We start from the raw sequence: 113176 nt of genomic DNA on the forward strand, positions 1-113176 counted from the left end.
ACAAATGCCAGCAGATTGCAAGCATTTTGGCACAAGAGTTCAAAATTTTGGCATAAAGATTTTGGCACAAAGGGTTGGCTCAGGCTGCAACATTTAGTCCCGTGCAGGGCCAGAAGGTCCAGAGTTCAATCACCGGCGTCTCCAGATGAGAGAGAGAGTGCTTTGCCTGAAACTCTGAAGAGCCACTGACATTCAGTGCAGACAAATAATAATAATAATAATATATTTATACCCCGCCTATCTGGTTGGGTTTCCCCAGCCACTCTGGGCGGCTCCCAATAGAATATTAAAAACACGATAAAAGATCAAACATTAAAAATTCCCTAAACAGGGCTGCCTTCAGATGTCTTCTAAAAGCCAAATAGTTGTTTATTTCCTTGGCATCTGATGGGAGGGTGTTCCACAGGGCGGGTGCCACCACTGAGAAGGCCCTCTGCCTGGTTCTCTGTAACTTTGCTTCTCACAGGGAGGGAACCGCCAGAAGGCCCTCGGAGCTGGACCTCAGTGTCTGGGCAGAACGATGTACCATCCTTCAGATATACTGAGCCGAGGCTAAATAGACCAATGGTCTGACTCTGTCTGATGTGGGCACAAAGTACTATTCCGTTCTCGCCCCAGTCTTTCCAAGACCCTTGGGACTCTCCGCAGGTCCTTGAAGAATGGCAGGGTGTGGAAAAAGACGGCCCCAGTATGAAATTGTCTGGTACCCAAAAGTTTTCAAGCTTTCTGTATATCAGGAGTGGGGAACCGCTTGAAGAATATGCCTATTATACACACAGTATATGAATATTGTTAAATAAATAAAAATTAATTAAAAACCCCTGCCTTTTGCAATGATGGGGGCGTGGTGCTAAAGGTGTCCGCATCTGCAGAAATCATATCACAGAAAGTACAGAATGCACCTGCCAAAATGTTAAGTGAATGAAACGACACCTTTCCACACTAACTGTGGAATAGGGAAGCCCTGAGCATCTGAATGGAGCAGAAGGTTTCCTGTGCTCTTTCTAATGAGGTAAGTTTGGAGGACCTGGTTGTTGTTACCTAGAAACAGCGACCATATCCAAAGCCGCACACCTCAATTTTCTAAGCCCATGACTTTACCTAGAGGTGCAAAATAAATAATAATAATAATAATAATAATAATAATAATAATAATAATAATAATAATAATTTCTTATTTATACCCCGCCCATCTGGCTGGGTTTCCCCAGCCACTCTGGGCGGCTTCCAACAGAAAAATGAAATAAAATAATCTATTAAACATTAAAAGCCTCCCTAAATAGGGCTGCCTTCAGATGTCTTCTAAAAATCTGGTAGTTGTTTTTCTCTTTGACATCTGATGGGAGGGCGTTCCACAGGGCGGGCACCACCACCGAGAAGGCCCTCTGCCTGGTTCCCTGCAACTTGGCTTCTCGCAACGAGGGAACCGCCAGAAGGCCCTGTGCGCTGGACCTCAGTGTCAGGGCAGAACGATGGGAGTGGAGACGCTCCTTCAGGTATATAGGACCAAGGCTGTTTAGGGCTTTAAAGGTCAGCACCAACACTTTGAATTGTGCTCGGAAACATACTAGGAGCCAGTGTAGGTCTGTCAGGACTGGTGTTATGTGGTCCCGGCGGCCACTCCCAGTCACCAGTCTAGCTGCTGCATTCTGGGTTAGTTGTAGTTTCCGGTTCACCTTCAAAGGTAGCCCCACGTAGAGCGCATTGCAGTAGTCCAAGCGGGAGATAACCAGAGCATGCACCACTCTGGCGAGAAAGTCCGCGGGCATGTAGGGTCTCAGCCTGCGTACCAGATGGAGCTGGTAGACAGCCGCCCTGGACACAGAATTAACCTGTGCCTCCATGGACAGCTGTGAATCCAAACTGACTCCCAGGCTGCGCATCTGGTCCTTCAGGGGCACAGTTACCCCATTCAGGACCAGAGAGTCCCCCCCACCCGCCTCCCCCCTGTCGCAACATCACCCTTCCCTCACGTTCCTCAAAAGCTCGGCACTGGTGAAGAGCTGGAAGGCGATTTCTTCAATGGGATGGTGCACCCCGCACTCAAACAAGCACCCAAACACCAGTGTGTTCCCCGCTTCTTGGCACACAGCCAGGTCCGAGTAGCTACAGGGACCTTTGTACAGCAGCCAGGGAGGGTGCCAAGAGTCTTTTTCCAACGGGGACGTGTTCAGGCGGATGCCCAAATCCAAGCGCTTGTGACAGTTTGTGGGGTGAGAGTACACCAGCCAGGACTTGGCGCTGCTGAGCGAGGCCGAAGAGAAACGAGAGCTACCCTCCGGCTGAGGGAAGAAGCTCACCACACTGCCCTGGCACCCACCGGGTGGCTCACACAAGTCCTCGGAGAGGTACCCTTCCTCAAAGTGTTCTCCGCCGTCTGTGCTGAAGGCCTCGGCCCGGAACCGGTCGGGGCTGCGGGCGTTGCAGTACAGCACTTGGCTATCGTCCCGGCGGGTCAGCTCCGCAACTTGGCACTCGGATGTGCGCAGGTGCATGAGCAGCTGTCCTCGGGCCCAACTCTGCCCGCCGTCATCGCTGTAGAACGCGAAGGAATGAGGTTTGGTCCAGCAGTTGAGCGCATGCCCGAAACATCGCTTGTGGATGTAGTAGGCGTAAGCCGGGATCACCAGGCGCCCGGAACTCAGCTGCAGGCCGTGACCAGGCCCAACCGCAAAGGTGGCCCATTTCCTCAAATGTTTGCCGATCACCTGCTCCGTCAGGTCGGTCGTCTGGCTCCAGGTGCGGCCGCCATCTTGGCTGATCACGTAGCAGAGCCGAGCGGCGTTCCTCCCTGTGATGATCTGGTGCCGTTCCGTGACGTGGGTCTCCACGCAGATGAAGAACAGGAAAACTCGTCCGCTCTTCCTCTCGAACACGGGGCAAGGGTTCATGGTGCGGTGGCTGGGCAACGTGGCTTCCATCAGAGACTCCTGAGGGCCCCACTAGAAAGGAAGAAAGATGGAGTAGTTAGCCGGTGGTTCTCTCACTAGGGCTGGGTGATATATCCATATATCATCCAAAACCGGTTTGAAGTCTATCTCGTGATATTGGTTTAATAGCTTTTGTCCTGACAACACATCATGAATCATGATGTGTGTTAGGGCTGGGAGAAAAACCCTCAAAAACCGGTTTCCAGTCCACATCATGATTTTGGTTTCATAATTTGTGACCTGGCAATATATTGCAAATCATGACGTGTGAGGGCGAGATGTTTAGCGGCAGTGGGGAGTTCCCGGAGGCAGAGGAAACAGAATCCATTTTCATGACACAGGTATGTGAGCTGGCAAAGTGCCGTAGTATTTAAGCAAGAGGTGTTTACCAGTGAAGCCATTCTGGAATTTTCTGGAATTCTGAAATGGACCACGGTTCAAATGATTATTGGTACTAATATTGGTACTATTATTTATATACATTTATTCATTTATTCTCTGTTAAATTTGCCATTTAAAACAATATTTAAAACAAACATCATTGCCAGGTCAACTAACATTTCAGATTGAAAGGAGTCAGATAAGCTGTCCACAATGATTTCAAGAGACTTCCTTGGGTGCTCAGTACCAAGCCAAGTGCCACTCTTTCCTGGCAATACTTTTGTTGCTGGAACCCAACTCAAATGCTACACAGAATGAAAAATCAGGAAAAGCACAGTTACATTTCCTGCACCTGGTGTTACCTGGAACAGAGGTTCCTTCCTTCTGCTCTCACCTTGTCACCAGGAACTTCACAGAGCACAATTCAACAGCTCACCTGGGCCACCTGCCACCCTATTTTCACACTGGAGTTGACTTGGTCACATATTGGTGGCCACATGAACTGCTGCGTGATGACAGCCTTACATTTTATGTATATAGGAAGAAAGAAGAGAATTATGGAATGAAATATAGCTCGGTTACACTTTCTGCTCTTGGTGTTACCTGGACAGACATTCCTTCCTTCCGCCCTCGTCTCATCACCAGGAACTTGGCATTTTCATCTCTGGGCGTTGAGCGCTCCTCAGCAAATGCCAGGAAAGTGGACTCGGACGGCAGGTAGAGCAGAGCTGGGATGCGGTAGGTGAGACCTTTTGGGTCTCTCTGGTGGAAAAGAACCGTCTTCCCTGAACCAACTTGGGCCATGTTTCCTGAGCATGGTAGAAAAAGAGAGAACAGACAGAGGAACAGACAGTTTTTCCAATGGCGAGAGGTAGAAAGTGGAGTCCCCGAGAATCGGTATTGGGACTTAGAATCACAGAATCCTAGAGTTGGAAGAGTTGGAGGTCTGACCAGAGCGGAACACAGTGGTACTATTACTTCCCTTGATCTAGATGCTATACTCCTATTGATGCAGCCCAGAATTGCATTGGCCTTTTTAGCTGCTGCATCACACTGTTGACTCATGTCAAGTTTGTGGTCTACCAAGACTCCTAGATCCTTTTCACATGTACTGCTCTCAAGCCAGGTGTCACCCATCCTGTATTTGTGTCTTTCATTTTTTTTTTGCCCAAGTGTAGTACTTTACATTTCTCCCTGTTAAAATTCATCTTGTTTGCTTTGGACTTGTGCTTTTTAATTTGTTCATAATTTATCTAGGGATAGGAGTGAGCAGTGAGGTGGCCATGTTTGCTGATGATACTAAATTGACGGTGCTGAACCAAAAAAAAGATTGTGAAGAGCTCCAATAGGACCTTCTCCACACTCCGTGAATGGGGGGTAAAATTGCAAACACAATTCAACATAAACAAGCGTAAAGCAATGCATGTTGGGGCAAAAAGATTTAAAAATCTTATTTCTACATATGCAATCATGATGTCTGAACTATTGGTAGGTGTAGATATAGGTAAAGGACCCCTGGACGGTTAAGTCCAGTCAAAGGCGACTATGGGGTTGCGGCGCCCATCTCGCTTTCAGGCTGAGGGAGCCGGTGTTTGTCCACAGACAGCTTTCTGGGTCATGTGGCCAGCAGGATTAAACTGCTTCTGGTGCAACGGATCACCATGATGGAAGCCAGAGCGCACAGAATCACTGTTTACCTTACCTATTTATCTACTTGCACTGGTGTGCTTTCGAACTGCTAAGATGGCAGGAGCAGGGACAGAGCACCGACCTTCTGACCCACCGACCTTCTGACCAACAAGCCCCAAGAGACTCAGTGGTTTAGGCCACAGCGCGACCCGCATCCCAACTAGTGGTAATGTACCAGGAACAAGACCTTGGCAATATCTCAATGATGTCATTCACCCCATCTATGGCAGCTGCAGAAAAGGCTAGGGATCATTGGGAAAGAAATTGAAAATGAAACGGCCAATATCATAATACAAATCTTGGGTGTGACCATATTTGGAATACTGTGTACAGTTCAGAAAATGGCAACCAAAATAACCAAGGAGATGGAGAGACTCCCGTATGAGGAAAGGTGGCAAGCATTTGGACTTTGCAGTTTAGAGAAAAGGCAAGGAAGAGACGACACTTATAAAGTTATGCCTGGCATTGAGAAAGGGGATAAGAGAAAAAGTTGTTCTCCCTCTCACATAGGCACCCAATGATCCTGAATGTTGGAAGATAAAGGACAGATCTTTATCTTGTTTTAAACACATTTGCGTTGAAATTATCTTTTAAATTTATTCTCTTAATTTACACTTAAGAGTGTAAACTTCCACTTAAGAGTGCAAAGCAGGTAAAGGACCCCTGGACGGTTAAGTCCAGTCAAAGGCGACTCTGGGGTTGCGGCGCTCATCTCGCTTTCAGGCCGAGGGAGCCGGCGTTTGTTCGCCGACTGCTTTCCAGGTCATGTGGCCAGCCGGACTAAACCGCTTCTGGTGCAACTGGACACCGTGATGGAAACCAGAGCGCATGGAAACGCCGTTTACCTTCCCACCGCAGCGGTACCTATTTATCTAGTTTTCCGCTGGTGTGCTTTCGAAATGCTAGCTTGGCAGGATTAAGAGTGTAAGTTAAAAACACTTAAGAAGTGTTTTTAATTATCTTAAGTGTAAAGCACTACAAGGCAGTAGTCTCCTTAATAAATTAACTGTGGTCATAAAGGAAAGTTAATTCCTCACACAGCACATATTTCCAAAGAACTCCCTTCCGCAGGAAGTCAGCGATGGCCACAAACTTGGATAGCCGAGAATTAGACAAATTCGAAGAGGAGAAGGCTCTGAACGGCTTCTGTCCACAGCGGCAAATGCTGTGTCTCCAGGATCCGAAGCAGGAGGGATGGCGTGTTCTTGTGCTCGGATCCTGCTTGTGGGTTTCCTGAAGGCATCTGCCTGACAAATTGGATGGACCGGATGAACCATTGGCCAACAGGCTCTTTTTAGGTTTTCACGTAATTAAAACCAGTCTGGATTGTCCCTGACACACACATTCTCTGCCTGGCTCTCGAAGTTAGTCAGGTGTTCTCACTAACCTTCTTTTAAGCGTCTGATAAAAATCTTTCTGGTTTGGCAGGCCCATCGAGACGCCCGTCTTGCTGCCATTTCTCTTTGTTCTCAACGAAAGCTTCATGCGCATTTGCTTGCAATTGGGTTTGTGGGCTTTAGTTGGGTCATTTCTGGAACGTGTCCAGAGAGGAGGGCAACCAAAATGGTCAAAGGCCTGGAAAACGATGACTTATGAGGAACGGCTTAGGGAGCTGGGCATGTTGAGCCTGGAGAAGAGAAGGTTAAGGGGTGATATGATAGCCATGTTCAAATATATAAAAGGATGTCATATAGAGGAGGGAGAAAGGTTGTTTTCTGCTGCTCCAGAGAAGCGGACACGGAGCAATGGATTAAAACTCCAAGAAAGAAGATTCCAGCTAAACATTAGGAAGAACTTCCTGACAGTAAGAGCTGTTCGACAGTGGAATTTGCTGCCAAGGAGTGTGGTGGAGTCTCCTTCTTTGGAGGTCTTTAAGCAGAGGCTTGACAGCCATTTGTCAGGAATACTTTGATGGTGTTTCCTGCTTGGCAGCGATCGACGCGCCACAGCGCCAGGGCGTCCAACCTGCTTGAGATGGCCCTGAGAATATGTTCTCTTATATTCAGTAAAAGAAGATGTTCTCTTATATTCAGAAATGTTCTGTAAACTCTTCCGAAGAGTAGCCAAGACATGTTTGAGAACTGAGTCTGAATCATAGGTTTGTTTTGCCACTATAATCTCCCTCGTCTTTAGCATATCGTAGTTTCCTTGAGTTTTCTTGATTAATAAGGTGCAGATCATCCATTTTATTGTCAAGTGTGTGAAGATTTGAGAGGTATATAGATGGTAAAGCCGATCTCATTCCTCGCCTTTGTAGCTTAATCAAAGTGCTAGCACTTTTTTGACGTCGTATCCAGATCCGGCAAGGAGCTACAACTCCTTGTATATTTAATATAAAGAAATACATTTAAAACAGTTGCAGTGTGGAAACTGGTCCCAGGGGTGGGTGCAGGGGGGGGGGGCGCTACATATACGAAACTTGGTGGACCAGGGAACTGGACAGCCGGTTGATCTTTAAGAGCATGCTGGTTCCCTGCATTTGGGGGAGGGGGGCTAAGAGGGGAGATTGTTTAATGGGACTGTTTGCAACACACACAGAAAGGGGGGAGAAGAATCAATTGCAGCTTAATGGACTACATAGGAAGTGCTGCTAAGGATGCCCTGGGACTTGGGAGGAGGGGGCTCTGCTGTTGTTAGAGGAGTACTGCAAAGCATCTCAGATTTGAGGGTGTGCAGTGCGATAACCTTGATCACTGCAGATTGTGACAGCAGTCACGAAATTAAAAGACGCCTGCTTCTTGGGAGAAAAGCAATGACAAACCTAGACAGCATCTTAAAAAGCAGAGACATCACCTTGCCGACAAAGGTCCGTCTAGTTAAAGCTATGGTTTTCCCAGTAGTGATGTATGGAAGTGAGAGCTGGACCATAAAGAAGGCTGATTGCCGAAGAATTGATGCTTTTGAATTATGGTGCTGGAGGAGACTCTTGAGAGTCCCATGGACTGCTAGAAGATCAAACCTCTCCATTCTGAAGGAAATCAGCCCTGAGTGCTCACTGGAAGGACAGATCCTGAAGCCGAGGCTCCAATACCTTGGCCACCTCATGAGAAGAGAAGACTCCCTGGAAAAGACCCTGATGTTGGGAAAGATGGAGGGCACTAGGAGAAGGGGACGACAGAGGACGAGATGGTTGGACAGTGTTCTCGAAGCTACGAACATGAGTTTGACCAAACTGCGGGAAGCAGTGGAAGACAGGAGTGCCTGGCGTGCTCTGGTCCATGGGGTCACAAAGAGTCGGACTAAACAACAAACAACAACAAGTGCGAAAACCATTTCCTTCTGAAGATGCTGAAGAGGTATATTCTCTAAATGGGATTTTTGACTGGGGCTCTTTATCCCCCTAGTTTTATGCACTGGGCATGCCATTCTTTTTGCTCTGAAAACATTTAAAACAAAGAAAGAAAGAAAGAAAGAAAGAAAGAAAGAAAGAAAGAAAGAAAGAAAGAAAGAAAGAAAGAAAGAAAGAAAGAAGCCATCCAACTCTAGAATCCTATGATTATCTATAATTGCCCCTCCGGCAGAAAGCAGTATTCAGGGTAGGTTAGAACATTCTTTTTTGAGAGAGAGAAATAATAAAAAACTAAATAAACCCCACCAGTGGGGGTTATGAACACGTGGGCCTGTCCTGTGAAAAGCTATAGTCTGAAAAGCACGAATCCACGCTCTTTACCTAAATAAATCAACAAAGGTCTTGGCATCCTTTCACAGCACGGTCTCTCTCTCTCTCTCTCTCTCTCTCTCTCTCTCTCTCTCTCTCTCTCTCTCTCTGGGATGAAGAAATAATTGTGGGTATGCACACCTGCAGTCTGCCTCCTTCCCTAACTCTTCCTCCAGCTCCCCGCATCTTTCTTTCTTTCTTTCTCTCTCTCTCTCCTTCTCCACCCACCTCGCCTGCAAAATGCAGTTTTAAAAGCGCGCCCTGAAACGACCCCCTTCCCCCTACATGCTTGGGATGCTGTGGTTGCGAGCGGGTGGTGGGAAGAGAAAGAGTTCCTTTCCTCGCAGAAAGGGTGAGAATAATGGGGGAAGAATTCGGGGTAGCCGCCCAATTCGGTTTTCCTCCCCTCCATCCTTCATTCATCTCCATCACTCACCAGGCAGCAAGCTCCTCCGAGATCAGTGGGAGAGGGAGCTCTTCGTGGGCAGGATCAACCCCACAAATGATGGCAGGGAGGGAGCAGCTGAGCCTCTCCACCCCAGAAACCAGAGCAGAAGGAGCTTTTTCTCCTTCCACCCGCCTCCTCTCTGCAGCACCTGCCAAGCCCCAGTCGTTGCGTCAGGAATTGAGCAAAGCAGGTGTGTGAATTGTGTGAATTGAGCAAAGCAGGTGTGGGAGGGGATGGAAAGAGGCAGAGAGGACAAGAACTAATGAGTGCTGGAAATGTAAAGAAAGGGAAGGTATCTTCTAATCTGCCACATGTGGTGGACTTGGCTTTCTGGGAAATGGTACAACATCTTTATCAATGACTTGGATGATGGGCTTGAGGGCATCCTGAGCAAGTTTGCAGATGACACCAAATTGGGAGGGGTGGCTAATACCCCAGAGGACAGGATCACACTTCAAAATGACCTTAACAGATTAGACAACTGGGCCAAAGCAAGCAAGATGAATATTAACAGGGAGAAATGTAAAGTACTACACTTGGGCAAAAAAAATGAAAGGCACAAATACAGGATGGGTGACACCTGGCTTGAGAGCAGTACATGTGAAAAGGATCTAGGAGTCTTGGTAGACCACAAACTTGACATGAGTCAACAGTGTGATGCAGCAGCTAAAAAATCCAATGCAATTCTGGGCTGCATCAATAGGAGGATAGCATCTAGATCAAGGGAAGTAATAGTACCACTGTATTCCGCTCTGGTCAGACCTCACCTGGAGTACTGTGTCCAGTTCTAGGCACCACAGTTCAAGAAGGATACTGACAAGGTGGAACGTATCCAGAGGAGGGCAACCAAAATGGTCAAAGGCCTGGAAACGGTGCCTTATGAGGAACGGCTTAGGGAGCTGGGTATGTTTAGCCTGGAGAAGAGAAGGTTAAGGAGTGATATGATAGCCATGTTCAAATATAAAAAAGGATGTCATATGGAGGAGGGAGAAAGGTTGTTTTCTGCTGCTCCAGAGAAGCGGACACGGAGCAATGGATTCAAACTACAAGAAAGACGATTCCACCTGAACATTAGGAAGAACTTCCTGACAGTAAGAGCTGTTTGACAGTGGAATTTGCTACCAAGGAGTGTGGTGGAGTCTCCTTCTTTGGAGGTCTTTAAGCGGAGGCTTGACAGCCATCTGTCAGGAATGCTTTGATGATGTTTCCTGCTTGGCAGGGGGTTGGACTGGATGGCCCTTGTGGTCTCTTCCAACTCTGTGATTCTGTGATTCTGTAGTGAGCTAAAGAAAATGTTTAAAAATACTTTTGTTAAAAGACCAGGAGCCTTTTTACTGGGTACTGTATAATGGCTGAAGAGATACCAAGGGAAGATAAAAAGGCTGTTCATGTACGCAACAACAGCAGCAAGAATTCTTTAACCCAAAAATGGAAACAAGAAGAAGTACCAATGAAAGAAGAGTGGCAGATGAGGATGGTGGACATTTCAGAACTGGCGAAGGTGGCAGGAAAAATCCGAAACCAGCAAGATCAAGTACTGGATTAAATTTGTTTGTTTTTAAAAAAATAAAAAGTAGCACCTTAGAGACCAACTAAGTTTGTCATAGGTATGAGCTTTCTCATACCTATGACAAACTTAGTTGGTCTCTAAGGTGCTACTGGAAGGATTTTGTTTTTGTTTTTGTTTTTGACTACGTCAGACCAACACGGCTACCTACCTGTAACTGGATTAAATTTATACAATATTGAAAGGTTATTGTAAGCAATTAACATCACTAGCACGGTTGTCTGAAGACTTGTAATGAGAAATTTTTCTATCTTTCTATCATTATTTAAATTTTGAGCCATTATTATGTAATGAGCGTAATTAGAATTGGAAAACGTGCAAACTGCAGTGATATAAAGGTTAATTTTGAAAACCATGAGGCGGGAGGGAAGGAGGTTGATAGGCTCTAAAGCAGGCATCCCCAAACTGCGGCTCTCCAGATGTTTTGGCCTACAACTCCCATGATCCCTAGCTAACAGGACCAGTGGTCAAGGATGATGGGAATTGTAGTCCAAAACATCTGGAGGGCCGAAGTTTGGGGGTGCCTGCTCTAAAGTGTCAAAGTGGTAAAGTGGATAATGATGATGTGAATGTATAATATTAAATGGAAAATTTATAGATAGATAGATGATAGATAGATAGATAGATAGAACTTCAACTTCTTCTTCTTCTTCTCCTTCTTCTTCTTCTTCTTCTTCTTCTTCTTCTTCTTCTTCTTCTTCTTCTTCTTCTTCTTCTTCTTCTTCTTCTTCGGTGATCACTCATAGCCAAGTAAGATTGTCCTCCATAAACAAGATTTTAACAATGGGTCCGTAAGTGACTGTGGAGGGTATACACACACACACACACACACACACACACACATATATATATATATATATACACACACACCCTGTTTCTCCGAAAATAAGACGAAGCCATAAAATAAGCCATAGCAGGATTTTTAAGCATTCAAGGAATATAAGCCATACCCCAAAAATAAGCCATATAAGACGGTGTCTTATTTTTGGAGAAACACGGTATATGTGTGTGCGTGTGTGTGTGTGTGTGTGTGCGCGCGTGTATGTGTATGTATGTATAAAGGGGTAGAGACAGATTGCACAATCCTCCAGGTTGGAAGCCCCTCCCCTCCCGCTTTAGTCCCACTCACTAGCTCCACAACCCCGCCCACCTTACCTTTCCTTCAAAGACACACCCAAGAAGGAAGGATGTGTTTTACCTAGACAGGTGTTCCCTTCCTTCTGCCCTCATCTCATCAATAGGAGCTTTGTATCCTCATCTTGGGGCGATGAGCCACCACCCCAGAACCAACACCTGCAGGGCGGGGCAGCAGGTGAGAAGTATAAATCATCTAGAAACCGGTTTGACTGAAATAATGAAACTCTGCCTCACTAACAGATTTGGGATACCAAGGACCGTATAATAATAATAATAATAATAATAATAATAATAATAATAATAATAATATTTGTTACTTATGCCTCGCACATCTGGCCAGGCCTCCCCAGCTGTTCTGGGCGGCTTCCAACAGGTTATTAAAAACGCAATAAAAGATCAAACATTAAAAACTTCCCTAAACAGGGCTGTTTGTGGAACCTGTAGATCAGGGAAAGCCAACATGGTGTGTTCCGGTTGTTGTTAGGCTACGATTCTCATCGCCTCCAACCACAGGATATGCTAGCTGGGGGATGATGGGAGTTGTAGTTCAGCAGCATCTCGAGGGCACCAAATTGGCTTCCTCTTTCCTTTCTTACACTGCACCCTTCTCTCCCCTTTTGCCTTTCCCTGAGTGATGTGGGGCAGCCAAAGTCCCTGTATGTTTCCCTTGCCAGTGAGAGCTCCCCGAGGTTCCCAGCTCTGGAAGTCTTGCTCTTGGGACAACCGCCTCTTCCATGCCAACGTCTTTGTCAACCTCACCAACCTCCGCAGGTGAGGAAGACCTCCTATACTTACTATAATAATTTAATAATAATAATAATTTATTACTTATACCCCGCCCATCTGGCTGGGTTTCCCCAGCCACTTTGGGCGCCACCATAGCTGCCAAGTCCGGGTCGTAAAGATCTGGGATCGGCAGCGCGCGCATGACCGGAAGTTGCGTGACGCAACTTCCGGTGGCGCTTCGCCCTTCTATGGGCATCAGAAAATGGCGGCGCCGGAGGTCGCTTCCGCGCATGACCGGAAACACGTAAAAGCGACTTCCGGCTCTGGCGGCGCCATTTTCTGATGCCCATAGAAGGGCGAAGCGCCACTGGAAGTCGCGTCACGCAACTTCCGGTCATGCGCGGAAGCGACTTCCGGCGCCGCCGGCGCCATTTTCTGGTGCCCATAGAAGGGCAAAGCGGCACCAGAAAAATGGCCGCCGGGCAGAAGCCAATTTAAGGGACAATACCGGGATTTTCCACCAAACGGGAGACCGCCGGGAAACGGTAAGAAAAAAGGGGTTTTCCCGGCGGATACGGGATACTTGGCAGCTATGGGCGCCACCCAACAGAATATTAAAAACATGATAAAACAACAAACATTAACAGCATCCTTAAACAGGGCTGCCTTCAGATGTCTTCTAAAAGTCTGGTAGTTGTTTATTTCCTAGGCATCTGGTGGGCATAGCTGTCAAGTTTTCCCTTTTCTTGTGAGGAAGCCTATTCAGCGTAAGGGAATTTCCCTTTAAAAAAGGGGATAACTTGATAGCTATGCTGGTGGGAGGGCGTTTCACAGGGTGGGCGCCACCACTGAGAAGGCCCTCTGCCTGGTTCCTGACAACCTCACTTCTCGCAGTGAGGGAACCGCCAGAAGGCCCACGAAGCTGGACCTCAGTGTCCGGGCTGAACGATGGGGGTGGAGACGCTCCTTCAGGTCTACTGGGCCGAGGCCATTTAGGGCTTTCAAGGTCAGCACCAACACTCTGAATTGTGCTCGGAAATGTACTGAGCGCCAATGTAGGTCTTTCAGGACCGGTGTTGTATGGTCTCGGTGGCCACTCCCAGTCACCAGTCTAGCTGTTGCATGAAGGCACCCGACCCTCATCAGCCCCCCCATCCATGAACACAGAGGCACCCACATGCGCAATTTCAACCAGCCTGCCTTCAACCGCGTACGGTTCAAACTGTTCAGGCTAAATGTGCATAAAATCTTCCTGCAATGCAGGGTGTTGGACTAGATGCCCCTTGAGGTCCCTTTCCAACTCTAAAATTCTCTGATTCCATAAGATGTGACCATACCCTATTTGCTGTCATATTGTTGTTTTGTTATTCCCGTGACGAAATTGGTCTCGAGATCGATTTTGAGATGTACCCTATCGCTGTTTTTTGGTTGTAAGTCGCTTTGATTTTTTTGTGGGCGGAAAGGTGGGATACAGATAAAATGATGGCAGTGAAGAAGAGGAGGAGTTTGGATTTGATATCCCGCTTTATCACTACCCAAAGGAGTCTCAAAGCGGCAAACATTCTCCTTTCCCTTCCTCCCCCATAACAAACACTCTGTGAGGTGGGTGGGGCTGAGAGACTTTAGAGAAGTGTGACTAGCCCAAAGTCACCCAGCAGCTGCATGTGGAGGAGCGGAGACGCGAACCCGGTTCCCCAGATTACGAGTCTACTGCTCTTAACCACTACACCACACTTCTTTACCAGAAGGCTGCAGATCAAAAGCATTGGCTGGGGGAAGAAATGGAGCTCAGTGGCAGAACATCTGCTTGCATGCAGAAGGCCCTTGACTCAGTAGAAGGCAGCTTCTAAACTAAAATTAATTCAGCTTCTTCCTGACGTCACTGCCTTGTTTGTTGCATTACTGTATATTATTTTTCTAATGATATATAATCTTATGGTATTACTCTTTTAAAAGACTGCTGTTATGAGCCATCAAACCTCAGAAATACATATTTTTTAAAAAGTTTCCGAATTTGGCTGCTGGTGTACGTTTGTGTTATGTATACCTGTTATCTATACAGTGGAACCTCGGTTTATGAACACCTCGGTTTACGGATTTTCGGTTTACGAACGCCACAGACCCATCTGGAACGGATTAATTCACTTTCCATTACTTTCAATGGGAAAGTTTGCTTCAGTTTATGAACGCTTCAGTTTATGAACAGACTTCCGGAACCAATTACACCCATGCTTTGGGTTAAGTACGCTTCAGGTTGAGTACTCCGCGGACCCGTCTGGAACGGATTAATCCACTTTCCATTACTTTCAATGGGAAAGTTCGCTTCAGTTTATGAACGCTTCAGTTTATGAACAGAATTCCGGAACCAATTGTGTTCATAAACCGAGGTACCACTGTATGTGTGTTGTCACACAATCCGTTACATTTGCGAGAGAGACAGCAGGACTGCTTTGATTCCGCTCCCAACCCCAGTAACACTTTCACACTGTTTTGACATAAATTTGTTCCTTTTATTGGAGAAAAAAAATCATTTTAGAAAATGGTTGTTCATAGAAGGGATAGAAGGAAGAGATTTTTCAGCATGAATAAAATGCACCAGATAGGACAAAAAACAGATGGAATGGATTTTAAACCCCTCCTTGTTGTTGTCTTCTAAAAACTCCACCAGTTGCCTTTGTCCTGAAATATACCCTGGCAGATTTACTCAGCTTCCTTCCCAGGTCTCTCCCCCATCCAATAAAAGGTTTTCTTTTTCTTTTTTTAAAAAAAATCATTTTCCTTCCGCCTGATTGATAAATATATATAAAAAAATCAAACCTTGCTTGCAAATGGTCAACACTGGCTTAATAAGGCAAGTCCTGTCTTGAATCCCTAACATAAAAACTAAGAATCCTTTCGCAGCCAGCACAAAAATTAATTCAGCATAGCTTTTGTGATAAAGGCTGCTGCATGGTGCAGGGCTGCCTCCTAAAGCACTTGCCAGCTAAAATAAAAATAATTCTACAGAGGGTTATGCAACCTTCCCCCCTTCTGGGAGTCCTTAGCAAGTCCATCTTCATAGTAACAAAGGGACCTGATGGAGCAGGTTGAAGATGTTCTCAAAGCAAGGCAAAGCAAATCCTGGCTGGATTTTGCATCTGTTTGGTTTGTCCGAAATGAAATTTAAAATCTTTTCTTCCTCCTCTGGAGAGAGACAGAGAAAGGAAGAAAGAGGAGAGAGAGAGAGAGAGAGAGAGAGAGAGAGAGAGAGAGAGAGAGAGAGAGAGGGTGGGTCTCAGGACAAAAACAGAGGCTAACATTCGTTGCTATTTTGCTTTATTGGCTTAAACTCAGCATGAGCCCAGCGGGGAAGGTGGACGCCGGACGGAGCCTACTTAATTTTCTTCTCTGTGAGCAGGCTGTCGTGAAGCTTGGAGACTTCTGGCTCAAAAGCTTCCATGACTAAGGTGCCGTTGCAGTCGAAGAATTTGGCGATGGACATTGTGAATTCCGCCTCCCTCTGCTGCCTGGTTCTGCCGCTGATGAATGTCATCTTCAGGGTGTATTTGTCGTCAAACCTAGAGAGATGGTTGAAGGAGCAGAGAGAGCTGGTGATGGAGAGCTGGAGGTTAAGCCATTTTAGTCATGGTTGCAGCTGCAATATAGTGCTGAACCTAATAGTTTTGCTGTTTTATTGTATTTTTAATATTTTGTTGGAGGCCACCCAGAGTGGCTGGGGAAACCCAGCCAGACGGGCGGGGTATAAATGATCACTATCATTATTATTAATTCTGCTTAAAGAGATCGGAATCTCACTAGATGCCCTGCACTGCTTATTGAGTCCAGCACAAGAGCAACACCCTCCCCCTCCTGTGATTTCCAGAAACTGGTATTATTGCTATTACTATTATTTATTAAACTGTGCCTCCAGGTCTCAGGGTGGTTACAACATAAAACCACAATATAAACCCCACCCCCACAAAATACACACTAAAAATTAAAAACCCAATAACACCCCTCTCCTCCCCAACACTTTAAAAAAGGGCATAGCTACCCTAGCTACTAGCCCTCAATAAGTTGTGATAGTTCAGCCCGACTCTCATTGGGGAGGGCTGAACCACCCCAGGGGCATGGGGAGGAGGCAAACACGATTTTCCACAAGCAATTCCCACTGTCCCCATAGAAAATTAGCCTGAGAGCAAATCCTATCTCTGTATGTGGAAGGGATTTTTCTGTATGCAGCTTTCCCTAGATGAGACTCCTGCCTCTAATTTAGCACCGTGGTGAACAAGCTTTCCGCAGCATGGCTAATAATAATAATAATAATAATAATAATAATAATAATAATAATAATAATTTCTTTATACCCCGCCCATCTGGCTGGGTTTCCCCAGCCACTCGGGGCGACTTACAACAGAAAAATGAAATAAAATAATCTATTAAACTTTAAAAGCCTCCCTAAACAGGACTGCCTTCAGATGTCTTCTAAAAATCTGGCAGCTGTTTTTTTCTTTGACACCTGATGGGAGGGCGTTCCACAGGGCGGGCGCCACCACCGAGAAGGCCCTCTGCCTGGTTCCCTGCAACTTGGCTTCTCGCAACGAGGGAACCGCCAGAAGGCCCTCTGTACTGGATCTCAGTGTCCGGGCAGAACGATGGGGGTGGAGACGCTCCTTCAGGTATACGGGACCGAGGCCATTCAGGGCTTTAAAGGTCAGCACCAACACTTTGAACTGTGCTCGGAAACGTACTGGGAGCCAATGTAGGTATTTCAGGACCGGTGTTATGTGGTCTCGGCGGCCGCTCCCAGTCACCAGTCTAGCTGCCGCATTCTGGATTAATTGTAGTTTCCGGGTCACCTTCAAAGGTAGCCCCACGTAGAGCGCATTGCAGTAGTCCAAGCGGGAGATAACCAGAGCATGCACCACTCTGGCGAGCATGCACCACTCTGGTAAGGTCTCAGCCTGCGTACCAGATGGAGCGTACCAGACAGCTGCCCTGGACACAGAATTGACCTGCACCTCCATGGACAGCTGTGAGTCCAAAATGACTCCCAGGCTGCGCACCTGGTCCTTCAGGGGCAGTTACCCCATTCAGGACCAGGGAGTCCTCCACACCTGCCCGCCTCCTGTTCCCCACAAACAGTACTTCTGTCTTGTCAGGATTCAACCTCAATCTGTTAGCCGCTATCCATCCTCCAACCGCCTCCAGGCACTCACACAGGACCTTCACCGCCTTCACTGGCTCTGATTTGAAAGAGAGGTAGAGCTGCGTATCATCCGCATACTGATGAACACCCAGCCCCAACCCCCTGATGATCTCTCCCAGCGGCTGCATATAGATGTTAAAAAGCATGGGGGAGAGGACAGAACCCTGAGGCACCACACAAGCGAGAGCCCAGGGGTCCGAACACTCATCCCCCACCACCACTTTCTGAACGCGGCCCAGGAGGAAGGAGCGGAACCACTGTATGACAGTGCCCCCAGCTCCCACCCCTCTAGACGGTCCAGAAGGATGTTATGGTCGATGGTGTCAAAAGTCGCTGAGAGATCCAGCAGAACCAGGAAACAACTCTCACCTTTGTCCCTAGCCCGCCGGAGATCATCAACCAGCGCGACCAAGGCAGTTTCAGTCCCATGGTGAGGCCTGAATCCCGAATGGAAGGGATCCAAATGGACCGCTTCTTCCAGGCGTGTCTGGAGTTGTTCAGCAACCACTCGCTCAAGTTGAGGTTCCTTTAAGGTCTTACAAGCGCAATACCTCACGGACCGCCTCTCCTCATATAAACTGTCATCACGAAACCCTTCTTTGTGTGTCTCCTCCTGTGGCAACACAGGAACGGGGCCTTTTCTGCAGTGGCTCCCCATTTGTGGAGTGCTCTTCTATATACAGTCGCATCTTGGAAGCTGAACACCTTGGCTCCCGAACGATCAAAACCTCCAAGTGAGTGTCTTGGTTTTCAAACAATTTTCGGAAGCCAAACGTCCGGCACGGCTTCTGATTGGCTGCAGGACGCTGCCGCAGCCAATTGGAAGCCGTGCTTTACTTTTCAAACGGTTCTGGGACGGTTGAACGGACTCCCGGAACGCATTCTGTTTGAGAACCAAGGTACCACCAAGCAAAAATGTTCCTCTTCAACCAGGCCTTGGGTGGATTCATATTCTACAGTCTTATAAACGGGTCTGTGGGAAGTGGGAGTTATTGTTTTGTTTTACTTATTAACTTATTATCCTGCATTTTATTCTGTGAACCGCCCCAAGATCTTCTGATGAAGGGCTATACATAAATTTAATAAATATAAAGCCCTAAAAGGACTCGGCCCAGTATACCTGAAGGAGCATCTCCACCCCACCCCCAATCATTCAGCCCGGACACTGAAGTCCAGCTCCGAGGGCCTTCTGGCGGTTCCCTCCCTGTGAGAAGTGAAGTTAAAGAAACCAGGCAGAGGGCCTTCTCGGTGGTGGCGCCCGTCCTGTGGAACGCCCTCCCATCAGATGTCAAAGAGATAAATAACTACCTGACTTTCAGAAGACATCAGAATGCAGCCCTGTTTGGAAAGTTTTTAACATTTGATGTTTTATCGTGTTTTTAATATTCTGCTGGAGCCGCCCAGAGCATCTGGGGAAACCCAGCCAGATAGGCGTAATAATATGCTATATAAATGAGGTGGTACAGCTGGCAAACAGGAAGAGGACAGAAATGGGGAACTGAGTATGACAAGGCACAACTGTGCATGCTCTATGGGGGAGATGTTGCTTCTGCACCGAGGAGCAAAATTTGTGACCTGAGCGAACTCTGTGAATTAGCTAGAGCTGCGCCACATTTGGTTACTGGGCCCAATTTATTCTGGTCACCAAGGAAATATGCAAATCTCAGGAACCTCACCTCCTACACCAGGGGTCCCCAAACTTACACGGCTTCGGGCCGGTTCCTCCGGCGCCGATCGCGCGGTGGGTCGGAAGGCAGGGGAACGTGCTCCCATATGCACGCGCACCGGAAATAGCTTGTGCGCATGTGTATGGGAGTGCGTTCCCCTGCCCTACGGCCCGTGCGTGCGCACAAGGTATTTCTGGCCCCGTGCCGACCCGGAGATGGGCAACCGCACCGTGGCGCACCAGTAAGAGCGGGCGTTGGCGGGGGCTGCACAATTGGCTTGCGTGGGCCGCATCTGGCCCCCGGGCCATAGTTTGGGGGGCCCTGTCCTACACCTTGGAAACGCTGCTCAACTGCCCGCCGCTGGCTTATGCCATTTCAGATAATGCTGGAACACAGTGTCAACAACTACTGGGTCCATCTGGCTCAGTACTGTCTACACTGACAGGCAGCAGCTCCCTAGTGTTTCAGACGGGTCCGTGCGAGCCCTGCTTGGAGATGCCAGGCATGTAAGCAGAGATTGCAAGACAGGTGCTCTGCCTCTGAGCTACATGCGCAACGTTCAGGGCTAGAAACTTGTGTTTCCTCCAGAAACAAATGACCGCCGAGATTCTCAGGGCGCCAAATATGATAGCCGAAACCAGCCCCTACAGCTGCAGGGTAAAAGGTAAAGGTAAAGGGGCTCCTGACCATCAGGTCCAGTCGTGTCCGTCTCTGGGGTTGCGGCGCTCATCTCGCTCTATAGGCCGAGGGAGCCGGCGTTTGTCTGCAGACAGCTTCCGGGTCATGTGGCCAGCTTGACAAAGCTGCTTCTGGCGAACCAGAGCAGCGCACGGAAACGCCGTTTACCTTCCCGCCGGAGCGGTCCCTATTTATCTACTTGCACTTTTTGATGTGCTTTCGAACTGCTAGGTGGGCAGGAGCTGGGACCGAGCAACGGGAGCTCACCCCGTCGCAGGGATTCGAACCACCGACCTTCTGATCAGCAAGCCCTAGACTCTGTGGTTTAACCCACAGCGCCACCTGGGTCCCTCTCTGCAGGGTACAAATACAGAAATGGGAGAGAATACTCAAAAGCCCTGAACATCGTTGTAAGGTTCTCCCAGGGGTGGGAGGGCAGAGAAGAGGCCCGATGGAGGGCTGGTACCTTTTCAGACTCGAGGAAAGCTGCCAGATGTCATCGGGATCCATTCCAGCTGGATCTTTCCTATGTGCTACCAGGAAGATGCTCTTCTCCTTATACGAGGTATAGATGGTCAGAATCCCCATCATAACAAAATACGTGGGGCAACATTAAGGAAAAGAGTCGGTGGCTGGAGACGGGAGCACGCGGCGACAAGAGTGGCAAAGGAGTCGGTCTGTTCTCTAGAGAATTATTGCCCTATTAAAAGCCCCGTCGCCCGGATCGGACGATTTTGCAAACGAGGAATGCCATCGGGCTCAAGCCCACTTGGCAGCAATAAAACTGCCAGCGCATTTGCAAAGCTAAGCAATGGTCCAGTATGGTTTCAAACTGGATGGGAGGGTGCCTGCATGGGGGTGGGGGTTGGACTAGATGACCCCCTGGATCCCTTCCAACTCTGCAATCCTATACAAAATTGCAAGAAATCAGAAAGGGGTTTTCCCAGCAGTGTGGCCTTTCCTCTTGTGTGGACAGGGTTCTGGAGTAAGAGTCCATGTGATTAGGAAGTATCTTGGCAATGCTATGTATTACTAGGACTTTATTGAATTGTCTTGAGGAATTCATTCAGGTAGGTAGCTAGCTGTGTTGGTCTGGTGCAGTAGAAATATATAAAAAAGAAGTGTGCATGCACACGAAAGCTCATACCAAGAACAAACTTAGTTGGTCTCTAAGGTGCTATTGGACATTTTTTTAAAAATGTATTTCATTGTTGTTTGCTTTACATGCCATTGCGTTTGACATTCTAGTGAATATCAACGTACAGTGGTACCTCGGTTTACGAACGTAATCCGTTCTGGAAGTCCGTTCTTAAACCGAAGCCGTTCTTAAACCGAGGCGCGCTTTCCCTAATGAGGCCTCCCGCCACCAGTGCCCTTCCACCGTTCGGATTCCATTCTTAGACCGAGGTAAAGTTCGCAAACCGGGACACTACTTCCAGTTTTGTGGAGTTCCTAAACCGAATCATTCGTAAACCGAATCATTCGTAAACCGAATCATTCATAAACAGGGCTGTTCTTAAACCGAGGTACCACTGTATAAGTTGCATTTTCAGCTGAATCCGGGGAAACGGCTTGAAGCATCCATTGTGTCGAGCTATTTCAATTGCTTTTGTTTGATTTGCCCATTGCAAACAGCTGAGAGCCTGTAATTTTTTGATAATAAACCCAATTTGCGAGAGAAGTTGAATAATTTTGATTGCAACTGTAGTTCAACCGTTTGCAATGCAGGAATCTTTGCCCAACGTGGGGCTCGAACCCACAACCCTGAGATTAAGACTCTAATGCTCTACCAACTGAGCTACCCCCCCCCAATGCACAGGTCTCTCCACAATTGCACTTATCATCTTGTGCAAGTGGTTGGGGGGGCAGCTTTGACAAGACACCCCCCTCAAGTGCATGCTAGTTCTGATTTCGGCAACCAAGCCATGAAGGGGAAATGAACGCTTGGTGGAGTCTGAAGCCCCTGCCCCAAAAAAGGATATGATACAACACAGACAGCAAGAACTGGCTTGGATTCGGGGAAGGGGTGAAGGTAATCCCATATTAAAGCCACGATGGCGAAGAGGCAAGAGATTGTGCAGATAACAAGGCGGCCATCTATCAGGCAGAAGTTCTCCACGTACTTGTACTTTTCCAACAGAACCTAGAGGGATGGAAAACAAGCCCATTGAACAAGGGAAAGAGCAAACTTGACCTAGACCTTCTGTTCTGAAGACCCCCCTCAGCTGCAGCTCTTCTCCAAGGTAGGCTCGGAGGATGGCGACATACCGGGGTAGAAGTGCCTTATAAAAGGGAACTGGCTGCTTGAAGTCATGGTGGAGGCTGTTGGGAGGGCAACTTAGAAGAGCTCGAGGACTCATAGGATCAGATAACAGTAATTTAGCAAAGTATTCCCCAACCGACTGCTGAGGTGGCTAGGTAAAGGTAAAGGGACCCCTGACCATTAGGTCCAGTCGTGACCGACTCTGGGGTTGCGCGCTCATCTCGCATGATTGGCCGAGGGAGCCGGCGTATAGCTTCCAGGTCATGTGGCCAGCATGACAAAGCCGCTTCTGGCAAACCAGAGCAGCACACGGAAACGCCGTTTACCTTCCCGCTGTAGCGGTTCCTATTTATCTACTTGCATTTCGACGTGCTTTCGAACTGCTAGGTTGGCAGGAGCTGGGACCGAACAACGGGAGCTCACCCCGTCACAGGGATTTGAACCGCCGACCTTCTGATCAGCAAGCTCTAGGCTCTGTGGTTTAACCACAGCACCACCTGGGTCCCTGCTGAGGTGGCTAGCAGGTAGAAAATGAAGCCTGCAAAACCATGAAGGAAATACCCGGCTATTCCGCAAGGGAGGGGAAATGCTACCTTTTTGGCGGAATCATCCAACGAGTTCTTCACGGCCGAACCATCCCACTTGTCCACTTTGACAGGTTTATCATCAATCTTCCACTGCGAGGTAAAGGAACAAAAACACAAGCAAGAGTTATCACAGGTGAAAGCGGATGGTCATCTTGTGCGTCTGTTAAGTTTATAATCAGCTCTTCTATATGTCTACAGCAGCGCCTAGTTGATGGCTCCCAGACCATTTCCAATTTGGGGCCAAGTGAATGTTTTCAGCGCAGTGCACCTGAAATGTGCAACGCTGGCAGCGACGGAATAAGTTGTGCTGCAGAGAGGAACACCAGGTGCAGCTTGCCAAAGAAGAAGAAGAAGAGTTTGGATTTGATATCCCGCCTTATCACAACCCGAAGGAGTCTCAAAGCGGCTAACATTCTCCTTTCCCTTCCTCCCCCACAACAAACACTCTGTGAGGTGAGTGAGGCTGAGAGACTTCAGAGAAGTGTGACTGGCCCAAGGTGAAGTGTGACTAGCCCAGCAGCTGCATGTGGAGGAGCGGAGACACAAACCCGGTTCCCCAGATTACGAGTCCACCGCTCTTAACCACTACACCACACTGGCTCCTCTGCCTGCAATTAAACGTGACGATAAATACACTGGATAACATCCAACCAGGGCATACTCGAGGGGAGACACACTAAAACCAATGGGCTTAAGTTAGCCATGACTAATGCAAGCCCTTGGGCTCATCCATAATAGTTTCCCCTGCAGTCAGGGGTTGACCTCACGTCAGGGGGACCTCTACAACACTGACCATTACAACAGGAGGAGCCATAGCTCAGGGGCAGGCCGATCACAGGTCCTTCCCAAGAACCCAGGCTCAAGCATCTCAGGGCCAAAGAAATAATAAATAATAAAAATAAAATTTTATTTATACCCCGCCCTTCCCGGTCCAGAAACCGGGCTCAGGGCTGCTAACAACAAATATAAAACATTGATTAAAAAAGACTTAAAAACAGCTTTAAAACAACATAAAATACAACATAAATGTAGCATCGCCAGGGCTAACTGAGCAAGTTAGTCCTGCTATGGCCAGCAAGGAGACCAGGGAGGTATTTAGATGTGGGGACCCAGAAAGGTTTCTTCATAGAAAAAGGGAAGGGAAAAGGGAATGGAGGATCAGGCTAAATTGAATAGCTCTGCCCTACTGGCCCTGCAGAAGGAGAGCAAGTCCCGCAGGGCCCTAGTCTCATGGGATAGAGCAGGCATCCCCAAACTTCGGCCCTCCAGATGTTTTGGACTACAATTCCCATCTTCCCCGGCCACTGGTCCTGTTAGCTAGGGATCATGGGAGTTGTAGGCCAAAACATCTGGAGGGCCGCAGTTTGGGGATGCCTGGGATAGAGCATTCCACCAGGTCGGTGCCATCACTGAAAAGGCCCTGGCCCTGGTGGAGGATAATCTGGCTTCTTTAGTGCCTGGGACCTTTAGGCTGTTATTCACAGACCTTAGGGTCCTCTGCGGGACATACCAGGAGAGGCGGTTCCGTAAATACAAGGGTCCTAGGCCCTCGTGTTGATGTCTTCAGCCCTGGCACGCTTCATTTTATGCTACACGGTGTTTGCTTGTGAGCAGACCAGGTTGGGACCATGCCACACACACGCACACCGCAAAAAGAAGATTGGAGCAGGACTGTGGTAGAGCAAAGAGTGAAAGTCCCTCTCCCCATGCATATAGAATGGGTTAAATGATCCATTTTGTATGTTCAAACAAAAAAATCCCCCGCACATTTGGCTATACAGTCATACCTCAGTTTATGAACACCTCGGTTTACGGATTTTCGGTTTACGAACGCCACAGACCCATCTGGAACGGATTAATTCACTTTCCATTACTTTCAATGGGAAAGTTCACTTCAGGTTAAGTACGCTTTAGGTTAAGTACAGACTTCCAGAACCAATTACACTCATACTTTGGGTTAAGTACGCTTCAGGTTGAGTACTCCGCGGACCCGTCTGGAACGGATTAATCCACTTTCCATTACTTTCAATGGGAAAGTTCACTTCAGGTTAAGTACGCTTCAGGTTAAGTACAGACTTCCAGAACCAATTGTGTACTTAAACCGAGGTACCACTGTAAACAGTTGTTAAGATACATATGCTTGTGGCATATTGTAGCAGGAATCAAGCCAGGCTTTTGAAAAGATGCATAAGCTTCAACAATTACCCTAGGCTGTATCAAACTAAGTTTTACCTGCTGTAATGAATAGATCTAAGTTAGTCACATCCCTCAATTCCTATGAGTATGACTGAATGGAGCCCTGCCTAAGAGCTAATGTGGCCTAGCGGTCTGAGGCTAAGCCATGCCATGAACTTCCTTCCCCCTTCCATTTCTGCAGGTTGTTTCCTGTTCCTCGCTACAACCTAAAAGAGAGACACATCACCCCTCTTAAAGTACACATCATCCTTCTTGAGACAGCAGGAGGGTTTCAACTGCCCAAGGTTCAAAGGGAATCCTGAATCCATCCCTTTCCAACACGAGAGACAGAAAGCAAGCCTTCCTATGGATAATATGATATAATCCCACACAGGAGGGCAACAATTCAGAATTGTTCAAGACTCTGGAAGTCTAGGGCTGTGCGAGTCCCCTGCCCGCAACCCTGGAGAGCAGCTGCCAATCAGTGTAGGTCAGGCATCCCCAAACTGCGGCCCTCCAGATATTTTGGCCTACAACTCCCATGATCCCTAGCTAACAGGACCAGTGGTCGGGGAAGATGGGAATTGTAGTCCAAAACATCTGGAGGGCCGAAGTTTGGGGATGCCTGGTGTAGGTGATACTGACAGCTCTCACCATCAGAAAGTTGTTCCTGATGTTTAGTCAGGATTCACCTTTCTTGTCAGCTGAAGCCATGGGTTCGAGTCCTACCCTCCAGAGCTGGAGAAGACAAGCTTGCTTCATCTTTCACGTGACATCCCTTCATATATTTGACGACAACTATCATCACATCTCTTCTCGGTCTCCCCTTTCCCAGGCTAAACACCCCAAGCTCCTTCAACCGTTCCTCATCAGGCGTAGTTTCCAGACCCCTGATCATCTCGGCCGCCCTTCCTTGCACACCTTCCAGTTTGTCAATAACCTCCTTAAATTCTGCAAAGAAATGCTGCGGGGGGGGGGGAGCATAGCCTGGCATGAAAAGCCTCCCCCTCCATGAACAGCCAATGCAGCTGGTGGCCACCAACAACATCAAGAAGAGCCCTGCAGCTGGGTCAGGCCAAAGGGACACCCCGTAACCCCCCCGCCCAGCATCTTGACATGATAGCAGTGACACGAGAGCTCAGTGGGTAGAGCACAAGGCTGTGGCTCCCAGGGTCGCGGGCTCGAGCCCCACGTTGGGCGAAAGATCCCTGCATTGCAGGGAGCTGGACTAGATGACCCTCGTGGCATCGCAGCAGCCGCGCCTCCTCCTCCTCCTCCTCCTCCTCCACAGCCACCCGAATTGCTGGCCGCCTCTAACCCTTGTGGCAGCTAGTTCCGCGCGCTAAGGGCGTGAAGAACCGGGAATTGGGGGAGGGGGAAAGCAGCTGCCTTGTGGCTCCTCTGGGGATGGATGGATGGATGGAGACTTAGCCTACGGAACTCCCCGCCACTGCCTTCGTCCAGGAAAATGTGGGGTTTGGGTTTTGTTTTTTCCTCCCTTCCCTCGCAGGTCCCTCGAAGCCGAACGACCCCTGCCCGCTAAGCCAGGGCTACCTTGTCCAATATCCCGTTTTTGTTAGCGCCGCCGCCACCTCCTCCTCCAGCGCCGCCGCCTTTCGCCGCCATCTTGCCTCCTCTTCCCTGCTTAGCGACCTGTTCGCCGCTGATTGGCCGGGAGCGGGAGGAACGGGGCGCGCAAGGGACGGCGGGATTGGTAGTTTCCGAACGCGGCGGAGGTCGTGCAGGGAGATAGGCCGGCGCGTGCGCGCGTGCGCATTAGGGTGTTTCCCCCCTTTTTTTAAAAAAAAAATGGACTGTGGAATTCTGGGAAGGCGTGCCCTGCGCGACAATGGCTCGGATTCTCCTTTGCTGCCGCCCCGCGTGGCATTCTGGGAGGCGTAGTTCCCCCCCGGCTTCCGGCTTCCTCGTTACTGTGGCAACCGCGTGGCCGGGCGAGGACATGGGAATCGGGGCCTCCTCGTAAAGGGGGAAGGGAAAGAAGGCGAGCGGGTGGTGGGGGGTGGTCTTGCTCCGGAGGGGGCGGAGTAGCCTGACTGCTGCGGGGCAAAGGCCAGGTAAAGCGTGGTAGAGAATGAAAACAAACCTCCCCCCCCCACCTCTTTCTCTCTCTGTCCCCGCCTTTCTAGCCCTTGGAGGTCTTTGGCCTCTATGGCTTCCCCACCCCCAATGCTGCCTCACACCTGGACAGGTGACCCCGGACAGGTGAGAGGGGGTCGGGCTCAGGGTGCCTGCCCCCAATCCCCACTCAGCTGTGAAGATGGCTGGCGGGGGGGGGGGAGATTGGGGATCAGGCAGAGATGCTGCTCTCTCTCTCTCTCTCTCTCTCTCTCTCTCTCTCTCTCAGCAGCCCAAGGGACTACCTCGCAGGGGTGCTGTGGAAATTAAACGGGCCAGCCATATCTATCTTATCTATCTATATTTCTATTTCTTTATCAGCAACCCAAGGGACTACTTCACAGGCGTGCTGTGAAGACAAAATGGGCCAGTCATATTTATCTATTTATCTATTTCCATGTCTATGTCCGTTTTCTATTTCTATTTTTTTTCTTAGCAGCCCAAGGGACTACCTCGCAGGGTTGCTGTGAAAATAAAGCGGGCCAGCTGTATATATATATTTCTCTCCCTTTCTGTTTCTATTTCTCAGCAGCCCAAGACACTACCTCGCAGGGTTGCTGTGAAGATACAACAGGCCAGTCATTCTCTCATAGATCTATCTATCTTTCTCTCTCTCTTTCTCTGTCTCTCTCTGTTTCTTTCTCACCAGCCCCAGGCACTGGGTGGCTGTGAAGTTGTGTTGTCACCTTTGTTCTGGGAAAATACAGGACAGGACCATGGGCATAGCCACTGAGCCTAGGGCTTGCTGATCAGAAGGTCAGTGGTTCGAATCCCTGTGGCGGGGTGAGCTCCCGTTGCTTGGTCCCAGCTCCTGCCAACCTAGCAGTTCAAAAGCACATCAAAGTGCAAGTAGATAAATAGGAAGGTAAACGGCGTTTCCGTGTGCTGCTCTGGTTCGCCAGAAGTGGCTTTGTCATGCTGGCCACATGACCTGGAAACTATACGCTGGCTCCCTCGGCCAATAATGCGAGATGAGCGTGCAACCCCAGAGTCGGTCATGACTGGACCTAATGGTCAGGGGTCCTTTTACCTTTTACACCATCCTCTGTCTGGCTCTATGTAGCAGATTCAGAATGAAATGTCTCAACAAGAGTTGTTTTAAATTATTTTCTTTTGACCCCAAGGGCTCAGAAAAGTCTGTCAAAATCTTTCTACAATTTCTACTTTTAGTTAAATCTATTTATTTATTTACTTGGTTTAGTTGGGGGCAGCTGCTCCCCCCCCTGGCTAGGCCCATGGACAGGAGGGGGGGGGATTTCCCCCCACCTGGCGCTGAAGTGACTTCAAAGCGATCAAGTACAATCTATTGCAGCCTAACAGGGTGGCCCCTCTGGAATTTGTCACACACACACACACACACACACGTGAATGTGTAAATCTGCCTGTGCTTTGCTACCCAGAGCTTAAATACATGACCTTTTGCACATCCTTTCAAACACATGCATTTGGAGAGGATCCCTAACTTGGGGGGGGAGAGAAATACAGGACAAAACTATCAATACAGGACATAGCATTTTACATCGAAATACGGGACAATCCTGTATTATGCAGGACAGGTGGCAACCCTACAGTGTGAAGAGAAAATGGGCCGGTCATATCTATATTTCTCTCTTAGCAGCCCAAGGCACTACCTCGCAGGGTTGCTGAGAAGATAAAATGGGATAAGGGAAGGGGCTGGGATCATACTCTAGGACACTGGAGGGTGTGTGAGATGGAAAGGCAAGGATTGTAAGCTCGCAAAATTCCAGTCCTCGTGGCAGCTGTGGGGTGCCTGGAAGGTAGAATTGTAGTTGGAGAGGTGTGGGTAGCTCAGTCCGCAGAGCACGAAGAGGGTTGTGGGTTCAATCCCCTTGTTGGGCAGAAGATTCCTGCATTGCAAGGGGGTTGGACCAGATGACCCTCAAGGCCCCTTCCAACTCTACGATCCTATGATTGTGTGAGAGAGAGAGTGAGAAGGAAGGAGGGAGGGATGCCTGGCTTACTGTAACTGAAGCAAATGGGAGAGGCTGCATTTCCCCCGTGCAGGTTGCTGACGTGTCACACCTCGAAAAATAATAATAATAATCAGGACTGGAGGGAGAAGGCAGGGGCAAAGTGTTCAAGTATTCCTTGCTTGAGCCAGTGCGGTGAAGTGGTTAGAGTGTCATACTATGACCTGGGAAACGGGGGTTCAAAGCCCTACATGGCCACAAAGCTCACTGCCTCTCAGCCTACCCAACCCTGAAGGGTTGTTGTGGGAATTAAATGATGAGTGGGAGAAGCATTTTCTTCTTGGAGAAAAATGTGGGGTGTAAATGCAATAAATAAATAAATAAATAAATAAATAAAGACCTAACCTTGGCAAAACATACATAGGAAGCAGATGCTATTGTGGATAGATTTCTGGGCCACTGAGCTACGGCCCTTCCTCTTCCTGCCCCCCATTATATGCTAAAAAATAAAGCCCTGCATTTAAGGACCCAGCGTGGAAGACGTAATGCTGTCTCCGAGAGCAGACCATTGCTTTTCTTTCAAGGAATGAATGGCAACCATTGATTTACAACGGGAGGAAGTCGCAGCGTGTCCTGCAGAAACACTGATCCTGGCCCGCTTTGACCCCAGCTATTAAGAATCAGCTCTGCTCCTCCTGTCAGTGCAGCTCCTGAACTCTGTTTCCAACACTTGAGCTGTGGTGAAGTTTAAGCAACGGGATTTTATGTGAAGATTCCTACAGCATTTCTTAAGGTACGAAATCTGGAACAGTCCTCTCTGCCTGTCCCTGCCATAACCACATATTTTAGTATATATTGTACCCAGTACGTTTCCGAGCACAATTCAAAGTGTTGGTGCCGACCTTTAAAGCCCTAAATGGCCTCGGTCCAGTATACCTGAAGGAGCATCTCCACCTCCATCATTCTGCCCAGACACTGTTCAGGGAGGCTTTTAATGTTTAATAGATTGTTGTGTTTTATTCTTCTGTTGGAAGCCGCCCAGAGTGGCTGGGGAGACCCGGCCAGATGGGCGTGGTATAAATAATAAATTATTATTATTATTATTATTATTATTATTATTATTATTATTATTATTATTATTATTATATCCCTCCTTTCCCCCCTCTAAGGACCTCTAGATGGCATACGAGATTCCCCCCTCCTCATTTAACCCCCACAAAACACGCTGTGAGGTAGGTTCAGCTGAGAGGCAATGGCTGGCCCAAGGTCTCCCAGGTCCTCATCTGATGTTCTAACCAACTACATCACTCGGGCTCTCACACAGGGGCATACGGAAGGGGATGAGCCTTCAGCGCACCACCGTCGTGCCATTTGGGAAAGATGGGGTGCTAATGTGATAAAACCCAAACCGTTAAGACAAGACATGATTTCTGGGGGTCAGCCTGCAACTTCTAAACAAATGGGGCTGAACCTTGCAAAACTCCTGGCTATACTATAATAATAATAATAATAATAATAATAATAATAATAATAATAATAATAATAATAATATATTTATACCCCGCCCATCTGGCCGGGTCTCCCCAGCCACTCTGGGTGGCTTCCAACAGAAGAATAAAACACAACAATCTATTAAACATTAAAAGCCTCCCTGAACAGGGCTGCCTTCAGATGTCGTCTAAAAGTCTAGTAGTTGTTTTCCTTTTTGACATCTGTTGGGAGGGCGTTCCACAGGGCAGGCGCCACCACCGAGAAGGCCCTCTGCCTAGTTCCCTGCAACTTGGCTTCTTGCAACGAGGGAACCGCCAGAAGGCCCTCGGTGCTGGACCTCAGTGTCCAGGCAGAATGATGGAGGTGGAGACGCTCCTTCAGGTATACTGGACCGAGTCCATTTAGGGCTTTAAAGGTCAGCACCAACACTTTGAATTGTGCTCGGAAACGTACTGGGAGCCAATGTAGATCTTTCAAGACCGGTGTTATGTGGTCTCGGCGGCCGCTCCCAGTCACCAGTCTAGCTGCCGCATTCTGGATTAATTGCAGTTTCCGAGTCACCTTCAAAGGTAGCCCCACGTAGAACGCATTGCAGTAGTCCAAGCGGGAGATAACTAGAGCATGCACCACTCTGGCTAGATAGTCCGCAGGCAGGTAGGGTCTCAGCCTGCGTACCAGATGGAGCTGATAGACAGCTGCCCTGGATACAGAATTGACCTGCGCCTCCATGGACAGCTGTGAGTCCAGAATGACTCCCAGGCTGCGCACCTGGTCCTTCAGGGGCACAGTTACCCCATTCAGGACCAGGGAGTCCCCCACACCTGCCCGCCTCCTGCCCCCCACGAACAGTACTTCTGTCTTGTCAGGATTCAACCTCAATCTGTTAGCCGCCATCCATCCTCCAACCGCCATACCTCATGTCTCCTGCTGCCATGGTTCCTCCTTGTTCCGCTGCTGGTGCAAGGCAAGGGTGAAGAGAAGGTCTTTTCTTGCAGGCCTTCTCTGGGAACGTTGCACCATGGCTGCAGCTTGATGTTAACCCTCACGTCCCCATGTGTCACCCGCATTGCTGACCCTCCTCACTGCTGCGATGCCATGGTGCTGGCTGTGCTCTGTCCCTCTGCAGAGGAGGCTCACGGGAAGGTGGCCTTTGTGTTGTGTCACAGAAGCAGGGCTGCTTTGCTCAGCAAAACATCATGATGTGGGCTTACTTAGAGCAGCAGCAGTACGTAATAATAATAATAAATTATTATTAATAATAATAATAATAATAATTTTTTATTTACACCCCGCCCTCCCCAGTCAAAAACCGGGCTCAGGGCGGCTCACACCAACAAAACCACAATAAAACATAAAAACAATTAATTAAAATACAGATTAAAAGACAGTATTAAAATTTAAAAGGCAGCCTCATTTCAAGTAGTCCATAAATCCAGGCCATGAGGGAGGAAAACACAGGGGTCAGGCTTAGTCCAACCCAAAGGCCAGGCGGAACAGCTCTGTCTTGCAGGCCCTGCGGAAAGATGACAAATCCCGCAGGGCCCTGGTCTCCTGAGAAAGAGCGTTCCACCAAGTTGGGGCCAATACTGAAAAGGCCCTGGCCCTAGTAGAGGCCAATCTAGCCACCTTATGGCTCGGGATCTCCAGAGTATTGTTGTTTGTGGACCTTAAGGTCCTCCGCGGGGCATACCAGGAGAGGCGGTCCCGTAGGTACGAGGGTCCCAAGCCGCATACATAGAAGTCGCAAGCCCTTATGATGGGGCTTGTGTGTGTGAGAGAAAGTAGAGGTCAATAAAGAAAAGAAACTAAGATCATGACCACTGGTCCAGTCACCTCCTGGCAAATCGAAGGGGAAGAAATGGAGGCAGTGGGAGATTTTACTTTCTTGGGTTCCATGATCACTGCAGATGGTGACAGCAGTCATGAAATTAAAAGACGCCTGCTTCTTGAGAAAAAAGCCATGACAAACCTAGTCAGCATGTTAAAAAGCAGAGACATCACCTTGCCGACAAAGGTCCGTAAAGTTAAAGCTATGGTTTTCCCAGTAGTGATGTATGGAAGTGAGAGCTGGACCATAAAGAAGGCTGATTGCCGAAGAATTGATGCTTTTGAATTATGGTGCTGGAGGAGACTCTTGAGAGTCCCATGGACTGCAAGAAGATCAAACCTATCCATTCTGAAGGAAATCAGCCCTGAGTGCTCACTGGAAGGACAGATCCTGAAGCTGAGGCTCCAATACTTTGGCCACCTCATGAGAAGAGAAGACTCCCTGGAAAAGACCCTGATGTTGGGAAAGATGGAGGGCATAAGGAGAAGGGGACGACAGAGGACGAGATGGTTGGACAGTGTTCTCAAAGCTACCAACATTAGTCTGACCAAACTGTGGGAGGCAGTGGAAGAGGCTGGCGTGCTCTGGTCCATGGGGTCACGAAGAGTCGGACACAACTAAACGACTAAACACCAACAACACTTCTGCTTCTGCCCACAATGACTGTTCTGTTTCCAGTATCGGAGGCCATATATTGTTGAATTCCAGTTGCTTGGAATCTCAAGTGGGGAGAGGTCCATTGTGCCCAGTTCCTGCTGGTGGCTCTGTGGTCTAAACCACTAAGCCTCTTGGGCTTGTCGATTGCAAGGTTGGTGGTTTGAATCCCCGCAATGGAATGAGCTCCTGTTGCTGTATCCCAGCTTCTGCCAACCTAGCAGTTCGAAAGCACACCAGTGCAAGTAGATAAATAGGTACCACTGTGATGGGAAGGTGAACAGCATTTCCATGCACCCTGTCACTCGTCACTGTCCTCCATGCACCAGACGCAGTTTAGTCATGCTGACCACATAACCCAGAAAGATATGTCAGGATATTGCGATGTTTAGCTAGTGATATATCACAAAGTTGAAAACCAGCTCCATCCTTATTTCAGACATTGTGATATATCATAATATCATGATGTTTAGATGGTAATATATCATGAAGTTGAAAACCAGATATCGCCCAGCGCTACTGTTCGCCTCTACATAGTTCCATCCTTATTTCAGTCATCATGATATATCAGTATATTGGGATGTTTAGCTGGTGATGTATTGCGATGTTGAAAACCAGGTATTGCCCAGCCCTAGTGAGCTATCACAGCCGACGGTCCTGGATTCAACCAACCAGTGATCTGATGCAGGCAGCTTCATGACACGAGCCCAATCTTTGGCCCACCCAGAGCAATATTGTCAACACTCCCTGGGGCAGTTGTAGCTACGCAATATATAGATTATCCGAACAAAGACAACAGCACCAGTCCGTCAGTCATCCTTTTGCGTAGCTAATGGCCATTACAAAATCCAAACAGGCTTTAAAATATCATCAAACATTTAAATAAACATGTTGGGTTGGATCCAGACTCATTCATTGTGCTTCGATTGAAATCAACGGGACAAGCTGGTCATGAAAATAGGGACGCCCTAGGGAAAAATGGGACATTCTGGGATCAAATCTGGGACTGTCCCTGGAAAATAGGGATACTTGGAGGGTCTGCTGGTGTAGGAGAGATATGACTCAGTATAAGGCTGATGGTGCTAAAGAAACCATTGATTTAGCCGCGAGAGCCTTTCTGTTATAGGAAATGCTTTGATCTCTTTCTCTGCTGCCTTTAGGTGCTAGAATGACAACATGGCTACCAAAGGAATGTATAAACTTGACGATGGAAACTGCTGCCCCACCAACTGCTTTCCGGCCCGGAGCCTTTTGCGGTCCAGATACGAGGAAGGTAACCCATCCTGACTTTGATAACGTGGAAATAAATTCCCTGGAGATCAATAAGACACCCTCTTAGGGCAGGAGTGGGGAGCCTTCTTTCAGCTAGAGGGCCACATTCCCCCACCTCAAGGGCAACCTGGGTGCTGTACACCAGTGCTGGGTGAGGCTAGAGGCAGGAATGGGGAGAGCACCAGATGTCCTGTTCTCCCTGGGCTCCTGGGTAAACACGGGACTCGACACAAGCAACACCAGTAGGGTAACATCCAGGGCCTGATCAAGGTCAGGGTCCAGGCTAGGAGAGACCACAAGAAGAGTGAGGCAAGAGGCAAGGTCAAAGCTGTCCGTTGTCAGATTCGGTGCAGGCAGGCAATCCAATAGCAGGCAAGGCTAAGCTGGTGCGTAGTGTTCCCGTTTTAGATTCCTGGAAGCCAAGTTTGGGGCAAGTCCTCCTTGGTGAGGGAACCCCAGCAGAGATTTAACACTGCAAGACACGCAGCACAGAAAAGCGTGGAAATGCAGGCTTTAGAATGTGCCCTTCCAGTGACTCCTAAAGTGTCCCCTTCTAAAAGCTCTTTCCATTGTTTCCCACTTCCCCAGCACCGTGATAGACCACACATTCGGTAAGTCATGATTTACTTACAAAGCTCTCCAAAGGTCAGATTCATGTGGTTTTCCATACAGCAGTCAGACAAGATGCACAGGCAGTTTAAAACGTTGCTTAGTTACAAAAGGTAAAAGTTTCTGAACTATTGGTATAGAAAAACACAAGTTTCAGACTTTGGTCTGAAACAAAAGAGGTTGGTTGAAGCCATGCGGCTGGAGTGACCAGGTCAGAGATCTTTATATACCAAAATTCACATGGAGATGTGTATAAATGTTACCGGGGGCGGGGGGAGGAATAAATGAACAAGGCCATGTGTGGCAAATCCAGTGTGCTTTCTCCTGATTTGATGCCGGCCGTTTTCCTTTTCCGTCATGGCTCCTCAGGGGCTGGCCACTGGCAAGTGGCCCGCCGGACAGCGGAGAAGACCAAGATCGAGTTGCTGTTTGGGACAAAAGCCCCCCAGGTTAGGCTGAGAAGACCAGGAACGGCAAGTGGGGCTTACAAGGTTCTGGACAACAAAACTCTCGACGGCGCACAGCTGGTGAGTGCGATCTGTTGAAGTTTCATTGCCTGTGTCTGCAGTCTATCACATGACGGTGTATGTTTTTCATTCCACAGAGTGAGAAGTGACGGAGACAGGATGTTTGTGTTACTGTGTTCCGTGAAGTGGGACTATTGTCCTTTGTTCTTTTCTCTTTCTGTCTGATGTTAGAGAAAGATGGAGCCATGTTGCGGTGCTCCGAGTGTATTAGATGTAAATAAAATAGATGAGCCAAAATGCTGAGTTGCTGAGTTCTGTTACGCAACTGCGAAGACTCTGCAGATCTCTAAGCGTGCTGTTGTCTCCAAGGCATCAGTCGCTGTGATGTTCGGGCTGCAGAAAGCTTTTGAAGCTCCCGAACGATCGACTAGGAGGGAGAGAACATGCGTCTTTACCAAGGTCCTACTCGTGTGTAGGACGACTCCTAACTGCTGCTTTTCTGTTGTGCTTGCGGAGTGACTTCAAGGAAGAGACCATACAGCTTGAGACTCATGCTGATCTTCGCACAAATACGTTCAGCTTGAATATCGTTCAAAGCTGACTCAGGGAGAGTTGGGCCTTTTCTCTGCTGGGCCCTACCTACTCTGACTGGCAGCAGCTCTTGAAGGCAAACCTTCCCCAAGCTGTTGCCCTCTCCCGGTGCTTTGAGCTATAAGTGAACTGCCATCACACCTGACCATTGGCCATGCTGGTGAGAGCTGGAGCCCAGCAACAATTGGGGGGGGGCAGGTGCTACAAGTTAGACACATCTTGTAGCTGTGAGTTCCACAGTTTAATTATGCAGTGTGCAAAGAACCACCTTGGTTTTGGTCAGCCTCTTTAAGGCAGTTGCATTGAGTTCCCATGATATGAGAAAGAAAAAGCTGCTTCCCACATTACTCTTGTCACACCCTCCATAAAGTTTGTGGCTCTCTGCCTTTGTCGTCTTTTTCTTCCTCCTCCCTTTCCTCTTAGAGTAGGTTCTTCAGATCTTTGATCATTTTAGTTGTACCATTTGGGGGTGGTTGAGAGCATGAAAAACTCGAGCATCATTAGAAGCGGCCCAGAGCTTGGTTTGCCTTGGATTTTGCATTTTTCTTTTTTTTCTGTATTACTGCATTTATATCCCACCTTTCCTCCAAAGAACTCTAAGTGGGCTTCATGGCTCTCCCCATCACCCTGTGAGGTGGTTGGTGACTAGCCTAAGGTCACCCATCAAGTTTTCATGGCTGAGCAAGGAATTGAACCCTGGTCTCCAAGGCCTGGTCCAACACCCTGGCCACTAGGCAACACTGCCTCCCTTGGACAGTGTGTCTCTACAACCCTGTTCTCCAACTTGTTGTATCAGGAAGTTTTTCTTCCCCCTCTTGAAAAAAATTTATACTTTTCAAGTTTATACATTTCACTGATTTTACAATCATTTTGACATTTCAAAACTTGACTTCCTTCCCCCTCTTTCTGCGGTTCCTTACATTTATTTTTCATATCTTCTGCATGTCCTAATTAAATTAATTTGCTCATTTTTTCATCTTCTTTAAATATATACTCTTTATGAAACTGCAGGTTATTACAGTAATCCTGCCAATGTTTTTATCTGTTTACAATTTATCTGTAAATATTAACTAAACCATTTCCATTCTTATAAACAGTTTGTTATCTTGATTTCTTATTCTTCTGGTAAGTTTCACCATTTCTGCACATTGCGTAAGTTTTTGTATCCATTCTTCCTTTGCTGGGACTTCTGCTTCTTTCCATTTTTAATGGTTGATGTTTAGTTGTGTTTTTATATTATGTCAAAAGCTGCCAGCGTCAGATGGGCAGGGTACAAATATTATCATCATCATCATCATCATCATCATCATTATTTCCAGATTAAGCTCCACCACGTGAAAAGCCCGTCACATTTGTGCTCCGTGGACATCAGCAACCAAAATTTTGTCTTGGTGAGTAGGAGGCTTTTCTTGTGAATTTACTGTACTGGGATAGCAGTAACTCTGGTGAAATGGGTTGGAACAACAACCCACCTAACTGGCTGAATATAGCCATGGCCCAAGGCTGGAAAGTCACATTGCTATGCAACCATGAGTAGAGGGGCTTCTTGGGGGTGCAGGTGGTGCTGTGGTCTAAACCACTTAGGCCAGGGGTGCCCAAACTCTTTTCAAAGAGGGCCAGATATGATGAAGTGAATATGCATGACGGGCGACCAAAGTTGTTGAGCTTTTTTTAGGATTGAAGTTGTTCAGCTTTTTAGGATTTGACCCCAATGAATAGACTACCGCAGGGGCTGGAAAAAAAACGGCCGGATTAGGCCCCCAAAGCGGACTTTGGACGTGCCTGACTGGGCTTACCACTCAGAAGGTCAGCAGTTCGAATCCCTACGACGGGGTGAGCTCCTGTTGCTCTGTCCCAGCTCCTGCCAACCTAGCAGTTTGAAAGCACACCAGTACAAGTAGATAAATAGGTACTGCTGTGGCGGGAAGGTAGATGGCGTTTCCGTGCGATCTGGTTTCCGTCACGGTGTCCCGCTGTGCCATAAATGGTTTAGTCATGCTGGCCACATGAAAAGAAGAAGAGTTTGGATTTGATACCCCGCTTTATCACTACCTGAAGGAGTCTCAAAGCAGCTAACAATCTCCTTTCCCCTCCTCCCCCACAACAGACACCCTGTGAGGTGGGTGGGGCTGAGAGACTTCGGAGAAGTGTGACTAGCCCAAGGTCACCCAGCAGCTGCATGTGGAGGAGCGGAGACACGAACCCGGCTCCCCAGATTACAAGTCTACCGCTCTTAACCACTACACCACACTGGCAAAGCCTTATGCGAACAAACGCCGGCTCCCTCGTCCTGAAAGCAGAGATGAGCTCCACACCCCATAGTCGAATTTGACGGGCTTTAACCATCCAGGGGTCCTTTACCTTTTTTTAAAAAAACAACCTTTGCCTTACTTGGGGGGCTGGGGTCCGTCCATGGTTATGAATGTCAGAGGATTCCAGTTTGCTTCGCAGTTGGGAGCAAGCCTAACCATTTTGGCCCCGATTCTGTTTGAAAACGTGTAGATTGAGCTTGTTTCCTTCTCACTTCCTTTTCACAGGCAAAAGAAGAAGATTTTGAGCAGTTTGACTGCGTTGCCTATATCAATGCCACAGAAAATCTCTTGACCTTGGGTAAGGAATGCGTGGCACTTTGCGGCCTTTAGCACTGGCCTGTTGGGTGGGTGATGAAGAATCATCGGGCATGTTCACACGGGTGGCTTGAAATGCAGAGAGGCCATTTTCTGCATTTGCACAGAGATGTTCACATCGAAATGGGGGTGGGGGTGTCTTCACCTGAAGCACGTGGCTTTTGGGGTTCCCCTGCCTCCCTGCAACTCCCGTTCATTCGGCTGTCATCTGCGCCTGCACAACGGCTGTTGGGCTTCCTCAGAGCTGGAGGAGGGGGCCCACCCGCTTCGGGCTTTTCCTTCTTAATGGCTTTCTGAATGGGCCATCACCTCCACTTCGTTCTTAGTCAATGGCTCCTTTCCCAGATGATTTCCTGAACACGGGAAGCTGGTTTCGCCAAAGTGTTAATGTGTTAAATCCAGTGACTGGCACTCAGGAAGGGGGGTAGGTCCAAGAACTCGAAGGGTAGTCCAGGCACCCCATAAACTCACAACACTACATTACCCTGTGTTTCTTGGCTATGATGCTCCAATCTGGCCTGCTGGCGATGACCCACAGCCATTTAAAAAATAACACCAGGCACTTCACCCCCATGCTGGAGATAGGGATGTTGGAGATAGGGATGAAAGGAACTGTCTGATTTTGCATCCCTCGGTTTCTCATTTTCCCAATCTTAAATTCAGTGTTTTACATTTCTACAGCAATTGGCAAACGCTTCTTTTCCTAATCCTCATAAAAATTAACCAGCCTTTTACTTTGAATTTCACCTTAACAAGTTCTTTTCTGTATGCAGCTTTGACCAACGTGCACATTTTTGCAAGCACATACAAGCTGGTAAAATGCGGGCTAGACAATGCTACCATTCAGTGGATTTGTAACTGGCTTACTGACCGAACCCAAAGGGTGCTCATCAATGGCTCCTCCTCATCCTGGAGAGAAGTGACTAGTGGGGTGCCACAGGGTTCTGTCTTGGGCCCAGTCTTATTCAACATCTTTATCAATGACTTGGATCTTTATCAATGACTTGGATGATGGGCTTGAGGGCATCCTGAGCAAGTTTGCAGACGACACCAAATTGGGAGGGGTGGCTAATACCCCAGAGGACAGGATCACACTTCAAAATGACCTTTACAGATTAGACAACTGGGCCAAAGCAAGCAAGATGAATTTTAACAAGGAGAAATGTAAAGTACTACACGGGCAAAAAAAATGAAAGGCACAAATACAGGATGGGAGACACCTGGCTTGAGAGCAGTACATGTGAAAAGGATCTAGGAGTCTTGGTAGACCACAAACTTGACATGAGTCAGCAGTGTGATGCAGCAGCTAAAAAAGCCAATGCAATTCTGGGCTGCATCAATAGGAGTATAGCATCTAGATCTAGGGAAGTAATAGTACCACTGTATTCTGCTCTGGTCAGACCTCACCTGGAGTACTGTGTCCAGTTCTGGGCACCACAGTTCAAGAAGGATACAGACAAGCTGGAACGTGTTCAGAAGAGGGCAACCAAAATGGTCAAAGGCCTGGAAACGATGCCTTATGAGGAACAGCTTAGGGAGCTGGGTATGTTTAGCCTGGAGAAGAGAAGGTTAAGGGGTGATATGATAGCCATGTTCAAATATATAAAAGGATGTCATATGGAGGAGGGAGAAAGATTGTTTTCTGCTGCTCCAGAGAAGTGGACACGGAGCAATGGATTCAAACTTTAAGAAAGAAGATTCCACCTAAACATTAGGAAGAACTTCCTGACAGTAAGAGCTGTTCGACAGTGGGATTTGCTACCAAAGAGTGTGGTGGAGTCTCCTTCTTTGGAGGTCTTTAAGCAGAGGCTTGACAGGCATATGTCAAGAATGCTTTGATGGTGTTTCCTGCTTGGCAGGGGGTTGGACTGGATGGCCCTTGTGGTCTCTTCCAACTCTATGATTCTATGATTCTATTCCCCTGATATAGCATGTTTATTTATACATCGTTTTCACTAACATACTCATTTTTATGCACACATTCCCCCAATATATGTATTTTGGTAAGCATCGTTTGGTTCAGAAAAGGGCACATTCTGAAGGATGGCTGTGTTTCAGTTCTCGTCTTGTTTCGGAAACTGAAAATTTGATCAATTTGGATTTAAATGGCTGGGGAAACCCAGCCAGGTGGGTGGGATATAAATAAGAAAATTATTAATTATTAATTAATTATTATTATTAATGTGAACTGAACAAAATTTCACCCCCACCCCTAGCTAGAGATCAGAGCGGCATGTGTCATAGACCTGTCATGAATCCTATAAGCTAGACTTCTGCCCTCAGGGCCACTGAAGGACCTGTCCCCTTTCCGAGTGTTGAAGTGAGATTCAGCTGGCTTGTCCTTTGCTTCGGGCAGCAAAATGCCTTGAGCTGGCCCTCCAACTGCTTAGAAAGTGTATTTGTGTGGTTCCCCCGCACTGATCCTTTCTGTTGATGTTGCCTTCCCCCCCCTTTTATTACCCATTCAGACGTTTTCCGTACATTTCCTGGCCTCCGGGAACTGGAACTCTCCTTGAACGGCCTAAGGAATATAAAAGTCAATGCCGGGGACTTTCCACACTTGGAAGTAAGCCAAAGGGGTGACTGATAGAGCTTAAGGGGCTAGCTTCTCGTGGCGTGTAGGGAAAGGGCCTGGAACTCACTGGAAGAGTATCGGCTTTGCCTGCAGAAGGTCCCGGATCCATTCCTTGTCATCTCCAGGAAGGACTGGGAGGGGGCTCCCTGCCTGAAATTGTGGGGAGCTGCTGCCAATCAGTGTCAAGAATACTGAGCTTGATTGACCACTTTCCTATGTTCCCCTTAGGATTCTTAACTTAAGGAAGAGGTTGTAGCTCAGTAACAGGGCATCTGCTTTGCATGCAGAAGGTCCTTGATTTCAATCTCCAGGGATGTCCGGAGCCCCTGTGCCGAAGTCCCGGAGAACCACTGCCAGTCAGTGCAGGCTGTACTGAGCTGGATGGAGCAATGGCCTGGCTCATTATAAGGCAACTTTCTCTGTTCATGCAGCTATGCCTTTGGAACCTGGCCGGGGGTGGCTGGGGAATAAACCACCGGGCGGGGGGAATTGGGTGAGGCACCCTCTTCCTCCTCAGCTGCTTCTCTACTTCACATTCCCCCTCCCCGAAGTGACTTTTCAATTTCAAAGAGTGCCTCGGAGGTCAGTTTTACATGTTGAGAGTAACATGTAAACTACAAGAAAGAAGATTCCACCTAAACATTAGGAAGAACTTCCTGACAGTAAGAGCTGTTTGGCAGTGGAATTTGCTACCAAGGAGTGTGGTGGAGTCTCCTTCTTTGGAGGTCTTTAAGCAGAGGCTTGACAGGCATATGTCAATAATGCTCTGGTGGTGTTTCCTGCTCGGCAGGGGGTTGGACTGGATGGCCCTTGTGGTCTCTTCCAACTCTACGATTCTATGATTCTATGTATGAAGCCTGGAATTTTCTGACAAGTCCCTGTCTTTTTTGAAACTCTCAGGTCCCAGTGAAATGACCAAATAGTTTCTTTTAATCTGTTTAGGTGTTTAACATGGATGAGACCCAGTACACTCTAGAGAGGCCCAAGTAAACCTCAGACAACCAATATTGGATTTTCTCTATACAGTGGTGCCTCGACTTACGAATTTAATCCGTTCCGAAGGCACCTTCGTAGGTAAAAAAAAAATCATAATTCAAAAAGCGCCATTGGAAACGTGATTTCCCATAGGAATGCATTGGAAACGGAAAAATCCGTAAGTCGAAGCAACCCCATCTAAAAATTCGTATGTCGAAAAAACCCTATCTAAAACTGCCACGGTTTCCGTTCGGATGTCGAGAAATTCATAAGCGTGCGGCCATTTGCCCCACTCGTAAGTCGAAAAATTTGGTTGTTGCGTCGTTCGTAAGTCGAGGTACCACTGTATATTGCTTTATAGGTTAACAAGTAATTCACATGTCAAGACAAGGAATATGCACTCAACCATACACCCATTCACACACCTTTCATGCTCATCACCACCAAAACAAATAAAAGGAAATCCCATTGGATCTAAATAAATAAATAAATAAATAAATAATTGGCCAAGTACATTTTCCAACATACTTGGAATTTGTTTCAGCTACATTGCAATGTAAACATACACACCCTGTTCCACTCACAATACAAATAAGCAAAGAAACCCACCCATAATTGACCTCCCCTTCAGCTACACATCTACAAATTTAACAATTTAATGGCACAAGGGGGAAAAACTGTTCCTGTGCCTGGCTGATTTTGTATATGAAGACCTGTAGTGACGTCCAGATGGGAGTAAATCTAGCAGATGATGGCAGGGATGTAAAGGATCTGCTGCAATTCTCTCTGCTCTCTTCTTAACTCTGGTAGCATAGATTGACTCTATTGTAGGCAAGCTAGCACCAATTACCCTTTCTGCAATTCTTACAGCTCGTTGGAGCCTTTTCTTGTCTGTCTTGGAGGCTGTACCATACCAAGCAGTAACAGAATTACAGAAAACAGTTTCAATGATGCTTCTGTAAAATTGGATCAACACTTCCTGGGGCAATTTAAATTTCCTTAGTTGACGCAGGAAATACAACCTCTGGTGGACCTTTTTAATAATACTATTGATGCTGCTTGACCAATTTAACTTTTGAGAAATTATAGAGCCCAGGAACTTAAAGGACTCTACTACTACAACCATGTTACCAAGGATGGAAATTGGCGGCAGGCAGAAGAGTGCGAAAATGATGCGAAAAAAGATACCCAAGCCAAAACCTGTCATCTTAATTCAGGTCCCAAAAGCCATTGGCAATAAAAACATCTCACAATGTCATTCGTACCGGTACCTTCTGTGGCTGGTTTAGAGGTCACGCTGGTTCTTCCCCAACCATGGAACTGCCTGCTTTGCCTCTGCTCCAGGTCTTGGATCTCTCATACAACAACCTTTCTCCCGAGGACGTCCGAGCCCTGGGAGTTTTGTCCCACTTAAAAGCCCTCCATCTCACCGCCAATGGGCTCACTTCGCTTCCCCTCGACCTGGCTGCCCCTGAGAGGTAAGCTCATGGGGAGAGGAAGGTGGCAAGCAAGAGTTTTTATTGGGCGGGAGAAGTTTGGTCGCGTGGGGTTTGTGTATTGGAAAATAATATATATATGATAAGAATAATATTGGAGAAAACTGGGTATTGAAACTTGCTTAATCTAAATCATATATCCCAGTTTTACAGCGGCCCTTTAAAGTATGCTTCACGCAGAGTATACGCAGTCAGAAGTTGACCTGGCTAAGAAAACACCACCAAGAACGTAGGATATTATTTCCCTTATATGAAACCCCTTACTAGCTGCACACTTGTAAAAGTATGCAGATGAAAATACAAACGGTTGGGTTTCTTTAACTGAAAAACACACTGAATCTAAAGAGACTTCCAAACCTCCCACAAACTCCCACAAAACTCCCATTAAACTACCCAAAAATTAACAGCAAACTAGCATTATAACTAAGCAACTCTCTCACTAAGATTCAACTTGGAATCTCTTAAACTGGGAACAACTGAGAGAGTGATCTATAAGAGATGAATCAAACTGAAAAGATCTAACTAAGAGATACAGAAGGCTTTCTGGCAGAGCCTTATATACAAGAAGCAGAGCCCACGCCTGTGAGCAATTAACAGAAACACCGGCACCTGTTTCTCTTAAACAGACAGTATTTACATTAGACCGGCTCTAAAGTAACTTGACTATTCAAAAAATCCAACATTGTGGAACCTCTAGATCAGGGAAAGCCAACATGGTGTGTTCCGGTTGTTGTTAGGCTACGATTCTCATCGCCTCCAACCACAGGATATGCTAGCTGGGGGATGATGGGAGTTGTAGTTCAGCAGCATCTCGAGGGCACCAAATTGGCTTCCTCTTTCCTTTCTTACACTGCACCCTTCTCTCCCCTTTTGCCATTTCCTGAGTGATGTGGCACAGCCAAAGTCACTGTACGTTTCCCTTGGCAGTGAGAGCACTCCGTGGTTCCCGGCTCTGGAAGTCTTGCTCTTGGACGACAACCGCCTCTCCCACGCCAACGTCTTTGTCAGCCTCGCCAACCTCCGCAGGTAAGGAAGACCTCCCACGCTTACTATAATAATTTAATAATAATCATAATTTATTACTTATACCCCGCCCATCTGGCTGGGTTTCCCCAGCCACTCTGGGCAGCTCGCAACAGAATTTTAAAAACATGATAAAACAACAAACCTTTAAAAACTTCATTGAACAGGGTTGCCTTCAGATGTCTTCTAATAGTCAGATAGTTATTTCCTTGACATCTGATGGGAGGGCGTTCCACAGGGCGGGTGCCACCACCGAGAAAGCCCTTTGCCTCGTTCTCTGTAACCTTGCTTCTCGCAGGGAGGGATCCGCCAGAAGGCCCTCGGAGCTGGACCTCAGTGTCCAGGCTGAACGATGGGGGTGGAGATGATCCTTCAGGCCTACTGGGTCGAGACCATTTAGGGCAGGCTTCCCCAAACTTCGACCCTCCAGATGTTTTGGACTACAATTCCCATCTTCCCCAACCACTGGTCCTGTTAGCTAGGGATCATGGGAGTTGTAGGCCAAAACATCTGGAGGGCCGCAGTTTGGGAATGCCTGATTTAGGGCTTTCAAGGTCAGCGCCAACACTTTGAATTGTCTTCAGAAAATTACTAGGAGCCAATGTGGGTCTTTCAGGACCGGTGTTATGTGGTCTCGGCGGCCGCTCCCAGTCACCAGTCTTGCTGCCGCATTCTGGATTAGTTGCAGTTTCCGGGTCACCTTCAAAGGTAGCCCCAGATAGAGCGCATTGCAGTATTCCAAGTGCGAGATAAAATCTTTAATCTTCTCACTCACTTGTGTTTTGTATTGCTTCTGAATCTCATTTTAAAAGAACCACCTTGCATTTGGCAAAACAAGTGTGTCCTTGGGCGGCCTCCTATTGGCACACAATTGTGCCAATCCATGGCAGGTCTGGAGGGTGGCAACACAAGAACGGGCCTCTTCAGTGGTGGCTCCCTGTTTGTGGAATGCTCTCCCCAGGGAGGCTCTCCTGGCACCATTGTTGTCTATTTTCAGGCGCCAGGCAAAACCATTCCTTGTTAACCAGGCCTTTCTTTGGCTTTTAACTATCTACGCCGGCAGGGGTCAGCAAACTTTTTCAGCAGGGGGCCGGTCTACTGTCCCTCAGACCTTGTGGGGGGCCGAACTATATTTTGAAAAAAAATATGAACGAATTCCTATGCCCCACAAATAAACCAGAGATGCATTTTAAATCAAAGGACACATTCTACTCATGTAAAAACATGCTGATTCCCGGACCGTCCGTGGGCCAGATTGAGAAGACGATTGGGCCGCATCCGGTCCCCGGGCCTTAGTTTGGGAACCCCCGATCTATGGCATTTTGGAGATGTATTACTGTATTCCCTACCCACGCCAAGTTTTAATGTATGATCATTTTTTTGATAAGTCGTCTTGTAAGTCACGTGGCAAAAAGTGACTAATAATTTTAGCAATAAATATCATTTAATAATAATTGGAAAAATAGTCTCGTGCCCTACCACTGGCCTCCTTGTTTCCGTTTCAGCCTGAAGCAGTTAAACTTGGACAGAAACGGAATCCGAGAGGTGCCGTATCTCCACCATTTGGACAGCGGCCGATTCTCCATCCATCCTTTATCTGCCAAGTCGGGCATCCGGGAAGGACTGCGCAGCCGCAAGAGTGCTGGGAAACAGATCCGCCAGGATAAGTCCCCGGCTGGTGGTGGGCAGCCAGAGTACATTGTCGTCCAAAACAGCAAGGACCCAGACAGGACTGGTGGGCCATAATTATATATTATTTCTTTGCAGGGCAATGGTATTCCCCGCCCCCTTGGATGATGGTGAAAGACGCTAACCAAGCCTAGGAGACAAAAAACAAACAAAAAATAAGCCATTTATTAACCGCATAAAATTTTAACTTAAGGACCAGGTTTTATCAGAAGATAAGAGAACTGACAGTACATTTATTGATAGCCACTCATATGGCTATTAATTGGGGGTGAATCTTAACTCTTTGACCAGGCACCCCCAAACTCGACCCTCCATATGTTTTGGGACTACAGTTCCCATCATCCCTGACCACTGGTTCTGTTAGCTAGGGATGATGGGAGTTGTAGTCCCAAAACATCTGGAGGGTCGAGTTTGGGGGTCTTTGACGTATGGCTAGCCCAAGGTACGAGGGGCAGTGCGTATGATAGAATTGGCAGACCTAGTTACGACAAGAGAACGAAGACAGTCTAATGATGAATTTATTGGGAAATGAAGGCTCTTCAGTAGGTGTGGGAGCAATAAAATGCAAGGTGGCAACAACAACAACAACAACAACAACAACTCTAATACAACACACGCCAGTGTGGTGTAGTGGTTAAGAGTGGTAGACTCGTAATCTGGGGAACCGGGTTCGCGTCTCCGCTCCTCCACATGCGGCTGCTGGGTGACCTTGGGCTAGTCACACTTCTCTGAAGTCTCTCAGCCCCACCCACCTCACAGGATGTCTGTTGTGGGGGAGGAGGGGAAAGGAGATTGTTAGCCGCTTTGAGACTCCTTCGGGTAGTGATAAAGTGGGATATCAAATCCAAACTCTTCTTCTTCTTCTTCTTCTAATACAATGCAGTGGTGCCTTGGTTTAAGAACAGCTTAGTTTATGAACAACTTGAATTAAGAACGCTGCAAACCCGGAAGGTGTTTTGGTTTGTGAACTTTGCCTTGGGAGCAGAACATGTTCCGCTTCCTGTTGAGTGTGTTCCATTTGTAAATTGAGTCCCCCGCTGCTATGGGAAAGCACACCTTGGTTTAAGAACGCTTTGGTTTAAGAATGAACTTCCAGAATGGATTAAGTTTGTAAATCAAGGTACCACTGTACTGAGCTGGATGGGACAAGGGTCTGACACAGCATTCCTCCCCAAAACAAACCATGAGCAGCAAGTCCAAAACAACTCTTGGTTACAGCTCACAGTTTCTTTGGAAGTGCCTGGGGGTAAGCCCCATTGAATCTCATAGAACATATCCATAATTAGGGCTGCCATCTTAGTCCTGTTTATTCTTCATCTGTATTCAGCGTCTTGATACTGATATCCCTCCTTCTCTATTGTATTTTTATTAAAAAAAACAGAAGTTATCTTTCCATCCTGGTCTCCAGACCTACCAACACAGGTAAGATTTTTCTTTTCTTTCAAGTCATCCTCATTGGCTCTACTGGGGCACAATTGTACAGGGAGTTCTCCTGCACAAGCCCAGAATCATAGAATTGTAGAGGTGGAAGGGACCTTGAGGGTCATTGGGTAATGCAGGAATCTCAAGGAGATCACACATGACAGATGGCCACCCAGTCTCTGCTTAGAAACTTCCAAGGAAGGAGAGGCCACCACCTCCTGAGGGAGACAGTTCCACTGTTGAATGGCTCCTACCATCAGAAAGTTCTTCCTGATGTTTCGTTGGAGTCTCCTTTCTTGTAACTTGAAGCCATGGGTTCGAGTCCTGCCCACCAGAGCAGGAGAAAACACGCTCGCTCCATCTTCCATGTGACAGCCCTTGAGATATTTGAAGATAGCTATCGTATCTCCTCTCAGTCTCCTCTTTTCCAGGCTAAACATGTCCAACTTCCTCAACCGTTCCTCGTAAGGCTTGGTTTCCTGACTTGCTAGCTATCTGTCAGGGGCTGGACTGAGGAGGAATGGTGGGAGCCCCCCCCCCCTTCTCCTGAACCTTCCCAAGGGCAGGAGGACAGTATAGATTTAGAACAGTGGTTTGCAGAGCGGCATAGCCCAGAAGGGGAAAGCTGAGAAATACTGGGCGAGGAGCAGCTAGAAGAGGAAACATCAGGAGAGAGACAGCTGGCAGATTCAGTGTCCTTGGACGGCATTCCTGACCACCCTTCGCCTAAGACTAGGCAGGCTTTGAGAGTGATAGAACAGAGCGCAGCGGCAACAAGCTCAGATTACTCGATGTAGGAGTGATGTAGATTAATGGGGACGGAGGGGGTGAGCCGGTACTGGGAGCAAAGCCATTTCTAGGGAGATATGCCTTCCTTTGTCTCTCGCTGTGATTACGAAAGAAACTAACTGGTAATGGGGGATGCGGGTGGTGCTGTGGTCTAAACGACTGAGCCTCTTGGGCTTGCTGATTGGAAGGTTGGTGGTTTGAATCCCCGCGACGGGGTGAGCTCCCGTTGCTCGGTCCCTGCTCCTGCCAACCTACCAGTTGCAGGAGTTGCAACCTACCAGAAAGCATGTCCAAAAGTCCAAGTAGATAAATAGGCACCGCTCTGGCGGGAAGGTAAACGGCGTTTCCGTGCGCTGCTCTGGTTTCGCCAGAAGCGGCTCCGTCATGCTGGCCACATGACCCGGAAAAACTGCCTGCGGACAAGCGCCGGGCTCCCTCAGCCAGCAAAGCGAGATGAGCGCCGCAACCCCAGAGTCGTTCACGACTGGACTTAACGGTCAGGGGTCCTTTACCTTTTTTTCAACTGGTAAGAACACTCCTTTTGTTTTGATCTGTTTATTTACTGCCACTGGGGGAGGGATCGCGACTGTCGGGTGGCATCACAGAGCTGCCACTTGCCTTCTGGAGTTGGACAGTCCCAAGGAGACTCTGACACACCCATATGTAGAGATTCTAAGGGGGAGGATCACAACAACCCATGATGCATTGGGGCAGCTCCTCTTTCTTTTTTGGTGTCCTGGTTTCCGTTTCTCACCTCTCCTCTGCCTTCCTTTCAGGACAGTTCTCCTTCACCGCAGATTGCTTCCAAGGCCTCCTGTGCCAGTTTCAACCCCGAGTTCACTCTTCCCCTACCAGAGCTGAGGTTTCTCAGCCTGGCCAACAACCAGGTGACTGGATCCTTCCCTTTCCACTGTTAACGAGACACACTGATCTTTTGCAACTAAGTGGTAGAGGCTGGTTTGTCTAGGAATCACTACGATCTTATATTGCCCTGTTGGAGGACCTGGCTTCTAGTCCTCAAGATGATGATGAGGATGATTATATTTATACCCCGCCCATTTGGCTAGGTTCCCCCAGACACTCTGGGCAGCTCCCAACAGAACTAAAAACAGAATAAAACTTCTAACATTAAAAGCTTCCCTAAACAGGGCTGCCTTCAGATGTCAGACAGTTGTTTTATTTCCTTTACATTTTCTTATTTTCTTATTTCCTTATTTCCATATTTCCATTCCACAGGGCGGGTGCCACTACCGAGAAGGCCCTCTGCCTGGTTCCCTGTAACCTCACTTCTCACAGGGAGGGAACCGGCAGAAGGCCCTCGGCGCTGGACCTCAGTGTCCAGGCTGAATGATGGGAGTGGAGATGCTCCTTCAGGTGTCTAGAGAGGACCTCAGGCTTCAAAGCGCCTCCCTGGCAGGTACTTCTGGTGGCAGAGGAGACCACACTCAGTATGGGGTGGGGCAGGAAACACCTGCTTTGCATGCCAAGAAGATGCTCCGCCACGCCTAGAAAATATTACTGGTATGACAGCACTCAGGCGCCACCACTAAGAACAAGTTCTCACAGAGGTGGCAAATTTCTATAGCACTTCAGAGTTGCAAGTTGTTGCCCACCGTGCTTCTTCATAACTCCCCCCCCCCAAAAAAAACCCCAACCCTCCGGACTGAAATCTGGAGCCCTCAGGGAGGAAGCAAGGATAGAACCCTTCTTCTTGAAATGCAAATCTTCCTTCCTTCCTTCCTTCAAAAGAAAGCCCCCTCCCAAAATATATTACGAAGGCCTGTATTCCTTTACATACACCACAACTTAAAATAGTTAAGCAGCTAGACTGGTGACTGGGAGCGGCCGGCGAGACCACATAACATCGGTCCTGAAAGACCTACATTGGCTCCCAGTACGTTTCCAAGCACAATTCAAAGTGTTAGTGCTGACCTTTAAAGCCCTAAACGGCCTCGGTCCAGTATACCTGAAGGAGCATCTCCACCCCCATCGTTCTGCCCGGACACTGAGGTCCAGTGCCGAGGGCCTTCTGACGCTTCCCTCGCTGCGAGAAGCCAAGTTACAGGGAACCAGGCAGAGGGCCTTCTCGGTAGTGGCACCCACCCTGTGGAATGCCCTCCCACCAGAGGTCAAAGAGAACAACAATTACCAGACCTTTAGAAGGCATCTCAAGGCACCCCTGTTTAGGGAAGCTTTTAATGTTTGATGGATTTCTGTATTTTAATATTTTGTTGGAAGCGTTCGAATGTGCGCCCTTTAAGTCTCTTCAGAACGCGGCTATAACCCTTTGTGCTGCCGCTAAATGAAATCCACTTACTGATTTCACCAAGTCCTGATTTCAGTCCTCGTTTAAATACAGGCTCCATCACGTAGGCTCTGGAGACTTCACGATATGCTGATGAGTAATTTTACTTATCTCGTTACACACTTGTTCCCCCCAATTTGCCACTTATGTGCATGTCCCCCACAGGTGTCTCTAGCTGCCTTAGTTCCCACATGCTCACCAGCCCATCAATGGGGTATGTTTATGTGCATATGAATGTTTACCTGAAGTTAAATACAATGTCTGCTTTATCTTCAGCAGTGTTTCTTTGATGCTGGTTGCATTAGTTATGTCCAGGAATTGATTGATTGATTGATAGATGGACAGATTGTGTGAATATTTGGTCCTGTGAGCCCCTTTTTGAAGTGGGGTAGCCCTGATGCACCCGCCTCCTTCCTACTTCAACTAAGCCTAGATCTTAATGCTGGTCCTTTTAACACTGGCTCCCTTTCACAGCCGTGACTCACGGTCGCCCGCCACCCTGAAAGCGCTGCTGTGTTCTGATTTGCAGATCGAACACGAGGAAGATTTGTTAGCCGTGGCTCTATTCCCATCGCTGACCGAGCTGACGTTCCACGGCAACCCTTTCATCACATCGCGCAGCGGTAAAACGAGAACAGCAGCAACCATTTTCTAGTCCCTGTGGTTATGGGCGTGGCCAGCAACAAGTTTCTAGTCCCCGTGGTTGTAGGCATGAAAACACCTGCTGTGAAACCTTAGAAGCCAGAAGGTGCCTAAATTAGATTTTCTGTGCTCTGCAGATCTCACCTCTTCCTGCGACTAGGAGAGCCAGAATAAATAATAATAATATAATAATAATTTTTTTATTTATACCCCGCCCCCCCCCAGTCAAAACCGGGCTCAGGGCGGCTAACACCAATAAAATTACAATAAGACATAAAAAAGAGAAAACAATTAATTAAAATACAGATTAAAATACAATATTAAAATTTAAAATGCAGCCTCATTTTAAGTAGTCCATAGATCCAAACCATGAGGGAGGAAAACACAGGGGTCAGACTGAATCCAACCCAAAGGCCAGGCGGAACAGCTCTGTCTTGCAGGCCCTGCGGAAAGATGACAAGTTGGGGCCAATACTGAAAAGGCCCTGGCCCTAGTAGAGGCCAATCTAGCCACTTTATGGCTCGGGATCTCCAGAATATTGTTGTTTGTGGACCTTAAGGTCCTCCGCGGGGCATACCAGGAGAGGCGGTCCCGTAGGTATGAGGGTCCCAAGCCGCATAGGGCTTTAAAGGTCAAAACCAGCACCTTAAACCTGATCCTGTACTCCACCGGGAGCCAGTGTAGCTGGTAAAGCACTGTCCAGCACTCGCTGCGGCATTCTGCACCCGCTGGAGTTTCTGGGTCAGCTTCAAGGGCAGCCCCGCGTAGAGCGAGTTACAATAATCAAGCCTGGAGGTGACTGTCGCATGGATCACTGTGGCCAGATCAGGGCGAGAAAGGTAAGGGACCAACTGCTTGATTCGGCGGAGATGGGAAAATGCCACCTTTGCTGTGGCTGCAACCTGCGCCTCCATGGAAAGGGAGGTGTCGAAGGTTACACCCAAACTCTTGACAGAAGGCACTGGCACTAATTGAGCCCCTGCAAGAGATGGGAGTTGGCCCCCCAGCCCCAAGTCGTCCCGACCCAGCCAGAGGACCTCTGTCTTTGAAGGATTTAGCTTCAGTCGGCTCCCACGTAGCCATCCAGCCACAGCTTCCAAGCACTTGGTCAGTGTGTCCGGGGCCGAGGCAGGGCAGCCGTCCATCAACAGATAGATCTGGGTGTCATCAGCATATTGATGACAACCCAGCCCAAAACTCCGGACAATTTGGGCAAGGGGGCGCATGAAGATATTAAAAAGCACCGGGGAAAGGATTGCGCCTTGCGGGACTCCACACACCAAGGAGTGCCGCGGCGACAACTCCCTCCCTAGCGCCACCCTCTGTCCCTGACCTGAGATAAAGGAACGCAGCCATTGTTGGACTGTGCCCTGAATCCCCACGTCGGCAAGGCGGTGGTCTAAAAGTTCGTGATCAGCCATATCGAAGGCTGCTGACAAATCTAAAAGAATCAGCAGTCCCGACCCACCTCGATCCAGCTGTCTACGGAGATCATCTGTTAAGGCGACCAGAGCCGCCTCGGTCCCATGACCAGGGCGAAAGCCGGACTGAAATGGATCTAGAGCCGATGTTTCATCTACCAAGCTGTTCGGCAACCGCTCTCTCAATTATCTTACCCAGGTACGGAAGATTTGAAACCGGGCGATAATTGGATAGATCTAAAGGATCTAGAGATGTTTTCTTTAAGAGCGGACACACCACTGCTTCCTTCAACTCCTCTGGGAAAGTCCCTGTGCCAAGGGACAAGTTGATGATCTCACCCGGGGGGGGGCGTACCTCATCTGGACACGCTCTAATCAGCCAAGACGGGCACGGGTCAAGGGAGCAAGTGGTGGGCCTTCCAGCTTGGAGGAATCTGTCTACATCGGCAGGGAGTATCCGATCGAAGTGGTCCAATACTGGACTTGAAGACAGCCGAGGGGCCTCCAGTTCTGTTATTGTATCCAAATTGGCAGGGAGGTCACGGCGGAGTATCAAGACTTTCTCGGCAAAAAAACTCGCAAATGCCTCACAGCTATGGGTCAAATCCGTATTTAAATTTGGCTGTTCCTCTAGGGTTGTGCAAAGTCATAAGAATAAAGTTCTGTTGCCTCCATCTGCACATTTTATGTAGGTTGCAGAATTCATAGAGTTTGGAGCGCCCAGGGGCAAATTTTTAGTCCCAAGTACGCACAGCACTAAGGGACCCAGGTGGCGCTGTGGGTTAAACCACAGAGTCTAGGGCTTGCTGATCAGAAGGTCGGCAGTTCGAATCCCTGCAACGGGGTGAGCTCCCGTTGCTCGGTCCCAGCTCCTGCCCACCTAGCAGTTTGAAAGCACATCAAAGTGCAAGTAGATAAATAGGGACCGCTCCGGCGGGAAGGTAAACGGCGTTTCCGTGCACTGCTGTGGTTCGCCAGAAGCAGCTTTGTCATGCTGGCCACATGACCTGGAAGCTGTCTGCGGACAAATGCCGGCTCCCTCGGCCTATAGAGCGAGATGAGCGCCACAACCCCAGAGTCGGACACAACTGGACCTGATGGTCAGTGGCCCCTTTACCTTTACCTTTTTATGCACAGCACTGCTGTAGATGTTTCCACTCTTTGTGCTGTCTTGTGGTTCCTCTTTGTTGCTAGCCCAAATGCATCATGGAAATGAAGCTAATCTATGCAACATAGACCATCCAGTTGCTTAATGACGATTCCCTCCCCCTTTCTTTTCTTCGCTTCCTTTCCAGGTGACCCACCTTTACTCACCAGTTTCCTTCAGAACAAGCTGGGGATTAAAATGGTTCGGAAGAAAATTTCGAAACTAGAAAAGCCACGTCTCTTTATACCCAACAAGCCTAGCCGGAAGGTAGGAGCCCTTTAGGAAGACATTGAGGAAGTCAGTTTCAGAATGGGAAGCTTTTAAACAGAGGTCGGGGGCGTAGGAATTCTTTGCGATTCCTGCATTGCAGGGGGTTGGACTAGATGACCCTTGGGTTCCCTTCCAGCTCTACAATTCTGTTGTTGTTTATTGAGAATGGGGGCAAGAGGAAGATGATGCTTCCCGTGTTGCTCTTCAAACTTGGAAGGGCCAAGGAACCTCCCTACAGCTGAGAGAGACTCATAACCCAAAGATTTGTCTGGCACAGGGTGTTCAATTTAATATATGAATTTTAGCTTCTGCCCACCTCCCCTACAGACCCTCCCGAGTGTTGAGATCAGCAGAGGGGACCCTCTTAGTAGTTTCTCCACTCTCAGGCGCAAGCTGGTGGGGGCAGCCTGGGAGAATCTGGATCAGACCCTCAGCCGTAGAGTTCCGTCCCCACAAAGGTGCGCTTGGCAACTTCCTTGCATAGTTTCCATCATAAGCTGAAGACACGCCTCTTTCCCCCCGGCTCCTGACACCTGAGATGTGTCTTCTCAGGACCCTACCAATTGCTGCGACTGTCATTTGTTTTAAACTCATTTTAATATGACCTGCCCTTGGACCTTATGATGAATTATTTCATTATTATTTATTAAATTTGTACACCGCCCATCACCCGAAGGTATCAGGGCGCTTCACAGCATAAAAATACGAGATAAAAACACGAAATACATAATGAAAGCCAGAACAAAAACATACCAGTAACCCCCCTCCCCCCCTTCCTGGGTAAGAAATAACAACAAGAAGAAGTTGTTGGACAACTTCTGACAAGCTGGAACGTGTCCAGAGGAGGGCAACCAAAATGGTCAAAGGCCTGGAAACGGTGCCTTATGAGGAACGGCTTAGGGAGCTGGGTATGTTTAGCCTGGAGAAGATAAGGTTAAGGGGTGATATGATAGCCATGCTCAAATATATAAAAGGATGTCATATAGAGGAGGGAGAAAGGTTGTTTTCTGCTGCTCCAGAGAAGCGGACACGGAGCAATGGATTCAAGCTACAAGAAAGAAGATTCCACCTCAACATTAGGAAGAACTTCCTGACAGCAAGAGCTGTTCGACAGTGGAATTTGCTGCCAAGGAGTGTGGTAGAGTCTCCTTCTTTGGAGGTCTTTAAGCAGAGGCTTGACAGCCATCTGTCAGGAATGCTTTGATGGTGTTTCCTGCTTGGCAGGGGGTTGGACTGGATGGCCCTTGTGGTCTCTTCCAACTCTATGATTCTATGATTGTTATTTGGCAACCCAGATCCAAGATCTCATGCCTACTCCTGTTCTGCCAGCAGCAGATGCATCACTTTTTAGGCCCAGAATAAGGAACTTCTGGACCTTCCAGATGTTGAACTCCCAACTCCCACCCTCCCTGACCCTTGGCCACGTTGGATGAAGCTGATGGGAGATGGAGCCTGACCACATCTGGAGGGCCTATAGGTACCTCCATCCATCTCTTAAGCCCTGACTTTCCCCTGCCAGCTTCTCATTTTCTCAGCTCTGTTCATTCCCCAAATCTTCCTAAACATACTCCTCTGCAATGGGAAAAGGGGTGCTGTTTTCTCCCACTGCTTAGTTTCTGAAAAGTGGAACATCGATTGGGTGGGGTGCAGGGAGAACGACAGGAAGAGGACACTTGTGGTTATTTATTTAATGAAGTTTTACCCCATTTGATTGTAAAACAACGACAACAAGAAGTTCTTACAAATGTGGAATGGGCATTATAGGTCAGCTGAAATAGGGCCAGTTCTGCTGATTAACAGTTAGGGTTTTAAGAGCTGTAGATTGCAGCTAGGGATGGGTGCTGGGTTTGGAAAGACAGGAAACTGTTGCGCTGTGGTCCTCCCAGGTCTAGAATGAATCACACCGTGACCCTCTGTGTCTTTTGCAGATCAAATCACAGCTGCCCAAGGTCCAAAAGAAGCCTCGGATGCTAGACCACCACCTGGAGACCACCTTCTGGCAGCTGTGGACAGGCGCTGACCTGGATCCCAATAAAAGAGTGAGTCTGGACGAGCCTCTTCCACCCATCAAGAGATTTTCATTAGCATATGAAACCGAAAACCCCGTCTTGCCTCTTAAGGAGGAGGAAATATCTGCACCCTCTTCTTTGGAGTGTTGTGTTTCTGCTGCCTCAGCAGACCAGCTGGAAGACGTTCCTCAAGGTCAGTCTTCGCTAGCTGACTTAGTGTTTGGAAATGTTGCTTCCACCCAGCCTCCTGTGGAGCAGCCCCCGCCTGAACCTCTCCCACCAGAAGAGAATCTGCCTGAACCCAGCCCTCTGATCACGGCACCTTCAAAAGGGCAAGACCTGCCCAGGAGGCCTCAGTTCATCTCATTGTCTTTGCCGGGGCAGGGCCACGGTGCTCCTGTCCCTCCTCCCAACTCACCTTTGCCTTTTCAAGAGCAGGATCTCTCCGAAGGTCCTCCGGCAGAACCAGATCAGCTGAGGCCGTTTCCACCCCGTAGCTCGCTTTTGCCAGGACAAACTAGATCAGAACCTCTTCTACCAGCTCATTCTCCCGCAGGGGAGCAGGCCGTGTTCAGGTCTCCGGCCAGGTCCCTATCGGTGGGACAGGGCTTTCCTGAGGCCTCCCCACCAGCTGGACCACCAGCAGTGGAGGGGGATCACCCGGAACCCATCCCACCAGCCAGCTCAGCTCCCCAAGGACCAGATTTGCCAGAACTTGCCTCAGCTACTAGATCAACCTCAGCAGGTCCATCAAGGACTCTCCTGCCAACCACTTCTCCTGCAGAAGGGCAAGGTCAGGTGGAGCCAGCTCAGGACCTGGCAGAACCCGTCTCTCCATCAATGCCCTGCTTGGAGGAACCAGCTCCCTCTGAGCCTGTTCCACCACCTGGATCTCCTCCAGCAGAACAAGATCACCTGGAACCTGCTCCATTGCCCACTTCGCCTGCACAAGAGCAGATTCTGCCAGTGCCCGTTCCACCACCTGGATCCCCTCCAGCAGAACAAGATCACCTGGAACCTGCTCCATTGCCCACTTCGCCTGCACAAGAGCAGATTCTGCCAGTGCCCGTTCCACCACCTGGATCCCCTCCAGCAGAACAAGATCACCTGGAACCTGCTCCATTGCCCACTTCACCTGCACAAGAGCAGATTCCGCCAGAGCCTGTTCCACCACCTGGATCCCCTCCAGGGGAGCAGGACTTGGACCAGTCAAGCTCTCCTTCAGCTGAACAGAATCTTTCTTGGACTTCGCAACCAATCGGATCCCCTCCAGGAGGGCAGGATCAGCTGGAACCCGTACCACCTGCCACCTCAGCAGTCCAAGAACCTGACCAATTGGGTTCCGAGACCCAAGATGGATCAGAGGAAGAGCTTTCAGGATCTCGACCAGCCAGCTTAACCTCTGTGGAATGTGGCCTGTCTCAGTCGTCTTCCAGGGAGCTTTACATGCTCTTTGCCCGAGTCCACTCGAGCACCAAGCCTATTAGAACATGTGATAGTGAGGGCGAGATGTTGAGCGGCAGCGGGGAGTTCGTGGAGGCAGAGGAAACAGAATCCATTTTCATGACGCAGGTATGTGAGCTGGCAACGTGCCATAGTATTTAAGGTAGAGATGTTTAACATGGAAGCCATTCTAGAATCCCAACCTGTAGTTCACACTAGACAATACAGTATATCGTCCAAAAACCGGTTTAAAGTCCATATTGTGATACTGTAATTGGTTTCATAATTTTGGACCTGGCAGTATATCGCGAATCACGATGTGTTTGTGTGCGCTATGCAAAAATCACAATGCCTCTCTACAGCTCCATCCTTATTTCAGACATTGTGATATATCAGTATATTGCGATGTTTAGCTGATGATATATCACAATGTTGAAAACCAGATATGGCCCGGCCCTAGTTTACACTGCCTGGCAACTAGTATTGCAGAAAGGCCACTTTGTTGAGTGGGTGGGGGGAGTGCGGGGCTGGAGGGCAGTGGGCCATATTGGTTGGACACATTATATCCCATCTTTCCTCCAAGGAGCTCAAGGTGACATACACGGGGTTCTCTCCTCCCTCTCAGTGACTGGCCCAGGGCTGCCTGGTGAGTAGGGAGTTGAACCCAGATCCGTGAGAAGAGCTTAGTGGTTAGAGTGTCGGACTAGGACCTGGGAGACCGGGTTGAAACCCCCGACTTTAGCAGCTGAATTCGCTTGGGTGACTCTGGGCCAGCCACAGTCTCTTACAGCCTAACCGACCTCGCAGGGTTGTTGGGGGCATAGAACACCAAGAACAGAGCAACACGTGGCCAATTACCAACGAACAAAATATATATACAACATATGTAATGTCAAACAAGACTAGAATGTATAATATAATATAACTAGTTGGACAGTGTTTTCGGAATACTGCACTGTTTCGTGAGAACTGCTTCAGCGCAGAAACAGAAAATTGATGTATTTCATGAAGACATCCATTATATGGGTAGATATATGTTTGCGGAACAGTGTCCATAGACTCATGTAATCACTAGTTCATTGAATTACTTCAGTTACTTTGGAACTTTGGAATTTGACAAGTTCTCTGACTACTTTGGAACTTTGCTGTACAAAGCTTTTCAGCTTGTTTCTTATTGAATGACTTTCTGCCATTTGGTTCCATTCATATCAACAGGGACCTCCAGAGACCTATTGGAATTGTTTCTGAATATGGAAACCAGTTGGTTAAAATATAGGGACATGTTGACAGAAGAAGGAGACCAATTTAAGTTAAAAAACATATGAACGGTTGAAGAATAAGCTTGATGATTGGCTCCAATATTATCAGATCAATGAAGTATTTAAATTGGATAGGAAAATTGGCTTTCAATCTGAAAAGTCAAAGTTGGAAACAGAATTGTTAGAACCAAAACCAAAAATACTTTCCAGAATGTATAAGTTATTGCTTGAGTGGCATACGAAAGATGAACAAACAAAGAATGTTATGATATTGTGGGCAAAGGATGTGGGACATAATATTCTGATGGAAGATTGGGGGAAATTATGGAAACAGAATTTGAATTTTACTGTGTGTAATCTTTTAAGAGAAAATATAATGAAAATGTTGTATAGATGGTATTTTACACCAGTAAAACTAGCTAAGATCTATCATAATCATGGTAATAAATGTTGGAAATGTAAGAAAGAGGAAGGATCTTTTTATCATATGTGGTGGACTTGCCCACTAGTAAGGGATTTCTGGGAGAAGATTTATAATGAACTAAAGAGTGTTGAAAAACACATTTATTAAGAAACCAGAATCCTTTCTATTGGGTATAGTTGGAAAAGAGATTCCTAAGAAAAATGTTAATTTTTTAAAAATGTATGCTACAACGGCGGCAAGAGTATTACTAGCCAAGAACTGGAAGACCCAAGAATTACCAACAGTGGATGATTGGCAAATGAAAATGATGGAGTACATGGAACTGGCTGAGATGACCGGGAGAATACGCGACTTGGGAGAAGAAGCGACAGAAGAAGAGTGGAAAGATTTTAAAGTTTATTTGAAAATATTTAGTAAAATTGTATACTGAGATTAGATTTAGAAGTTTATAGAAACTGCGGGTTTGAGAATTATGTTAAGTAAATTGATGTATGAGAGATTTGAAATTGCAAGGAGTTTTAAATAATGAATTGGAAATTGCTAAAGATAAATGAGAAATGAACCGCAGATAGAGGGAACTCGAGGAAGTCCCCCCTTACAATGTTAATGAAAAAGGATTGTGATATTCTGATTTTTGTGTTTTTTATGGTTATTTTTGTATTGTTATTTTTCTTTGTATTTTTTGTGTTTAAAGTGTTGTAAAACTAATATATATATAAATGGAATTGTTTTCATGTGTATTATATTGTATTATACGTTCTAGTCTTGTTTGACATTACATATGTTGTCTATATATTTTGTTCGTTTGTAATTGGCCACGTGTTGCTGTTCTTGGTTTTCACTGCATTGTTTGCAACACATGTGGGCATAGAACAGGCATCCCCAAACTGCGGCCCTCCAGATGTGTTGGCCTACAACTCCCATGATCCCTAGCTAACAGGACCAGTGGTCAGGGATGATGGGAATTGTAGTCCAAAACATCTGGAGGGCTGAAGTTTGGGGGTGCCTGGCATAGAATGAGGAGGAAGAGAAGCACGCACACCCCCTTGCGCTTCTTGGAGGAAAGGCAGGGTATAAATGCAATGAAACGAAGAAATGGATCAGACCAAACGAGCCCATCTAGTCCAACCCAAGGCTCCAGTCTGAAACCTTACCATTCTGACACATATTGCAGCCACAGCAGGCAGAGGACATAGGGCTTATTCAGGCAGCCTTTTGTGGCATGTTTCTAGGTACAGCCCCGGGATGTAAAGCTCTGTGCCTGAGCGGTGGTGGGGTGTGGGGTTTTGTTTTTTTCTGGTCCTGGCACTTTCCCTGGGAAAACACGGAGCAAACGGCAGTTGGGTTTTCCGCGGTTGGATTGCCATCTGCCAAGGAGTCTTTTGCGGCGATTGCTGCAATGCAGGGGGTTAGACTAGATGAGCCTTGGGAGGACCTTCCAACTCCACAATTCCAGATTCTTGGTTCCTGGTGAGCACTTTCCTCCATTTCTTTCTTGGGTCTGAAGGTGGACGAGGAGCCTGGTTCCTCGCTGAAGCCCGAAAGGGCGGAATCCCCACCTAAGAGGGCAGGCAAAGGAAAGAGAAAAGCCGAGCCAGTCCCTGAAAAATACAAGGGTTACGAAGAGCTGCTCGGCGGAGACCCTGGCGTGGATTTCATTGACCCAGTGGGTGAGTTGACCTGGAACTGCTGGAAATTTCAAGTGTAGGATTTTGACCTTCTTTGTTCCAGTTGACAAAAGGATACTGGCTAGGGCCCATGGTTGAACTTTCCTCTTTCATCATTACAGGGAGCTACCATCTAACTTTTGCAAAGGTCCATCTATCTATGCATTGTCTACACTGTGTGTGTGTGTGTGTGTGTGTGTGTACTTGTATGTACTTGGGTTTTTAAAAATGCACATCTATTTCTTGAGTCGCTCTGTACTCTCTGCATTGATCTGTGTTTCGGGTGCTGACTTGCTCTGTGTAAAATGAAGCTTTGTGGTCCCCGTTCACTAGAATGGTAAATCTAAAAACAACTACAACCGTACCTCGGTTTTCGGACATCTCCATTGACGGACATTTTGGTTTTCGAACGGCATAAAGCCGGAAGTAAATGTTTCAGTTTTCGAACACCCCTCAGAAGTTGAACAGGAAACACAGCTTTCCTATTGACTTTCCCATATTGAGTTTTTGGTTTTCGAACGTTTCAGAACTCAAATGGTCTTCCGGAACGGATTACGTTTGAAAACCGAGGTACCACACTATAACTTCCCCCCTTTTTGGACAAAGTGGATTAACTTTGCAGGCCTCTTCAGATTGAATTAAGCCTCCCCAATTGCAGAGAAGAAAAGGTCCAGGGCTTTCTGTCGGGGGAGTAAAAGGGATTAATTTTCCTTTATAATCTTGTATGGGGAGAGGGAAGCAGGGGGTCATCTCTTGCTCTTTCCTACCTTAACATAGTTCAGAAATAGGTGAGTGGTGCGTCTTATTGCTTGTTGCTTATTTTAAAGAGCTTTGTGGTGTCGTGGTAGAACTGCTTTTCTAGTTTGATTCCTGAGAGACCATATTCTAAACAGGGTTTGTGTTAACATGGTTCCCATCCCCAATTTCCCCTCTGCTCCCATTTTTATTTCAACCAGGAATACAGCACAATGTCCAAGCCCTGGAGAAGGCACTCCGGTATCCCCTTGTGTACCGCGAATCAAAGGCAAGGCTGGACAGCTACCAGAAGCCTTATGTGCCTGCAGAGAAGAAGGTAAATGGTACCCAGGGAAGTAAGAGTCTTGCCTCTCGATCAGGGAGGCTGGAGCTCAAACCTCTGCTCTGGGGAGGGGTGTTTGGCAAAAGGTCACCTCTCTGCCTCAGTCCCCCCTCTGTAAAATGGGAAGATAAAAAGGGAGGGGTGTGTGTTGTCAAATGAACCACCACACCAAGAAAGCACTTTGTGAAACACTTTACAAAATATTGATGCTAAATCGTACTGGGGTCACTGTCTAGATTAGTTGCTTCCAAACTTTTGGGAGCCATTCCCCCCACCTTAGGTTCCATAAACTCATTGCCGGTCTCCATTACTGTATCCTATAAAAAGCACTGTTCAGAACAACACTAAGGAAGATGACAACAGAGGTGGATTTAGGGGGTCACGGCCAGTTTGGTCACACTAGGTGCAGAGCCTCGGGGACACTGCAACTATGTAGTAGAATGGAAGGCGAGAGGCGGCGAGAGGCACAGATTTTTGGTGTTGCAAAGGGGGGCTGCTGAAAACCGAGACCCCAAGGTCCGACACTGATGACAAATTCAAAGCAGCAGCAGTTAATTGCACATTTATTTATTCAAACCCCTATTAAAACTATTTAGTTTAGTTTAGTGAGCAAAATGGATGAACTTGATGCAGTGATACATGCTTTCTTTCAAAGCCTGATAGGCATTTACACCCCCTGCCGCCCACTTGCCTGTTTGCAACTCCCCTAATAATATTTTGTTGTTGTTTAGTCGTTTAGTCGTGTCCGACTCTTCGTGACCCCATGGACCAGAGCACGCCAGGCACTCCTGTCTTCCACTGCCTCCCGCAGTTTGGTCAAACTCATGTTCGTAGCTTCGAGAACACTGTCCAACCATCTCGTCCTCTGTCGTCCCCTTCTCCTTGTGCCCTCAATCTTTCCCAACATCAGGGTCTTTTCCAAGGATTCTTCTCTTCTCATGAGGTGGCCAAAGTCTTGGAGCCTCAGCTTCAGGATCTGTCCTTCCAGTGAGCACTCAGGGCTGATTTCCTTCAGAATGGATAGGTTTGATCTTCTTGCAGTCCATGGGTCTCTCAAGAGTCTCCTCCAGCACCATAATATTAATAATAATATTAGTAACAACAATAATACAGTGGTACCTCTACTTACGCATTTAATGCGTTCCGAACGCACATTTGTAAGTCGAAAAAAATTGTAAGTCGAATCCCATAGGAATGCATTGGGAGAAAAAATTCGTAAGTAGAAGCAACCCTATCTAAAAATTCGTAAGTAGAAAAAATCCTATCTAAACCGCATCCAAGATGGCGGACGGAGCTCTATTCATAAGTAGAAACATTCGTAAGTAGAGTTATTCGTAAGTAGAGGTACCACTGTAATTGTATTATTTGTACCCTGCCCATCCAACTGGATTGCCTCAACCACTCTGGGTGGCTTCCAACAAATTATACATCGTTTCATTTATTTCATCTGTTAAATTTGTATACCGCCCTATACCCGTAGATCTCACTGTGGTTCACAACATAAAATTACACAGGTTAACGCTTTAACAACTGCTGTTGATCTCTCAGTGTATGCACAAAAGTCAAGGTCTGGAAGAGAGCACATTGTAAGCTTCCTCAGCCTCATGGGAAAAGCTGGCCCTCTCTGTGAGCAGCAGCAATTTCTTCCTCCGCGCTGTTGAAATGGACAGGCCACCTTTGTTCATCCATGGAAATCTACCCTGTCACAGCACATACAGAATTAAATTGCCATAGATTGTCTTCCTCCTGCCTATCCAACGTACTTTTCCGTGTATAAGACGAGGTTTTTCCCTGTTAAAATAATCACCAAAGGGGGGGTGTGTGTCTTATACTTGGAGAGTGCGGTAGGCGGACAGGGAATTCTGTGTTTTTCAGTGTGTTTTTCAGGAGATTGTCAGCGTGGACACGGCGGGTGATTGGTGGCTGTGGCAAGGGCTGCTTTTCATTCGCTGCTGCTGCTGCTGCGGCCATTGGGCGGGCGATTTGCATTTTCTGTTGTTGCTGGCGCTTGGTGGGTTTTTCTAGTTGCGCTGCAATCCCCCAAAAGAACCTCAACAATTCTGGGCAATCTTTCTTAGAGTCCCCAGAAATAGGGGGTGTCTTATCCATGGAAAAACACGATCATTTCTGTTGGTTATTTGCATCTATTTATTTATACCTCGGCACGCGGGTGGTGCTGTGGTCTAAACCAGTGTTTCCCAACCTTGTGCCTCCAGCTGTTTTCGGACTACAATTCCCATCATTCCTGACCACTGGTCCTGCTAGCTAGGGATCATGGGAGTTGTAGGCCAAAAACATCTGGAGGCACAAGGTTGGGAAACACTGGTCTAAACCACTGAGCCTCTTGGGCTTGCCGATCGGAAGGTCGGCGGTTCGAATCTCTGCGACGGGGTGAGCTCCCGTTCCTCGGTCCCAGCTCCTGCCCACCTAGCAGTTCTAAAGCACGTCAAAGTGAAGGTAGATAAATAGGTACCGCTCCAGTGGGAAGGTAAACGGCGTTTCCGTGCGCTGCTCTGGTTTGCCAGAAGCGGCTTAGTCATGCTGGCCACATGACCTGGAAAAACTGCGGACAAACACCGGCTCCCTTGACCTGTAAAGCGAGATGAGCACCGCAACCTCAGAGTCGTCTGCAACTGGACTTAGCTGTCAGGGGTCCTTTATTTATACCTCGGTAGGCGATCCCCAGCAGAAGGTTGCAGCGTGGAGCATGGAGGGCTCTAGGCAGGCAGAGAAAATACCCTCCCGGATGCTCATTTGAATTCCTCCCCCCTCTCTGCCCCCCTCCCCAAGGCAGACACTGGGCATTCCATGGCCACTGAGCATGCTCAGTCCTCATCCAGCTGCTTCATTGTTTTTTAGCACTCCCCCCCCCCCGACTGCTGGGACCTCCCTCTTGTGCCTGCGTTTTGGCTATATAAGGATCAGCCCATACTCCTGAGCATTGCAGATAGAGGGTACGGTAAGTGAAGATGCGGGGATTGTCCATGGCCTTCTCATTTTGATCTGCTTTCTTTGCAGGCCTTGAGTGTCCGTCCGCCACCAGCTGAAAAGACCCGGTTGCAGAAGCTGGAAGAAATCCTCCTGAAGATGCGCAAACCCACAAATATCATACAGATGCCACTAGGTATTTATTTATTTCATATAATTTACGCGCCGCTTGATTGCAAAAAGAAAGAAGAAATCTCTGAGCCGATTACAAACAAGGTAAAGCAATGAAAGTTATCAGTAAGAAAAATTAGCAACACTTAGCTCTGTTGGTTAGAAGGTGGTGCTGAGAACGCCAAGGTTGCAGGTTCAATCCCCGTATGGGGTCGCTGCCCTTTCCTGCTTTGCAGGGGGTTGGACCGGATGACCCTCAGGGTCCCTTCCAACTCTACAATTCTATGAAACCTGAAGTTTAAAAAAATGGACTAAAAAGAGATTAAGCCTCACTCACACGGCAACACTAACTTGTTTCCCTTCTAACCTCCCTTGCTCCTCTCTCGCAGCTGGCAGAAGCAGAATACATTATGCAAATGTGACAGAATATAGATCTGCCTGATTGCAGTTTGGTACTGTTAATAAGAACACGAGAAGAGCCTGCTGGATTGGGCCAGTGGCCCATCTAATGCAGCATCCTGTTCTCACAGTGGCCACCCAGATGCCTGTGGGAAACCGGCAAGCAGGATCCGAGCACAAGGGCCCTCTCCCCTGCTGTGGTTTCCAGCAAGTGAATTCTGGAATTCAGAAGCATTGCTGCCTCTGGCTGTACAGTGGTACCTCGCAAGACGAATGCCTCGCGCAACGCAAAACTCGCAAGACGAAAGAGTTTTGTGTTGCGCGAGGGACTCACAAGACGGCGAGGTTTTCTATGGCCGCCGCTTTGTCTTGCGAAGCGCGGCCATAGAATGTAGCGCAGGAAGGCGGCAAAGGAAGATCAGCTGTCAGCGCGGGAAGCTGGCAGCTGATCTTCCTGTGCCAGGGGGGGACGGAGCCGAAGCGCGGCGTTGCGGTAGCTGCCCCTGCCTGTCTTCCCCTTGGCTCTGGGAAGACAGGCGGCCCCGGCACCGCACCACCGCACACAGCCGGCATGGGATGGGGCTTCGGGTGTCCTCGGCGTGGCGGTGTGGCACCCGGGAGCATCGGAGGGGGCTTCGGAGAAGGCGCAGCGCTGCTTCTTCCCCCCCCCTACCGCCTCACACACACCCGGCATCAGACGGGGCTTCGAAGCCTTGTCCCATGCCAGGGAAGACAGGCGGGGGCAGCCACCGCACCGCCGTGCACAGCCGAAGCCCTGTCCCATGCCGCCAGTCCCCTGGAGCCCATAGGAACGCATTGATTAAGTTTCAATGCATTCCTATGGGAACCCGCGACTCACAAGACGAATTTTCCGTAGGACGAATTGAGTCCTGGAATGAATTAAATTCGTCTTGCGAGGCACCACTGTACATGCAGAGCACAGCCATTGTGGCTGGTAGCCCCCGATAGCCATCACTGCCTCCTGTGGGAGGGAGTTCCATAGTTTAGCCATGCACAGCATGAAGAGGCCCTTTCTTTCATGTGTTCCTTGCAGTGTGCATCCTGCGGAGGAAGAAAGAAAACTGGCGCGAGTACCGGCAGGCCCTGGCCATGCTGAAGGAGTTCCGGCAGGAGTATAAAGCTGCAGTGGCCAGCTGCAACAAGCAGGTTGAGTCCAAACCCATCAGTAAGAAGGGTACCAGTGCAGAGGAGATGAGCCAAAGCTTGATGCTCGAGGCTCTCCCTGAGGCCGAGGTGGGTGGGCAGCCGCTTGAAGAATCCTCGGTCCCTACAGAGGAGAAAGGACTTTCTCCATCCAATACGAAGAAAACTCAATTTAAACTGGACTGCTGAAGAACCTTTTCTTTTACAAGACAGAGAGCTATTTGCTGTAGTCTCCGAAGAGTCCTTTTGTCCTGGGAGACCATAGTGGTGTAACTAGCTACCATAGGAACAGAGGTTACCTACAGTACTTCCAAAACCCTCTGCGAAGGTTTGACCCACTCAGGGTTACAGACTACGTACGAGTAGTTTAGGCTCCACTTCAGTGCAGACGTTCAGAAGCGCAGCAGAAAACTGACGGAAACAACTAGGCGCACTCCGAAAGGCTGTTTCAGGATGCAGTTCCCATCTAAATCATGTGCCTTGAACCTGGGCAGACGCCACAAAAAGCAGTGAAATAAATGTGTCAGTGGTGGGCCTCCGGTTGTATCAAATGACTACGGCCTAAGTCCCCCTTTTACAATTGTTCAGGTGGAAGAATCTGTTGGGAGAGGGAAACCTTCCATAGAAGAAGTAAAGACAGCCTTCCATAGAAGCAATGACTGGCACAGAAAGGCTTCGTCACACTTCCAGTGCCTTATTGTAAGACCCCAATTGCCCATGTAGTTTGCTAGACATTTCCACACTTCCCTTCTGCTTGCCCCAAACCAGGGGAGGAGGAAAAAGGGTATGTTGTTCCTTGCACACTTCGTTTGCTTTGCAGGTTTAAATTGCCCCTGACACCTCATGACCGCTAGCCCCGACTCTTTCCTTTCCCCTTAGGCTGTGGCTCTAGAAAAAAAAAGTAATTAAATATTTAATCCTTAAGGTAATGGTGCAGTTAATATTCTGCTTTATGTACCCGGTAATCCTTCACAATCCACTCTCTAAGCTCTAAGCGAATTGGCATTTGCAGATGTGGTCTTTTCAGATCTGTTAGCTAAACCACCCAGGAGCAATTCATGGGCCAAACCTTGCTGTTTATTTTACCAAGGCAGAATTCCCTCTTAAGACCACCCAAGGTTAAAAGGGCAACTGCTTAAATTAGTACAGTACTGCAGGGAGGGAGAGGAAAGAGCAATGGCCACCTCCCCCCCCCCAGCTGCAGGCTACCATGTACACAGAGGACATGGTATAGTATTTTGATTATTATGTAATATTTCTTTTTCCCATTGCGAAGTTTCTTTTCCAAATCCCTTTGATTTTTTATCCTCAAATATTGCCATTAATTGGTAATATTCTAACCAATTCATCCCTGTTTTAAGTCTTCATTTTTTTTTCATTTTTGGGCAATTACTCGTCTCTTCCACGAGCTCCCTGTATGTTAAGAAATTTTCTTTCATATTATTCCTATGAATTGCCGATGACTCTATGGGTGACACTTCAGAGCTTTCCTCACTATATGATTAGTAAATCCTCTATGGGCTTTTAGATACCCATGCCACCCGAAGACTTTGTCCCAGCCCTCCAAATCCAGCACCTCCGTATCTTTGAGAAGCATCCAATCTTTCAGCCAAACCATACATGCAGAATTGAAATATACTCTAAAATCCGGGACCCCAAACCCTCCCTTCTCCCTGGGTCTCCATTAACAATTTAAATCTGACTCTTGGCTTTTTACCTTGCCATATGAAAGTAGATAGATCTCTTTCCCAACCCTTAAAGCATTTTGTGCCTGTAATTATTGGAACCCCCTGGAAAAGAAAGAGCATTTTTGGGAGGATTTACATTTTTATCATAGATATTCTAGCCCATAGAGACAAATTTAACTTACCCCATTTATCTAAATCTCTTTTTATCTCCTTCCATTTTTTTAGTATAGTTATCTTTAAACTGATTGGTATTTTTTATTAGTAATCCAAATTCCTAAATTACTTTATTCGTAATTTTAATCCTGTTGCCCATTCTAGCTCTTCCTGTTCCTTTTTCTCCATATTTTTTGTTATTAGTTTGGATTTCTCTTTGTGTAGCTTAAATCCCGAGACTTCTCCATACTCCAGCATTTTATTTAAAGCTTCCTGTATTCCTTCTTCTGGTTTTTCTGTAGTTATGATCACAACGTCTGCAAAAGCTTTAACTTTGTATCTTCTATTACCTATGCTAACACCTCTTATCTTTGGATCCTTTCTAATTGCTACTAAAAGTGTTTCCAGCGTTGCTATAAACAAAAGTGGAGACAAGGGGCACCCTTGCCTGGTGCCTCTTTCAATTTTAATATCTTCCATTATTTCATTGTTTACTATTAATTTGGCCTTTTGGTTTTCATAAATTGTTTCTATCCCATTTATAAAGGTTTTTTCCCCTAATTTCAAGCTTTCCAAAGTGTGGACCAGAAAATTCCAGGCCACACTGTCGAATGCCTTCTCCGCGTCTACCAGAAGTAATGCTATTTTTTTTACTTGGTTTCATTTCAATATATTCCAAAATATCAATCACTATCCTCTTTTTGTTTTTTTATGTCTCCCTGGTAAGAAGCCATTTTGATCCTTACCTATTATTCTATTCAAAAAAATGTCAACCTATTTACCAGTACTCCTGTAAAAAATTTATAGTCCATATTCAGCAATGAAATTGGTGTATAATTCTTAATTATTTTCTTAATTATAATTCTTAATTATAATTCTTAATTATTTTCTGGTCCATCCCTTGCTTAGGTAATAGAGTTATCAACACTTCAATGCCATGAGTCAGGTGTTTTCCCTTTTTCCATTATCTCATTCATGATCCTTTTCAATTTTGGTGCAATTATTTCTTCTATTTTTTTGTAATAAATTAGATATCCCATCAGCAGAATTCCCTCTTAAGACTACCCAAGGTTAAAAGGGCAACCACTTAAATTAGTACAGTACTGCAGGGAAGGAGAGGCAAGAGGAATGGCCACCCCACCCCCCAGCTGTACACACAGGACCCCCACAGTCCCATTCTTCCTCATAGTCCAGACTTCTGAGTCTCATGCCTTTCCCCAATGATGAGCTCAGGCAGAATGGCTTGGCTTCCTCTCACCGAGTCAGCATAATGTTTTCTCCAAATTCAAGCACTTCACTCTTACCCATGCATCGGAATCTATTTTTTGTTGCACAAAACTCATTGAAACCCAAGCCAGTCTGGGGCTGTATTCTACCTTGTTGGTACAGTGGGACTACTAGGCAGACGTAGGGAATGAACTTTTGCATACGTAGGCTACTGAATGTGCATCTGAGCAGCCCTTGGAAAATTCTAAGAAACTTGTAAGTAGATGGAAGAAATAAAAACATCTCTAAAGAAGAGTTAAAATCATCACTGCTGGATCAGTCTGAAAGATTGGCTACACCCCCCTTCCAATTTATCTGATCACTACAGTTAAGTATTGCTACAGTTAAGTGGTAACGTAGGTAAAGCTACACTAAAAGGGGTTGTGGTTGAATAACTACAAAAATGATCCACGCTCCACAGTTATTTCCTGGTCAACTCAACTATCTTATTTTAGTTGGAGGGGCTTGTCGAAGGAGATTTAGGAAAGCTTGCAATTTCATTGTGTTAGAATCAGTAGCTGGGTTGGGTTAAAGGATGTCCACTTTTTTTTTAACTGTTGCAAATCCTCTTCCCCCACCCCCAAAAAATCCATTTCCAAGAACTTAGGCGAGGGAGACTTGTGTGCCTTTACCCATAAAGACACACACACATTAGTTTCTCAGTAAACAGATTTGTTTTATCAAAAAATCTGATGAAGCCACAGTGATTCAGTTGCGATCTCAAAAATGATGCTTTGTTTTGTACTGCACTGGTTTTCAAGTACCAAGCGGAGGATACACACCAAAGCACAAAATGATTTAAAGCATACCGGGGGCGGCGGGGTGTGTGTGTTGGGAGAAGGGATGTAGAGAAATGCAGCAACATCAATTTTACTGGGAACAGTCTGACAGTAGACACCAGTAGAACCTAGCTTACACAAAATCCCACCAATGGTAACAAAAAAAAAAGGTGTTTTCTTTGTTTGCATAGTGGACAGCTAATTCTATACCTGCTTGCAGTGTTTTAAATGGTTGGAAAAGGAACAATGTTTTCCATCAGATTCCTGTAACACAACATTTAGGAAGATGGCGGCACCAGCTGTAGAGTTCAGCAGTGCAGTTTTGACCTTACTGTGGAGACTCAGCAGAGTCTCTCACAGACCAGCGTCGAAATTGATCGACTTTCACATCCAGTCAGTTCTTGGGCAAGGAATGTTACTTTAAGCGACTGCATCTGGTCCTCTCCAAGAGCTGAAACTGGTTTTGGGCGGCACCTTCCTGAAGGCAAGGCCTCCTTAATCCACCGGAAAAGATGAAAATCAAGATGCCAGCGTGATTCTTTTTAAAAGCCCAACAAGAAGCGTTGCAGGTACTCGTTGAAGCAATGTCCAGGTTTGGGTTTTGTCCTTTTTTTGGGGGGGGGAATCAATGCATTATAGAAAGTCTTTAAGGCTTGTACTTTCCTCTTCCTTTGCCTTCATTGAGAGAACTTCAACAAAGTGCTTGGATTTGACCTGTACTCCATGACATGCCCCACAATACATTTGAAGAGAAAGAATACTGACAGTTATATAATAAAATGCAATACAATCATCGTACAAAATCCAATCTTTTGGCACTTTTCCCATCTTCGCTATTTCCACCAACATCCATAATCAACTGAAGAACTTGCATCGCTCCCTTCTCCAAACAGGGATACCCAGGAGCGCCAGAGTGGATTTTCAGGGTCAGATTGTGTCTTTGGCAGCTGCATTCATTCACTCACTGTGTCAAGATCTCCCACCCACCCACCCCCTGGGGGCCACGAGGAAGTGCCATAAAGCAGTGCAGCCCACTTGACCAGCCAACTGAGCTATAAACAGAACCCCATTTTTAAACCTCACCAGGAACCAGAAGTCTGACAAAGGCAAGAGCCGGTAAGCAGCACGTTCACACCCACTGACATTTATGGCAAGACTCTCTTTGACCTCCGTGGGTACGTAACAGGCCCAACGGTAGTGCTCTCCTTGATAAGTAGGCAAGCCTGGGTCGGTTTCTGACCAAATGAGGGCAGATCTCTCAAAGGCAAGGAACACACAAAAACATCGGGCACGCTTTTAGGCTATGAGGTGGGCAACCAACATTGCAAGATTAAGGCCCCCCACATCTATCTAGACTAAAGGGCCCCGTTAATACATTCAGTGGCCTATAGGCTCATATGTCCAAAGAGATTCATGTTTGGCATCAGGTCGGCCAGAACCTTGGGCAAAAGCACTCTAGTAGTAGTTTGCAACTGCCCTACCCAAGGGCCAGTATAAAGGATGTAAGGGCCACACAGCTACCTCTTGTCTGATTACATTCCTGCAGTGTGCATCACATCCCCCACTAGCTAATGATGCATGGTGGGGAGGTTCACAGCCATGACTTCATCTAATGCTCACGCACGCACGCACAAGCACACACCCACCCCCAAGAGCCTCGTTTGACCTCCTAATCCTGAACCTTGTTCACGTCCCACATCCCGAAACAAGTCGTGTTTGCGTTCCATACACACCCCTCTTCTGGAATGCCTGCATTTGAAACACCAAGCTTGAGGGAGCTCGCTCATTGAATAGATCCACTTTCCGAATGTGCTTCGGTTTGGAGCTTTACGCAGCAAAATTGCAGGGGATAATATTGCTCCTTGTGCCGTGCCTACTTCCAGACATTGCCCTGGATTACAAGAGCATATAGCAGATCTCTGTTGCTAGAGCTCTTTTGCAACTGGTGTGTTTTCTTCAAAAAGGAGGAAAGTCCCAGAAAGCTACTGGGCGCCCCTTAGGCCATAGGGCTACTTAAATAGTCCACTGCAAGGAAGTTAAGAGCCAAACTGATACAAAACTTTGGCTATGTGCAGGTGTGCCATGCAGGTACATTACATCCCTCAGGGTGCTCAGATTGGCTTCTCCTTCCAAGTGCATACTCAGTCAAAAATCTGGGTTTGCTCCTATATAATTTGTGGAGTTCTCCTTGGTGCCTCTTATCATGAAATCTTGATGTCCCCACAAAGAAAAGTGCAGCCATAGGCAGTCTCTTGTCTGAGACCACATGGACGGCACTAGACCTTTTCACAGCATATCCTGGAAAGAAGACGGTTGGTGTGAAGATACCACATAGGTAAAGCTTTGCTTCCCTGCCTCGGTGGACCTTTCCACAGACTGTCAAGACCTAGACCATATCGCACATCTTACTTCGCCATTGCTTCTGCCATCCCTGTTTGCCAACAGGTATACCTGTAGGATGCCCCGTGTTTCTGGCACTCACTTAAATCACTTGTACACCCCCGAGGGTGTACTGATTAAAAGTCTAGCATCCATGGGGGAAGAGGCCTTCACTCTCACCCAATCATTTTACCAGTAATGAGACATGGCAGAGTGATCTTCTCTGTTGCTCCATGCCAGCCTTAAGCCTGTGGGGTGGAGGGAACGTCACTGGGCCCTTGCAACATGCACCAGGGCAACACGGAACAGACAGCCTGACTACCTGCGTGTGGTAGTGCACAAAAGAACTGGAAATCCACATAATTCTTCCAGTGATGATCCTAAATTCCCATTAAGAAACGTGATCATCAGCTCACCCAAATTACGTTACTTGACGTGCGATCACTTGGGAAAAGTGCTCTGCATTCACCAAAGATTATGCTGAAATAAGCATCTTAAGTGAACTCATACTTTCCAAGTTTTTAAGGCCCAATTCTCCTCCTCTGAAGTGCCTTTTCAATCCCCTTTTCTTACCAAGGGGCCACATCTTTCCAAAGAGCCTGAAAAGGTCTGGTCTCCATAATGGTTTTCTTACTGTAATGGCAGCCTTTGGCGTGCTGAGAATACTACTGACTGCTCCCAGGTTTTCAGCAAGGAAACACTGCATTTGACAGAAGTATTTTATGTCTCTTTAAGACATCAGCAAAATTTAAGGTTGCAATTCTACTCAAGCTTACCAAAAAGCGAGGCCCACTGAAATCAGTGAGGCTTCCTTCTAACCGAGTATGATAGAATGGTAAGGACCTAAGGCAGAGGTCCCCAGACTAAGGCGTGCAGGCCGGATATGGCCCGAAGGCCTCTTTTATCCGGACCGTGATGCTCACTTCCGGGTCGTATGTGTGCCAGAAATAGCTTGCACGCATGCGCTAGTGTCATTTCTGGTGCACTTCCGGGTCGGATGTGCGCCGGAAATGGCGTGCGCGCATACGCTAGCATCATTTTCGGTGCACTTCCGGGTCAGAGGAGGCCTGCACACATGCACACAAGCTATTCTCGGCGCTCCTCCCACCCAGAAGTGCACCGGAAATAGCGTGTGTGCGCACGTATGGGCGCGCACTCTCCGGCCCGAAGCTGGGTAAGTTTGCGGACCCCTCACCTAAGGAAATGAGGCAAAAGTGAAACCAAAACATATTCTAGTTCTGTTCGCCAGGAAAACAAACCAATCTGGAATTAGTTCAAAGTCCACCTGAACAAAAAGTGAGAGCAACACTTTCCTCCACCTAGTTTTTAGAGAATTCTCTCTAAGTGCCGGATTTGCTTGGTCCAAGCAAGCGTCAAGGCTGATGCAAGAGCTCTGCCTCTCAAGCAAACAGCTGTAGAGAGGAAGTTGCAGGAGAACCAAGGAAACTCCACAAGGCAGAGTTGGAATGAACAAGTCAGGCTGGAAGACAGGTGGGGGTAGCTCTCTTGCCAGTGATCAAGGAAACCTTGGGAAAAGAATGCCAAGTTTTAGTTTCCCACCTGCAAAAGGATACAGCGGCACAACACAGAAACTTGGGTCTAGAAGTGACTGCTGAAGTGCTAAGTGCATTTTTAAACCGCAACCTGCTTTTAGAAATTACAAGTTTCCACCCATTGAGAGCTTCTTTGGCTCTAACCATACCAGGATAGCGTACTTATAGAATATTTACTCTGTATTTCACCTTTTGTGGCTTTCAACTTTTCTTGAGCAGCAAACCCAGAGGCCTCAATGTCAATCTATCATGCTACGTAGTTCAAAGGGGCTTCAAAACACCTACTCCTAGTGTGGGGCAAACCCGGCTGATTGCAGTGGCCACTTCTGAAGTCGTCATGAGTCAACTTATCCTCTTCAAATTCTTACGACAAAGCAGGCTTGTGAAAAGCCTTTCTGATACAGCCAAAACAAAACAAAACAAAACCCTCTGCAGCACACTAGAAAACAAGCACTGCTGAAGAGATTGTAAATATGACACACTTCCACATGTGGAAACTTTAACTTGTTGACCAAGTGAGCACTGGTTAGGGTGGATGTCCAGAAAATTCTACCAATACCACCTATCTCCAATTCAAAACCCACTTTAAATGGGACAGTTTAGTAATCTGCATTGGGCCTTTCAACTCAGCAATCTCAAAAACCAGACACTGGAAGAGTTCCAACAGAATCCACTCTCCACGGCCATCTCATTCACACAACACGTCCGCACACATTTCCAGTCACAGAAGTCATTCCACTGATGTCACAGTTTTTATCCCCAAAGCTGGGCATGAGGAGCAGGAGAAAGACTTGGGAAAGCAAATCACCAAGGTGGTGAGAGAGAGACTAGGTGCAAATTCTCTGCCTTCAGTTCTGTCTCGCTGGAGTGGGCAGCCTTGTATTTATTTGTACACTGCAAATCTGACTCCTATTAACATGGCCTTGGGATAAAAAAATAATCTATGGCAATGCAAACGGATTGTGCCGGGTGTTAAGAGATGGACAGCACAAACAGCAGCCACAGATCTGGCAAAAGGTTATTAGTTTGGGTTCTGTATAAACAGCCCTCCATATATGTGAATGCTCAATACACTGTATATTTAAATAAATTTCTGTGTATCCCACAGTTCAAGTGGCTGGCCTCTCTCCCTCTCAAGGCTGCTCCTGAGGTTACAAGATTACTTACAGCAACTGGCTTCAGTGACAAAAAATGTCAATCCAATAGTGTCATCTACTTGCAACCTAGAAGCAGTTTGCATACCAGTGGGACTCGGCTGTAGACACGGGTCTATGCCCTTCTGATCACAGTGAAATTTATATGCATTCCTGTGAGTGGGTTTTGAGAGCCTCAGAAGCAACTTCAGTAAAAAGAATAAAGTGTAGCCAACATCTGTGCAAAGACCTTGACTGTAGCGTGAACTGGATTTAACTCACCTTACCATAAAAAAAAGGAAACGCAAATGGGGGAGGGGGAGGTAGGATAACAAAACAGGTCTTCCTCCTTCCCAGATCATTTTGACCAACCTCACATTAACTAGAAAAGGCAACATTGTTCAATAAGTGCTACTTTGCACCCGTGGTGCTCTTTGACCGCAAGAAATACTGATCCGCTCTCCCTTTCCGCCTTGCCACTGTCCTGTTCTCGCTGTCAAACTTCCGCTGCAGCTGCAAGGCCAGCCGGCGGTCTTCCTCCTCCTGCTTCAGCCTCTGCTCCATCTCACTCCTCCTCCTCTTCCTCGGAGGTTCGGGAGCAGCCATCACCCCGTGGTGACAGGCCACCTGCCTCAGTCTCTTGACCGAGCCGCCCTGTTCCAAGTGCTTCATTTTGCACTGTCTCTTTCGGCCCCTCCTCAAAGGCGAGGCCTCGTCGCCGAGGGCCTTCTCGATACAGACGCCGTTTGGGAAGTTGCTCAGCTCACTTTCGTTCAGGTACTTAAGCTGCTTCCTGCCAGCTGCCTTGACTGATGGGACGAGGGCCCCGTTCTCTGGAAACTCCGAGCTGACTCTGATCACTTTCCGGGTCACCATTTTGGCATCAACGTTTAGACACGTTTCCGTCTGCCGCAAGGCTGATTTTGTGCTGGGGACCTCAGAAATCCTGGTATTTAGGGTGCTTTCGTTGGGTCTCGCTACAGGTGCTTTGGGGTAATCTTCCACCGCCTCCAAGTCTCTCCTGATATTGCCAGAGCTTTCAAACTTTGCAGCACAGACGGAAGGAGAACAGTCTGTCTCTGCCTGCACGTGCGTAATGGTTTCAGGTGGCAGCACGTCGTTTGATATCTGCAGGGGCTCTTTGACGAGCGAGTTCATGCTAGGAACCAGAAAATCTTCCCCCACCTCTGGGGCCAGAGATGTTAGGGTGGCTTTAGAAAGAGTCTTTTTCACCTGCCGCTCCTGGAATATCTGCTCCCATTTCTTCAAGATCCTGGGACTGGCTTCGTAAGTGGTTGGCTTCTGCAAACTCCTCGTTAGGTTCCTCGGAGTAGACTTGATAATTAGAGGACTGAGAACTCCACCGTCAGGAAGCTGCTTTGGAGGTGTGCAGGGTGAACAGACAATTGGCTTGAAGTGATTGAGTTCTTCTGAAATGCTGTCATTGCTCTCGGGGCTGATAGAGCGCTCTGGCTTCTGGAGGACGGAGAATGAAGCAGCTGCATGGAAGACAAGGCGCTTATCAGCTGTTAGGTCTGGGGCGGAGAGGCAGCGATTGTTCTGGGTGGACGATAGAACGCCAACGAGGGGAGCAGGCGCACCAGATAACTGGTTTATCTGCAAGGAGCAAGCGGGTATCATTATTAACTAATTTATACACAGCTTAATGCCAAAAGGGGTTTACAAAGTACAGTGGTACCTTGGTTTACAACCACAATCTGTTCCGGACGTCCGTTTGTAAACCAAAACAGGTTGTAACCCAAGGCGCGCTTTGGCCAATGGGGCCTCCCAAAAAAATTTGTTCGTAATAAAAAAAAAGGGTTGTAATCCAAAAAAGGTTGCAAACTGGAACACACACTTCCGGGTTGGACGTGTTTGTAATCCAAAACGTATGCAAACCAAGACGCATGCAAACCAAGGTACCACTGGATAAAAACGATTTTTACAGATTATGTTGAGAACTGCTGCTGCTGCTGCTGCTGCTGCATATTAACGTGGAAGGCAGATTCAGGGTAATAATGAAAACAGCTGTAAGACAGCCCTCCAAGCACATTACCAAAAAAAAAAAAGGCAAATTCCATGTTATAGATCATTAGAAACAGGGACTGGAAAGAAAACTGTCAATATCATGACGAAGTTATACAAAACTATGGTACAACCACACTAGAAGTACTGTGCAGTTCAGTCAACACACCTCAAAATGACATTGGAGAGCTGGAAGGTTAAAAAAAACCACACAACTGAAGTGATCATGGGGCTGGAGTAATTCACCAACGAGGAAACATTTGGAGATTAATTCAGTGAAAAGGTGGATAAAGAGGGAGGCATGAGAGTGGTGTAAAATGATTATGGATGGTGAAGGCAAAGGGGACAGAGACATAATAGTGCAGTATAATAGTAAGAACCCAAGGTTATTTGATGAAGCTAGATGATGGAAGATTCAGAATAGAAAGAAGAAAGTTCTTATTCACACACTGCATAGTTAAAACTATGGCATTCACTCCCAAATGATGTAGCGATGTCCCAAACTACAGGTGACCTTAGGGGACAAATTCATAGAGGAAGAGGCTCCCACTGGTTGCTAGCCATGAAGGCTGCGTCCAACCTCCACTACAGGAGGCAGTAAAAGCCTCTGAAATGCCTCTGAAAGCCAGTTGCTGGGATTTGCAAGTAGGGAGAGCGCTATTGCACTCAGGTCCTGCCTGGGGGTGTCTTATGGGCACCTCTGTGAAAAGAGGGTCCTAAGCTAGGCGAGTCTTTGGTTTGAGTCAACAACAAACTGCCACATGGAAACACCCACAGGACCCTTTGCAGTAGTAAAGGAATCTGTCAAGAAACACACATTCAGTATTACAGAAAGCCAGCAGATGCATCAGTCCCCTGGTAAAATCAAAGACTCTTTGCAATACAACTCAGGGCATTTTAAGGCAGTGGAACCAAACATGATAGCCACCATTTTCAAAAGCATCATCACCTTTGTTCTGACTGGAGCTGATCTTTGCCTGCTTTTGGATCTTTCTCGAAGGGTATCGTTGCAACTCTGGCTCCTTTCTACCTTGGAGCTCAAGTTTCTAAATAAAATGTAAAGAAAACAAAAGTTTAGTGGGAAAAGCACAATAAATTAACACAATGCTTACATAATACTATCATTAAACACCAGTTTGATCTTTGTGCAATATCTTCCTCTTTGTCTCACCTGGGGGGGCGGGTACAGGCACAGACCCACAGTATATATGCAGGTAGACTTACATGTATTGGAACAAGGTACTGTTTTGGTTCAGCCACATGCCTTCTGTCTAGAAATCATTATTTTACTAGTTTTAGTTTTATTGCTTCTAATGGTCTGAGCTTTGTTTTAAATGTTGTGAACCCATTAGTAGTAAGGATACTTCAGATATGGTATAAAAACCATTTATTTTTACTAATGGCCTATGACCTACAGAGAGCCCCCGCACCCAGAACATGAAGGGGCTGTGAAATCTTTATAAAGAGGACCTCCAACTGTTCAGCATTTCTGGTCCACATGGTTGCCAAAAAGATTTCCAGGCAGGCAAACAAAATCCAGCTAAATTGCCCCTTCACGCAACACTGCCCTCCCCCTTACAGCTCCACAAAAACCAGGAGTCACAACTTCCTTGTAACCCAGTCCCTGTAACACATCTGCATAAATGTGCACACAATTTAGAAGTGGTTTCTAATTTGTAGTTTATTTGAGGAACAAATTCTGGGCCACTATTTCAGAGTCCAGAGTCATCTGCTCACTCTCCTAATATTCCCTGCCCCACCTACCTCCATTGTCTTAGCCGGAACTTTCCCCTAAAGACAACCCAGAGAGTCACCAAGGACTTACCCTGCCACCAATGCTATTGAGTAGGTGCTTCCCTTGGAGACAAAAGCTGACCGATGTGCAGATTTGCCCTGGAATGGTTCCTCATTCTCGGAATCAGAGAGGCGTTCAGGAAACTGAAGTAATCAAGGAAAAATTAGTTGACACTTTCCTTATTTATAACAATATTTGAAACTGCCAACTCACAAAAAGTACCAACGTGGCATACAGTAGACCACAAACAGCCTCACTCTGGCAATTCACTGCTTCTTCCAACAGTGTTTTGAGCCTCCAATCCACACAGCAGTTACGTTTGAAGTACACACTGAGCAGAGGGAGATTTGTTGGCTGTAACCAAATTGGAGACAACAGTAGAAGAAGAAAAGTAGAAGAGCCTTTCTGCTGGATCAGATCAAAGACCCATTTTGTCAAGCATCCTGTTTCCCTTGGTGGCCAACTAGATGTCCCTGGGAAGCCCGAAAGCATGACATGGCTCTTTCTCCCACTATTCTTCCCCAGAGGCTGGAATGCAAAGGGATACCGCCTCTGAGTCTGAAGGTGATTTACATCATTGGCGAATAGATTTCTTACATCCTCATCACTTCAAAGTCTCGTGAGTTTTTTTAAACCCTGACCAGTATATAGCCATATGGTTTCAGAGTTAAGGGATTAAAATAATATGGCAGCTATAGCCATCCACGACTAATAGTCATGATGGCTAGATTCATATCCAACATCACAGGCTGTATAAATAATAATAATAATAATAATACCGTGTTTCTCATATTATAAGACATGTCTTATATTTATTTTTTCCTCAAAAAACCACACTATGGCTTATTTTCAAGGGATGTCTTATTTTTTTCCTCCTCCTCCTGCTGCGGTCGGCATTGCTGCTGTGCCTATCACTATGTCTTATTTTCAGGGTATGGCTTATATTCCTTGAATGCTTAAAAATCCTGCTATGGCTTATTTTATGGGTATGTCTTAAAATATGAGAAACAGGGTAATAATGATAATAATAATAATAATATATTATTATTATTTATACCCCACCTATCTGGCTGGGTTTCCCCAGCCACTCTGGGCAGCTTCCAACAGAAGAATAAAATAATCGATTAAAGATTAAAAGTCTCCCCTAAACAGGGCTGCCTTCAGATGTCCTCTGAAAGTCTGGTAGTTATTTTTCTTTTTGACATCTGGTGGGAGGGCGTTCCAAAGGGAGGGTGCCACTACCGAGAAGGCCCTCTGCCTGGTTCCCTGTAACCTCACTTCTCGCAACGAGGGAACCGCCAGAAGGCCCTCGGCACTGGACCTCAGTGTCTGGGCAGAACGATGGGGATGGAGACGCTCCTTCAGGTATACTGGACCGAGACCAGTCACGGGGGAATAAATAACAGAGGGAAAGGGATATTAGCCAATCCAGTTTCTATGCCTGGGTCCTGAGATCCTTAGCTCATCAGTATCCCATGGGAGATTACTCTGTTCCTCTTGAATACGCATGTCTGAAGGCGAGTCCTACTGAAATCAACTGGGCTTTTTTTGAGCAAAGCTTTAAGGTCAGGGTTGTCATCTAGTAAGATGCCCCCTTCTCCCATCCCACTCAGCATTCTGTCTGCACATTTATGTAGTTATAGCTAGGGAGGAGGAGCCCACTCAGCACTTTCAATCCCTGCAGTCCATATTCGTGGGGATCTTTGTCCTGTGTTGGTTCGCACAGCTGAACAACAAAATCTGTGGCTTCCTGTGGCAAGACTGCCCAGAAGAAACAATGTCTCAAAAGTTCCCCCTTCAATTCTGCACTGAATTTGGTGTGGCCATGAACCTGACAATAAAGTCCCCGGAGAAGACAGTGTGCCATCGTCACGTGACATAGTCCCTAGCGTCTGCAATCTATTTCTAGGAGGAACACCCAAATTATTGGCTTCTTCATTAAAAGCAGCAGTATTTTTTTTTATCCTACACCCACCATATGGACTTTAACTAAATCGTAGTATTTTGGAGGGGGGGCACCGCACATGTTTTGCCCACAAAAGGTTCAATCTCTGATGCCTCCTGGCTATCCTGGCTATGGCAGGTAGGTATACAGCTTTTGTGTGTGTGTGGTGGTGGTGGTTTGGGGGGGGAGAAAGCAGCATAGCGCAACCCCCAGTTACTTACACGTTCTTGGGTCATTTTGACCATTAAGGACTCCTCTTTCTTCTGATCTTCTGTTTTTCTTTTCCCTGCATCAGTAGTGTCCTCAACAATCAGCTTGTGAATAAAATCATCAGAGGTTCTCTCTTCTTGCAGTTTTTCATCCCTCAACTAGAAGCAAATGAGAATTAATGTCCTGATTTAATCTCGCTTTGGCTGCTGCTCTTTTTTTAAAAAAATGCAGCTGTTTTATTACTGCGGCTACATTTGGGTGCTACGGTTAAAGAGAGACATTGACCAACTGCAGTGGGTCCCAAGGAGGGTGACCAGGATAGTGAGGAGACTGGAAATCAAACTGGATGACAAATGATGGAAAGACCTGGATCTCTTTAGCCTGGAGAAGTGACTTTTACACTGCTTTTTAGGCAAAACCTTCCAAAGCAGTTAAAGTAACTTAAAAACAAAGCAATCTATAGAAATATAGTAAAAGAGCTGAACAACGGTAGCGTTAAAGCCAGATAAAACCCATCATTAAAACCTGAAAACACTAAAAGGTGGAAACAAATAAAGATGTCTCCACCAAGCACTGAAAAGGTCTCAGACTCTGCATCATGTGGGCCTCCCTGAGAAGAACATTTCAGAATCAGGGTCCCACAATCAAAAGGCCCCTATTGTGGTCACCACTCACCTTGCCTGGAAGAGGCAGGGGGACCCATAAGAGGACCTAGGTTGGTTCATGGTAGCCATTTTAGAAATATAATTACTTGTTTTTGGTGTTGCAAGGTTTTGCTTTTAAAAATAATAATAATAAGGCAGTTATTATGGGAAGGACTGGAGCTGCAGCTGTTCCTCATACAGAAAGTCTCAGGACCAATCCCTGACATCTCCAGGTAGAGCTGGAAAGGTCTTGTCTGAAATCCTGGAGAGAGGCTGCCAGTCAGTGTTGACAATATTGAGCTTGATGGAGCAAAGGCCTGACTCCTATTTTCCTATCTATTATGCAAAAATTATAGTGAGAAGATCAGGTGTAGCATAGGACTAAATTCCAAGACTTGGCAGTAACTCCTGAATATAGGCACTGGACAATCTATATGTCCCACCTGAGCATAGGTTTAGGAATCTGCTCCCTTTGGGCACAGTTTAAAGTTCAGAAGAGGTGTGTGAACATTGAGAGGAAGCACATCTAAGTTCTGCCAATGTGTCTTGAAGAGAAAAAGCAGGGTCAGCAAGCCAAACAGGAAGTGGACAAAAAGCTGTCTCCCAGCTGCACACGAGTCCCAGAAACACTTGAAAACATTTTTTCCTCAATTGCTGTAAAGGAAATCATCAGAACTACAAAAATGCTTCTACTGTACAGCATCAAGAAAATCCTAGTGCAGTTCCAACAAGGAAGACTTTCCTAAAGTCATCAGGCTTCTGCTGCTGCCAGGCTTTAAAACTACAAGATCTGTATAAGGAATTCAGTATCTCACCTCTATAATACCGGTACTGCATGAATAACATTTCTATTTCCCCCCCCTCTGGTGGCCAGTAGGCAACGGTGCTATCTTACAGTCCTACAGTTTTGAATGCATCACCCAGAAGGCTCTTCACTCTGTGTCCCTTCCTCTGAGCAGTTTTCTTGGAGTATTAGAAACTGATAACTATTTCTACCGGGCAACTGGGTGCTTTACCAAGCGAAGTGCATGGGCGCCTAGAGTCCCTCTGGAGATAATTAAAATGGTGGGTAGCTAAGGCACTGCTTTGCAGTGTGTCCAACCACCCAGTGAAAATACAGTGGATGCACGGGTTGCGAATGTGATCCATGCAGGAGGCAAGTTCGCAACCCGCAGCATTTGCAAAGCGTGATTTAGCACTTCTGTGCATGCGTGCGCGCCGAAACCCGGAAGTAACCTGTTCCGGTACTTCTGGGTTCGGCGCGGAGCGCAACCCAAAAAGACACAACCTGAAGCGGCTGTAGCCCAAGGTATGACTGTAGTTTTAAGGAGGAGATGGAAGGGGCAAAAATAGCTATGGAAAAGAATGATGGAAGAGGTGAGGGTAATGAGCAGAGCGAGAAAGAGGAATGAGTAAGGGTGTGGGGATCAAGCCTGGTTTGCACAATGTCTTCCGCCCTACAAAAGACAAAGCACTTGCGCAACACAGGCACACACAGCATCCTGCAGGCATGTGTCCTCTTTGTTTTTCCATGGGCCTGGCAAAAGTAGAATCCCATGGAAATTAAACAAAGCAACTTGAATTTATATTATAATACTACTACTACTACTACTAATAATAATAATAATAATTCCCCAGTCACTCTGGGCTGCTCCCAAATGAATATTAAAAACATGATACCATTTGTGTGATTTTTACAAGGGATCCCACCAAACGCGTCCATGGATACATACTGTCGTTTTGTTGGCACCACATGAAAAAAATCACGGAAGACCCACAAAGATCCATGACTTGGATCAACATCTGTGTGGCATGACAGCACTGGGAGTGGCAAGGGAAGAAGAGAAACTGAGGTGTACAGCTCTGTCACACTCTCAACATTCCACAGGTCTACCAAGGTTGGGAGCTCTTGCAATAATAATTTGCAGAAAGCATGGGAAACATTGCGAAGTTATCTCCTTTGCTCCACCTAATCTCTTTCTCTCATCCTCTACCACGGCTGAGAAAGATTACAAGAAAATGAAACAGAAGCTCTCAACTGTGCCCAAGCAAACCTTCTTAGTCAAGGAAGAGAACAATTATTAACATACTTTAAGTCGCCCTCAGTAGCAAAAGACTGCCCAAATTCACATTTACAGAGATGTGTATAAATTTGATGTAAATAAATGGATAGACAATTTAGATAGATAATTTATCTGACATTCAGAAAGAGAAGACAACAGAAATCTGGGTCAAGAGTCTACAGCATGCCTTAACAGCCCTGAATGCAAAATGCTTATAAAAAATAGGGTATGGATCCTATCAGACCCCAGGAATATCTGTCAGTACTACAAAAGGATGAGCACAAAATAAACACTGGCTCTGTGCTGGAGACAGATACACACTAAACACATGTAGCAGTGACTGCTTTGAACTTTAACAGCCATAGACCTAGAACAGGGGCAGGGCAATTCTGGCCCTCCAGATGTTGTTGGACTCCCAACTCCCACTAAGCCCCACCAGAAGGTCCAAAGTGTCAGGGAAGATGGGTGGTGGACTCCAGAAACTTCTGGAGGCCCACAAATTGCCCATCCTGGTCTTGATGCAATAATTTTTCACAGAATGCATCCGTCTTACCTTTCGTAGCTGGCTTTTGTATTCCTCATGCAGTTCTCCAGGCTTGCTTAATGTGATGGGTGCTCTGAATATAAAATCTGCAGGCAGAAAGAGGGGTGAAGGAGTTGTTTAGTGTTTTGAGCATTCACAGAAATGCTACAGAAATGCAGTTAAGCATGGTTCTTCTTACTGCTGTATCAGAAATGTGTTTTTTTCTCATACTGGGGTTCACCACAAGGAGATGAATCTACTTGGCAACTGCATGCTAAAATAACGATCCAAAAAGCAGCCCTTAGCCTCTCAAAACTTTTTTTAAAAAAATCAAATGCAACAATGGTAGCCTACCTATGCAACTTGAGTGAAACTAAGCAGGGTTCGCGCACATAGATGTCCTGCTGGAGAGCAAAATGTCGCACCACCTCCTGTATCATCTCTAGTAAAACGCTCAGCAGCAACTTTAAAAACCACACCCACTTTGGCAAAACACATGCCCAGGCAAGTCACTCTCTGGAACCAGAGATTTTCTACGAAGGAATTCAAGACCAAGTCATCCATAAAGCCATCCAATTTTATCTCATCATGTTTGCAAAGAAGAGACTATCGCAAAACAAATATAACTCACTGATAAGAAGCTGAAAAGGGACAGGTTAGCCAATTCACAATTTGTGTCCACACAGTACCACCAACTAGCTTTAAGAAAACTTTCCACATTTAAATTACAAAACACAGGACCCATTTCAGTATGGCGTGGGCATGTTTATTTTCAAACGTAAGTGTGTGGAAATGAGTTGCAAGAAGCAAAATTCAAAAATGTACTGTGTGCCTCTCTCACTGCCCCATCTTCTGGGCATCAGCTTCGACTACCAACACTCATTTGCAATATACTGCCAGGTCAAAAATTATGAAGCTAATATCACGATATGGACTTCAAACTGGTTTTGGACAATATATCGACAGATTTCCCAGCCCTAGATGACATGGGGGTGACATGTGTACAGCACCCCCAAAAGGTGCCTGCATCCAGCACTGAATGTACATTGTCACACACTGTGTACAGTCATACCTCATGTTGCGTCTGCTGCGGGGTGTGTTTTTCCAGGTTATGAACGTGGCGAACCCAGAAGTGCTTACTTCCGGGTTTCGCCACGCGCGCATGTGCAGAAGCATTCTCAGTGCTTCGCGCATGCGCAGAAGCGCTCTATCATGCTTTCGCGCATGCGCAAAAGCGCTGCTCAGCTTGCGGACCTTTCAGGGTGCGAACAGCACCCAGGAACGGATCGGGTCCGCAACCCAAGGTACCACTGTATTTGCGTTATGGGACTTATGTCGATTCTTTCCCTAACAAACATTTGAAAAGTCAGGGTTTTCCAGAAAGTCAAAGAGCCTCTTAATGTGCTCTCCTTTATACAAAGGAAGCCAGCCCCGAATTTCCCGATCACTTGAAAGGGAGCATGATTGTATGACAGAGTGGAAATGCTTAAAGGGAACCACGTCCTCTTCTCAATAGTCCTTTCTAGTGACAAAATGTATCTTTTACTTTCCAGACAGGTTAGTTTGCCTTTCTTGGCACAAGGTTACGATAAATCTACAGGGAGAGGAGCATGCATGTGCACACACAAAAGATTCCCACACCAGCAGCACCCATGACACAGGGATGCACACAGCTACACAGCCAGTCAGTGCAGTGAGTAAAATTTATCTGCCGGGACCCAGGGAAGCCTCACAACACGTAGATTTTTTATATATTAAAAAATCATTTAATGGTTTAGCATTAGAGACAGATCTAGCAACTTTGTGTACTTGGTGCTAGGTTCCCCTAAGACAAAACAGCATGTCCCCATGGCAGACGTTGCTCTGGAAAGTGACCCAACACTGGGTTGCATGAAATCTGACAGAACTCTTGCTAAAGAAAAGACTGAATTTCCTAGATTAACAAAACAAAATCCAGTTTCCTATCTGAGAAAGTTTAATGTCAGGTGCAGGGCAGGGCCTAAAAGCAGTAGACCCTCTCTGAAGTTTAGCAGGTCAGAGTTTGGTCAGTGCCTAGATCAGGGGTCAGCAAACTTTTTCAGCAGGGGGCCGGTCCACTGTCCCTCAGACCTTGTGGGGGGGGCGGACTATATTGAACGAATTCCTATGCCCCACAAATAACCCAGAGATGCAATTTAAATAAAATGGCATATTCTACTCATGTAAAAACACGCTGATTCCTGGACCATCCGCGGTCCAGATTTAGAAGGTGATTGGGCTGTTTGTGGGGGACAGGAAGCGGGCAGGTGAGGAGGACTCCCTGGTCCTAAACGGGGTAACTGTGCCCCTGAAAGACCAGGTACGCAGCCTGGGAGTCATTTTGGACTCACAGCTGTCCATGGAGGCGCAGGTCAATTCTGTGTCCAGGGCAGCTGTCTATCAGCTCCATCTGGTACGCAGGCAGAGACCCTACCTGCCTGCAGACTATCTAGCCAGAGTGGTGCATGCTCTGGTTATCTCCCGCTTGGATTACTGCAATGCGCTCTATGTGGGGCTACCTTTGAAGGTGACCTTGAAACTACTACTAATCCAGAATGCGGCAGCTAGACTGGTGACTGGAAGCGGCCGCCGAGACCACATAACACCAGTCCTGAGAGATCTACACTGACTCCCAGTACGTTTCCGAGCACAATTCAAAGTGTTGGTGCTGACCTTTAAAGCCCTAAACGGCCTCGGTCCAGTATACCTGAAGGAGCGTCTCCACCCCCATCGTTCTGCCCGGACACTGAGGTCCAGCGCCAAGGGCCTTCTGGCAGTTCCCTCACTGTGAGAAGCAAAGCTACAGGGAATCAGGCAGAGGGCCTTCTCAGTAGTGGCACCCGCCCTGTGGAACACCCTCCCATCAGAGGTCAGAGAGATAAACAACTACCTGACATTTAGAAAATACCTAAAGGCAGCCTTGTTTAGGGAAGTTTTTAATCTGTGATATTTGATGTATTTTAATGTTTGTTGGAAGCCGCCCAGAGTGGCAGGGGAAGCCCAGCCAGATGGGCAGGGTATAAATAAGAAATTAGCAACCACCACTACCGGCCCCCGGGGAATCCGGCCCCCGGGGCCTTAGTTTGCCTACCCATGGCCTAGGTGCTTAAAGCTAGGGAAGAAAAACTGACTTTGAATGCAATAAGTAAACTATTTCTTAACATGTTTATGACAGTTTACTGCATTTAGTTAACTTGAAACCCTGCCATACAAAATCTTGACATAGAACACTTTTGTCCATTTTGCAAACAAATGTAACCTGGTACATATGATAACAGGGGGGAAAATTATTTGAAGTTTCATTTGCAATATCCAAAAATCAAAATCAAACCGACAGCGGAATGTTGCTGTGCACTCCCCCCCCCCTGCAATTAGAACCCCTATTTTGTGTGCTCAAGAATCAGCCAGTGACTTCTGTTCAAAGAAAGCCAACTGCTGAGATCTGAAGATCCACAAGACTCCCCCTTAACTCTTTGTGTCCCCCCTCAGGTGACATCAAGGAGTGGCTGAAGTGCAACTTGTTGGTCACAGCTCAACACTGAGGAATTCTCCTGAACTGAATAGTCAATTTCAAAAAGCAGTTTTCAGAAAACCTGTCAAACTACACCTAACCCAGACTTTCCATCCAACACAAAGCTATTCATTCTTTTCTGTAGTTGAACAGCAGACCAGAACAACCAGAAACTGTCAATTTATGGGGGGAGCCGATAAAATTAGTGGCACTGAAGTGCTTTTAGAGATGAAAAGGTTTTCAGGGTAGATAACACAAAGGTTTTATGGCACACTGGAATCTAGGGACCTGTTGCACAAGGAACGCTCTCTCAATAACAAGAAAGAAAAAAGAAGGGCTAAGCCCGGCCTAGACACAGGTCAGACAAAATGAAGGTAATCTGGTTAGTGGAGATCCAGCCCAGACAAGTAAAGGAAAATGGCACAAAACTGAATTTACTCATAACATCTGATTCAGCACCCAAGGTAGTGGTGGTTGCTAAAACCCATCAAGTCCCTTGCTTTAGGACAGATTAACAACCTTGCCGAAGGCGGTAGGAATTGCAGAATAACAGTAAGTCCAGGTCACCCTTGCACCTTTGACCAGAGAAGGACAGGGCCATTCCCTGTATACACACCTTAGGAAAATCTTTCCCCCTACTATCACCATCTCACTTCACCAATCATCTTCTTTGTAGCAGCATTATATGTCCAGCATACATTATGTAGCTCAGTAGGTAGAGCACGAGACTCTTAATCCCAGGGTTGTGGGTTCGAGGCCCATGTTCGGCAAAAGATTCCAACATTGCAGAGGGCTGAAATAGATGACCCTTGTGGTCCCTTCCAACTCTACAATTCTATGATTTAATTCTATGTCCAGAACATTCAATAAATCTACCCACAAAGTCAAAAAATATATGACCACCACAAGAAGCAGAACTAAACTCACACTTGCTCAAATATCTCCAGAGCATGTTTAAAAGGTGCAAATTCACACTCCATGATAAAACTCTCAAACACACATACACAAAGCTTTGCTTTACACCACGTGAAATATAAAAAAGGTAAAGGACCTCTGACAGTTTAGTTCAGTTGCGAACGACTCTGGGGTTGCGGCGCTCATCTCGCTTTACTGGCCAAGGGAAGCGACGTTTGTCCGCAGACCGTTTTCCTGGGTCATGTGACTGCCAGCATGACTAAGCTGCTTCTGGTGAAACCAGACCAGCGCACGGAAACGCTGTTTACCTTCCTGCCAGAGCGGTACCTATGGTATTTAGGTTACAGGTAGGTAGCCGTGTTGGTCTGGATCGAAGTAAAATAAAAAAAATTCCTTCAGTAGCACCTTAAAGACCAACTAAGTTTTTATTTTGGTATGAGCTTTCGTGTGCATGCACACTTCTTCAGATACAGTGAAATGGAAGTTTCCAGGCACTTATGTAGAGAAGGGGTGGGGAGGGGTGGGGATGGGGAGGGGGGATCACTCAGAAGGGTGGTGGAAATGGGTGATTGACTGACTGATAGCTGTTGATGACCGCAAACGACTGCAAATGGTTTTGCATGAAAAAGCAAGGGTTGAGATGGCTGAAGATCGCTTATCATGTATAATGAGATAAGAACCCGATATCTCTGTTCAAACCAGGTCCCTCCATGGTTTTGAGCTTGGTGATAAGTTGCAATTCAGCAACTTCTCTTTCCAGTCTATTTCTGAAATTCTTTTGTAGTAAGACAGCTACTTTGAGATCTTGTATAGAATGTCCTGGGAGATTGAAGTGTTCTCCTACTGGTTTTTCTGTCTTCTGGTTCCTGATGTCAGATTTATGTCCATTTATCCTTTGGCGTAGGGTTTGGCCTGTTTGTCCAATATAGAGAGCTGAAGGGCACTGTTGGCATTTGATGGCATACACAATGTTAGAGGATGAGCAATTAAATAGTCCTGAGATGGTATGTTGGATGTTGTTGGGGCCAGTAATGGTGATGTCTGGGTGTATGTGGCAGCAAAGTTGGCATCTGGGTTTATTGCAGGCTCTGGTACCAGTGTCCATGTTAAGTCTGGTGGTTGTATTATTGTGGGTGAGGAGTTGTTTAAGATTGGGTGGCTGTCTGTAGGCAATGAAAGGTCTTCCTCCCAGAGCTTGAGAAAGGGAGCGGTCATTGTCCAGGAGAGGCTGTAGATCTACAGCCTCTCCTGGACAATGACCGCTCCCTTTCTCAAGCTCTGGGAGGAAGACCTTTCATTGCCTACAGACAGCCACCCAATCTTAAACAACTCCTCACCCACAATAATACAACCACCAGACTTAACATGGACACTGGTACCAGAGCCTGCAATAAACCCAGATGCCAACTTTGCTGCCACATACACCCAGACATCACCATTACTGGCCCCAACAACATCCAACATACCATCTCAGGACTATTTAATTGCTCATCCTCTAACATTGTGTATGCCATCAAATGCCAACAGTGCCCTTCAGCTCTCTATATTGGACAAACAGGCCAAACCCTACGCCAAAGGATAAATGGACATAAATCTGACATCAGGAACCAGAAGACAGAAAAACCAGTAGGAGAACACTTCAATCTCCCAGGACATTCTATACAAGATCTCAAAGTAGCTGTCTTACTACAAAAGAATTTCAGAAATAGACTGGAAAGAGAAGTTGCTGAATTGCAACTTATCACCAAGCTCAAAACCATGGAGGGACCTGGTTTGAACAGAGATATCGGGTTCTTATCTCATTATACATGATAAGCGATCTTCAGCCATCTCAACCCTTGCTTTTTCATGCAAAACCATTTGCAGTCGTTTGCGGTCATCAACAGCTATCAGTCAGTCAATCACCCATTTCCACCACCCTTCTGAGTGATCCCCCCTCCCCATCCCCACCCCTCCCCACCCCTTCTCTACATAAGTGCCTGGAAACTTCCATTTCACTGTATCTGAAGAAGTGTGCATGCACACGAAAGCTCATACCAAAATAAAAACTTAGTTGGTCTTTAAGGTGCTACTGAAGGAATTTTTTTTATTTTACTATGGTATTTATCTACTTGCACTTTTTGGCGTGCTTTTGAACTGCTAGGTAGGAAGGAGCTGGGACAGAGCAACAGGAGCTCACCCCATCGTGGGGATTTGAACCACCAACCTTCTGATCGGCAAGCCCAAGAGGCTCAGTGGTTTAGACCACAGTGCCACCCGTGACCTTATGTGAAATATATTTTGGACTAATTCAGCACCATGAGTATTAGTTGTTTTCAAATACTAAAAGGGACTAAAAAAATCACCATCTTATGTTTGTGTACAATTGCAATCCATGGAAGTGATTCTTATATTTTAAGAAACTTAGACTGTCAGCCCAGCCTACACATGAAAAACCTAAATACTGTCCACTCCAATCAGAAAAATATTATTTCTATTCTATTCACTGAACTTCTTGAAAGTTAGCACTGAAGGGGTTGTTTCTGTATTCATAGGTTTGTAGAGCAATAGAATTAAGGTCTTTTTCTCAACTCCGTTCATGTTATAACATTTTTGCTGTGAAGAAGAGGCATGTGATCTCTGTTGAGTCAAATTCAGTTTTGAGAACTGCAAAAGTAAACCAAGCATCTGTGATAATATCTTGTAGGCAGAGAAACTGCCCAATAATATTACAAAAACCTCTGGAAGAGCATGACATTGTGAATGGATTAATGGAATTTATTTACCCCAAAAATTAAACATATACAACCTTATTCTACATAATTAAAAAACTAATCTTTATTTCATGATGGAATAACCTTTGGGTGGTAAAATATTTTCCTCAAAAAGCATTTTATTTAAAAAATTCCGATTTAAATCAAAAAAATCGATTTAAATCAAAAAAATCCGATTTTTTTGATTTTTTTTAAAAAATCATTGATTTTTATCCACCCTGATTCCTATGCCCCACAAATAACCCAGAGGTGCATTTTAAATAAAAGCACACATACTACTCATGTAAAAACACCAGGCAGGCCCCACAAATAATCGAGAGATGCACTTTAAATAAAAGGACACATTCTACTCATGTAAACACACGCTGATTCCCGGACCATCTGTGGGCCAGATTGAGAAGGTGATTGGGCCGCATCCGGCCCACGGGCCTTAGGTTGCCTACCCCTGCTTTACACTGATGAAGTGGTCTGTGGCTTTCAATGCTCCATTCTCCTCTGTCCACCCCTCCTCTCTCAATACCTGACTTAAAGCAAGCCTCGCACATTCACAAGCAAGGTGTCGCTCACAGCTAATCAGGCACTAAATTTATCACAACACTCGAGACCCACAAAGGCCGTACCGTTTGGTACCTCTGGATAACACGCACTTGAAAAGCTCACAACAACATGCCCTGTGCAAATAAAAATAAATAAAAAATAAATAATTGTCCAGTAGCACCTTATAGACCAGGCATCCCTAAACTGCGGCCATCTGGAAGGCCCATGATCCCTAGCTAACAGGACCAGTGGTCAGGGAAGATGGGATTTGTAGTCCAAAACATCTGGAGGGCCGAAGTTTGGGGCCGCCTGTTATAGACCAACTAAATTTGTTCTGATATAAGCTTTTGTGTGCATGCACACTTCTTCAGATACCCTGTGCACTGGATGTCGATGCACACACACAGCCCATGCCCCTCAGCCAACGGATGATCAACCCGTGTGGTGTAGTGGTTAAGAGACTAGGAGCTGGGAGGCCAGGGCTCAAATCCCAGCTCAGCAATGAAACTCCTAGGGTGACCTTGGGCTAGTTCTCAGCCTAACCTACCTCACAGGGTTGTTGTGGGGATAAAATGGGGAGGAAGAATACAACACCTTCAGCAACTTGGAGAGAAAGTGGGATATAAAGGCAATAAAGAAAATTGAAGGGGGCATGTCTAGAGACTGCTCCCCTGAATGATCTGCCCCTGCAAGGAATACACACACAGGACTCCTTCACTTCACAAGATACTGTACACTTCAGACTGATGCCAACTGTGCCAAGGGGTGTGGACAATGCACAAGATAAGAATGCAAACACCAAGGAGCCCCAGCCAATTGCATCTGACTGCACAATACATGTGATTGTTACACTCCTCCTTGAGTGCACCCAAGATGTATAAAACATGGACCTCCAGCACACGGCTGATGTTATAAAACAAACAAACAAACAAACAAACAAACAAACACACACACACACACACACACACACACACACACCAATGTTGTGGTTAGCACATTCCTTAAAACCATTCTATTTTGGGAGCCAACTAGCATTTTGTAATTCTGGGTATTAAGGTTTAAGAAAGTGATCAATTATTTCTGGGTATTTAACCAATTATTCCTGGAAATAAAGCTTGAAGGAATCAATTTCAGCAAGACCCGCAGAGAGTGGTTAAAAGCAGGTGCAAAACAAGGGGTCACCTGAAAGGTGGGTCAACCCGCCTCTGGCTCTCATTTGCTCGGAAGGCATTGCAAAACAACCACCGCAGCCACCACACGCATCTCAAGCCTGTCTCCATTTAGCTAGAAATAAATGCAACTGCGTTCGCGGGTGAAGCCCCACGCAGAGCTGCTCTTCCCGCGTGACACAGCCACACAGGCTCACGGACGGAATTTCGTGTTTGCATCTTGTACTTTTATGTCTGCCCCGAGATTTAATTAATAAGCAACAACAGCCACCTGCCCGCAGATTCACGCGCCTACGCCCGCCCCCGTGCATTTATCCATTCACACACACACGCGCATCCCGACGTGCTTCGCTGGCAACTGGGGCGCCTGTCCAAAAAACACACACCCTGAGGCTCCGCTGCCCACGTAGGCAGAAACACGAGCAGCCAACGTCAACGAGTCGCGTGCATTTCCTTCTCTCTCTCTCTCTCTCACACACACGTAACCCATTCACACGATACGTGTCGCGCACGGGCGGTCGCCGCACCTCGCTCTGCCTGGGCGGGCGGTGGCGGAGGAGGAGGCGGCGGCGTCTCCCCTTCCGAGGGGGTCCGAACCGGCTGCGAGGAGAAGCTGCCGAGGCGGCTGCGGCAAAACGGGCGGCCGGGGCCCTGAGGCGGGCAGCGCCGCGGCCCGCAGGCGCACCGGGGCCCTCCGCCCTCCGCCGCCTCTTTCTCCTCAGGCCCGCCCTGGCGCCGCCTCCTCCGGCCCCGTCGCAGGAGCGGAGGCGGCGGCGGCGGAGACCCCGCGGCCCGGACGCCGAGCGCCGCCGCCGATGCTGTTGCTGCTGCCGCCGCCGCCGCCATTTTCTCACGGGGTGAGGGGAGGAAAACGAGCCCCCGCGTCGGCCACGCCCACCTCCTTCATATTCATGAGTCCATCCACCGCCAGCCTCCTCCTCCTCCTCCGCTGCTGCTGCTTGTTGTGACGGTCCGTTAATGCGCGCGCCGCGGACGACGGTTAGGAAAAGGCCCGCGCCTGCCTCGGCCGCCGCGGGAGCCCCGCCCACTTCCCCCCACATCCAATAGCTAAGCGAGGGTGGGTCGGCCGCACCCAGTCAGAGGAGCGGGCCGTGAAGGAGGTTCCTCCTCCTGCTGCTGCTGCTGTATATAAATGACGCCGCGGCCGCTGCCCCTCCTCCACCGCCCCAGCCTTCACAGGTGACGTTCGCTTTTTGCCTCGGGTTTCCCCGTTTCCCTCACGGAATGCACGTTGTCAATAAACGCAAATAAAGTAGCTGGAAACTCGCGTTTCTCTGTGTCCAGAGCGCGAGCGCGCACGCACATATATATATATATATATATATATATATATATATATATATATATATATATATATATATATATATATATATATGCATATTTACACGAAAAGGATGTGTATAACGCGTGTTTCGCATATCATTGAGGGAGAGAATACAGAGACGGATCTGTGTGTGTGTGCTGCGTAACGGGATATACAGATAAAACTCGTGATATTTACAAAAACAACGTGTTTCTATAGCACACATTGTGTGTGTGTAGTTGGGTGTGCTGTAAAGTCTCAAACTCAGACCCATCTCAGACCCTCCCAACAGTGGCTTGAACCATTTTTCCCCCAGTACTCAGCCATTTCGCAGATTGCCGCTTTGGAGCCAAACTTGCCGAAGCTATGAAAGGGACAATGAGAGATACTCTTGGGGAGTCCGCTGCAGACTTCCCGGTGCAAATATGTGCTAATAAACCACGTTTCTTAAATGCACTACCCTCTGCTGTGCCTCGATTTCCCCAATGGAAACACATTGGCATCTCACACCGCTTGTGTGGAACACTATTCTCCATCCTCTTAAGACCCGAAGCTCTGGCAAACCCAACATGGCCACATTGCCTGTGCCCCTGGGGCTGTTCCCAATACTTGCAGAAGTGGGGTGCATGTAATAATATGCTTCAACTCTTCCTGTTTACCAGGGACAGTCTCTATTTTCTGGAAATACCTGTTCCTGGTAACTCACCGTCCCTATTTTCCCCTTCATTAAGAAGTTGTGAGTTCCTTGAACTCTCATCATTCTTAAGGGTTCAACCTCCCTCCCCAGGGTGTCAAGTAGATGAATCTCATGTAGTTAAAGAGTGATCTCTTTATGGGCTATTGCCCATATAAGCAAAGGTTGCATCTTTGGAGCACTTTAGAAGGAAGACAAACAAGGGAGACATCTAGGGTTGCCCTATTTCAAAAAGGTAAAACCAGGAAAAACCCAAAAGTTTTTTTTTTAGGAAGCCCCCCAAATTGGGGCAATGTGCCACCTTTTGGAAACTTTCCCCAGACGTCAATCCCGCCTTTGAAATCCTGGTAATGTCAGAGGAAATCTGGACATACAGCAGTCCTAAGATGTGGCCAAGATGTACAAATTATGTACGGTGGTTAAAATGGTGGACAGAGAGATGTTCTTCTCCCCTTGTCATAATATCAGAACTTGAAGTAATCCCATTGAGGTTGAACAGTGGGAGATTCATGGCAGATGAAAGGAAATATATATTTTAAATAGCAATTTCTTAATTTTCCAAAGATAACAAAAATAAAAACAATAACAACAACAATACAAATACAAAACAAAACAAATTCATTTCCCTCTAGTCCCTTCCTTGGTTCCATTATTTATCAATGTACTTCATGTCCATTGCTCAGTTTAAGATCTTATTTAAATTATTATCCAAGCATAACAAAATTACAAGTAATTCTAAAACTCTGTTAATATATTAACCTGTGTACAATGCTCCTGTATATATGCAATAAGCACCGTCCATTCTTCCTTGAATTTGTTGCCGTGTCTTCCTCTTAATTTCATAGAGTCCTATGGATTGCAAGAAGATCAAACCTATCCATTCTGAAGGAAATCAGCCCTGAGTGCTCACTGGAAGGACAGATCCTGAAGCTGAGGCTGCAATACTTTGGCCACCTCATGAGAAGAGAAGACTCCCTGGAAAAGACCCTGATGTTGGGAAAGATGGAGGGCACAAGGAGAAGGGGACGACAGAGGACGAGATGGCTGGACAGTGTTCTCGAAGCTACAAACATGAGTTTGACCAAACTGCGGGAGGCAGTGCAAGACAGGAGTGCCTGGCGTGCTATGGTCCATGGGGTCACAAAGAGTCGGACACAACTAAATGACTAAACAACAACAACAACAAAATTTTGTGCAAGCAAAAATTGATGGACTAGCAGTACAGACTTCCTACATCCCTTTGTTACCTGCTCCACCATCAAATGCTTTCCTCCAAAAACATGTTGGAATAAGCAACAGCCTTTAAAAAACTCCCACCGTACTGAGGGAAAATCAGTCACTGAATGGTTTGTGCATCCAAAAACAGAAAGCTCAATGGTCTACACTTTTCTCATTTGCTTCTGTTGTATCTAGAAATTAGATCTTAAGTAAAAGGTCCAGTTTAAAGTTTACAGCTGTGTCTGTTTTCCACATGGTGAGACAAAGTCAGTAGAGTTAAATTTATCTTGTGGAAATAATTTCCCTTTTCATCTTTTTTAATAATAATAATAATAATAAAACAACTGGTGGCACCAGTTACTGGTTCCTGCTTGCTAGTTTTCTACAGGGTAGCTAGATAGGCCATTGGCCTGATCCAGCAGGCCACTCTTGATATTTTAATTTATAGAAATGTACCAAAGGTGTGAATGAAAATCCATGTGCAAACAGCATGCATTCCACCACAGTTCCCAGCAGATGTCTCTGTTGCCCAGAAATACAATTGTTCCAACTGGAGTGTTAATTGACATGGAATCACATACACATGCAGATCAATGGAGATCAGGATAATAATAATAATAATAATAATAATAATAATAATAATAATTTATTTATACCCCGCCCATCTGACAAGTATTAGTTCCCCTTCCATATTTACATTGTTAGCAACTCTGAATGCTTATAATCATAGGGTGGCTGGGTGTCCTTCTTAAGAAAGGACAGTCCTCTGTTTGAAAGCATCTAATTGTAGGGTAGTCCAGTCCAGATCCTTCATGGATCAATGCCTTGTCGTGGCGAAGGGGCTTGAATAACTCAGAGAAGCTATGAGCTATGCCATGCAGGGCCACCCAAGATGGACAGGTCATAGTGGAGAGTTTTGACTAAACGTGATCCACCTGGAGAAGGAACTGGCAAGCCACTCCAGTATCCCTGCCAAGAAAACTCCATGGACAAAGACAACAGGCATATAAAAGTTATGACGCTGGAAGATGAGCCCCTCAGGTCGGAAGGCGTCCAACATGCTACTGAGGAAGAGCGGAGGACAAGTACAAGTAGATTCAGAGCTGATGAAGTGGCTGGGCCAAAGCCGAAAGGACGCTCAGTTGCGGATATGCCTGGAAGCGAAAGGAAAGTCCGATGCTGTAAAGAAAAATATTGCATAGGAACCTGGAATGTAAGAACCATGAATAGAGGTAAGCTGGATGTGGTCAAAAATGAGATGACAAGAATAAATATCGACATCCTGGGCATCAGTGAACTAAAATGGAAGGGAATGGGTGAATTCAGTTTGGGTGACTATCATATCTACTACTGTGGGCAAGAATCCTGTGGAAGAAATGGAGTGGCCCTCATAGTCAACAAAAGAGTGGCAAAAGCTGTGATGGGATGCAATCTCAAAAATGACAGAATGATCTCGATACGAATCCAAGGCAGACCTTTTAACATCACAGTAATCCAAGTTTATGCACCAACTACCGGTGCTGAAGAAAGTGAAATTGACCAATTCTATGAAGACCTACAACACCTTCTAGAAATGACACCAAAGAAGGATGTTCTTCTCATTACAGGGGATTGGAATGCTAAAGTAGGGAATCAAGAGATAAAAGGAACAACTGGCAAGTTTGGCCTTGGAGTTCAAAATGAAGCAGGGCAAAGGCTAATAGAGTTCTGTCAAGAGAACAAGCTGGTCATCACAAACACTCTCTTCCAACAACACAAGAGACGACTCTACACATGGATATCACCAAATGGGCAGCATCGAAATCAGATTGATTATATTCTCTGCAGCCAAAGATGGAGAAGCTCTATACAGTCAGCAAAAACAAGACCTGGAGCTGACTGTAACTCAGATCATCAGCTTCTTATAGCAAAATTCCAGCTTAAACTGAAGAAAGTAGGAAAAACCACTGGGCCAGTAAGATACAATCTGAATCAAATCCCTTATGAATACACAGTGGAAGTGAGGAACAGGTTTAAGGATTTAGATTTGGTGGACAGAGTGCCTGAAGAACTATGGATGGAGGCTCGTAACATTATACAGGAGGCAGCAACGAAAACCATCCCAAGGAAAAGGAAATGCAAGAAAGCAAAATGGCTGTCCAACGAGGCCTTACAAATAGCGGAGGAGAGGAGGCAAGCAAAATGCAAGGGAGATAGGGAAAGATACAGGAAACTGAATGCAGATTTCCAAAAAACAGCAAGGAGAGACAAGAGGGTCTTCTTAAATGAGCAATGCAAAGAAATAGAGGAAAACAATAGAATGGGGAAAACCAGAGATCTGTTCAATAAAATTGGAGATATGAAAGGAACATTTCGTACAAAGATTACCATAATCAAGGACAAAAGTGGTAAGGACCTAACAGAAGCAGAAGACATCAAGAAGAGGTGGCAAGAATACACAGAGGAATTATACCAGAAAGATATGGAGGTCTCGTACACCCCAGGTAGTGTGGTTGCTGACCTTGAGCCAGCCATCTTGGAGAGTGAAGTCAAATGGGCCTTAGAAAGCACTGCTAATAACAAGGCCAGTGGAAGTGATGATATTCCAGCTGAACTATTTAAAATTTTAAAAGATGATGCTGTTAAGGTGCTACACCCAATATGCCAGCAACGTCTACTTCTGCTTCATTGACTATGCAAAAGCCTTTGACTGTGTCGACCACAGCAAACTATGGCAAGTTCTTAAAGAAATGGGAGTGCCTGATCACCTCATCTGTCTCCTGAGAAATCTCTATGTGGGACAAGAAGCTACAGTTAGAACTGGATATGGAACAACGGATTGGTTCAAAATTGGGAAAGGAGTACGACAAGGTTGTATATTGTCTCCCTGCTTATTTAACTTATATGCAGAATTCATCATGCGAAAGGCTGGACTAGATGAATCCCAAGCAGGAATTAAGATTGCCGGAAGAAATATCAACAACCTCAGATATGCAGATGACACAACCTTGATGGCAGAAAGTGAGGAGGAATTAAAGAACCTTTTAATGAGGGTGAAAGAGGAGAGCGCAAAATATGGTCTGAAGCTCAACATCAAAAAAACCAAGATCATGGCCACTGGTCCCATCACCTCCTGGCAAATAGAAGGGGAAGAAATGGAGGCAGTGAGAGATTTTACTTTCTTGGGCTCCTTGATCACTGCAGATGGTGACAGCAGTCACGAAATTAAAAGACGCCTGCTTCTTGGGAGAAAAGCAATGACAAACCTAGACAGCATCTTAAAAAGCAGAGACATCACCTTGCCGACAAAGGTCCGTATAGTTAAAGCTATGGTTTTCCCAGTAGTGATGTATGGAAGTGAGAGCTGGACCATAAAGAAGGCTGATCGCCGAAGAATTGATGCTTTTGAATTATGGTGCTGGAGGAGACTCTTGAGAGTCCCATGGACTGCTAGAAGATCAAACCTATCCATTCTTAAGGAAATCAGCCCTGAGTGCTCCCTGGAAGGACAGATCGTGAAGCTGAGGCTCCAATACTTTGGCCACCTCATGAGAAGAGAAGACACCCTGGAAAAGACCCTGATGTTGGGACAGATTGAGGGCACTAGGAGAAGGGGACGACAGAGGACAAGATGGTTGGACAGTGTTCTCGAAGCTACGAACATGAGTTTGACCAAACTACGGGAGGCAGTGGAAGACAGGAGTGCCTGGCGTGCTATGGTCCATGGGGTCACGAAGAGTCGGACACGACTAAACGACTAAACAACAACAACCAGTCTGAGGCTTCATTCTATTAAAATCTTTCACGTAGTTCCAGCTGCCTTCATAGGGTCAATGACTAATAATAATAATAATATATTAAATTTGTATACCGCCCTTCATCTGAACATCACAAGGCAGTTCACAACATGAAACTACAAAATGGGGAAAAATAATAGAACAAAAACAAAGCAATACCCCCCCCAATTTTTTTACTGGTAAAAGGTGATATAATGTTAATCAGCCAAAGGCCTGGTTATACAGAAATATCCCCCCCCCCCTCAGTCCCTAAAGTTATGTAATGAAGATGTCTTCCTTCCTTCCTTCCTTCCTTCCTTCCTTCCTTCCTTCCTTCCTTCCTTCCTTCCTATTACTATTTATTAAATTTATATCCCACCCTTCACCCAAAGATCACAGGAGAGTTTACAACATAGAAACCACAAAATGCATGACACAATAATAATAAAACAACGATCCCCGCCACACAGTCACAGTTGTTGTTATTTATTAAATTTATTATTTATTAAATTTATATACCACCATTAAAACTGCCCAATGTTGAACCTTTAAAATATTTTGTTTGTGAGAGACTGTTCATAACTCATACTGTTAGGAGCTTGGGTGGGGCAGTCTGGATGTTGCCCTGAGGAGGTTGCAGAACCGGACGGGCAAGTAAGACAATGGCCTTAGCTGGCCATTTAAGTGTCCTCCTCCTCATCCCTAAAGAATGAGCTCCTTTGCAGAAACGGACCCTGTTTATGTATGCGACGACAGCGGCAAGAATGTTGTATGTCCAGGGATAGAAGGAAGAAAGAACCTCGTCAAAAGAAGAATGGATATTGAAACTGGTGGACTATGCCGTAATGGCAAAAATGACTGTGAAAATTAGACACCAAGAGGACAATAAATTTTAATAATAATAATAATAATAATAATAATAATAATAATAATAATAATAATTTTTATTTATACCCCGCCCTTCCCAGTCAAGACCGGGCTCAGGGCGGCTAACAACAAATAATATCAACACAAGTATAAAAGAAACAATTCAGTTAAAACACAGATTAATACAATGTTAAAATTCAATTTTAAAATTAAAAATCTACGAATAAGATAAAACAATTATGAAATAAAACCTTAGGGGAGGATAACCGTGGGGTCAGACTGCGTCAGTCCGAAGGCCAAACGGAACAGCTCTGTCTTGCAGGCCCCATGAAAAGATGACAAATCCCGCAGGGCCCTAGTCTCCTGGGACAGAGCATTCCACCGGGTCGGGGCCAGTACTGAGAAGGCCCTGGTCCTGGTCAAGGCCAGCCTTGTGACTCGGGATCTCCAATATGTTATTATTTGTGGACCTTAATGTCCTCTGTGGGTCATACCGGGAGAGGCGGTCCCGTAGGTACGAGGGTCCTAAGCCGCATAAGGCTTTAAAGGTCAAAAAGAACGGACTAACTTTACAGAATATATGAAGGAGCACTGCAAATATCTAAAAAAATTAGCAGGATTGGACTAGCACCTGTAATATAATTTGACAAAGGATATTAAAAAGGAAATCGAATAGTTTGGATTAAGGTATTTCGGCGCAGAAAAGAGAAGAGATAATTATTGGAAACCAGGGAGGGGGGTGGGGGTGGGAAGTCTGGGGGTTGGGGGAACCCCCCTAAAGATACTGAGATTGTTCGTGGACTAATGCAAATAATAATATATGTAAAACCTTTTAAAATAAAATTGATATAAAAGAGAGAATGAGCTCCTTTGCAAGAGTTACAACTAAGTGACGGGGCCCTCTTAGCTAATGGGTGGGCCTTTCCTCCACCCCCTCACCTTGCTGCTAGGTAGAAGAAGGAGAGCCATAGAGTTGTGCGTGAGCTGAGCTGGAAACTGGATACACAGAGACCCGCTTGCTCTATGCTGGAGCCAAAGCTGTGAGTAATGGAGAAGCAAGGTCTGTTGGGGTATCAATGCCGGGAGACCCTCCATCAGGTTGTATATGTGAGTAAATTGTTGGGAAACGCTCTGGGGTGGCCCCTTCTGCAGCCCCCGAACTCCGAGTGTCCTCTGGTATGCGCAGCTCTGGAAAAGGCGTTTCCCTTCTTCTCCAGTGTGCTTCACCAACATATATCAAATGGTAAAGGTAAAGGGATCCCTGACCATTAGGTCCAGTCGGAGTACAGCTTCCGGGTCATGTGGCCAACATGACTAAGCCGCTTCTGGCAAACCAGAACCGCGCACAGAAACGCCGTTTACCCACCTGCCGGAGCAGTACCTATTTATCTACTTGCACTTCGTGCTTTCGAACTGCTAGGTTGGCAGGAGCTGGGACCAAACAATGGGAGCTCACCCTGTTGCGGGGATTCAAACTGCCGACCTTCTGATCTTCTAGCATAACACAGCAATGCGGCAGCTAGACTGGTGACTGGGAGCGGCCGCCGAGACCACATAACACCGGTCCTGAGAGACCTACATTGGCTCCCAGTACGTTTCCGAGCACAATTCAAAGTGTTGGTGTTGACCTTTAAAGCCCTAAACGGCCTCGGTCCAGTATACCTGAAGGAGCGTCTCCACCCCCATCGTTCTGCCCGGACACTGAGATCCAGCGCCGAGGGTCTTCTGGCGGTTCCCTCGCTACGAGAAGCCAAGTTACAGGGAACCAGGCAGAGGGCCTTCTCGGTAGTGGCGCCCACCCTGTGGAATGCCCTCCCACCAGAGGTCAAAGAGAACAACAACTACCAGACCTTTAGAAGGCATCTTCCTGTTTAGGGAAGCTTTTAATGTTTGATTTCTGTATTTTAATGTTTTGTTGGAAGCCGCCCAGAGTGGCTGGGGGAACCCGGCCAGATGGGCGGGGTATAAATAATAAATTATTATTATTATTATTATTATTAAGAAGAAGCGTGAGACATCGTAGAGCTAATCTATGTATTTATTTACACGCTTTGTACAGACAAAGGAATCATGGCGTTCTCTCTCTCTCTCTCTCTCCAGCTCCGAGAGAAGAACAGCAACAAGTAAAACCAAAAATACAGTACAATAGCTAATACAGCGGAAGAGATAAGACTGTCTTCCGTTCCCACACTCTTCCCAGACAGGCATGTGATTTACACCAATCTCATCTGCAGCATCGGAGGCGTGAAATACTAACATGCTCAGGCTGTCTATATGTGTAAATAACACCAGATATCATAAAGACGCCATAGTCTCTCTGCTGACCTTCGTTCCAAGGAAACTGAACTTGGGCAAACGCCGGAACCCCTGTGATCTCTCAACGCTCAGAGATGGACAATACTTTCATTCAGAAAGCAACAGAAGAAAGGGGAAGCGGGACAAGATTGAAGAGGCGTCTGTAAAACTTGGTTGAACCTTAGCATTATGGAGTTTGGTCAATGGTTCATCCTGAAGGCTATCGAGAGTCCAACCCCCTGCTGGGTGCAGATAGCTGCAAAGAATGCCAGCAAGACAGCGCCTTTGGGTTATTGATGCCATGGTCCAAATGCTCTTACCACCCGTGTCTCCTTCTTTGGAGGTCTTTAAGCAGAGGCTTGACAGGCATATGTCAAGAATGCTTTGATGGTGTTTCCTGCTTGGCAGGGGGTTGGACCGGATGGCCCTTGTGGTCTCTTCCAACTCTATGATTCTATGTGTGTTCCTCCTAATGCTCAATCCATGAAAGCAGGGATGTCCAACAGGTCAACCGCAATCAACAGGTCGACCCCTGGTTGTTAGAAGTCAATCGTGGTAGATTGCTGGCTCTTTTTCATCTGCGGGAGGGGGGGCGCATTCGGCCCCTCCCACTCCCTCTTGTTGATCGATTTATGTCGCAGCCCCCCTCCCCCAGCGGCAAAAGTATCAGCTCTCCCTCCCTAAAAAAAGGTCAACAACTTTGACCTGCAACGCCCCCCCTAAAAAAAATGAGTAGATCAGTACCAGTTTTTTATTCTGTGAGTAGATTGCATTCTCTTGGAAGTTGGACATCCCTGCAAACAGGGGTCACTGCAAACCAACCTCAGTTTGCCTTCTGCTAACAGCATGAAGCAGAGTCCACTACCTTTCAAAACAGTCCATTCATCTGTTGAACAGGATGGTGTTGAGGTGGTATATAGCACCCGTCAGACTGGCTATGGTGTCTCATGGGCTGTATGTCCATGGAGGCGCAGGTCAATTCTGTGTCCAGGGCAGCTGTCTACCAGCTCCATCTGGTACACAGGCTGAGACCCTCCCTGCCCGCGGACTGTCTCTCCAGAGTGGTGCATGCTTTGGTTATCTCCCACTTGGACTACTGCAATGCGCTCTACGTGGGGCTACCTTTAAAGGTGACCTAGAAACGACAACTAATCCAGAATGCGGCAGATAGACTGGTGACTGGGAGCGGCCGCCAAAACCAAATAACACCGGTCCTGAAGGACCTTCATTGGCTCCCAGTACGTTTCCGAGCACAGTTCAAAGTGTTGGTGCGGATCTTGAAAACCCTCAATGGCCTCGGTCTAGTAGACCTGAAGGAGCGTCTCCATCCTTTGTTCAATCCAGCTCCGAGGGCCTACTGGCGGTTCCTTCATTGCGAGAAGTGAGGTTACAGGGAACCAGGCAGAGGGCCTTCCCGGTGGTGGCACCCGCCCTATGGAACACCCTCCCTTCAGTTGTCAAGGAAATAAACAACTATCTGACTTTTAGAAGACGTCTGAAGGCAGCCCTCTTTAGGGAAGTTTTTAATGTTTGATGTTTTGTTGTGTTTTTAATATCCTGTTGGAAGCCGCCCAGAGTGGCTAGGGAGGCCCGGACAGATGGGTGGGGTATAAGTAATAAGCTGTTGTTGTTGTTGTTGTTGTTATATTGAAATTGGATGGGTTCTGCAGATGGGACTTCCCCGTGGGTTTGTGTTCTGTCAGGCTCACCCCCGCTCTTCTTTGCAAGTGAAGCTATAAGACAGGCACCCCCAAACTTCAGCCCTCCAGATGTTTTGGACTACAATTCCCATGTTCCCTGACCACTGGTCCTCTTAGCTAGGGATCATGGGAGTTGTAGGCCAAAGCATCTGGAGGGCCACAGTTTGGGGATGCCTGCTATAAGAAGCGCACATCAATATTAAATAACAAAAGGCTTGATTTGCTTTATGAGATTCTAACATGCACTTTTCTCTACCTGGGACCTAAATATCTTAGACATACTTAGCAAAGATGATCCATTGTTTAAAGGGAGCTTCACCCCACAAGGAAGGGTGGCGCCCCTTCCCCAAGAAAGGAATTCTTCCTGTGATGAGGAACGAGTCTCTTCTGATTCATGGTCGTTTTTTAAAAGTAACCAGCGCACAAAACTCACCTAACTTGCTTGATAATATCGTGTTAGGCAGGGAGGCAGAATCGCTCTTCCTATATGAGCTTAAGAAGACTTAACATCTGTACATGTATTTTTTTAAATTTGTTTAATGAAATTTATAAACCACTTGATTGTAAAAAAACCCCCAAAAAATCCTCAAAGTGGTTTACACATAGAATAAAACAATAAAATCACCAGCATTTGTCTTGGAAGGCAACACTGTGTTTGGTAATTTCTTTAAAAATTAATAAATTTTGTAAAAAAAAAAAAACCCAAACAAAAAACAAATAACCTAATAATGGCCCATCTAGTCCAGCATCCTGTTCTCACAGTGGCCGACCAGATGCCCATTATGGGAAATCCACAATCAGGATTCGAACACAAGAGCACTCTCCTCTCCCATGGTTTTTAGCAGCTGTTATTCAGATACATGGGGTCACGAAGAGTCGGACACGACTAAACGACTAAACAACAACAATTCAGATACATTTCTTCCTCCAACCGTGAAAGCAGAGCATAGCCATCGTGGCCAGTAACCATCAATAGCCCTTTTATCCTCCATAAATTTGTCGAATCCTCTCTTTTTAAAGCCATCCAGGTTGGTGGCCATCATTGCCTCCTGTGGCAGGGAGTTCCACAGTTTAACTACTCGCTGTGTGAAGAAGTCCTTTCTTTTCTATTCCCCAAATCTCCCAACCTTCATCTTCACCAGATGTCCATGAGTTCCAGTGTTTTGAGAGAGGGATAATTTTTTTCTTTATTCCCTTTCTCCATTTCAGGCATAATTTTTACAAATTTCTGTCATGACGCCTCTTACTCACTTTTATCTCACCCACTTAGCTCTTCTCCCTAGTGCCCTCTGGTGGATCCTAAAACTTAAAGAGCCTCAATAGTAATAGTAATAATTGTACCCCACCCATCTGACTGGGTTGCCCCAGCCACTCTGGGCGGCTTCCAGCATATACAAAAACATAATAAAACACTAAACGTTAAAAACTTGAATGTCTCGTAGCTCCCTCCCATTCCAATCGTCATTCCACTTACCTGGGAGGAAGCCCCGCTGAATTCAATGAGACTTGCTTCTGTAGGCATGGTTTGGACCATTATTCTGGATCCAACCTTCTCTCCAGGGCCCCTCCAGACTGGTATTTTATTTTATTGGGGGTGCATTTCGCAACGTGTTCTTGATGCAATAGTAACAGTACACCCCTGGTGCGTTTATTCTGCTAGAGTTCGTTCTGCGTTGCTTGCCCTATGCGAGCACAATTCCGCTCTTTGGAGGGCTCTAGCGCAACAAAAGTGGGACAAAAATAAACCGGAACATTTGTGGCATTAAAATTTGTGGGATTTCAGCCAGAGGTTACAGGATAAGCACTGATCGCAAACGAAGGAGTGTGAAAATAAGATTGTGTGTGATCACTCCAATAGCACAAAGAGCACAAATCATCTTCATCATCATCATTGTCAGGGGTGTAGTGACTACTCTTAAGTAATGACCTTCCACATGCTTGTCTTTCAGACGTTTTTATTGGTGCACATTATTTACAGTGTAACAAACTACTGATTCCATGTCTACCCGCTCGAGTCAGATTCCTGCACTGCCTCCCTCCGTGTTCTGGACCAACATAAAAGCCTCGGAACTGAGAAGCGCCTCCCTTTCCTCCTCCTCCTCAATTCCGGCGTCGGGGGGACGGGTCTTCTGTCTGACCGATTCCTGTCCTCTCTGTCCGCCTCCCGTTCTTCCTGCCTATGGAGCAGGGGCTCTTGGATGCTGCCAGAGCCCTGGCCCTCCCTCTCCGTTCCCTGACTCCCTCCATCAGACCCTTCACTCTCATGACTGCTGGGAGACGGGCTGCTTCGGATGAGGGGGGGTTCTCTATAAGCCCTCCCCCTTACATCCATCATAAATTTTTATTTATACCCCGCTCTCCCCAGTCAAAACCGGGCTCAGGGCGGCTAACACCAATAAAATTACAATAAAACATAAAAAGCAATTAATTAAAATACAGATTAATATACAATATTAAAATTTAAAATGCAGCCTCATTTTAAGTAGTCCATAAATCCAAGCCATGAGGGAGGAAAACACAGGGGTCAGACTAAGTCCAACCCAAAGGCCAGACAGAACAGCTCTGTCTTGCAGGCCCTGCAGAAAGATGAGAAATCCCGCAGGGCCCTGGTCTGCTGTGAAAGAGCGTTCCACCAAGTTGGGGCCAATACTGACAAGGCCCTGGCCACAATGGGGGGAATAAATTCTGGAGAGGCCCTAAATTATAAAAGTAGAAAACCACAATCTGCCAGATCATATGAGGCCATCTGTACAAAACTATTTTGACCATTCTAAATTATTGTTCTAACTGAAGTTGAGATTTGTCACCCAAGAATGTCACTCTAGCTCCACTTACCTGGGAGTAAGCCCTGTAGCATTTAATAGGACTTGCCTTCTGAATAGACATCAACAGGATTATGGTGCTAATTGCTACACAAAATATATACATTAAATCAAAATAAATAAATGTTTCAGACATTGGGTGGCATCATGTTTAGCTTGGAGCATTTTCGCCACTGAATTCTGGTTTCTTACTCTTCCTTTTGCTTTCTCTGCAGGTTCATCCCATGAAAGGAACAGCCTGGTGGACAGTTGTGAAGAAACACTGTCTGTTGTCTGTCTGTCTGTCTGTTTCCAAACACATTCTGCATATTGAGGATTTAAGCATCAGGGGAAAACAAAGCTGTAAATCTGGCCGGATCCCCTGTCTTTGTCCTCGACAATTGCCTTTACCTGTCTTGAACAAGAGAAGCCACTTTCTGTACTATTGAAGGAAGTGCCATAACTTGCAATTTGGTTGTCAGGAGTATGGGCAGGAGTCAGGCTCTGGGGCCTGTAGTGCTTTGCAGGACTGGGGCCTGCCTCAGCTTGTGCTGGAGAGGCAAGGAGTGGTCACTCAGGTGAGGCCACTTGATACCTCACTGCACCTGGTGGCAGGAGCTGGGAGGGATAAAAGCTCAGCATTTCCCTTCAGCTCTTTGCCACAGCAACACTACCTCTGCCTGGTTGCCTCTGGCCTCTCGCTCCTTGGACCCTTGCCTTGCCGACGTCTTGATCCTCGACCCTTGGACCCTTGCCGATGCCGATGCCTTGATCCTCGATCCTTGGACCCTTGCCTTGCCGACGCCTTGATCCTCGACCCTTGGACCCTTGCCTTGCCGATGCCTTGATCCTCGACCCTTGGACCTTTGCCTTGCCGACGTCTTGCTCCTTGACTCCCAGACCTTCGCCTCTGCCTTGCTCCTTGACCCTGCGACTTCCTGCTGCTGGACCCTCAGCCCTGCACCTGTTCCTGCTTCTACATCACCATCTTGCCTCTGGTCCTGACGTCCTCAGTCAGGGCTTCAATCGCCCGCTGACCGGACCGTGACATTGGTAAGTCAAAAAGGCTACCACACATTCTTGGCAGGTGAAAAGACCTCTGCAATATCTTATCGCCACCCCTATTCCTCATTGCAGTTACACATCAAAACAAAACAAAAAAAAGACGAAAGCTCAGTTGGAATCAGCCCTTCCTGATTAAAACTGCTCTTCGTGGATTAAAATTAGCCCTAATTAAAACGGGTCTCCGCTAGTTAACTAAAGCTTTGGCTGATTAATTTGATAATCAAACTTGCAACACTGTTCCTAATGGCATGGTGCAGAATTGGTGCCTGATCCTGTTCCCTTCAAATTCCCTTTTCCTTTGGGGGTCTGTCTAGTGTTCAACATCACCATACACAAGGCTTAGTGGCAAAGCACTTACTTTGCAAATACCCTCACCTGAAACCTCGGAAAGTCACTGCCAATCATTGTAGACAATAGCTACTAGTCATGATAGCTCTGCTCTCCCTCCACAGTCAGAGGCAGAAATGCTCCTGAATACCAGTTGCTGGAAGCTACAGGAGAACCTGTGTTCAAATCCTGCTTGCAACTTTCCCCAGGGGCATCCGGGTGGCCCCTGTGAGAACAGGGTGCTGGAGCAGAGGGGCCATTGGCCTGATCCAGCAGGCTCTTCTGATGCTCTTAAAGCTCTGAGCTAGACCTAGAGCTATTGGTCTGGCTCAGTATAAGCCACCATTATCCTGAGTTTATTGATTTATTAAATTTCAAGGCTGCCCATCAGCCAGAGTCTCTCTCGAGGGCTTTTACAAAAAACCACAACAAAATGCATAAACGCAACTCAGTTAAAAAAACCAAAAACCACACCTCCTTTCAAAATGCATGAAAAGTCATAAGACAGCATAAATGTAAAACCACACAGCATGAAAGTGGATAAACATAAAGAAAACATTATAAAAACCAATGGGGAAAAACATTGGAGGAGAAACACATTATTTGATCTACAGTATTTATATCCTGACTACTAAACAAAGTTCTTTAGGTGGTTTACAATGTAATTGGAATTGAAAACAAGGCAAACCTACATAATTCACATTTTCTGGAACAATAGGTGAACCAAAACACTCTGACCCTCCAAAAAAATTGCACTCCTCTGAATTTTGCAATGCAGTTTGCCAGTCATGCAGTGTGTACAGAAATGCACACAGTGGGGTAAAGGGTATGTAAAAATGCATGTACAAGGGGAAATGCCATGCAGAAATGCAAAATCTTCAGGGAAATTGGTTGGCAATTTTTTTGCAAAATTGCATGCGAACATACAAAGTTGGAATAAATCTTCACTAAAATGCTGGTGGGTTTTCACAAGGGCTCTTCTCTTCCCCTCCAAAACACAGAATAGAGAGGACTGAATTTAAGACTGAAAGAGCGAGAAACTGGGAGATTCTGAAATCTACAGATTTGCCCTAGGACCAAGTGGCTGTCTCAGGTCAGGGTGTTTGACAATGCGAGCAAATCTAACCTCTTTTTGCTGGCCTCTTGCCTAGCCTCGTCTAGGTGGGGCAGGGTGGGGGCTGGAATCTGGGAAAGGGAGTGTGCCAGTCACACGCTGCGGATCCTGTACCCATAATCATTACAGCGAAGAGTACTGCCTGAGGAACAAGGAATCCAGAGCGGCTGCCAAAACCATCCCGGGTTCAAGGGTGATGCAGATCTTTTCAAAGTGACAGGTTCACCATCAAAGGAGCCGAGTTGTTGCACAACTCCGATCCGCTGTGGGGTGGTCCGCAGGGCCTGTCTGAATTGGCCCCACGTGCTACCCTTGTGCTTGTTCCAATTAAGAAACTGCAAAGATGTGAGAGATAAGGGAGGCAGTCACTCCTTCATATAAAATAAAAGAATTCCTTCCAGTACCACCTTAGAGTTTGTCATTGGTATGAGCTTTCGTGTGCATGCACACTTCTTCAGATACACTGAAACAGAAGTCACCAGACCCTTATATATAGTGAGAGGGTGGGGAGGGGTATTACTCAGAAGGGTGGTGGGAATGGGTGATTGGCTGAAAGGTGTGGTAAACCATAGCTGCCAAGTTATCCCTTTTTAAAGGGATTTTCCCTTATGCTGAATAGGCTTCCTCACGAGAAAAGGGAAAACTTGGCAGCTATGGTGGTAAACCTGTGGACGACCGTTAACGACTGCAATTGGTCTTACAGGAAAAAGCAAGGGGTGAGTTGGCTAAAAATAGCTTTATCATGTACAATGAGATAAGAATCCAATGTCTCTATTCAGACCAGGTCTCTCCATGGTTTTAAGTTTGGCCAACCTAGCAGTTCGAAAGCACGTCAAAATGCAAGTAGATAAATAGGAACCGCTACAGCGGGAAGGTAAACGGCGTTTCCATGCGCTGCTGTGGTTCGCCAGAAGTGGCTTTGTCATGCTGGCCACATAACCTGGAAGCTATACGCCAGCTCCCTCGACCAATAATGCGAGATGAGCGCACAACCCCAGAGTCGGTCACAACTGGACCTAATGGTCAGGGGTCCCTTTACCTTTACCTTTAATAAGTTGCAATTCAGCAACTTCTCTTTCCAGTCTATTTCTGAAATTCTTTTGTAATAAGACAGCTACTTTGAGATCTTGTATAGAATGTCCTGGGAGACTGAAGTGTTCTCCTACTGGTTTCTCTGTCTTGTGGTTCCTGATGTCAGATTTCTGTCCATTTATCCTTTGGCGTAGGGTTTGGCCTGTTTGTCCAATATAGAGAGCTGAAGGGCACTGTTGGCATTTGATGGCATACACAATGTTAGAAGATGAGCAATTAAATAGTCCTGAGATGGTATGTTTGATGTTGTTGGGGCCAGTAATGGTGTTGTCCGGGTGTATGTGGCAGCAAAGTTGGCATCTGGGTTTATTGCAGGCTCTGGTACCAGTGTCCATGTTAAGTCTGGTGGTTGTATTATTGTGGGTGAGGAGTTGCTTAAGATTGGATGGCTGTCTGTAGGCAATGAAAGGTCTTCCTCCCTTCATATAATCATAGACCTGGAAGAGCATCTAGCTCAGTGGCTCTGAGTGGGTGGTACTACTCCCTAGGGGACAGGGGATTTTTAGTGGGTGCTAAGCATTCCTGTCTTCCACTGCCTCCCACAGTTTGGTCAAACTCATGTTCGTAGCTTTGAGAGCACTGTCCAACCATCTCGTCCTCTGTTGTCCCCTTCTCCTTGTGCCCTCAATCTTTCCCAACACCAGGGTCTTTTCCAGGGAGTCTTCTCTTCTCATGAGGTGGCCAAAATATTGGAGCCTCAGCTTCAGGATCTGTCCTTCCAGGGAGCACTCAGGGCTGATTTCCTTCAGAATGGATAGGTTTGATCTTCTCGCAGTCCATGGGAGTCTCAAGAGTCTCCTCCAGCCCCAGAATTCAAAAGCATCAATTCTTCAGCGATCAGCCTTCTTGATCATCATCCGAGCCCGTTC

The 113176-nt window shown here is 46.8% G+C and overlaps 4 protein-coding genes across 4 annotated transcripts; 1 reads left to right on the plus strand and 3 right to left on the minus strand.

The window, feature by feature from the left end:
• Positions 1–1955: 1955 nt before the first annotated feature.
• LOC118084788 (sialidase-3-like) lies at positions 1956–9246 on the minus strand. The gene is made up of 3 exons (XM_060274046.1): positions 9095–9246; positions 3915–4120; positions 1956–2942 (listed from the first exon to the last, which is right to left on the minus strand). The coding sequence occupies exons 2-3, from the start codon at positions 4113–4115 to the stop codon at positions 1959–1961; spliced, it is 1185 nt and encodes a 394-aa protein (XP_060130029.1). The 5' UTR covers positions 4116–4120; positions 9095–9246; the 3' UTR covers positions 1956–1958.
• A 6588-nt stretch (positions 9247–15834) lies between these two features.
• On the minus strand, positions 15835–26785 carry SPCS2 (signal peptidase complex subunit 2). Its single transcript, XM_035114749.2, has 5 exons — positions 26649–26785; positions 22926–23009; positions 22052–22212; positions 20536–20670; positions 15835–16093 (listed from the first exon to the last, which is right to left on the minus strand). Exons 1-5 carry the CDS (start codon positions 26718–26720, stop codon positions 15907–15909), a joined length of 639 nt encoding a protein of 212 aa, XP_034970640.1. The 5' UTR covers positions 26721–26785; the 3' UTR covers positions 15835–15906.
• Positions 26786–27062: 277 nt separating this feature from the next.
• XRRA1 (X-ray radiation resistance associated 1) lies at positions 27063–67899 on the plus strand. The gene is made up of 19 exons (XM_035114746.2): positions 27063–27169; positions 29746–29954; positions 34295–34407; positions 35385–35542; positions 37393–37464; positions 38611–38683; positions 41169–41266; positions 43595–43728; positions 44674–44772; positions 46275–46504; positions 47840–47880; positions 49446–49556; positions 51504–51597; positions 54333–54451; positions 56383–58035; positions 61097–61259; positions 62213–62328; positions 65353–65458; positions 66887–67899. Exons 3-19 carry the CDS (start codon positions 34311–34313, stop codon positions 67183–67185), a joined length of 3663 nt encoding a protein of 1220 aa, XP_034970637.2. The 5' UTR covers positions 27063–27169; positions 29746–29954; positions 34295–34310; the 3' UTR covers positions 67186–67899.
• Positions 67900–71842: 3943 nt separating this feature from the next.
• RNF169 (ring finger protein 169) lies at positions 71843–94916 on the minus strand. Its single transcript, XM_060274030.1, has 6 exons — positions 94583–94916; positions 85183–85259; positions 81934–82080; positions 79798–79910; positions 78922–79018; positions 71843–77564 (listed from the first exon to the last, which is right to left on the minus strand). Exons 1-6 carry the CDS (start codon positions 94899–94901, stop codon positions 76359–76361), a joined length of 1959 nt encoding a protein of 652 aa, XP_060130013.1. The 5' UTR covers positions 94902–94916; the 3' UTR covers positions 71843–76358.
• Between the last annotated feature and the right edge of the window lie 18260 nt (positions 94917–113176).

Source organism: Zootoca vivipara, chromosome 4 (genome assembly GCF_963506605.1).
Source record: "Zootoca vivipara chromosome 4, rZooViv1.1, whole genome shotgun sequence".
Lineage (NCBI taxonomy): Eukaryota > Metazoa > Chordata > Lepidosauria > Squamata > Lacertidae > Zootoca > Zootoca vivipara.

Bases quoted from the DNA above. Each gene is read 5' to 3' on its own strand.
- LOC118084788 (XM_060274046.1), bottom strand. From the start codon at position 4,115: ATGGCCCAAGTTGGTTCAGGGAAGACGGTTCTTTTCCACCAGAGAGAC. The intron at 2,943-3,914 runs GTAACACCAAGA...CTTCCTTTCTAG, and splicing joins AGGAAGGAATGTCTGTCCAG to TGGGGCCCTCAGGAGTCTCT.
- XRRA1 (XM_035114746.2), top strand. From the start codon at position 34,311: ATGGCTACCAAAGGAATGTATAAACTTGACGATGGAAACTGCTGCCCC. The intron at 61,260-62,212 runs GTGAGTTGACCT...TATTTCAACCAG, and splicing joins GGATTTCATTGACCCAGTGG to GAATACAGCACAATGTCCAA. The intron at 65,459-66,886 runs GTATTTATTTAT...TGTTCCTTGCAG, and splicing joins TATCATACAGATGCCACTAG to TGTGCATCCTGCGGAGGAAG.
- SPCS2 (XM_035114749.2), bottom strand. From the start codon at position 26,720: ATGGCGGCGAAAGGCGGCGGCGCTGGAGGAGGAGGTGGCGGCGGCGCT. The intron at 23,010-26,648 runs GTAGCCCTGGCT...TTTACCTCGCAG, and splicing joins AAAACGGGATATTGGACAAG to TGGAAGATTGATGATAAACC. The intron at 20,671-22,051 runs ATATCCTTTTTT...ATGTTGCCCCAC, and splicing joins CTTGCTGTCTGTGTTGTATC to GTATTTTGTTATGATGGGGA.
- RNF169 (XM_060274030.1), bottom strand. From the start codon at position 94,901: ATGGCGGCGGCGGCGGCAGCAGCAACAGCATCGGCGGCGGCGCTCGGC. The intron at 85,260-94,582 runs GTGCGGCGACCG...TTCTGCCTGCAG, and splicing joins GCCCGCCCAGGCAGAGCGAG to ATTTTATATTCAGAGCACCC. The intron at 82,081-85,182 runs GTAAGACGGATG...ATTTGCTTCTAG, and splicing joins ACAAAAGCCAGCTACGAAAG to TTGAGGGATGAAAAACTGCA.